At 44.2% G+C, this 121,896-nt stretch overlaps 1 protein-coding gene across 2 annotated transcripts; it reads right to left on the bottom strand.

The window, feature by feature from the left end:
* Positions 1 to 25,680: 25,680 nt before the first annotated feature.
* CSRNP2 (cysteine and serine rich nuclear protein 2) lies at positions 25,681 to 102,954 on the bottom strand. Of its 2 annotated transcripts, none has more exons than XM_078688847.1 (6): positions 102,251 to 102,954; positions 65,438 to 65,544; positions 58,119 to 58,293; positions 51,527 to 51,786; positions 34,626 to 34,922; positions 25,681 to 27,050 (listed from the first exon to the last, which is right to left on the bottom strand). In XM_078688847.1, the coding sequence occupies exons 2-6, from the start codon at positions 65,444 to 65,446 to the stop codon at positions 26,043 to 26,045; spliced, it is 1,749 nt and encodes a 582-aa protein (XP_078544973.1). In that variant the 5' UTR covers positions 65,447 to 65,544; positions 102,251 to 102,954; the 3' UTR covers positions 25,681 to 26,042. The 2 variants fall into 2 exon arrangements, with proteins under 2 accessions (XP_078544973.1, XP_078544974.1); XM_078688848.1 differs by having other exon boundaries at positions 102,247 to 102,954.
* Between the last annotated feature and the right edge of the window lie 18,942 nt (positions 102,955 to 121,896).

The raw sequence follows: 121,896 nt of genomic DNA on the forward strand, positions 1-121,896 counted from the left end.
ACCAATCCTTTCTTCCCTCAGGTTAGGGGCCTTCCCTGACTTTTGGGAGGAATTGCATAGTTACATGAACACTAGCATCAGGGTATTTATTACTTTTCATAGATGTTGGACTAGGCATGCATCCTTCGGTGATGATGATTTGATATTAGCAAAACTCTTAGATGGGTATCTTCAGCTGCACTTTCATACAACAACCATATTATTTCCGAGTTATTCCTTAAGAAACATGTAACTGTATTATCTTTCTGTCACAAATGTATCCTGAAAGACGTCTGAGATGTTATTGCATAGCTCTTGCAATGGTGTTGAAGCTTATTGCTGTCTGAGACTTGGTGTAGAAGCTTATTGCTGTCTGAGACTTCTTTGGTGTAATTTTTCAAATTAATGATGATTTGATTGTGATAATATTCATGATTGCTTTTCTTAAATTTTTTTATGTTGACACTTTCCTCCAGGGGGGGTTTACTATAGACTCAGATACAACCGAGGCTCCTGCAGCAACTTTCTTAATATCACACATTTGGAAGCATTATTTCATGATCAAACCATAGACTGATTTGGTCAGTTAAGAAATTAACTGAGTTACTCCAAATCCATCATGGCAATTTGAGACCAACTGGCTCCACCTAGGTAGTTCCTGGTAAAGGAAAGAGCAAGCTTCCGCATAAAAAGTGAACAATGATAGTCTGTGACAGTTAAAAGAAAAGTTTCAAGATATGACAGGTAAACGGTTAAAATCAAACATTTTGGTGGACAGGGGAACTGTGAAAAGACATAAAATGCAGTAGCAACTAATAACTGAAAAAGCACAAGACAGTTTTCAGAACAGGTGTCAGTAAGCCAGTGTATAATGGAATTTCTTAGAAGAATGAAAAAGGTTAGCTAAGGAAGGCACCTGGGATCTGACAGACTGAAGGATTGGTGATCAGGTACCCTTTGAGATTTAGGTACAGAGAATCAGGAACTCCATGATAGGACAGGGAAACCACCAAGAAGAATGACATTAGAGCCCTACGGGGACTTCCAGAAGTCCTTGGCCAACATATGTGTGGATAATGTACTGCCCGTAAATTTACATCAGACACCAAAACATTGATTGTTCATTTACATTCATTTTCAAACTCGCACACGCAACTATATTAATATTTTCAGATGTCCCTGTATGAAAATTTACTTTGGACAAGCTTATACTATTTATTTATGCAACACCTTCAAATTATTAGAACTAGTGCACCTCCAAACACAGTGTATTCAACTTGGTAGCCACCTTATATTAGGTCTTCACTCTACCATGCACAAACGATTTGCGATGTCTGTTCTTGTAAACACTATTATTTTAGATGGTATAAACAATGCATGTGGCTATCAAGTTGAATACACTGTGTATGGCAGAGCGCAAGTTATAATAATTTGAAGGCGCAGATAATAAATTAAAGGTATAATATTAGACATTTATTTTATTTTTTGTGAGGTTTGTGGATAAAGGATATATAAAGTTATATTAATTTAAAGATCATGCGTATTCATACATTTAGGAGAAAGGAGAATTTCCAGACTCTTGGAATGATGCAGTAATCAACATTTTACTAAAAACCAGGGAATAATCCGGGCAAATGCGAGTCAGCCTATATCCCTACTGAACTGCGACTACAAGATATTCACGCAGATCATGGCAAAGAGACTAGGGAAAGTAGCTGGAGCCCTAATCAACACTGACCAGAAGGGGTTCGTGAAAGGGAGACAGATTCAAGATCTGACCCATGAATTAATTGGAGCAATAAATTTAGCCATACAAAGAAAGATGCCCCTTTCCATAACCACCTTCGATGCAGCCAAGGCATTCGATAAAGTGAACTGGTCATTTTTGAACAGTGTCTTGGACAAATATAAACTGGGGGGAAATTTCCAAGGGCCAAGATATTAATTAATGGGAACCTCACAGAAAATATAAAGATCAAGAGAGGTACAACCGTGGAGAAGCGTGGCTCAGTGGTTAGAGGCGGCAGACCCGGAAGCTGAGATCGGCCGTGGACCAGGGTTCGATTCCCTGCCTCGGCGGGTCTCGGGCTCATAAATTCCACGGACTCGACAATTCTCGCTCCGGTGCCTACTCGACTCACAGGGTCACACTCTGCGACTCTGGGCAATAGCTTGCTTAATCTCCACTACGGCCCCTCGCGGCGGGATGCCTGGCTTTCACCTTGTGGATACCCTGCCGGGGTATCTCACAGGGGAATACCAGGACGGGTTCCCTAAGCAAGCGCCTTGATACCTTCGGGTGATACGTGCGCTATATAAGTCGCAATACATTTACATTTATATTTACACGACAGGGTTGCCCCCGTCTTCCCTACTGTTTAATCTATACATAGAACCCCTTGCACAAAACCTTAGAAATAATTTGGGCATATACCCTTTCTCTTATCAAGGGTGGGAGAAAAAAGTCGCTCTTCATGCAGACGACTTAATGATCTTTGCGAGTGACTTTGCGGGGTCTATGAATACCATAGAAGAAACCTTGTAAAATGTTGGGAGGGTATCGGGATACCTGACTAATCAGGCAAAAACAGAAATTATGGAATGGAACACTCATAGCAATAGCCATCTTGTTAAGGAAAGGATACGATATCTAGGCATAGAGTTGGTCAACGACTTGGACAAAGTAGCCCAGATAAATTTTAATAAAATATTTGGTGAGGTCAGGAAACTACTTAAAGTATGGGGGGGTCTACCACTGACCTTTCTGGGGAGTTCGAATATAATTAAAATGTAAATTCTACCCAGATTTACCTACATTTTTAGCTTAATTCCAGGAGAATTTAAGAGTGAATCAATAAAGAAACTACAAGGGGAACTAAATAGTTGTATTTGGACATCAAAAGGGACAAGAATAGCATGGAAAAAACTAAGAAGGAAGAAAGAACAAGATGGGATAGCTAGTCCAGACATGCTAGAATACTATAGAGCCTTTCAATTTAATCATATGAGGGTGTTGTAAAGAAGACTGAAACTCAGACAGGTAAGAAGAACATCTCTTTATTCTGTCATCCACTCTCCGTAAAATCATGCTCCCCAACATTCTAAGGTGAACTCTCTAGGAACATTCCAATTGGGAAAGGGGGAGGAAGGGTTGTACCAAGGGAAGGAGAAAAGGAGATTACAACACATCTCCCTTCGCAGGGGAAAAATACAAAGGAACAAGGCAAATGCTGCAACAGGGGTGAACACATTATGCTAAGAAGGATAAAATACTATAGGCCACCTAAGATTACACAATCACCTTCTCAAGGAAGGCTAAAAGAGGTAAAACGTTGTTGCTCAGGAGGAGGAAAAATACAGTTGGATACATCTAAGAGAAAGGCTAGACACTTATTTTGGCAATCGGATCTCTTCCCCTGATAGAAGCAAAAGGGGTTGCTCCTGTTACCAAGTCGGAAGAGGTGTGATATGCCCAAATACCTTCTCTTACCGTTTTGTCCACATCCATATCATTAGCATAAGCTAGTTGCGTGAGATTTCTTAACAGGATTACAGATTTACTCATGAGATCATTTTTCCCATGACCTTGCAAAATGGATTCCTCATGCTTGACGCCCAGATCGTTTAGGAATGCCATCATTTCAATTGAAGAGCACTTGATACTATTGTTGGTGATTATGCGATCTGGCACACCACATGCAAATGAGTCACTTAAGAAATCGATGAGTGACTTGGTCGAATCCCCTGGAACAAACTTGTATCTGATCCAGTGAGCGGTGTAGTCCACAAGTATGATCAGAAATCTCTTCAGAATTCCTAACTGTCCCATGGGCCGATGATTTCTAATCCTAACTTAGTCCAAGGTGTTTTAGGAATTGCAGTAGGATTACCCTCCAAAGCATTGATTTCCTCTCCAGGCTCCATATTAACACCATCAGATCCAGAACCCAAACATTGGTTCTTAATTATGTTTACTTGCGTGGGAAGTACATCACAGGCTTTACTGTCAACTTGGTAGCCTCTTCCGGGAAACTCTTCAGATCGATTAGATAAACTACTACTGGTTACCTCCTCCCACACAGCTAATTGGACCTGCTCTTTATTATTTGGGTCAAGCACAATCTCCAACTCTCTTTGATGGTGCCAGCCCAACAAATTGGCACCCTTGCTTACCATGTACACCTTTCCCCACGTGATTCTCCCTTTGAATTGAATACTCGCCATCATGATCCCCACTAACGGGATGTTTTCTTCAGCATACCCTACAGCTGAAATATCAGGATCCACAATGTTGAGACTGGAGGTATCAAATATCTCATTTATGACATCCATATTACAAAAGGTGACTGGGGCACATAAATCAACAAACACTTCAATGGGCTTGTTATTTACAAGGACGGTACACTTAGGATATTCAATGGACCTGTGGTCACAATATTGTTCTTGAGAACTTGGGGGAGTTTGACAAACTCTAGTTTTTACTTGGAACACATACTTAGGTGCCTCATCATCTTCATTGTGTACTACTTTCACCTGGTAGCTTTCACGGTTATTACACACTCTACCCAAATGCCCCTTTTTGTTACATTTAACACACGTGACATTGCGGGCAGTGCAACGTACATCATTGGCAAGATGATTGCTGTTACCACACCTATAGCACTTTAACCTTTCCTTTTCCTTGACTAGATGGTTATCCTTGACCACTCCCGATCTCACCTTGAGCACTTCATTATCACTGTAATTCCCTTGCACATCATTGCTATTACGAACATTGGCAACAAGCTCATTAGGAGCCTTCATCTCTTTAATACACTTAGCCGTGTGTTCTACCGAGACTGCTATATTGACCACTTCTTTTAATGTAGGGTTTTTCGCTAGAAGCTATTCTTGGATGCTACTATTGTTCGTGCACCTGACTAGTTGGTCCCTGATGAGCGAGTCAGTAAGTTCACCAAAGTCACATAGTTGTGTCAGGCCTCTAAGTGCCGCAATATAATTAATGACAAGACTCCTGTTTGCCTTGGATGTGGGTAAAGAATTTATGTCGCTCCAAAACTACATTCACCCCGTCACCAAAATGAGCTTCTAACTTTAAAAGGATAATTTTAAACTCATCTGTATCATCCTCATCCTCCTGTAACTCAGGTTCAGGTAAGGTGTCATAAATGTTCCTACCTTGTATACCTAGGTTATGCAGCAATATATGTTGTTTGCAGAGTGCCGAGCACCTTTCGCCTCCTATGGAAATGAGGTAAGAGGCGAATAAATGTACCCATTCCTTCCAGTGGGTTTCAGGTTCTCCAATCTCATTTAAAAATGCAGGAAATTGGCTCATAGCTTGTCCAGCCGTGGTGGGGAGGGTAAGCTATGAGAGCAAGCTGCCGCAGGGAGTTTGCAAACACTGAGCAGGGAAGGGAAAGAACGCTGCCTGGAGGTAGCTGCTACAAGTAAGATAAGTACAATTTCATGGGCTAAAGCATGCACAGTCTACACATATAGCTTAATCCACAGTAAATAATTGAAGTATGCAGGAAGAACTTCCCTTGTAAAGTGGTATACAGTAAGCACATTACCCTAAATAATCTCTAATAAAAGAAACATGCAGGCTGATCTAAAAAGCAGTATTTAGTAAACAATGTATAACCACAGAGGCTAAAAACACACATGGAAAGACTTTGAATGAGTGTAGAACCCAAGAACTTACTTGTGAAGAAATGCTACCAGCAAACACACCACGTTATGATGTAGTGTTATAACAAATCAAGTAAAGAGAGGATGGAAATGTGTAAAAGGAGAATGCAGGGAGGTAGAGAAGGGTGGAGACAGTACCGTCCAATATAAGGTCCACAAGTCCAATGATGACGGTGTGTGTGTCACTGTGTTGAGGTGCACACTCTGTGCATTGAAGGAAGAGAGTCCAATGATGGTGTGCGTGTCACCGTGTTGAGGCGCACACACTGTGCATTGAAAGAAGTAGAAGGCGTATAAACGGCAATAATGGGGTGGGCCCAATTTGCTCAGACGGGGCTCTCCACACTGAGAAGATCCCACCTTTAAGCGCACCATGGGGAAAAGATCAACCCATGAGATGGCCAGGTGAGTGGTTATAAGGAGGGAGAAATGAAAAACCAAAATGTTTTCTATAGACACTTGGTAGAAGGATAAGAGCCAATACGAAGGTACTTGTGAGGAAATCAGTCTAATTACACTGCTCACACCATGACATGTGCACCTTGACTATTAAGAAACTGGAGTGACCACATTTAATTTTGACCCTGTACACGGAGAAGCATGAGTTAAAGCTGGATATACTGGTTTGAGTTACCTTCTGCGCTCAGTACCAAGATTGTAGCCAAGAATATTATTCAAAAGGTGTGCGTGCCACCGTAGAGTACATCAATATGAGGCAAGTCAGCAGTGAAACTAAAGGATGAGAATCTTTTAACAAGGAAACTTCTTACTTGTCGAAATTTGCTGATAATTTGAGAAACTGGGGGGCCTCCGTTCGGTGCCTCAGAGGAACGCTGCGGAGGTTGACGACATCGCTGGAACTGCAGTTGGTTTCGATGTCTGAGAGGAACGCGATGCAGCGGACACCAATAACCAGGTTGAAGTCGGCCACTCTGCGCCTCTAATCGCTGAAACTTCAGACGGCTGCTGGGTGCCTCAGGGGATCATGGAGCAACTGACTCGACCACCGGAGCCGCACTCGAGCACTCAACACTTCAAAGGACTACTGGGGCAGCTGACACAAAACACTGAGGCAGCAGTCGGCTATTTTGTACGGGAACCAGCGCTTTAGAATAAATTCCAATGTCTTCCCGCAATGCACCACACTGCCAGCACAGTTTGTTCGAGGTGAATTGGCGAGCAGACCACGGATGCTGCTTCAATTACAGAAACATCAAAACTCGCCAAAGCAACAAGGAGAGGTTGCTTGCTCCAACTGCAGGCTAACAACCCCATACCTTGGCTAGCAGAAACAGACTCACGCAGGGACTGTGTACGATGCAGCTTCGAGAGGCAACTGCTGATACAGACACTCTGCTGTGCACCTGTGTGCTGACAAGGCATTTCAGTGAAAGAATGCCAGTACACGTTGAATCAGTCCTCTCAGTAACTACTCACTGTGGTAACTCTAAACTTCAGAAAGTACTTCATAACCAGTGAGTGTGCAGTAACAACAAGAAGGAAACTCCAGGACTGACGCTGGGGACTTCTGAGGAGTCGAAAAAAGTCTCCTTGTTATTCAGAAACGAGGAATCACAAACCAGGAATGAAGAAATCACCACGCAGAAATGCAGGAAGGACGGAGCACTGAAAAGGGAGATGACAGAGATGGCCCCCTACGCCAATTCATCGCCAGTGTTGTAAAGAAGACTGAAACTCAGGCAGGTAAGAAGAACATCTCTTTATTGTCATCCACTCTCCGTAAAATCATGCTTGCCAACATTCTAAGGTAACCTCTCCAGGAACATTCCAATTGGGAAAAGGGGAGGAGGGGGGAAAGGGTTGTACCAACGGAAGGAGAAAAGGGGATTATAACAGAGGGTTCTATTGAAAAGTTATGAGTATTATCCTGCTTACCTACAAGTAATGACTGGAAGAGAAGGACACTTTCTATACAAATTTGGTCATCCAAAATGTTTTAAAAAGGTGAAACTGAAGGTCCTCAAGTCAGCAGCAAAGCTATGGTATCACATTAGAAGCACTTTGAAGATACCATATTATAGCAAATGTAACCCCATATGGGATTCACCAGGCACCCCAGACTGTCTCAAAGACAGGCTTGCTGTCCCGTTGAGAACATCTGGAGTACTCAAATGGAGCCAACTGGTGATTGAGAACAACATTATTGACTGGGACCAATTGGCAATAGTAACAATCACCTCCCTATCAAAATTCAAATTTTACCAACTTACTAGTTGGGCAAAAACTTTCACAGAAAACAAAAAAGGAAATATTGCATTGAGACGGAGATGCAGAAAAATGCGCCTTTAAAAAAAGAAGTTTCATGATTGTACTGGGCCCTTATATCAGCTGGTGAGGAGTACTTCTCAATTCCTGAAGCGACCTAGGGGAAAGATCTGCCGACCCTGGACGCACAAAAAATATGGCGAGTATTCATGGAAAAATGTTGGTCTATTATAAAATCTGCTGCTTTAAGAAGAAACCATGTGTTTACCACTCATAGAGCCTATTGGACTCCGAAGAGGCAAAAACGAAGAACTGCCCAAAATGTGGTAATGAGAAAGCAGACAACTTGCATATGTTTCGGCAGTGCCCCAGTTCGATAAATTCTGTCAGGAAGTGGGTAAGACCCTCGGCACCTTCCTAGAAACACCAATTGATATAAGTATTGATCTTGTTATATTTGGGGTGGACTAGTCGGAGTGTCTAGTTAAGCTAACTAAGAAACAAGAGAATGTACTCTTCCTGTTATTTTTACTGGCAAGAAGGGAAATATGTATCAAATGGGTAAGCCATGTACCCCCCACACACTGGGAATGGTTGTCTTCAATCCATAGAATAAACAAATTGGACAGGAGGGGGGAACCAAGTAAAAAATATAACTTCCGGGAAATTTGGGAACAGTCCAGCCGATCTAGTCAGTAAATTTACTCCACCCGATAGCATGTTCCGTGTTGTTCAAAGTCCAATGATTATGCGATGGCAATAAATAAAGTGGCAAAATGCCTGTTTGAGTAGCCAGGATGGCTAGCTCCCCTCCCCCAGAAACATTTATTGGAATTGGTAATGGAAACAAAGGGACCCCTTCCAAAAACAAAGGGAGACATCCCTGTCGGGCCACGAAACTACGGGCCGTAAAGGGTCGGAAAGAGAAAGGTGGGGTCCCCGACAACTCCTTACACATACTATTGCAGAATGAAGACAAAAAAAAAAATCATACATTTAAGGAGGTATAACTTTAGAATTTGTAATCTTTATGTATTTTGTTAGGTTCACATAGAAAGAATAAATAAAGTTTTCCTAATTTTAACAAAAGGTTTAACCTTTGTTTATATATATATATATATATATATATATATATATATATATATATATATATATATACATATATACACACACACACACACACACAAACCTCTGTATAGTTATAGCTAGGTCAGAGTTTCCATGGGAAGAGCCTTTTCTGGTTCACTAATTCTTTGGCACTGTTAGACTAATCTTCATCCACTTCGGCTTCACATGGAAAGTTTTGTGGCAATTTGTCAAGCAAAGGCCAAGAGAAAGGGGACAGGGAGACCCAAACATTGATTTCCCAAGCTGATTCCCATGTTGGTAAGTAATGCAGAAGAAAAGAGGTGAAAAGATTTACACCAAATTTGGAGAACTTTACTCCTAAATCATGTTTGTTATTTGGCGTAAATCCAATCAGCCTTTTGAGAAATTAATGTTCAAAGAAATGCTTTCCACTGTCATGAAGAGGTTAAAAATAGATATCTCTAGACTGTTCGTGTCTAGATATACTTTAATGGCCCATCTTAGAGGGAACTAGTCAATCTTGATTGTCTGGCCACAACCTGAACAATATGTTATTGCAGCCATTACAGGACTAAGGACCATTGTCCCTGCATCCTGAAAATAAATGGAAAAAATATATAAGGGGACAGGGTGAGTACATCCTGACTCCATGGGGTATGTGGGAGAGTCACAAAGTGCCCTTGCTTCTCTTTAAAAGGCTGGCATGAACATGTTGTGGCAGCCGTTACAGAAGCCAAATCTTGGTCCCCACTGAAATGCATTGTAAAATAGGCCAAGTTTGGAGGGTCACAAAATGGAGCACAGACAAAGGGTGATAATATAGCCTCATAGCCCGCCGTAGCAGGTTATACCCGCCATTATGGACCGGCTCCTGCATTAAAGGCCATATCTGAAGGCGATGGCCTTTTACAAGGTAATGGGCCTTTAATGGCCTGTATAGCCCAACTACGGCGGGCTATAAGGCTATTAGAATATTAAGCCACTATAGGGCAGAATTTTCTAACAAAAAAAACGAAGGCCTCAAGGACCCCGATTTGATTTAAATTGGCTCGGGCTCCATGAGGCCTTTGTTCACAGCAACAGTTGTGAACGACAAACATTGGAATGTTGGCACTCCCGGCTTTTACCAGCCACTAGAAGCCTGAGGCACTCCATTATCCTCATATTCCAATGTTTTAAGTTTTTAGTCACAATATAAATCATTTGTTTGTTGGTACTATACTAATGTTTGGAATTGTGGTGTGCCCTTAGGTGATTTTACCAGATGAAAAATGCTGATCCTCTGCTGATATTTGATAAACCATGTTTGAGAGAAAACTTTTCTCCAGTAATTTTCTCATGGAGGTTACAGGTATTCCTGGAGTTAAATGAGAGCACATTTGCTATGAAAATATTCCATCTTCCTCAGCCATTCCAGAATAAAGTGTGGTATTCTGGATACAGTATGTTATTCCAACCGTTGGCCGTTAGTCATCTTCAAGTAGTCCTGCACACAAAATGCAACTATTTTTTCTTGGGGTTGGGTTCTGGAGTGCAAAAGCACTGTGATGCTTTTTGTAATAACCCAGCATGGTTAGGGGTAGCTTTGTTGGCTCATGCAACTTCTCTCAGGGAATTAGTTTTCTATCCTCTATAAGATGACGTCACTATACTATAGGTCCTTTCCCAGGGCTTCAAGTAGTCTCTTGTGACTATCGGTGTTCCAGGGAAATCCCAAATTAGTTCTAAATTCCCATAATATGGAATCCTCAATATATTCCTGACACCACACTAATGTTTGCTGCTGTTTTTAAAACTTCTAATCTTGCTTTTTTTTTTAAAGTATATCGGAGTACCACATTTGTAGAGGATTAGTTTGGCATAGAACCCCTAACATTTCTTGAAAACAACAACCTCAACTTTCAGTCTCCTGGTTATGTACATAGAAGCCTAAATGTCTTAAACCGAAAATCTCAACAATATAAATCAGGAAGCCCTAATCCAACCTTTATCCGCTTCTTCTTGAAATCTGTTCATGTCAACCGTGCCTGTTTTGAACTTCATATAAAACAATTAATTCTGCTTTGCAGTTTATCCAAGTCTTTTTTATCAAAACTTAAATGGATGAAGTTAAATATACATGTTGCATTGGGTAGGATGGACAATAACAACGTTTACTTATCCTTATAATAATGGATATTTTCCCATAATTTAAGGTATTTACCAATCACTTGCCACCCTATAAAGGTTCCTTACTGGGATATTAGTGACCTTCTGTGTTATAGTAATGTTGAAATATCTTAGCTTCTGTTGGATCGGGTCATCATAACAGTCTATATTCCATTCCATGATTTCTGACTTTTCTTTATTGACAATATATCCCAACATTTTTCCAAAAACCCTAGTTATCTTATTTACCCTATTCAGATGTATAAACTATTAGGCGGTCTGCATACAGTGCCACCTTATTACTGAAACAGCCACATGTAACTGGAACTATATTATCTTCCAACCTAGTTGCTCCCACTAAGAGTTCAATATATAAACTGATGAGAAATGGAGACAAAAGGCCTGTGTGGCAGAGTTCCTTCCTATGTCCCATTTAAAATCCTGGCTATATGGGCCCTTATATAGAACCTGAATGGATCTAGCCACACAATGTAATAATACAACCCACAAGTACCTCCAGTTCACTCTAACGAAGGCCTTGGTAGTGTCAAGTGTGATGATTGCTAGTGGAGTGTGGGCGTGCTCTGCTAGTTCAATGGATCCTATTAACATTGGATCAATTCCTGAATTTATCACCCCAGGATGAAGTTCTTTTGGAATCAAGTGTCCAGTAATTCTACTTAATCACCCAGCGAGGATACCAGTAAAGTTCTCAAAGTCGATATTAACTAGTGAATTAGATCTGTAGGACTCGCATATCTTTGGGTTTTTATTTGGGTTCAGGATAAGTGCAACTGTGCCCGCATTCAAGGATTCAGGTGCCTTTTCCCAAACAACTAAGACAGAATTATAAATAATATTCAGAACAGGGTATTGAATGGCTTAATAACCCCCTGGGATGCCATCTTGTTCAGCTGCTTTCCCATTTTTGTCTGCCCAATGCCTGTGCTATTTCCTCACCTGTAAAACATGTTTAATACTTCCAGTTGTTCCTTGGATAAGGCTGGCAGCTTGCAATCGTTCAACCAGATCTGTAGTAATGTTGGATTTGACATAAGATTTTCCTACCATGTGTACTATTACAGACCTCCCACTGTTGATACACGTTATCGTCTATTTACATACTATACTCTTGTTGCAAGTTAATTAGGTCATTATTTAAGCTCTCCAACTAATCAAGACGTATGCATGTTTGAAACTGCCCCAAATTTCCTTCTAATCATCTATAAATTATTTGCCTAACAATTCGGCTTTGGCATGCCACCTAGAAAGATTTGTAAATACACCTCTCAGGTATGTATTACATGCATCCCATACTATCTAAACAGGCGATAGGCCATGGTTGAAATCAAACTACTCTTTGGTATGATTCCTAATTTCCTCTTTAACACCCGCTCCGTCCATAGACACGCCGTCGAACTCTGGAACCTCCTAGACGCCACAGCCCCTGACGTTGCCTTCCTCACGGAGACCTGGATGAACGCCTCTTCAGCTCCCGACATCGCCATCGCTATCCCAGAGGGCTACAAGATCGTCCGGAGGGACCCCAACGCCAACCAGATGGGAGGAGGCATCGCCATCATCCACAGGAACACCATCCGTCTCACGACCAGCACCGACAACACCCTGACCAGCGCAGAACACCTGCATTTCCAGATCCACACCAACCCGAACACCACCCTCAGAGGTACCCTGATCTACCGACCCCCTGGACCACGCACACAATTCAGCGAGGACATCGCCGACTTCGTCAGCCCGCATGCCCTCCCCTCCGCTGACTACATCCTCCTGGGAGACCTCAACTTCCATCTGGAAAACAACAACGACCGCAACACCAGCACCCTGCTCGCCAACCTCGCCAACCTGGGACTCAAGCAACTGGTGTCCACCCCCACCCACCTCGCCGGACACACACTCGACGCAGTCTTCTCTTCCAGCACAGACATCGGCTTCAGCCACGCCACAGAGCTTCAATGGACGGACCACAGCTGCGTCCACTTCACCTTCAAGAGAACGACGACCCACCAACACAAGCAACAAGTCGCCCGCAGAAGCTGGAACAAGATCACAGCAGACCAGCTCGCCACCTCCCTGAGCCAGCACCCTCCTGCCAGCTCAGCGGACCCCAGCCAGGCCGCCGACAACCTCACGAAGTGGATCAGCATCTGCGCGGACGAGCTCGCCCCACTGAGGACCCCGCCTAGCAGACCCGGCAGCAAGAAGGCCCCATGGTTCACCGACGAACTCAAGAGCTCCAAGAAGAACTGCCGAGCCCTCGAGAAAGTCTGGAAAAGGGAACCGACACCGGACAACAGGACCTCCTTCAAACTTGCCACCCGGAAACACCACCAGCTGATCCGCGCCGCCAAGAAAACAGCATTCAAGGACCGGTTGGACAACAACGCACACAACTGCAAGGAACTCTTCAACATCGTGAAAGAGCTTTCCAACCCCAGCGCAGGAAACAACGACATCACCCCATCGCAAGACCTCTGCAACTCCCTCGCTTCATACTTCCACAACAAGATCGCGGACATACACAACAGCTTCAACAACCAACCAACGCACACCATGACCGAACAACCACCCACCACCACCACCCTCCACGCCTGGACCCCGATCAGCACCGAAGACACCATCCGCACGATGAACTCCATCCACTCCGGATCACCGACCGACCCCTGCCCTCACCACGTCTTCAACAAGGCCGACGCTGTCATCGCACCCCACCTGCGAGACATCATCAACACATCCTTCGACACCACCATCTTCCCTGAGAGCTGGAAACACGCCGAACTCAGCGCTCTACTCAAGAATCCAACAGCGGACCCCACCGACCTCAAGAATTACCGCCCCATCTCGCTCCTCCCGTTTCCAGCCAAAGTCATCGAGAAGACCGTCAACAAGCAGATGGCCGCCTTCCTCGAGACAAACGGATCCCTCGACCCCTCACAGTCCGGCTTCCGAGCCAATCACAGCACCGAGACCGCCCTCATCGCCGCCACCGATGACATCCGAGCCCTGATGGACAATGGAGAAACAGCGGCCCTCATCCTCCTAGACCTCTCCGCGGCTTTCGACACGGTCTGCCACCGCACCCTAGTGCAGCGCCTCAACAACGCCGGAATCCAGGGGAAGGCACTGGAATGGATCATCTCCTTCCTCGACGGAAGAACACAGAGTCCGCCTACCACCGTACAAGTCAGAGGCCACCGAAGTCATCTGCGGCGTCCCCCAAGGATCCTCTCTGAGCCCCACCCTCTTCAACGTCTACATGAGCCCCCTCGCGGCCATCGTACGCAAACACAACCTCAGCATAATCTCCTACGCCGACGACACCCAGCTGATCCTCTCCCTGACCAACGACCCCGCCGCCGCCAGAGCCAACCTGCACGAAGGGATGAAAGAGGTAGCCGAGTGGATGACGACCAGCCGCCTGAAACTGAACTCGGACAAGACGGAGGTCCTCATCCTGGGCTCCTCACCCTCCGCCTGGGACGACTCCTGGTGGCCTCCCGCCCTGGGCACCGCACCCAAACCGACAGACCATGCACGCAACCTGGGCGTCATCCTGGACTCCTCCCTCTCCATGACCAGGCAAGTCAACAACGTCTCCTCGGCGTGCTTCAACATCCTACGCATGCTACGGAAGATCTTCTGGTGGATCCCCACCGAGACCAGGAAGACCGTCACCCAGGCCCTCGTCACCAGCCGACTGGACTACGGCAACGCCCTCTACGCCGGTACCACCGCCAAGCTCAAGAAGAGACTCCAGCGGATCCAGAACGCCTCAGCCAGACTCATCCTCGACATCCCACGTACCAGCCACATCTCCGGACATCTGAGAGACCTTCACTGGCTCCCCGTCAACAAAAGAATCACCTTCCGCCTCCTCACCCACGCACACAAAGCCCTACACGACCAAGGCCCGAGCTACCTCAACAGCCGAGTCAACTTCTACGCTCCCAAACGCCACCTCCGATCAGCCAACCACGCCCTCGCCGCCGTTCCCCGCATCCGAAGGACGACTACAGGAGGAAGGTCCTTCTCCTACCTGGCCGCCAAAACCTGGAACTCCCTCCCTCCCGACCTGCGCCTGACCCAAGACCACCTCTCCTTCAGGAAGAAGCTGAAGACCTGGCTGTTCGAGCAGTAGCGGCACCCCCCCCCCCCCCCCCAGCGCCTTGAGACCCTACGGGTATGTAGCGCGCTTTATAAGTGTCACTGATTGATTGATTGATTGATTTAAAATTATTGTCAAGCATTAGCTTATGATCCATAGTACACCTTCTGGGGATATTGGGTGGGAATTGTTAAAGCAAATCTAACAACTGTGCGGTCGAGGATGTGAATATATATATACCACCTTTAATGATTCACATCTCCGACTACACAGTTATATATTATAGCACTAAGAAAAATCGAACTTTGCAAAGTGACCGTATGTTTTAGAGGGCTATGTGTACCCTCTTTGCCCATCCATATATTCTCTCTGGATGTCTAGAACCCAAAGGGTCTAAATCATTTACAGGGTTGTATATCAGAGTCTTTGGGGTGTTAATAGTTGACCTGATCATAGATCTATCTAACTAGGTATCCAAGAGAGTGTTGAAATCTTTTCTGATAATTAGAGGCCTCTGAAAATGTCAGCGATGTAAATAAAGCATCTAGAGGGGCACAGTCCTCAATATTTGGGTCATAGTAACTAACAATAACTATTCACCTCATTCCTATATTTTATTTTAGCAATGTCCCATCGACCTAATTAATCTGTATACGACTGCAGGTTTGCAGTCTCAGCAATCTGTATACTAAAATTGCTACACTCTTCGCAGAAACATGGGAAGATTTGGACCAAGTGGGCTAAAGACCGGGGTATCGACATATCCTTCCTTTCACAGCCAGCGAATCCAGACCCTATTGAACGACTAATCATCAATAACTCCCCAATCTAATGTGCTCATTGGCTGTTGACCTATTACTGTGATCGTGCATGTATTTATTGCTCAGTGTGGTGCAGGGTTGGGGAGAGGGGTGGGATGTTGGATTGAATGTTTCGCAGATCTTCTGATGAGGTCCTGTCCGGTATCCCCTGTTGTCACATTTCGTCATTTGTTTGTATGCCGCTTACTGGGGTTCGCCCACTGGATGTTATAAACTCAATAAAATGTGTTGTTTAAAAAGAGAAAAATTGCTACACCCTTAGTACTACCGGCTGGGTCTAAACAAACCACCTGCTTAACTCATCTGTCAATCTCAAACAGTGTTATGCATTATAGATGACTTTCATTTGTCTCTTGTAACAACATTATATTGCTTTAATCTAGCTCTTCCAGAAATGGAGGAAGAAATCCTCGCCCTGTTGAACCTCTCCCTGGAGACTGGGAAGGTTCCAAGTTACTTTAAGGAAGCAAGAATTATCCCCCTGCTCAAAAAGGCTGGGCGGATACATCCAATATGAAAAACTACAGACCCATTTCCCAACACCCTTTTCTTGCAAAAATCTTAGAGCAAAATGTCCTGCAAAATCTATCCAGGTTTATGGAGGATCACCACCTCCTGGGGGACAGGCAGGCTGGTTTCCGAGATCACCATAGTACAGAATTGGTGATGCTATCAGTGCTTGATGATATCAGGATGACTGCTGACAACAAAAAGCCTTGCGTTCTAGTCCTCCTCGACCTGTCTGCAGCGTTCGACACGGTCAACCATGCCCTACTCCTGGAAAGATTAAGAACAATTGGAATTGAGGGACCCATCATACAATGGATCACCTCATTCCTGACGAACAGCACCCAAAGAATTCAGATGGGCGACTGGGTCTCGGAGAGAGGGCCTATTCTCTGTGGAGTCCCACAGGAGTTAGCTCTATCACCCCTCCTATTTAACATATATCTCAGACCTCTATAATGCCCTCACAGCTATGGAGTGCCAAGTTTTCAATTATGCAGATGACACAAATTATTCTGCTATTTGGGGACACCCCTCAAGCACACTCCCGGGCGAAAGACGTTCTACGTTTCACAGTCAACTGGATGACAGCTAATTCACTCAATAATCCTGACTCATAGGAGGGTCACGGGCGCTTTATTAAAAGAACATCGTGCCTCTCCCCTCAAACCTATCGGGGTGATATTAGACATTTATAGGGCAAAAGCTGTGAGTGCGGCGCTGTATGGGGCAGAGTTGTGGGGTACCCAGAAATTTGACACTCTGTCCCACCTTGAGAACAAATTTCACAAAGACCTAATGAGGCTCCCTCATAGCTCGCCCACCCTTCCTCTCCTACTTGACACAGGCACACGGTCCATAGCTGAGCAGGCTAAGCTACGCCCCCTTCTTCTATGGGCCCGTATGTGGAATGTCCCTGAACTCGCAAGCTATGCGGATGCACTACGCGAACTCCTCTCAACCCCGGGTTGGTGTAAGATCGGTTGGCTCTCAGAAGTTAAGCGCCTCCTTTGTGAACTGGGCCTGGGAGACGCATGGGCCAATAGATCTTCACCACCTAAACAGTTGTTAAAGAAAATATTCTGGGCGTGGGTGGAAAATGAGAGAGTGAGACACGCTAATCTATGCAGATCTGCTGCTGAGTTCTTGGTTATTAAAGACCTCCCTTTTAGAGAACCCTACCTGGGTGTGATCTCCAACCCAACTGATAGGGCATTGTATTTTAAATTTAGGGTTAGAGTTCTGCCTCTTGGCACATGGACAGCAAATTGGAAACCACCCTGGCAAACTATAGCAACCTGCCCTTTCTGCACTAATAGGGTCGAATCTATTTCCCATCTAATGTTTGAGTGTCCAGCGTATGCTGCTCCTCGCCGTAGATGGTTGAAACCGCTCTGTTTGAGGCTGGGCACTCGGTCATACATGGAGGCCTTACAGATGCTAAGATCAGACCCTCACCCCTTGTTTGCTTATGGCTTGGCCAAATTCTTGGGATGGGCTTGGAGGATAAGATCTGCGAGGAAAATGATCCTCCAGTAAGGTTACCTATCTAGATTCCACTGGCCCCAGCTATCCATTGATGTGTCCCTTTTCTACTTTTAAGGATGATTTAATATGTGTGCATAAATGTATTTTAGATGGCTGATTCCCACAATTGTTGTATATTTTTACTGTCTTTTATTGATCTGCCTGTTTTTGATGGTCAAAATGCACAATTGTTTCTATTTTTATACTTGTTTTTATATTGTAATGCTTTTATGAAATGATAAATATTTCGAAATAAAGCTATACAACAACAATTCACTCAATAATTAACCCAGACAAAACCGAGGTACTGGCCATGACTGATGTCCACAACCCTTGGAACTCCCTCTACTGGCCTGAGGAGCTGGGCGGTGCTCCAGCCCCAGTGGTTAAAAGTTTGAGAATCAAAGTGGATGCCAAGCTTACATTGGCCAATCAAGTTTCCACAGTGTTTGGAACCTGCGTGGGCCTACTCGGGCTATTAAGGAGACTCTCCTCTATCCTCTGCTTTGCTACCTTGAGAACAGTTGTGACTGCCATGATCTTGGCTCGCCTCGACTATGCCAATTCGCTCTACATTGGACTGCCTGGCTCCCTAGTGGGCAAACTTCAGATAGTCATGAATGACGCCGCCAGGCTTATTTTTAAGCTATCTAGGCACACGCAGGCATCACCCCATCTGCAACGCCTCCACTAGCTGGCCATAAAACAGAGGGCCAAATTTAAGGCCCTCTGCATCGTTCACAAGGCTCTTCACGGTCAGGCACCCATGTATATCAAACATCTACTTGAGAAATATGTCCCAGGCCGCTCGCTAAGGTCCTCCACGGAGGGCCTCTTAAATTGCCCACGCTTCAACTATGTCACCAAAGGAGGACGAGCCTTCTCCATCCTCCTACCCACTCTTTGGAACAGGCTGCCTAGTCATCTCCGCGCGGAAAGCCGCCTTCTTCCTTTCAGGAAAAAATTGAAAACCATTCTCTTCACAGTAGCTTGGGCATAACTGTCCTCTACTCGCCCGGATCTGAAGCTGTTCTTCTTGTAGCAATTAGAGACCTTCCGATAATAAGCGCTCAACAAAATCCAAATTAACAATAACACGTCTAACACCCTTGCTCCCCATAGTTAAATATGCTAATAGTGAGAGAGTGAAATAGAACCAGGCCTTGAAATTGTATAATATATTTAGACTGTGATTATTAACCTAAAAGCAATTAAATAAAAAAAGTCACATATGCTTTAGTCGTTCATCATCACTGCTTACACCGTAATTATGTGCCATAACCAGTTTTGAGGAAGGAGGTGACAATGGAGCACAATTCCTTTTCTGCTTCAGCCTTAATTTCTCTCCATTTCTCTCCACCTTTCTCTCCATACCAACCTCAAGGTGTGAAGTTGAACCCTCAGCTGTCCTGCAGAGTGTGTGTTTGTTCTCCACCAGGCTTCCAACATATGCTGAGCAGAGAGAAAAACTCTACTACAAGGCAGCACTTCTATCCACTTGCTCAGGATGACTACATATCTTTCTTACGCTTGTACTGGTGCTACCAAATACACCTGACATTACTTCTTGGGAACAAAATACAACAGCAAGCTTCCTGGTTGCAGAATACTAGCTCTAAAGAGTACTGCTTCTGCCGGCTCAAGCAGGCGTTCACCATCAAATCTTCTGCTAATGGTTTAGAAAAATCCTTTACAGGTAAAGATTAAAAGTCTAGCAAAAAATGTGTTTACTGGACTACACAGAGGCTCAATAGTTTTGGTGTAGGGCCAGTAACTTGTGTTACCCGATAGCAGAGAAAGGACTTGTGTTGAACAGATATCTGCATGTGAAGCTGAGAACCTTAAGCAAGTTAATTGAATGAACAAAATTCAAACAGTGCACTGTTTCAGTTCCAGCACTTTTTAATTTTTACATTTAAATATTCTCTTTAAATACAGCATTATCACAATTTAATAACCTAACAAGGCCAACAACAAAACAAATTTGCAAAAAAAAGCAAGCTTGATAGTTCACATTAATATATACCAACATGTTCTGGCAGGAACTTGGGAAAAGAGAAGAAATTTAAAAAAAAATAGCCAGCAGTCACCATTAATAAAGAGAGAAGGCAGAGGGAGAGTACATGATGAAAAGTTGGGATGCATGGAAATTCTCCTGTGTAGACTATCAATGAAAAGCAAAACATTAGGCCTCTTAGCAGCTTACTACAATTATGGACCCAAATGTGGAGACCTGGTAAACAGAAAACCAAATGTGTTCAACAGTCTTTGTTTTACAACAAATTACAGCAAAAATGACACAATAAGTGTAACAAAATACCTATGAAATGTTCTAGTCTCACTCCAGACTGGAAAACAGAAGAAACTACATAGTCGCAAAAAAAACCTGCTTGCCACCTTCTGCCTTGTAGAATGTACAAATATATTAAGCCAAACAACCACAATGTCTGTTCTCAGTGAAGGACATTTATTTGGGCTTTGAAGAAACCCAGAACACCATACTATTAAAATCATTGCAGATTTATTTTTGACTTTTTTTAAAGGACAGACCTGCACAGTCACTGGCAATATTCACTCAAACCGCTATATATTTGGGAGCTTGATGCACACTTTTGAGAAGTGTGCCGTAGAAGAACTATGTGACTACCAAGTTGTGTAAGCAGGTCCAGAGAAATGGTCATGTTTACAGAATTAGGAGCATTTTGCTCCATTTGAAATTTAGTTGACTTCTCTTGCTATGTTGTAGTAAAAAGTGAATTTCCAGATCATAATAGCTCAGTGATGTACTGCAAACATCAGTGTTTCTCTAAAGGGCAGAAAGGTTTACATGTTTGTAAAATGTGAAAAAACAACAATTGTACCGACGCTGAAATTCTAGTTGTGAAGGTTTTCTTCAATTTCATGAATCATTGGAACAAGATAAAAAAGTGGAATACAAAACAACAAAACAATACTTCTGAGTTACAGTGGCAGGATATTTGGATTACACGTTAAAACAATCACTATAGAATACAAAATATTTGGGATTTAGATTAAAAAGAAATGAAAGTGGGGACTAAATATGAAGATTAAATAAGTTTCGCTGAAGAAACTAAACTGTATCAAGAGAATAATTTAATGGAACATACTTTAAGGTCACATAATTCAAAAAATAATTTAATGGCCTATAATTTTAGATGTAATTAATTACAAAGCAAATACAAATTGAAATAAAGAAATAAGAGTAACTTGTGTTCATTAATTAAGTGTAGCAGCTTTGGTAAACACTTGAAATCGAAAGATAAAAGTGAAAGCATCTCACAAATCAAGAACATGAAAAAAGAATATTACTATAGTTTTTCCCATCGGAACTCCCTCTCTCTCAACAACATCTTAAGATTTTTGGGTGGTAATCCTCTCAAGACTAATAGAAAAGGTCACTTCCCACCCATAATTGCACTAGATGTAATGAATTCACCTGCTAGAAATATCCATACGAGTTTTAGTTCTGTTGATATACCACCTAGAATAATTACAAATGGGAGTTAATAAGCTAGCAAACTTTATTTTTGTTTAAGAACTAAATTCACCCATAGATGTCCCTGGATAATAAATATATACCGATTTTCTAAAAAACTGATCCAGTTCAGTCAAACACTCTGGTATAAGTTTGAGAGAAGATAAACAGCATTCCCTAAAACATTTATATGTCTTTTAGCTTTCGAGGAATATTGCTTAACAAAGAAGATGGGAAATAGAGTAGAGTCATACAAGATTAAAAACCTTGTTCAGAGTAGCAGCCAATGTCATTTTGGGAAATCAGAATTTCATAGTATATTTTTTTGATACATTATATTGGTGTATGACCTGCATCAGGTTTTACAATTCCCTTACAAATTATGCCTTTCTAGAGATACCGTAGTGTTCGCTCAAACATTACAGACAGCCCAATAATTTTATTAAGGGAGTTCACCTAAGCATTGGCAATTACTGTATAAACTCTAAACAGATTGTTCCAAAGGATTATCAATATAATGTAATATATGTATTTACCCCATCACATAAAATAGCTTGTAATGTTGAGTAGCACGGAAGCATGAGTTGTTATGGTTCAAGAGAATAATATGAAATCCACGTTGATTGTTAAAGAGTGCATGACTGGTCAGAGACGAAGACAAATAAGGAGAGCAAGTGGGCATTAGAAAACTGAAATTTCACAGCTGCCAGATGAAACTGTTAGGAGATTTAGAATGAGAAAAACAGTTTATAAATGGAGTTTAATACCATTGTTCCAATAACATCCATGTGGGAACTGACCTGTCATTTAAGGGTTGAGAAGGATTAACTAGAAGATTCTTCACAAGGTCAACATGATCAACCTGGTGCAACCGCATGCAAGGGACGTGTGTCCAGCTAGAAGATGTAATGATCCAGTATTAGAAAGATGAAGGAACATTCTGCAAGCATGTGATGGATTACTGATATTGCTAAGGTGGTACCACCACAGAGAACATTAGAGAAATGTGTTTCTGTGCTCAAATGTGTATATCTGTGCCCTTGGTGTTTACTGTGTATGTGCTATACACTGAAGGAAAGGCTGAAGAAACATGAAAATAAATTAACGATTCAAGTTGTCAAGACTGACCTATTTGGACATTTCCACAGCAGGAGACATGCCAACAAAGGGACCCAAATTGTGAAGGTAGCATTTAGGCCTACTAACCTTACAAAAGCTGAAATTAACAAAACTACATACACATTCTGTTGCTGTACACAGCACCCTATGGGCCTCATGGGAGCCTCTTCCTGGACTAAGTGCACAATGAACTCTTACACTGAGGCAATGGGGGCTGGTCATTCCAGAGTTAAACTTTCAGAAAACCTACAATACAAAAATGGGACTAAGCAGTTGCAAAAAAGGTGGGGAGATCAGCCAGAGACAACGTTGGGTTGACATGTTTACAACGGATCAAGAAGTGAAAACGAGCTAAGCATGGTGGCCTTTGTATTGTTATCTGGCATGCATGCTTGTGCTTTCATGAGAAGCATATTTCAACAAGTTATAAAAATGTATTTCTTAACTCCACAAATCAAGTAACTGGCCCAATATACAATGGGCATGATTGTCTTGTAAAATGTATATTATCTTTATATTGCACTTATGTAGCCAGGAGCCCATTACTATAGGGACTTACTCATTAGCACCAGGGTCCAAAGTCATAGTTCTGCAACCTAAAAGAGGCTCAACAGGTACAAGGGAGCAGGGGTGAACTGAGAAGCATACCCAAAGCAGCAATGCTGAGGGTTTCACAACCAAGGAGTCTTTTTGCACAGCAAGGATGATGCACATCTGCGGGAATCAAGCATACTTCCTATCTGCATGAACAATCTCAACAAGGGGTCAAAGGAAGCCTGAGTGTGAGTTTGAACATCACAATTTGGTATCTTAAAAACACTCCAGCAGCCACGGGGAATAAAAAAAAAAAAGGATACCAAAAATGTCCCTTGCCCTCCGTAATTACTCTGCAAAAAGCTAGTGGGAAAGAAACAACAAGCAATGGACCTACCCCAAAAGAAGCCACATACAGAAAGTGAAACAACTACCAGCACAAAGGGTGATGATTTGAATGAGGAGTCAGAGGGACGCCCTTACCACTGGAGAATAACTTCACACCCTAAATAAAATGTCCCTATATTTCGACAAATCAGTAGTGATCTTGGTCATCTGCCATAAAACTAAAGTTCTTCAACTTTGTTGAAAATAAATACTTCAGCACATCATGGTTATCAATGAAGAATAAAAGATCCAGTTTTGATGGATTAAAACAGAGCTTTGAGCCCTTCCTGCAAAAAGGACAGAGCCTATGGAACTACTACAGCCCAACATATGACCACATGCTTGGCTTGTCAAGGGGTTAATGGCTCTAAAGCTAATAGTCGCTCAAGACTTCACAAACACAGTCCAATGGTCGAATCTAAGCAACAAAAGCAGGCAGGGAGATATTACTCAGGATGCATGTATCATGATTTATTAAACTCCATTTTGAGCTAGACGTTCTGCCTTTCTTGCCATTGGTCATCTTGGTCTTTAACACGCAAGTCAGAAAATTCTCTGCATAAAAAATGAGAGTAAAATATAGGGTTCTAGAATTCCAGTTTGAAAACAATGGCGACTTTTTAAGCAATGGTTCTAGACGTTCCCAATTGGATTAATTGTGAGTAACACATTGGTAGTTTTAGTTTTTAAGTGGTAGAATGTTGATACCCCAATGGACAATTGTCTTTATCTTTCCATAATATTAATGGGTAACATTTGGAAATCGGATATGTCCTTTGTAAAGTGCTGGATACGTTCTTTGATTGTAATGAGGAAGCATTCAACATTTGTCGAGGTTCTCCATCTCAGTTAATAATGAGTGTCGGGCATTTATTTCTAGCATTAGAAGGAAATTTTATACCACACAAGTTCTCCACTCTCTTCACTGGTCTACCTGTGAATGCCTGCTTTAAAATCAATGCACAATAGAAGTATGTGTATCTTATGTGAATGTTTAATCGATACATTACACAACCCATTTTTATTTAGAGTCCTTTAAAATCTGACTTTGAAGAAAATGGTAGAACAGCATCATAGAAATTACTCTGCGAGCACAAGTGTGCCTCCTTCTGCATGACAATATAGAACTATATTTCAAACTGATCAATCACCATCTTGCAATAACAACTGAATTTACTTCTCTTTTCCTTAAGTGCAAAAAGATGTTGAGAAAATGGCAATATCTCAAAAACATCAAGATAAGAGATCCTTCTGGATCTATTAACTTCCAACTTTGTGTCCTCCACCAAAAAGCGAGGACTACACCATTCTATCTAAGCATTTCTTGATAGTCAGACACCCATAAAATGGCAGGCCAAAGTCGGACCGTCAAAACATACTGCCTGCTGAGAAAACAAAATACTTTTTGAGTCAAGACCACAACGTATGTGGCTAGAACTCACATGGGTCAATGCAGTCTACATTTGGGTGAGCCAGAGAGATTAATTTATACGCTGTAACTGAAGCAGAACTTGGCTGCCAGGGCGGTGATAAAGTGGGTGACTGGCATTATATTGCATCTATTCTAACACAAGTTAGGGCTAATAAACAAGCTGAACATTTTAATATTGGTTGACAAATTTATTTTGTGTCTGTCTAAATTATCCTACATGCATGACCACAGTCTTTTGTAACTCCTCCAATAAAATGTTAATTTCTTCTTCACATAGCTTTCTTAAATATTGCAGCTGGAACTTAAGAGACCGTGATGAATTTGCTTTGGAACTCTGAAATCTAGTTTCCTTCATGCACACCATCATTTCACTTAACCGTTATTCACAAGGTCTAATAGCTGCAGTGTCAACCCTGATGACAAAGTGAAATATCCTATATAAAAATTATAAATAAATACAACAAAAATATACATTGAAAAGGAACAGCTTTACAACCCTTTTTCACCATATAGTTACTGAGAAATTGGCATCTCTACGATATTTCCAGAGAATTTCGATCAAGCTTGTGCAAAGGTAAACTGGTTTCCTTTGGTATGATTGCCAAGCAAACGAGTAACCCCCCCCCCACACCCCACAAATTCTAGAGTATCCATTGCACAGATCCCATCTCCACCTCCCCCATGCTTATCGTACCTTCTAAGTATTCAACGGATTTGGTACCGATGCTTTCAGTATTTCTGGCATCGATCACACTTGGAAAGTTCACTACTGATAAATTAGGTCCGCATTACAGCAGATCACCAAAACAAAAAAAATACAAACAATAAATTAAAAACTGACAAGCTTTTGCGCTCTTCTTTTTAAAACATCACTTCATGGTAAAAAAACAAATTAAATAAATATCAAATCTTGTAGGGGCATGTAGTGTGCAAGATGCCTGCAAACAAAGAAAAGTTACATCACACGGCCATGGCACTCCCTCCTGGAAAAGCCTCTACTTGGGGTTTTGGGATTTCGGAGAGGATGGAGGCAGACTCACGCTGCGGCTCCGCAATGCTTAGCTCCCCTGCTGCAGCTCCAGCGCCACAACCATCTCCAAGATGATTGGGCAACCGCACATGTCTAAGGGGGCAAAATGAGTCAGGACCTGTACTCATTGCCACTGGAGGCCTGCAGTCCTCGGCATATGCAAAATCTGCTCTCAGGCACTCCTGGCTAGTCTCCTGTGAAGGCATGGATGCTTGTTCCTCTGGGGTACTGCAGTGAATAGGCGAGGAGGCAAAAACTGGGAAATTACTCAAATCTTTATCCTTTAGTTCACCGGAAGTGCCTCCAGGGTGTTCAAAATCCTGCAGCTCTCTCACTCCTAAAACCGAATTTTGATCTATCTGGTAATAAACCACAGGAGCACTGCTTAGGAAAGATTGATCCCCTATTGAGGATGTCATCTGATCAGAGGTGCCTGTGAAGCACAGAACAGATGAACCGAGGGGTAACTTGGCATCAAGAAGAACAGGCGTATTGGCCAAGTTGTCAATGACTCCCCCAGATCCAGCCAGAGGTTCTTCCACTAGGCAGACACTGAGACTCTCCACACTGGAGTCTAGACTGAGGCTGGAGCCGCTGGAGTCCTCGTCCTCCTCCTCTTCCTTCAGCCTTGCCATTTCCTCTGCACTCTGCAGGTGGCGGACAGCAGACTCATTCTCCAAATGGCAGTTCTCTGCAATAAATTCCTGGAAGTCTTGAGTCTCCTGTGATAGGGAGCAGGAGTGACCTTCAGTAAAGACCTGTGAGTGCTCCACTTCTGGGGACGCCAGCCGGGCCGGTGGACGTTTGTTCTCCAGCTCCAGCTTCATGATGGTGTGCAGGTAATGAGTTCGGACTCTAATTGGGTTGAATTCAATGCGTCCTGCCAGGTTCCCACAGCCGTCCCTCGAGCAACCACAGGGGAATGACATGCGATCAACCTGGAAGTAAAAGAAACAACAAGCTTACAATCTTACTCATTATGAATCATTCTAAAAATGTCATGGTAATGAAAGCAGAATGAAAACAGTGATGTCTCTACCAGCATGGAAGACATTGGAGATGTTTGATTTTCTACTGGGCAGCTCAAGAGGCAAGGCATGTGGGACATTTTTATCTACATTTTACCATTTCCAGGTTGGCCATAATCAACCGCGATAATCTGGTGGGTGCACAGCGGATTATGTACGGTGTATTGGGGCTGCAAGTCGTCTGTCTGGTGGCAAAGATTTACAGAATTAAAAGGGACAGTATTAATTCACGAGGGAAGACATCAAGCTGCTAGAGATCAGCAATGAGGTCGAAATAAGGAGAGCTGACAAATAGGAAGGGGGAGTAAAGGCATTCAAACAGGAACAATGTATGAAACAGAAAGAGATGTTGAGATGTTATACAGTGTGAGATCATGAAACCGCCATAGAGATGAGGTAGACTTGGAGGAAGAGAAGCTGTCAGTGGACATGGAGAAAGGGGAGAAAAAGTAGGAGAAAGAAAGTTACATATATTGCCTGTGAGAGTAAGGACAGTTGAAGAGGAAAGGTATACCTCACTGAGAAAGGGCTGACATTCTTAAAGATTGGCTGGGAAAGAACCAGGGCTTCTGTAGTAGGGTGCCAAAATAGCTGGTGATGGTTGCAGCACACTCTTTTAAGGGCAGTGAAGCTGCAAGCCCACACAGAACAGCAAACCTCACAAATCACTTGTTCTGTGCCACACTGCTGTCCATCTATCACCACTCATTATAGTGAGATTGGGCGAAAGAGCTAATCAAATGAGTCTGCCTTAGGATTAATATGTGCAGTAAAAATGACTCACTCGGACCATAACTGTGAGATATCCAGATCTGTTGAAACAGAGCCCCTTCACCCTTCAGTCCCGAAACAGACCAGTGGGAAGAGACATTCTCCTAGTCTTACATGAAAGAGTGGAAAAATGTTTCTTTTCGGCTCCCTGTACATGGGTGCAAAGTCCCTAACTCAAGACCACCATCAGAAATCAGCACTAAGTGTCAGACATTGGTGGTCATGCATCAGCGGCCAAGTACTAGAATGAGTTCTGAACTAAGCACGCCTCAGATTGAGAGTCAAAGACATAATGGCACAGCAAAGGAATACAGCTTGCACTGTTGCTGCCTCTGCTGTTTATTCAGTCCAAGTGGCAGCTGGTGTATTCGAGTTTTGAAAAAAACATTTACTTTTTAGTTGGCCAGCCCTACTCTGGAAGGATGTGAAGTCAAATCTAAAGCGCAGTTCTTAAATCACTGTGGAGGCTAATGTTTTGTATTGGTAGTATACCTTGTCTAACTCTGCTACATTTATAGAAAAGGGGCACAAAGAAGGGAGATGGAATTGGAAATGAGAGAGACAATGACAGGATGCATAGTTATCTGAGTGTATATATATATATATATATCCAAGAAGGTACTTCATTCGTAAGAATAAATGTCACCAACACTCTGGAAATTGTTTCGCTTTCTAGCTTGATCACGTTCACGCAGTAAACGTGATCAAGCTGCAAAGCGAAACGCGTTGTTTTCCTGCCTAATTAAAAATATATATATATATATATATACACATATATATATATCAAAGAAATCTTGGCCGCTGTCAGCGCGGGCTAAAACAGGCGCAGACCTCTTCTCCTTGTAGTAAATTCAAGCTTTTTTAATAAAGCGCCATCACACCGTCAGTCGTGTTAGCAGTGGTGATTTTAATATCAGCAATCACAGAGCGAGTGCTCTCCTCGACGCGTTTCGCTCCACATGCAGAGCTTGGATTTGGATATAGATATATATATATATATATATATATCTATATATATAGAGATATATATATATATATCATCGTAGAGTTTAGCCCTCGAAGGAAGAAGCCACAAGATCGGTAAAATTTGCATCCATTTCATTAGGAATCAACTGCAACAGGAGACGCAGAGGAAACAGTCACCATCTGTTCTTTTCAGCCAAACCGGTTTCGGGAATCTTATCCCTTTCTCAATGGCATCTGCTGGCAATGATGATGCAGTATGCACTGTGATTTAAAGCGCCTACCTCCAAGGGCGTGGTCACATGAAATGGCCTGTTTATTATTACCCCCAGGGTTTTGGCAGAGGTAGAAGGGGTGGGGGATTGTCCCAGATCTTTGGGCCAGAAAAGGGGGCTCCAAGGGTTCGTTAGGCCACCTGTGAGGACGACCTCCGTTTTATCCGAGTTCAGTTTAAGATGGTTGCTGTTCATCCAGTCTCGGATTAACAGCATTGTTATCTGGAATTCGTGAACAGTAGTGGGGGAGTTGTTGATTGGGAAGATTAACTGAAAATCGTCAGCGTAGTTAAAGGTTTGAATTTTCCTTTCCTTAAGTGCATGAATGAGTGGGAGAAGGTATAGGTTGAATAAGTGGGGGGAAAGGGAAGAGCCTTGGGGGACGCCACATGTGTTTTTAATCTTGGAGGCAGTGAAGTTTCCCAAACGGACCGCTTGATAGCAGTTGTTTAGGAAGGAGCTTATACATTTGAGAGCTAGTCCTTGGATTCCTGCGTCCTTGACCCGGTCGACCAAGATGTTGTGGTCGACCGCGGCGGCGAGATCAAGAAGCACGAGTGCTTGGGGGGACCCTCCATCAGCTTTTGCTCGTGGGTGGTCCAATACTGATAGTACAACAGATTCCGTGGAATGCGCAGAGCAAAACTCTGCCTGGTGAGTGTCCAGGTAGTCTGATTGTTCCAGGAAGGCCGCCAAGTTTTTGGCTACGTTTAAGTTGGGGATTGATTCCCCTTCAATCCTGAGGGCCAACTAGCCCACGAGGTACCTCCAGTAAGCGCCACAGGCCTGCCTTGCAGAGAGGTGGTCCAGGCCACGCCCCTTTTTACACCTGTCTGCAATGCAGCTCTGTTGCGCTTACTGGAGGTACCTCGTGGGCTAGTTGGACCCCAGGGACCCTCAATATTTAAGGAGACTTCATCCCCCAACTTAAAACGCGCCACGGGGCGCGTTTGCACAGTGGTGAAGGGAGGGGCTGGGGCCTGAGGTAACATGTGTGCAAACACGCCCTGTGGCACGTTTTAAGTTGGGGAATTAATTCCTCTTCAATCCTGAGGGTCCCTGGGGGCCAACAACCCCACTAGGTACCTCCAGTAAGCGCTCTGTGGCGCTTACTGGAGGTATCTGGTGGGCTAGTTGGACCCCAGGGATCCTCAGGATTCAAGGGGACTTAATCCCCCAAATTACAACACGCCAGGGGGGTGCGTTTGCAGAGTGTTGGAGAAAGGGGGCATGGCCTTTGTCTACCTCTCACCAATCCCACTGCGTGTGGCTTATTGGAAGTAAAAGGTAGGCTAGTTTGCCCCTAAAGGACCCCCAGCAGTGAAGGGGGTTTCAATCCCCATCCAAGAGCGTGCCAGGGAGCACGTTTGTAGAGTGGTGGGCAAAGTGGGTGTCTCACGAGTACTTACGAGTGCTGCTGTGTGGGACTGAATGGAGAAAATAGTTTGAGAAGTTGGCCCCCAAGGATATAAAGTTGTCCCCCAAGGATATCCTTGGGGGCCAACTACCCCTCTCGTTACCTCCAGTAAGTCCCACACAGTGGGATTGCTAAGACGTCTTCGGAGGCCATGACCCCCTTTCTCTACCACTCTGCAAATGTGCCTCGTGGCAGACTACGGGATGGGGGATGAAGTCCAATTTAGTCTCGAGGGAGTTTGGGGGCCAAGAATCCCTCCTGGTACCTCCTTTAAATCCTACGCAGCGGAATTCCTGAGCGTTGGTTGGATGCCCAGCACCCTTTCTCCACCACTCTGCAAACGCGACTACTAAAGTAGCATGTTTCTGCACCTCTGACTTAGAGGTAGTTTTAGTCCCCCTACCCTATTATGTACTCGGGCCTTACAGAAGAGGTCATGCAAATCACAGTAGTATCCCAACGCATAGTGTTTCCTAGTGTATGTAGGTGTTTTCACTGTATTCTAAGTGTCTTTTAGCATAGCACTGGCTCTAGGCCTGGTTAGTCAGAGTCAGTTACCACCAGTACCCGTCTGAAATAGTTGTGGGCACGGGATGATTTTGCAACAAGGCCTCTTTCTTGTCCTCTGTTGGTTCTTTCTGCACATGTCTTGTTTTTTTCCTGCAATTTTCTTCGTCTTTGTGGACTTCTGTTGCTTCTTTCTGCATTTTTTTTGCTTCTTTCTGTGCGTTTTTTCTTCTTTCTTCACATGTTCTACCTCTGTAGGCATAGTTCACACTAGCATTTAAAAAAACTTTGAAATTCACTGAAAAAACCATAGGTTTCAGGCAAGTTATAGTTAGAAATTAGCATTTTAAAAACCTTAGAAATTCACTGAAAAAAACATAGGTTTTAGGGAAAGTTATAGTTAGTTGGAAATTTCACTCATACAAAACCATAGCAATTCCCCCGTTATAGTTAGTTCAGCTAACTATAACTCGCACCCCTGCAATGCACTGCTGATGACTTCACATATTACATCACCCATGACATGGTCAGTGACATCACTGATGACATCTCAAATTACATCACTGATAACATCACTGATTACATCATCCATGTGATACATTGATGCATCTTCTCACACCCTAATATAACCTTTGATACACCCACACTAAATTACAGACTGCCATTCTCAAAACCATAGACACTCCAACACCAATAACTTCATACCCACTCATTAATTATTAGGTTTACCCACACATCCACTCACTCACCCGTACAGTCACTCATACTTATGGTCACTCAGTACAGTCCTATCATATGCACTCGTACACCTATATAGACACTCACACACCACCATTCATCCATAGAGATACTCACACACCTAGTCAGTCATGCAAATAATTAATCACACTGCCATTTACTCATCTATACAGTTATAGACACACCAGCTCAATTACTCATACAAATACTAGCACATTCTTAGGCTCTTATACAATCACTGATACAAGCACACACCCATCCATACAGCCACTCACAATCACACACTCTCAATTATAGCCATTTATATACTCCAACATACATATATACTGCCTTTCACATATGTAGCTACTTACACATATACCACTGAAATATACATTCACTCACTAACATGCCCATACACACACTCACCCACCCATAAAGTCACAGATGCACTCTTAAAATCATGCACCCAGTGAATCACCCACTCACACATCCATGCACAGAGCCACACACACCCCACCCATACAAACACTCAGGCACCCATACAGATACTAAGACAACCAATCAATAACCCATATAGGCATTCATGTAGCTATTCGCAAACTCATGCAGCCGCTTACACACCAACAGAGACGGATACAGACATTCACACAGTTTACTCACTTACCCATGCATTCAGTAAGATACGTTTAATCACTCACTTTTAGAGTCAGTCACGCACCTACTAAATCATCCATTCAGACACTTATACACCCACTCATTCTTCAATACGCCTTTCCCTATATATATTAAACATATTTAAACTTTACAGAAATACACAGTCACTGGATGACGTTATAGTAAGCGGAACTAACTATAATGGGGGAATTTCTATGGTTTTTTACGAGTGAAATTTCGAAATAATTATAACTTTCCCTAAAACCTATGGTTTTTTTCAGTGAATATATATATACACACACATATATCCAAAAGAAGTTGCTCCCACTTGAAGGTACCACACGCGGCGTGATTGTCGTCCTTTTTATTCAGCGAGACTGCAAAATGTGAAGCAGTGATATTACAGCATGCACTTTCACCAAAATATCGCCATACGCGTTACGGACACTCCAGCCCTTGATCACTAGCTTTTGCCTGAGGCAGGCAGGAAGCAACAGTGACGCCGCACTCGCAGCCAGTTTATAAGTGTCCCCCCCCCCATGGGACAGTGCATTTTGGTACTTAGAGTTGCTTACAATGTTTTAAATATATGCCTCCGTTGTCTTTTTCAATTTCCTTTTTAAAAACCACAGTGGGCTCGCCGCAAAGTCAAAGTTCAATGCCCTGCATATCTTGGGTCCTGCCAAAACGGACCACTCCGCTTTATCTGCGCCTTTACACTCACATGAGTGAGATCCTGCTCCGTCAGCAACAGTGACGCCACACTCGCAGCGAGTTTATAAGCATATATTTAAAACATTACAAGTAACTCTAAGTACCAGAATTCAGTGGCCCATTAGGGCGGGACTTATAAACTCGCTGCGAGTTCGGCATCACTGTTGCTTCCCGTCTGCCTCAGCCAAAAGCCAGTGATCAAGGGCTGGATTGCCCGTAACGCGTATGGCGATATTTTGGTGAAAGTGCATACTGTAATATCACTGCTTCACACTCTGCAGTCTCGCTGAATAAAAAAGGATGAAAATAACGCAACGTATGGTACCTTCAAGTGGGAGCACCTTCTTTTGGATGTATAGCGGCCGGCTCTGGCCGCGAGGGGACCCCGCTGCTGACGGAGCAGGTCCTCACGCCTCTGAGTGTAAAGGAGCAGATGGAGCGGCAGGATACATTTTGGCAGGACCCAAGATATGCAGGGTGTTAAACTTTGACTTTGCGGCGAGCCCACTGTGGTTTTTAAAAAGGAATTTGGAAAAGACAACGGAGTCATATATTTAAAACATTGTAAGTAACTATGTACCAGAATGCACTGGCCCATTAGGGCGGGACTTATAAACTCGCTGCGAGTGTGGCGTCACTGTTGCTTCCTGTCTGCCGCAGCCAAAAGCCAGTGATCAAGGGCTGGAGTGCCCGTAATGCGTATGGCGATATTTTGGTGAAAGTGCATGCTGTAATATCACTGCTTCACACTCTGCAGTCTCACTGAATAAAAAGGACGAAAATCACGCCGCGTGTGGTACCTTCAAGTGGGAGTTAACTTCTTTTGGAGATATATATATATATAGCAAGTAAACTACTCGTGAGTGTGCGCTTCATTCATAGTCAGTTGTGTGATAATATATATACACACACACCTTGAATTGCACAGTAAAATGGGCAGTCCATTAAGAGGAACCAATCAAGCCAACATGGAGGACAGTTCACTCTTCCTTGACACAATTTAATTTTCTTATGATATACACCGACTATTTAATATGCTCCCTGGAAAGTTCTGAATAGTCAACTTAAGGGGCTTATGCACATGCACCCCAGCTGGGAAGATTTAGAGGGCGATCTGAAGGAATGATGTTGAATTCTTTCCGACCATCAAAACATTTACATACCCAAATTTTTATTCGGGCGAGTTTTAGTAAGGTTTTTACAGTACCTCTGGCTCGTTTTCCACTATTTTAAGTACTTCACATTTTTGATTCGTGACTTAGACATTTAGACTTCAACGTTTCAACAGAACGTCAAATACCTAAAATTTGCTTAAGCTAACTACTAGTAAATGTACCTGCAGCATGTAAAACGACCAATGCTTTTTCCGATCATGGTGAAGTAATTAGTAGAACTATAGAAATGACTATGGCGCCTGCAGAGAGTGAGAAAAAGAAACACCGAGCGACACAGGTAATAGCCCACCTGGCATTTGATTCCTGCCTGGCTACATGGACAAGCTTCCGGGTCACAGTAGAGTCGGCAGTCGCAGCCGCATTCTTCCCGCGACAGCCGGATGGCCCTTAGCTCCTGCTTCTCCTCAGCATCAATGCGGTGGACACCAGATGCCCGGAGCAGAGCCCGGCGTCGCTTGGTAGCCAGTGGCTGCAGGAAGAAATAGTTATCCACCTCAACATTGTCCACATCGATGTCTTCATCAGACACATCCTCCAGGGTCAGGATCTCAGCCTCTTCAGACTCCACGGTACCATTCTTGGTCAACTGAATAGATGGTGGAAAAGAAAGGAAGAATTTCAGTGCCAGGGGACAAAGCAAACTCAACTAGATGTGTTCTGTCTGGTAAATTTCAGTGGGTTGAGCATTTGCAGCAAAGATTTGTGAGCAACCTACAATCACTAGTTCTAATTCAGCGAGTGAAAGTACCACTAGGATAGGCAATAAAAATGCTCATTTGGATAGGTCTTCATGGCCTACATACAAATAACTCTCAATACTGTTACCCAAAAACCTGGTTTAGTTGGAGTTCTTTAACTGCTGGTTACAATATTGGCAATTAATAATATTTTACTCCACAGGGTAGGACTGCTACCTCTTTCCTCACTGTGCAGCACAGTCCAGATGTGGCCCGGTTAAATGATAACATACTATTAAAGCCACTGCACAGACCCTCGTGAGAGGAGATTAAGCAATCGGCAGGCGCATATTAAGTCATTTCTGATACTAACCAAAACGTGTTGGAGCAATAAAAGAGCTACAAGCACATAACAATGCTAACTGAACCTCCTAAAGCCCTGGTGATATTGAAAAGTGTCTTTGACTAGCCTGGGCTGGAAACGGAGATCTACAGGTTGCACTAAAATCATTGCTATAGAAGGAACCCAGTCCACTGTGTCACCAGCTATGCAGCCTGGGATATGTCAATACCAGGGTAGGGCCTAGGGGGGGCGTAGCTTGGAGGCCGATGGAGCTGGCTGTGTGAGCGCCGAGCTCCATGTCGGCCCCCACAGAATCTTGGAACAAAGAGGCCTAGCTGCCCCCCAGCGACGCCAGGACTCGTGGCTGGGGAGCTGCCCGGTGATTAGGAGGGCGTGCTTTGGGGGCTCCTGAGCGACCCGAGTTGGTAACAGAGGAGGCGACACAAAATGGCGGTGAGCCGAGGAGGAGCGCCTGGGCCTCCGGAGGTCGCGTTGTGAGGCTGCTGTCCGCCCGGCGCTGTGGCTACTGGGGCTCCAGAGGAGCGGCGCCCGGGACCCGAGGCGGCAGAGGAGAGCAGCGGTGCCTGCCTAGAGCGCACTCAGGGTGCATCATTCCCCCGGCAGATTGGAGGGGAGCGGGTCGGTGGGTGCGGGGGCGGCGACCTGCGGGCGTGGAAGGCTGGGCAGCCCAGCGGTCTGGAATCTGGCCCCATGCAGTTGACAGGGAGCAGCAGCAGCGGAGATCGACGAGTGGGGGGCCCCCGGCCTACCTGCTAGCCCCAGTGAGGGAGGCGTGGCCTGTCCTGCGGTCCTCGGCTGAGGAGGGGACCAGGAGGCCGGGGGACGGTGGTATCCCGCGAGCTTGATCTAAAGCCGGTGAGGGCACGGGCTGGGAGCGAGAGCCCATCTGAGCGCGGCTGCGGAGTGACTGCCTGGGGGCCGCTGCAGGAAGGGTGCCAGATGCCACACAGGCGCCGGTCGAAAGAGGGTCTCCAGTGATCTGGGACAAGCTGGACGAAGGCAACGGCGCATTGTGGAGGGGAGCTGGCGCTAATACCCTGTGTGGAGGACCCGGCGAGCAGGGCAACGGTAGAACGAGCACATGCGGCTACTGTGCTGGAGGGGAGAGGATACCCTGGCCGGTGCCCACTGGCAGAAAGTACGTGGGTTGGTGGGACATGGACTACCTTGATAACCGGGAGAGGTGTACGTGCTGAGTAGGGCTGCGGATTGCGCGGCGGGACAGCCTTGAAGCCCAGGGAAAGCAGAGCCGTGGCTGTGCCACCCTGTTGCTGCGGTTGCCTGTAGAAGGGGCTTGTAGTGCTGGATCAAGAAGGAGGGAACCTGGATTTCTAAGTAACTGAATGCCCTCCAGAAGTGGATAGGGGCGGGCTATCTTCACGTTGTACCACTGGGTGACAGAGTGGCCCTCTCTGGCGGGCGGCGCACCCAGGCTCTAGTGGGGCCACGGAAGAAGGAGGTGTGAATCTGGGAGCCTGAGCAGCAGAAGCGAACGTACTCCCACTCCGCTATTGTCTTACGCCAAGGACCATGGGGAAGCCAAGGGGGAAGCAGGGCAGAACGGCCCAACAGCCAGAGGGCGAGCAACAGGCCCAGGATGAATTGGGGGGAGCGGAGAAAGCCCAGGACCCGCAACTGCAGCGACAATTTGATCGGATCCTAACTGCGATAGCGGAATCCCGAACAGCCCTGCAACAGGACATTACGCAAGTAGCGACGGGACTAAGACTATTGAGGGCGGACCACTCCAAGCTGGTGGACAGGGTGAAGCAAGTGGAAGGGACATTGCAGGAGGTAGTGCCGGCCCAAAAGGTATTGGAGAGCAAGATGGTGGACGCACTGGACCGAATTCAAGCGCTGGAGAAGCGGGCAGAGGATGCCGAAAGCCGCAATAGGCGAAATAACATTCGCGTGGTGGGGCTGCAGGAGAAAGTGGAGGGGTCAGATATGGTGCAGTATCTGGAGCAGTGGTTGCGGACAGTGGTGGCAACTGAGGGCTTGTCTTCTTTTTTCACGCTGGATCGAGCACATAGGGTGCCTGCCAGGACCCCGCAGCCGGGACGTCCCCCCTGCCCGGTGTTGGCTAGACTCCTACTTTACAAGGACAGGGACTTGCTGCTCCAGAGAGCGCGGACTGAAGGGCCGTTTGAGGTTGAGAATAGTAGAGTGACTATATTCCCGGATTATACTCTGGAGATCCAGCGCCGTCGTACTTCATTCCTATCAGTGAAAAGGGAGCTGCGATCGGAAGGCATACAGTACTATTGTTGAGGTGTGGCGCCGCGGCCAGGGCGACTGACGCTGGAATCTGGGGATCAGGGTTCGATCCCCGGCTCCGGTGGCAGGTTAGCCCAGCACCATGTGACTCTGGGCAATAGCTCGCTTAATCTTCCCCACGGCCCCCAGCGCCTAGAGACCCTTACGGGTGATTGTGCGCTTTACAAATGTGGATTATTATTATTATTATTATTATTATTGTTTCCCACGAAATAGAAATCATGCTTGATGGTAGCACTCTTTTTCATGACATACCAGAGGACGCATGGGCGTGGCTGGAAACCTACAGAGCTGGTGTGGATCGAACGGAGAGGCGAATGCAGGAACTCTCGGAAGGGCTGCCCCAGCGTAAATTGCTGCACCTTCGCCGTAGGCGACCGAAGGTGCAGAAGCCGTCTCAAGCTCAAACTGAACTAGGGAAACAGGATGCGCTGGAGGCGGTGTCAGCGTTATCTAGCAGTCAGGTTATGCAGACACCGGAGGGCACGGACACTGAGGAAGAAAAAAGCACAGTCGGACACAGAGATGTCGGAGGGTGGAAGTGTTCGGATGCCGCAGGTCACCCCGGCCACAGCAGATGGACTCATAGGTGAGTGATAGTTCATTTGTATGGATGCTGGGGTCGGAGAATGGTTGAGGGGGTTGCAAATGGTCCTTGTATGAAGTTGTGATAACGTGCTGGCGCTGAATGGCGAACAGGGAAGGAATGCTGGGTGGCGGCCCTGAGGCAGGGGAAGTCCTCCTATTGTGGTGCTCTGTTAATTAGAAGACTGGCGCGCAGGTGGGGTAGCGGGCGGGGATTTATAAGGGGGCCTCAGCGGAAGTTCATATGCGCGAGAGAGTGGTCACACGTCGGCACCAGACCCCCCCCTGTAGCCCTTAAGGAGTGCCTGCGGTGGCTACCGCTGGGCCTAGGTGTGTGGTGTGTGTGGGTATGGTTTGGATGGGGTCTAACAGTTTTGCTTTAGGACCTGTTCTTGGTAGGTTGGGGGGTGGGGGATGGGGTATTGGTTCTGGGGTCACCGGTGTGATAAAGGATGTTGATGGAAGGAGGATGAAATTGCAATGTGATAATGGGGGCAATATCGGATTTAAAATGTATTACCTGGAATGTGCGGGGACTACACACGATGACAAGACGACACAAGGTTCATGCCTATTTTGTTAGGAGGGGGGGTGCACATAGCACTGCTCCAAGAAACCCACCTCACGAAGGCAGAGGGCTTAGCGCTGCAGCGTAGATGGAGGGGCCAGGTTGGGGGGCACTGTTTTCGGTCAGGGCGGGGGTCCCCTTCCAGGCGCTTAAGCATATGATAGATGGAGAGGGCAGGTTTGTTGCGGTTGAGGGGCGCCTGTGTGGCAGAGGTAACCTTATGTAGTATCTATCCTCCTAATGTGGACCAGGCGCGATTTCTGGACCGAATGTCAGGTACCCTTGCGCAGTTCCTGGCGGGCCCAATGATAATGGGAGGGGATTTCAACTCGATTGCAGACACTCATGGATAGGTCTCATCCCCCCTTGGCAGACTCCCTAGTTCACAGGCTGTCCAAGTATAGGGTTAATTGGCAGGCTCGGTGGCATTTGGTGGATGTGTGGAGATTGCATCACCCGCAGGATAGGGATTATTCCTATTTCTCAGCGTTACACGAGCTTCATGTTCGGCTAGACGCCATTCTGAGCTCCTCATCGGTGGTGTCTTCGGTGACCCAATCTGGATACCTCACGAGGACTCTCTGTCTGATCATAACCCGTTGTTGGTCAAGTTACATTGGACGAGGGACAAAGCTGCAATTCCCACATGGCGGCTGCGCCCTGAGACGCTAGATGATCCGGTGTTTCGTAGGGATGTGGAAGAAGGGATAGCACACTATTTCTCCGAGAATGCAGGAACTGCTACTACTAGGGCGGTGGAGTGGGACGCCTTTAACGTGGTGGTGCGGGGGTTGTGCATAAGTAAATATGCTGGAGTAAGGAAAACCCTGCTACAGGATATCGAAACGGCAGAAGAACGGTTGAGGTTAGCGGAACAGGCCAGGCCGGAGCATCCGGAACTCCAGACCGAAGTAACAGAGGCCAAGGAGAAACTGACCGAGGAGGTAGAAAGGCTCCGCTGCTTCGATTATAGAAAGTATGTGGAGAAGGCACACGCAGAAAGCAATAAGGCGGGGACACTGCTGGCCTGGTTTGCAAATCCTATACCGAGGGGCTCCCCGATCTTGGCCCTGGGGACGGGTGAGGGCTCCATGGTCTATACCCAAAGGGAGATTACGCAGGAGTTCCAGCAGTATTACGAGCAGCTGTACAACAGTACGTTAACGGCAGATGAAACTGAAATGGAGTCTTTCTTGGGGGAAGTGGCACTTCCACAAATAGATGAGGACCAGGCGAAGCATTTCGGTTGGGACATTACCCTTGAGGAGATAAGAGGTGCCATCAAACAGATGGCACGGAATAAGACTCCGGGGTGGATGGGCTACCAGTTGAATTCTATTTGCAATTTATAGATGTACTGGCGCCAAGGCTCTTAGAGGTCTATAGAGAGGCGCGGGAAATAGGACAGCTACCGGGGACGATGCAGGAGGCCCATATAGTTCTATTATTGAAGCCGGGGAGGGATAGCACAGACCCGGCAGCATATCGCCCTCAATCAATGATGTCCACGGACTATAAGATACTTAGTAAGATCCTGGCGTCGCGCCTGATGAAGCATATGACGAGCCTGGTGCACGAGGACCAGGCTGGGTTCATCCCTACCAGGAATACAGCTACTAACGTGCGAAGACTGCTGAGGGTCTTGGGGGAAGCTTGTGAGGGCTCGCCCGGGGCGGCAATCCTTTCTGTAGACATAGAGAAGGCGTTTGATAGCCTTGAATGGCCGTATTTGTATAAAACGTTGGGCTGTTTTGGACTGGGCAAGGCGTTTGTGAGATGGACGGCGGTGTTATATTTCACAGCAGTGGCACGAGTTAAGGTGGGGCAAATGATTTCCCCAAGATATGCAGTAGCTCGCGGGACTCAACAGGGTTGCCCACTTTCTCCGTTACTATTTGGCGGCGCGGGCTCGATTAGGACGGTGGTACGAGGGCCTAACCTTCAGAGGGGACCAGCAACACATCTCCCTTTACGCAGATGATTTGTTATTGTTTTTGGTGGATACGGGCAGGGCACTGGCAGGAGCAGCACAACTGTTATCAGACTTTGGGGCGGTTTCAGGATTGAAAGTTAACTGGAATAAGACATGTCTATTTCCAGTGCAGCCAGGAAGGGGGATTCCCGAGATGTCGCGGGCCGTGAGATGGGAACCATCTTGTTTAGCATACCTTGGAGTTCATATTTATCATAGCGCTAGTGATATACTGGATGGGAATGTAGGGAGATGCATACGGGCCCTAAAGGGGAGTATGACGTTTTGAGGTGCCCTTCCACTTTCCGTGATGGGGAGGATAGCGTTGCTGAAGATGGTGGCTCTCCCACGGCTGCTGTACCTTTTTAGAACACTGTCTATATGGGTGCCGTGCTCGGTGTTTACCAACTTGAAGTCCATGATGGTGGGGTTCATTTGGGAGTAAGGGAGACGTAGGGTGGCCCTCAAAACATTGATGAGACCCAGAGTGGAAGGCGGCCTAGCAGTGCCTGATTTCGAATTGTATTATATAGCAGCGCAACTACAGGTCTTTACAAGGCGGTGGCCTTAGAGTTTAGGGGCCCTGACTCTGCCAGAGGGGGAGGAATCCCGAGACATTTCCTGATCCTTTATTGCACTGCAGCAGAAGTTGGACCTCAGAGACCTTACATTGGAAGAAAAAACACTGAGGTTGTGTTGGAACAGGTCCCAGAGGAGGTCGGGAGTGCAACACCCTTACGCGCCGGAGATGCCATTGGGGATGCTGACGGCATTGCCACATGGAGGGGACTGGTCCTCATTGAGGGACTGGGAGCAGGCAGGGCTCCAAGTCCTGGGAGACTTATACGAAGATGGGGAGCTGTTGTCATATAAGGTGCTACAGGAGAGGTTTGATCTCCCCAGGGGAGATTTTTGATGCATGCGGCCCTAGCGAGTGCGATACAGAAACATTGGAAAGAGGGGTTGTCCGAACCTAAAACTACGATGGCGTGTCAGTATGTGATGATGGCGGTTGGCATCTTCAAAGCAGTTACATGCTTATATTCAAGGATGCTGAATGAGGGTTTGGTCCCATTGGACGGACTGCGCCTAAAATGGGAAGGGAGCATTGGAAAACCCATACCAGAGGCCACATGGGGGCACATACAGCGTAGGGCGTGGAAGGGAACTAGAACGCCTGGTTCCAGCTGGTGCATTTCTTTATTCTACATAGAGCCTATTTGACACCGGGGAAGATCATGGAATACTATAATGCCAGCACTGTGATGTGTCCTCGATGCACCGCAGTGGGAGCGGACCTGGAGCACATGGTGTGGAGTTCCCCAGCCTTGGGGACTTATTGGGCTGAAGTGGGTGATCTCCTAAACCTAATTACAGAACGCCAGCTGGTTTTTGATATGGCTACTTGCATACTACTGGTTTCCTCATACCCCCAAGACGAAGGTGACTAGTAAGTTTGTAGATATGGGCCTAATATTAGCGAAACGGGAAATTATGATGCGCTGGAAATCAAAAGAGGGACACAGCGGTAGGAGATGGAGGGGGGAGCTGCCTAAGTGGGCTAGTAGTGAGGGAGCGGTTCGTTATCAGATGGCGATTCGACAGAAAAATGAAAAGGCGACAGAAGTGGCAAGAGCTTGGGAAGAGCTGGTTCAGACGCTGATTACCCATACAACGGAGCGGGGGATGGAACATGAAGATGGGGGAGCGCAGGGGTAGTTGTAGACCCAAGATGGAACATCCTGACTCACTATTATCAAACACCTCATCTCTAAATGTGTTCTACTTGGAGAGCACACCGGTGACGGGGAGGGGCGGATAGGGAGGGGGTTTATCATTTGTTTAGTTGTTAAATAGAACGTGAACAGAGATGGTTGATACCTTGTTATTGGAGGGTTGATTATGCACAGATGTTATTATTGCACTCCAAGGGGAAGCTGATCTGGAATCACCAGTAACAGGACTGTATTGGAGAATTGGAGCCGCATTTTAAAAGCGGGGGGGAAGAGACATGTATGATTATGTACCTATGCTCTTTGTTTGCTGAACTGAAAATCCATAAAAATGTGTTCACCAGGGTTTAGTCTAGGCAAATGCAACAAGCTACTACTTCTGCAACTGGATACAACTCTAAAACTGTGTTGAGGTTTGTCTTGAGAAACTTTGAATCCTGGAGCTGGGATGGGACAGTATGGCCTATAAAGTGTTCACTGTCTCTGGCTGAATATTGTTCCCCGAGGATAACCATTAAAAGTTGTTATGGAGGCATCGGTGAGTGGCTGAAATGTGCTCTAATTTTTACTTCTTATAATACAGTGTACCATATAGGTCATTGAGGTCACTAAGAATGTGCTGCCAATACATTCCTAACATGGAGGTGCAGGGATTTGTATCAGGAGGCAAGCTCCCAGCATATGAGTATGTGGATGAGCATGTGAATGCATCTTACTAATAAGATCATGAAGGTTGCTCAGTAACACCAAGTAAACGAAGAGGCGGGGCCTTGCAAACAGAACGGTGCAGAAATCAGGCTTGTGGCCTTGCATCATGTTCCTTGGGGATGCCCTTGTATCGAATCTGCTACGCGACGAAACTTCCAGGACCCAGGGGATGCTGGCACTTAAAACCGCTAACTAGACAAGTGACAGGAGGAAGGGGGGGGGGGGTCTTACTGGAAAGAGCAGCACCAGTGCCTTGCATTGTATTAACATGACTTTAGTTTAGAGTCGTTGTCTGCAAACCTAGTTTATATTAATAGCATGAGAACTCGAATGGGTGTGACCCGCCGAGTCCCACTTATACACCGCCAGCCTAGAGACAATTGATTACTGTAAAAATAATACACCTAGCTGGGGTTGTGAAGGTCGGTCTTAGACTTTGCAAGAAATACCCAAAATGATTTTCAGGGTCCTGTATCTAATAAGATTGTGTGTGCTTCCCAAATGAGCAGCGGCAAAAGGTGAACAGGTGATCCAACAGCCCTGGGTGTACTCCAGAACTGATAAACACTATACTTTGCTCAGTATTTCGACCTCACGGAAGCCCATTTTACCAGTTTGGTAAAATAAAACATTTTAAATAACTTATCTCAACAGTGTAAGATGAAGGGAGAAGATGATACTTATTAGGAGGATGCACTGGCATCAGACTAAGGGCCAGATGTAGGTAGCCTAATACCGGTCGGTAACGGCCGAAATTACCGAATTTCGGCCGTTACCGATCGGTATTAGGCTTTTGAGATGTAGGTGGCCAATTTACAGATTCGGTAATTTACCGAATCTGTATTATAAGAAATCGGTAAATTACAGATTCCTTAAAATCCCGAATCTGCAATGTAGGGAGCACTCAAATGAGTGAATTACATAGTTAAGGATTCGTTATTTACCACCAACTAAAAGTTGGTGGTAAATATCGAAAACCTTTGGAAAAGCATTTTTGTGCATTTCCAAAAGTGCCATGTGGCAGACATACATGCCCTTAGGGCATGTATGTGTGCCACATGTGCACACATGCACGATTCAGGGGTGCAACAGGGTGTCAATGTGACACCCTGCCACCCTTGAATGTGTTCCCCCATTACCGAATCGGTATTTACCGATTCGGTAAATCCCATTCATTCCTATGGGCCTCCAGCCCCATAGGAATGAATGGGAATTACCGAATCGGTAAATACCGATTTGGTAAATATCGAATCTTACCGATTTTTTTCCTACATAGCATTTACCGATTATAAAATACTGAATCGGTAAAATTCGGTATTTTAGAATCGGTAAATTAGGATTACCTACATCTGGCCCTTAAGACTCCTAAAATGCTGTAGCAAGAACTGGGGCTGCTGCCGGATGCGATGGACACGTTTTGTGCTGGGCGCAGCAACTACAGGATGGGTGAAGGGCTACAATGTGAAAGAAGTTGCTGAGAGTTGCTGCACTGACTGGAATATTGGATCAAGGGTTGAGCAGTGTTTGGCGAAGAGGCTTTTGTAGGGTAGAGGCATGCGAGAAGCCATGTGCACCAGAGAAGGTAACGTAGAGGAGTGGTACAAAATGCAAGAAGGGAATAAAGTGGAACCACCATCAGGCATTTAAATCTAGGTGCCAACATTTGTAAAAGCCGAACACCAATGACATCCTTTGACAGGGTCATCCTCTGAAAAGGCATGTGGAATAAAGGGGGATACGGACGAGTTTAGCATGCATTTCCCAAGCATACTTACTGTAGTGATCACCAGGGTACCAATATCAACAGGAGAGCTAGCTCGACAAATGACAAAAACCGGGCATAAGAGTTCAGAAAAATCTTGGTGAAAAGATGCACAAGTATTCTCTATTTACCACAGAAAAGCAGAGGGAAATGAGGCCTGCAAGTTCCACTGGTATTATAGACAGATCAAAAGGTATGCATCTACCGATGGGATGACATTTATAGTTATAATAAAACAACAAAGCTAAGTTGAGCTGTGACGGCTTGTCGAAGCCCCAGATAGTAGGAGCTCAACCCTGGAATGCACTTTCCAGATTTGTTTAGATAGCTTTCGTTGTTTGTAATTAATACCTGAAGATTGCCTTTGCAGAGGAAGAACACGATTCCATAATTCCTTGTTCCCAATTTTCTGGGTGCTTTAATTGTGGTTTATTTTACCCTGGCATTGACTAATTGATAACTGCACTAGATGTACTTATGCTCGGTTGTCCTCATTGGTTTTGTTGGTCTTGGACACTGAAGCATGCAACCGAACTGTGAACAGAAACTGACACAGGGAATTGAAGCTACTAAATCATGCGATTACACCAGAAAATTGACAAAATATACAGATAGAAAAAACAGGTCTATCATAAAATATGCAGGATCACCGGTCTAGGTATTCCTAATTTATTAACAGTAGCAATTATCAAATTCAATGAATCCTCAAAATATTACGAGAAAAATCAATGAGAAAAGTCATTTTTTAAGGGTGTTTAAAGAGGTGTCTTCAATATCAATGTATTACCTTCTGTAGCAACCAGAATATAAACATGGACTGCACACACCTCATTTCCCCTGTGCAGCACACCCCTTAATTCCCACTAGACACCGCAGGTAAATGACATTCTTATTACATCTGTGGTCAATCTATACTTATCATCATGCGTTATTGTCAGAACCTGAAAAATCAATAAAAACAATCTGAAAATAATGGGAGAAAACACTCCGGTCTCCGCGGAGCCATTGCTGGTTCCTTATTGTGTAGATGAGACAGAAAAAGCCTCAGTAGGAAGGAATCAACTCCCGCGAGAACGAGCTCCTTGTGCTTGACAACAGACGCAGAAAGAGGAACAGATGTGCGACCTGCAGTCACACATGGCAGAGAGTTTCTAAGCTACCTGTGGATGAGCTCTTTCAGGGAGATTTGAAGCCTCCATGGAAAGTACGGTTAGGTTGGGAAAGAAGGTCATTCGTTCTGAGTAAGGGCCCGTTTTATATCTTCGCCCTCGCCAATAAAGTGGACGGATCGCTTGCCCCATCAGAACCCATTGTCTGGCATCCCCTCCTCTAGTGAAAAAATCTCCTCTACCAATGGCTCTGCCACCACTAAAAGTTTAACCTCAAGTATGTTGTATTCTTGGGATGACTGGAGTAAAGCAGTCGTCCTCACGAAGCAGTGGTTGATTGTGCCAGTGGTTGGCACTGGCAGTCACTTTTGAGGTCTGGGCTTATTTTCATCAGCCTTGACCGAGAGGAAGAGCGAGAAAAGAGGAAATGAAGAGGAAGGAAAGGAAAAATAGCGACTGAGGGAGAAAGCAGGGAAAAGTGAGAAACAGTCAAGAATGAAAGAGGCCTAAGGTGGAATCAACGGTGGTTGTATTCAGCAACTCTGGCATTAGAAAGCACTGTGAGCTCTTAAGAATTACTTTGTGTAACTACACCCATTTTGCTTTTAGCAAGATAAGCACTAGCGTAAAGCATTTAATATGAATGCTCGATTTCAGTGCCTCTCTTGGAACATCTCTGGTCAGTTTCCAGCATTTGCAGATCAGTCATACTTTCTTGAATGCTTTCCTGGTTCAATGAATGACAGAAAGAATTAAATCAACTTCATCACATTCCACCTCCATCCCACACCCTAAACCCCATCAGCAGCATCCCATCCAATCCCATCCACACATTTTTACTACAGAGTAGAAAATGGGAAACTAGATTTTTTTTGTCGGTTGTTTATCGTCTCAATTTTCTCAAGTACCATGAGACAGAGTCCTTTACCTGCTGGCAGCAGGTTTGGTTAGAGGTCATTTTCTCTTTGCTGCTTTGTTTCCAACTCAAATTTAGATTTGTTTAAAATCACTATTTTTGCTGGTGGCCTAGAAAACGATGCAAATTAAATAGGCAGTAAGATTTATATAGCAGATATAAAATAGAGTGCGGCCTAATTCACTATGCTTTAGGGGCACAGAGTTGGAGGCCTTCTAAACTGGCCAGCCTAGATTCCATTCCCTAAAACTCTAGTCACCTAGCCACCCCCTCAAGCCAGTGAAAAGTGTCAAAATACATGGCAGAATTTTGAATGATAGATTTTCTGTTGAGTCACAGTTAAACTCTGGTGTTACACTGCCACAGTATCCGCTTAATTCTCAACTAACAGCTCTGTTAAAAACCAAATAGAGTTAGTTGAGGGTTACAGGAAGGGTAAATTAGAGGGATGATAAGGTCTACACACAGTTAACATAGACTGCCGTGAATGTATTAGGTGATTTAATTGTGCTGAGAAATTGCCTGATTTATGCCATGATATGTACTGCCACTTTATTATTGTTTTAATAAAACATTTTTTTTTTAAAACTACTTTAAACTCACATCTGTTGTACTGCAATGCCTTATTGTCGACTCTTGCTCTTAAATGTTTGTCATATTGGCAGTGAGAATATATTGGGAATTAAATTGTGAAAACGTAGCTAGCTCACTCGCAATCAAGAGCTGCGCAAAGTCTAGAAGGTGAGTGCAGAACATTTACAAAGAACTTTGACAGACTTAAACACATCAATGCACAGAGGGGAAGGAATGATTTTGTTTCAAAGGAAGGGACACTCTTCTAGTGGGGCATGGAACTGGGATGGTCTTACAGTTCTTGTAATTAATGTTGTCAATAGGATAGCCAAGATAGTTGTGCGTTTGAGAGAACACGCTATCACTCACAGAAGTAACTCACTTGGTTGGCTATCAATTCGAGCAAATGGTTGAAATTAAAATGGAGGTTCAATTGTAAAAAGTCTAGTCAGGTCATTATCTGCAAAACCTGGGGTCACGTTACACTCCAAGGTCAGCTGCCAGAAAAATATTCCATAGTATGATAACATTTGATATGGCATACGAGGGATTCAGATTTGGTTATTTTACAACACAAATGCATAAAACATTGCAATCATTCTTCTGGAATATTAATACGACGGGTTCCTATAAAGGCCATGTGATGTAAGAACAATTACACAAATACTGATTCGCCAAGATCCTTATTAGATTTCAGCTTTGCAAATCACTGCGAAAACTAGATTATACAACGTAATAAAAGTTCATAAAATATATGAATTTTAAAAATCATTGGACAATAATTCTTTAAAAACTTTGTGCAACAAAATCACAGTTTTACTTAGAGTCTCGTCATCAACCTCCGATTACGGCAACTTTTGGTTAAAATAACTTACAAAGTAGTCAAGCCATTAGAGGAGTCCAAGGTCACATCATCCTTTATTATTTAACACAGATTAATATGTGGTTTTCATGATTGTTTCTTAGGAACACACAATAAAACACAATCAATCATGATTTATAAAGCGTGGCTAATCACCTGAAAGGGTATCCAGATGCTTGCTGGTCAGCCAATAGGCACGCCTATGTGAGAGCTATTTATTGGCTTTGGCAATGTGTTTAGCAATTATGTACACCAGTGTGCCTGCTGTTCAGCTAGGCTAACAGTTAGTGGTGTGGAATGGGGTGGGGTAGACTGGGGTAGAGTAGGGTAGAATGTAGTGGAGTGGATTGGGGTGGGCTAGATTGGAATTGGGGAGTTGGGTAGATTAGCATGCTAGACTGGAGTGGGGTAGATTGGAGTGGGGTAGATCGGAGTGGGATATATTGGAGAAGATTGGAGTGGCGTAGATTGGGGAAGAGTGCAGAGGAGTGGGGGAAGATAGGATTGGGGTAGATTAGTGTGGTGGGGTAGATGAGGGTGGAGTGGAGTAGATCAGGGTAGAGTGAGGTGGAGAGGGGTAGAGCAGGTTAGAGCGGGGATAGATTGGGTGGATTATGGTAGGGTAGATTAGGGTGAAGCTGGGTAGTTTGGAGTGGGGTAGATGGTTAGACGGGAGTGGGGTATATTGAAGTGGAACGAAGTGGGGTAGGCTGCAGCAGAGTGGGATAGATTTGAGTGGAGTGCAGTAGATTTGAGTGGAGTTCAGTAGATTGGGGTGGAGTGGGGTAGAGTGGGGTGGGGATGACTGGGTTAGATTGAGTGAGGTAGATTGGAGTGGAGTTGGGTCGTTTGCCGTGGAGTTGGGTAGATTCGAGTGGAGTTGCGTAGATTGGATCGTAGTGGAGTGGATTGGGGTAGAGTGAAGTGGTGTAGATTGTAGTGGGGTGGGGTAGATTGGGGTACACTGGAGTGGAGAGGGACAGATTGGGGTGGAGTGGGGTAAGTGGTGTGGAGGGGCATAGAGTGGAGTGGCGTTTTATGTCATAGAGTTAGTGGTGGAGATTGAAATGTGGTGGAGTTGAGTGTCCTAGTGTCTTTAGAGTGGAGTGGAATATCGTTGAGTGGCGTGGTGTAGAGTGGCGTGGTGTAGAGTTTAAGGGTGTGGAGTGGAAGGATTGTGGAGTGGAAGGATTTTGGAGTGGAAGGATTTTGGAGTGGAGGATTTTGGAGTGGAAGGATGTGGAGTGGAAGGATGTGGAGGAGAAGGATGTGGAGGGGAAGGATGTGGAGGGGAAGGATGTGGAGGGGAAGGATGTGGAGGGGAAGGATGTGGAGTATGCATGGTGTGGTTGCGCACTGCCATTACAGACAACACATTTTCAATTGAAATGGCCATTACATTTGTACTGAAATATGATTTAATTACATGCAATGATAATGTGTGCAAATGCCACCATCTAGTGAATTGATGTGTTTTGATCGTATTCAAATTTGTTTCCCCCAGACTTCAGAATTACAATAAAAATGTGCTGATTCTGATATGTTCTGAAACATCAGAACAGTTAATTTTTTTGTTGTGTGTTAGAAAAAAACACCCTCTCCTCTCTCATGGATACTCAGCAGGATTAGTATAAATAAACAACAATAATCCACCAGATAGGGTGATGTGTTCCCTACAGTGGTGGGGAGCACATAGTGTTTTTAAAATACCCCTCACACACCAAAAGGACCCGAGGTCCTTTTGGTGTGTGAGGGATATTTTAAAAATACTATGTGCTCCCCACCACTGTAGGGAACACATCACCCTATCTGGTGGATTATTGTTGTTTATTTATACTCTATGGGAGAAGTAATCCACCCCTATCTCTCTCTCTCTCCCCCCTTGTTTTTTATAGTACTCAGCAGGATTGTCACAAATTCTCTCACTTTGAAGTCAGAGAAATAAAAGTTAACACCAAGCTCCCTCAGAAGAGAGCGCTTGACATTTGACTTCTGTCTTTGAATGCACAGCAAATATGACAAGAGCAAGATTTAAAGGTCTGTTTACAGAAAGCGAGTTTGTTGAAGAATACAGTGAACAAACTCAAGCTAGATAGCCTAAAGCAAATAAAGCCAGCAAATAGAAATCCAGAAAATGTGAGTTACACAGCCAATGGGAAGCAACGGGTGGAATGCATTCCGAGGTCAGCTTTCTGAATGTCCCCAAGATGTCTTTAGCAAAGACCAGACAGTTGCTCTGTCTGGTAGGCTTCGATCTTAAAAGGCTTAGGATATGCAGAGCATAACTTCAGAATAATTAACACCACGCCTTTCAAACAAACATTAACTGTATGCATTTTAAAAGTCTAAAAAATGGAAAACACTAAAAACAAATTATACATTTCACATTGTAACTTTGTTAAAAACTAAACAAAAGCAAGAAAGAGACTAAAAAAGAAACTAAAAAAAGGGCATCATGCAAAATAGCAAAATGTGGAGAAGTGGCCGTTTTGAGCAAATAAAAAAAGCATTAGAAACACATTTCTGATGCATTCTTTTTTATTTAAAAAATCATGCATTTTATAAGCTGTGGGTTTATACTGATATAACGCACAAACTGTACATGCTCTTTTGTTTAAAATAGTAAATAAATAAATGGTCCACCCTAACAGGTTTCAAGGATTTTTCTATCATTGCTATATATAATGCTCTCCTCAATGCGGAATAGCGGATGTGCTATTAAGAATAAAACCACTGTATGTTCTGGGTGAGAACACACTGAATTCTAATGTGAGATATCATGACATATTGAAATTATGTTGTTAACCTGGAATAGGTTATATTTATAACGTCAGATCTGCATTACACAGTTTATGTATCGAGGTATCCAAATACAATTAACATATTATTGGATCTAAAATTTACTTAATTTATGATGCGTTTTCTCAAATATGAGGAATTTGTGGAGCACGATACGCACTGTGTTTAACAATCAAAGATAAAAAATAGGGGCAAATCCTAAAAAGGAGATGTGTGCAAAGCCTACACGTGATGAATTTATTCCACTGCCTCCCACATGAAGCAAGGTTGTCGGTGTAAACATACCTTCAGTTTCCGTGTACGCAGTTTCTCCTCCTTGAGATGCCCACGGAGGATCTCTCGGTGACTCACTTCCTGTTCCTGTGCAAACTCGCAAAGTGTATACCGTCGGATTGAATTGTGGCGCTGTGCCATACCAAGTGAGCTGCCTCCTTGGCTGGGCACGCTGGTAAAACCCTGGCGCCGGGGAAAGTAGTATACTGTGACTTGGTCAAAACGGACATTTTTCCTTCTCATTAGTTTTTGACGTTTCAAGATGGAAGTTGCTGAACGTAGGAAATGAAAGAAAACGAGAAAAAAGAAAATAGTTACTTAGAAAAGTCTCACAAACAAGTTTCTTTCTTGAATGCTTTTAAGAAAAGAGGGGGGGGTAAAGTGTTTTATTTTATTTTTATTTATTTATTTTTTGTTTTGAGAGTCTTATATGCGCGAACAAGATCTTTGCAGATAACAGAACGCTTTACACAGGCAGGTGGAAGGGTAGGGGAACAAGGGGGCATAGTAGGGAGGTAGATCATCAAGTTCATGTACATAGGAAAAAACAAAACAAAAATTACGTATAGTACAGGTATGAGGTAGCACGGCCTAGTTGGAGCGTAGGCCATCAAAACGCTGTGAATAATACCGAAATCGATAAAAAACTGATATGAGGGAGCAAGGATCTAAGCACTTTAGACTAATATAAGTCCAGACACACGTACATAGGAATATATAGGCTATATCATAACAGAATACTGATAATACTGTTCGCAATGTAAATCAAACGAATTGTTCAAGTGTATTTAGCCATAAGGATACTTTTGACTTCTTTCTTAAAAAGAAGGGAGGAAGAGATGAGCCTCGTTTCAGGAGGAAGTGCGTTCCAGATCCTGGGCGCCATTCCAGAGAAGGAGCGTTTGTAAGTTTTTTCCTTCCGGAATCTTCGCGGTTTCAACAGAAGATTGTTTGTGCTCCTGGTAGCTCTGGACCCACCGGACATTGTCAACTTATGAGTGAGGTAGCTGGGTGATTTCAAGTGTATAGCCTTGTGCGTCATGCAGGCAATTTTCAGCTGCATTCTGGCTTCAAGAGGCAGCCAGTTCAAGGATTTGAAGTCAGGGGAGATATGCAAATGCTTTTTTGATCCAGTGATGAGTCTTGCCGCCGCATTTAGTGACGCTCTGAGGGGTGCAGTTGTCGTTAGGGGGAGGCCACAGAGGGCCACGCTGCCGTAGTCAATGCGAGGGATGACTAGAGCTTGTACTGCTGTTTGGAAGTCTTTTGCTGGGAGGAAGGGTTTCAGTTTCCTCAAGGTATTTATTTGGAAGTTCGCCCCCTTAGTAGCCTTGCTGATATGCTGCTGCATGTTGAGGTTGGTGTCGAGTGTTATGCCTAGGGATTTTGCTGAGTCCACGATGGTCGGTTGGACATTGAGTGCGGCTAGGTGCTTAAGCCATGTTTGTGCGGAAGATATTTTCGTGGGAGGTGAGATTAGGAGGAACTCAGTCTTCATAGCATTGAGTTTGAGGTGGTTGTCGGCCAGCCAAGATTGGGTGCTTCTGATCGTTGAATTCAGACTCAGGATGTCTTTGGGGGATTGTAACTTGAGATATATTTGCGTGTCATCAGCGTACATGTGAAAGTGTACATTGGATGCTTGTAACAGAGTGGTGAGAGGTTCCATAACAAGGTTAAACAAAGTAGGGGATAGGCAGGAACCTTGCGGGACACCTAACGATAGCGGTACTGGGGAAGACATCAGGTTTTTGCTCTTGAATTTTTGAGACCTGTTGTGTAGAAAGGAAGTGAACCAACGAAGCACAGACCCAGAGAAGCCCATTCTTGTCTTAAGGAGTTCGAGTAAGTTCTCATGTTTCACTGTGTCGAATGCTGAAGAGAGATCAAGAAGGATGAGGAGGCAGGTATTATTTTGATCTAAGATTTGGATGGCGTCGTCAATTATGTGAGTCATCGCGGTTTCAGTACTGTGCCCTGCTTGGAAGCCTGATTGGTGTGGGTTGAGGAGATCAAACTGTTCTATGTGCTTTGTCATTTGTAGTTGGACGCATTTTTCTAAAAGTTTGGCGAGAGTGGGAATGTTGGTAATCGGACGGTAATTGTTTAGGTCCGTGGGGTCGGCTGTTGGTTTCTTCAATAAAGGTGTAACTTGTCCAACTTTGAGGGAGTCCGGGATGGTTCCTTGTTGTAGTGAGCTATTGATAATTTTAGTCCAGAGTGGGAGTAGCAAAGGGATGAAGTCTTTTACGGCGTTAGCAGGAAGAGGGTCAGTAAGGTGATTGGATGGTTTTAGGGTGCTGAGTATTCTGTCAATTTCTTCTTCAGAGTAGGTGTCAAAAGATGCCCATGACGCATTGTTTTTTAGTTTATTTGGTGTTGAGCAGTTGGGTATTGAGTAGAGGCTTGCGTCAATGAGGAGGTCGCTCTTTATATTGTCAGTTTTTTTGTTAAAGAAAGCTGAGAAATCTTCACAGGAAGGAGTAGTGCTCATGATGTCGACAGCTGGGGGTTGTTCCTTAGATTGAGATCGGATTAGCTTGAACAATTTACTTGGACGGTTTTTTGCTTGGTCTAGCTGCATTCTGAAGAACTCCGACTTTGAGCGTTTTATTTTCCTGAAGTATGCATTTCTCTTTTTCCTCAGAGTTCTGAGATGCAGTGTCGAGGGAACTGCTCTCCAGGTGCGCTCTGCCGTTCGCATAGCCCGTCTCTCTTCATTGAGGCTCCCGTTGTACCAGGGGTTGGATATCTTAGTGGATACTCTTTTCAGTTGCATTGGAGCGGCCTCATTGATTATTGAGGCCATGGAGTTGAGATAGTGGTCAGTTAGGTCCTGAACGTCAGTAGCGTCGGTAGGGGGGAAGTAGGAGATTGCAGCTGTTGGGGGGTAGAGAGTTTGGATTGAGCTTCCTCATGTCTCTTTTCCAGACTTTGGGCATGGCGTATTGCACCGGGATGAGTTTTACTTTTTCCTTGATGAGGAATGTGATAATGTGGTGGTCTGACCAGTCACAAGGTTGTATTGAGTCAAGTTGAGTGGTGCCTTCTTTGGAAATGACCAGGTCGAGGATAGAGCCTTTGTCATGTGTCGGGGTGTTGCAAATTTGAGTGAGGTCCGAAGCGGTAAGGAAACTTTTGAGGCTATTAACTACTGCGTCACCGCAGTCATTCCAATGGAGATTGTAGTCACAAGGTAAATGTGTGTGTTTTGCCGTCCTGCGTTGATTGATATTGTGTCCATGAGTTGTTGGGAGAAGACGAGGTTGTCCCCCGGGGGGTGGTACATGATGTGTAGTGAACATACAGGTTTGTTCTCACTGGTGACATCAAGGCAGAAGTATTCACAGGAGGTAAGAGAAGGAGCAGTGACTTTTTTAATAGAGAGGTTGTTCTTGTAAATGCAGGCGATTCCGCCACCTGTCTTGTTGTTGGACCTGTCAAGTCTAGAGATGCAGTAGTTGGGGGGGACTAGGATATCCATGATAGGATTGGAGGCTTCAGTTAACCATGTTTCAGTTAGTATGGCCAGGTCAAGGTTCCTAGACAAGATGAGGTCAGCGACCTCCGTCGCGTGTTTTTGGGCCGATCTACAGTTGAGAAGTGTGCATTTGAGTCTGGGGGTGCACGGGGAGGTGGAGGGTTCCGTAGCGAGAGGGACTTTAGTGAGGTTGTTGGGAACAGAGCCTCTGTTGCTATGCGTGGGGTGCCTACTAGGGTTGGAGAGAATAGTAGAAATGGGCATGTGCGTGGTGGTTAAGCTGTTTTGGGTTGCCGGGACATATGTGCTGAGTAGGGTGTGTATGTCGCGGTCCGAGAGAGTCTTGATTGCGCGCTGGGGGCGGTTGGCGGTATTGCGAGAGGGGATAGAGGTCCAATGTAAGGGGCGGTTAGGATGTGTCTTGATAGTGCGCTTAGGCCTGTTGGAGGTATTGCGAGAGGGGATAGAAGTCCCATGTAAGGGGTGCCTAGGATGTGGGGGGGAGTTGTTCATTCGTTGAGAAGTGGTCGTGAAGGGGGGGTGCTCGGTGTGCGGGAGGAGTAACTCTTTGAGCGAGTGGAGCTCTTCTTTCACTTGGAGGAGGGTAGTCATGATTGTATCCAGCGTGCCGTTGGGAGTGGGGTTAGAGTTATTGGAAGGGTAATCAGCGACAGGAGGGGTGAGACAAATGCGGGACGAGTGGAGACTGGTCGTTGCGGGGGGGCAAGTGTAGTAATGGGGAGTGAGAGTGGGGGGGGAGATGTTGAGGGGGGAGTGGGGACCAGGAGTGGAGGGGGGGCTAAAGGTGGGGAGTGAACTGTTGAGGGAAGAGTGGAGGCTTGGAGTGGCGGGGGGGGAGATGTTGAGGGTGGGGTGTATGTCTGGCATGGGTTGAGTGCCGAGAATATGGGGGGCGTTGATGAGGGCGGAGTGAAGGCTAGGAGTGGCGGGAGTGCAGGGAGTGGGGGGGGGGAGATGTCGAGGGGGGGGGTGCATGTCAGAATTTCTTTGAGTGGGGGTGGGGGGGAGATGTTGAGGGACGGGTGTAGGTCTGGAATGGGTTGAGTGCCGAGACTGGAGGGTGCGCTGTTGAGTGAGGAGTGAGGGCTAGGAGTGGCGGGAGTGCAGGGAGTGAGTAGGGAGATGTTGAGGGAGGGGTGTATGACAGGAGTTGATTGAGTGCAAAGAGTAGGGTGGGGGGTGTTGAGGGAGGAGTGGGGACCAGGAGGGGGGGGCGCAGGGAGTGGGGGGGAGAGAGGACACGGCTGGGGGGGGAGCTACGTGCGGCGCGGGTGTAGGGAGTGGCGGGGGTGGAAAGATTGGGGGCGTAATTGGGATGGCATAGAGTCGCGTTGTGAGGGTCAAAGGCGGTGGGTCGTTCTGCGACGTTAGTTGGAAGTGAGGAGTTCTGGTTCAGTTGGATTGGGGTATGTGTGGAGGGCCGCCGATTGGAGAGGTGCTCTTTGAAAGTGGGGAACAGGTTGTCGAGTAGTTCCAGGTTCCTGTCTGTGGCTTGAATTAGAACAATCCCGTTATTGTAAATAGTAATGGCTGTACTGCCAGGGAAGCGTTTGGATGGAGCGATGGAGAGTAATAGTCCATGAGCGGATTTCCTGATGGTGGAGACGTTGAGTAAGGCCTGGAAGGTTTTTCTCCATTGAGCTCTGCGTGCGGTGTGGAAGATGATATCAGTGTTCAGGGATCCATTTACCGGAGAGAAGTAGGTGTCGGCAAAGGGTCTTTCAGGGTGGGACCTCAGGAGGTTGTGTTTAAAGCGTTTAGCGGCTTTTTTTGTGAGTGCGGGTGGGTAGATTATTTTAAATGTGTGCTTGCCGCAGTGATCCATGTTAGGAAGGTGAAAGGTGGGTGTGGGAGATTGAGCAGAAGAGATGTGCAGGATCGCAGATAGATGAAGACAAAATGTTACCAATGCCTGTAGACGGTATGTTACATAGGTCAAAAGAGGCAACTGCAGACCATATGTTACAGGGGTCATGGTTTTGGGCAGTTTGCAGTGGGGCTTGAGAGCCCATTCATGATGGATGTGTAGACCATGAACTCTGGCTACCTCAGATTATCCTACATACATGGTCATCCTACCATCTAGTCTTGAAACTGCAAATTGTTTCATGCCATCTAAGGTAGTGGACAATAATCCTCTTCACAATTAATTCAGTGGTAATGGCAGGTGGGTTGGCGGGAGCAGTCGGGGTCCAGAGGAGTTGCCTCACGAGTTGGGCAGTTATTCCTACGTAGAGGGATTTCCCGCAGTCAAGTGTGCCGGTGATGAGAGCCTGTGTTACCGTTCGCCTGGTTTTGGTTGGAAGCCATCTGAAAACCTTCCTGAACATGCAGAGCGTGAGGAAGCAGGTGGTGGAGACGGCAGAGACTTGCTTAACTAATGGCACTGATGTCAAAGTTATCACCTTAAAATTACTGTCTGGGAAAATCTATGAAGTGAGCTCTCACTGTAGATCATAACAGTACAAACTAGATAATCATATTTCATATATGCCCGTCTTTTACACATTCCATCCAACAAACATGTAAGTAACCATGGTTAGACTAACTATAGAGAATGTAAAACTATCCCCTGCACAATTTACAACTGAAATATACGATTCCTTTTATTATTTACACAGAGCACACAGTCCATGTGTCTTTTCCCCCAAACATTTTAATTGCATGAGATTATGCGGTTTTATAAGCATGATGTTTTATCTTCCAAGTCTTCCGTCAGCAACATGAACACACTCCCATAGTTTAAAATGGGGTCTGCCCATGTGAAATCCCTATGCACCTTTTTGTAACAGCCTAGTCTGCAAGCTAGTACTGCAGAGCCACTGGCCTACTAGAACCAGTCTAATTTATTGAATCAAAAGGATGCAGACTAACTGGGTGATAGCCTTATTTATTTCCTGCGTCGGTCTAACATTTTAAGCGTGGGATTGTTGTATACAGTGGTCTGACCGCCTTAGCCAGAAGACTCAACAGAAGTCTGCACTTCTGAGATATGGCAGAGCACACCGTGGTGCTCTTGGGGAGACAAATAGCAAGTAAGGCACCCAGTCCAAACCCTGCACAACAGTTAAAGTAGCCGGGCTAGCACAACAGAGTACTCACGGATAAGTGAGGTAGTGGTGGGAGGGTTGAGGCTATCGCAGCTGTCGGCGCTGTCACTGTTGGAGATCTCATCGTCAGAGTCTTTGGGGGTGGAGATAGGGGACCCCACATCCACCTCTTCAAACTTTCTCTTGAGGCTTGCACTCGTGACCGCATCCATTTGTCCCAAGATGGACTGCAAACAGAAAGGCAAGAGGAAAATGTCAATTTCACCCTACAACAGTCACACATTCATTAGAGCACACAGAGAATTTGTTGATTTTCCTGCCGACATTTTTCCTCATATATTATGTGAATTATCGATCCGTGGACGCTTAACAGAAAATCTGCCAGTTTACATACAAAGACCATCATTTTTCCTTTGCCTTGTGAAACCTATGATCCTAGACAGTGGCTCTCCTGTCTTCTTTTTCAAAAGCCTTACCTCAGAACTAACCAAGGTGGCAACCTGCGTAAGAGTTAGCAGAATGAGACCTACCTTTTTTTTCCTAAGTCTTTCTTGATTGTCTTAGGTACATAACACAAAATAATAAGGCATTGGCACCCAACATTCGTCAAGACATGTAGATTTAGAAGAGGATACCACATTTTCACAATTTCATGCAGGCACTATACATAAATAGTACATCAAATACTGTCACTTTCAGTTTTACAATGCGAATCTGCCATCACTTTTTTGCACAACCTACTATGTACTTACAAAAGATCAATGCATCAGGATGGTATCTGGCATCTTTAAGCTCTACATCAACAAAACAGTCTTGGAACAATAAAATCTAACTTAATGAGGTAGGGTACATTTGAATTCCACAATATATGCCGACAGTAAGATAGGCGAGGCATACATACATAACCACCGTTTGTCTCAACTCCAAGCATGGGAGGTGGGGGTGGTGAGCGGGGAGGGATGGTACAATAGTGGTTAGTTAGAGGTGGTAAACATCACTTGCACACACTGCTCGCATCCGCAAAAGTAAAACTGGAGGTATCTCATTCTTCTACATTAACACCCAAGACCAGGCACAACACCTCCCTCAACACATCAGATCCTCCTCCTCATTTCATAAGTTCTGCATGAAGCTGAAGACCTGGCACTTGATATAAGCACCTTGGAACCATACACCTACACACCTTGCCAAAGCGCCTGGATACCCTCTTGGGTGATCAGTGCACTATACAAATCAACATAACACCACCTCAACTGCGCTGCACGGCTCGGGTGTCCTGCCCACTCTTGCCCCCCTCCCTAGCCAACCAAATATGTGAGACACTGCGTCCTCACACGGGGATCGGTCATGCGATTTACTTATCAGCTTTTCAATTAAATCATCCCATTTCTCATACGCCACGTCCCCTTTCTTTTGTCACCATATGTCTGATCTGACCACTATTTCCGCAAGTCGGATTTTCCCTTTTGTAACAGGGGTGCCACGAGGGACTACCAGGCCATAGTGATTCTGAACTTGGCCAATACCAGGACCAGACTCGCAAATCTATATACGTGCTGGCGTTTTTGGACACTGGGCACACGTCTAGTAGGCTCAAAATGGGGTCAAGAGGTAGGAGGGCATTGATCAGTTCCCCTATGTATTAAAAGTACGTCCCTCCAGCACTGGATTATCACCAGGCATTGTCTACTTTCTGCTCCGCACATCACAGGAATGCGGTTAACAAACTGGGGTACATTCGTCCAACCCTATTCAGTATGAGATATGTGTGATGAATTATGTCAATTTGGGTTTAGCGCAGTCTGGCATTCATTGATACCCCTTTTACCGAAGCCAAGCACCGTTCACCACATAGATGGTGTAAATTCCCACTCTAGTTTCCTTTCCCACAAGTCCTTTATTTGCCCCCCCCCCCCACTCCTTCGATTGCTTCATCTGACGCCTTAGTGCTCCATATATGCATGCGACAGCCTTTCGCTGATGGCTGTGTTTGGGAACAGTTTGTGGGTCTCCCCAACTGTTCCAGGGGTTCCATAGCTGGTGCAAAAATTATACATATTATAGAGGAGAAGAGACACCCCTGCCTGGTGCCTCTCCTATTGTTATGGGGTCTGAGATTTCTGCCCCTGTTCGTACCATTGCTAACGGGTCTGTGTAAAGCAGAGAAACCAACGTCCGGAATTCCTGACCCAACCCCCATCCTGGTCTAGCACTCCAAAGAGAAAAGACAAGCTTAGCATACCAAATGCTTTTTCGATATCAAGCGATGCTATCCAATGTTTTTTTTGGGATATATTTTTATTAATTATAACACAAGAGTAGAAATATACATATCGGGCATCGTTCGATGGAACATATCATAACAATGAACGGGCAGATGAAATAGGAGAATACACAACAGTTATAGGCATCTGAGAGACATCAATATCAAATTAGAGCTGAGATAAAACAATACGGTACAGATTGCCTTAAGCAAACATCATCGGATCCCGCCCACCCAGAATACAGAATATGAGAATCGAACACTCGACACCCGGATATGAGGATTAAACGATCAGGAGAATATGCCACATCTCTTGTGAAGAGGGGAAAAGGGACATAGATAGGTCATAGAATAAAATAAAGGAAAAATAAAAAACCCTACCTTCAACCCCCCACCCTGCACCCCTGCAGATGGCTACGACCTAACCCCACTAGCAGCGTGCCTATCGCCCACTAAACTAACCCCAAGGAAGGGAAAAGATGGAGGAGGAGAATCGTAAAAGGCAAACACACCCCCGGTCTCCCGTATCCCCCGCCAGAAGCGATCACCCCGAGATATAGTCAAACCAACATATAGCAAATTTACAAACCAATCGGGGGAGTGTGGCAAAACACCACCCAACTCCCGTCACGTTATAGGTACAATCCCGGCATTGAGTCAAGCTATTTTATCGAACCCAAGCCCTCAAGTTCAACCCTGGCCCGTACGGTACTTCATAAGAGTCTTTGCCACTCGAACCACCATCTCAATTGAAAATGCAAAACAACCGTCAAAGTTCACGTTGGTGTTGCAGGATAGGCAGACGGAAAGATGTTCACGATTTCCACAAAACGAGCGAAGGAAAGTGTCCAGAGATATCAAGTATTTCCAACAGTCACTGAGGAACATGTAGCGGCACAGAAGACTGTCCATATCTGAAGGAGGCGGCAGCAGGATCGAGCAGGGAGCGCTGGCGACAAACACGGGCTCGCTGGCTGTGAGTTGGGGGTCGATAAAGCACCGTAAATCCGGGTTATGCCCGGGGACCTCGATCTCAGGCGTACATTGCACCGCTGGTACCACAGATAGTTGAGAGTTTAACGGAGAGTCATAGACCGGTCCCAAGATACCGTCCACTTGACGCTCAGTGTCCGGAATACAGCGGTGAATTGCGAATGGAGCGCCTCAATGGCGGCCATAACGGCCTGCAGCGATGGCGTACCTTCCATCCGCCCCATCTCCTCTCACGAAGAGGCAGAGCTGGATTCGTACCCCGGAGGCCGGCTTCTCCGGGGCAGCAGGTCACGCAGATCCAGGGATCACAGTGGGCGCTCTCCGTCGTGGAAGATCGACACCGTTGCCGGTAGCGAGGGCCCTGGCCCGTCAACCCCGGGGAGCCAACAGGGTCTCCGGGCGTCGGACCCCCGGACACGGCGCGATACGCTGATGTGTTCACGGTATAAACCGTTCACGATGCCACCATCCGAAAACAAACAGGTTACGAGGCACTTGGGGGGACCGGGCTCGGTCCAGGTCCAGCGGCCGTTGTTGATCAACTCCAACCCGGATGAGCTAGAAATCGAGGCCCCGGCTTCCACACGATGTTAGGCCGAGAATGGGAACACGGCACATCTTCGGCATCCGATAAGATAAAAACCTCGGGATTACACCTTTGGAAGCAGAAATACTTCATGAACCCGGGAGTCTGGTGCGAATTCAGGATGAATAGCAGGATATACGAGCTGCTGGCGGAGGTCGACGGAGCCGGGAGCTTACGCGGCCATCTTGGTTGCTAGCGTAGCTCCTCCCGATGCTATCCAATGTTGGTCATTGTTTTGATTAACCCACTCCATAACGCGAAATAGGTGTCACAGACGAGACCTAGCAGTTATGGTAACTTTCGGAACTGTTTTTTGAACTGTTGATGATGAATGCACACTTGCCAATCCTCTGCACGTCTTGTGGCGCTGCTGATTTGCTGTCATTTTGCAGCTATACCACAATAATTAGGAAGAAGTATCAGCCGGATGACAGATTGGCTAGCATTTTGTTACAATGTGGCTTAGAGTGAATGACAGCTTTGGATACCTCTGAGAATAAAAACAAAATTGTGCAACTTCAAAAAAGTGATGCAAGGATTAGAACACATACATGTAAATTCTCTTTGTGATGCCCTTCTCTGATTATAGTCTTCCTGAAAAGAATGTTGATCAACATCAACTTCACATATGGATGTGTCAAAGTACCAAGGTAAATTGATTTTTAAATAGCTAGAAAATGTAGGATTTTTTTTTGTTCAGTGATTTCTCAACTCATTAGGATGCTTGGCTCCATATACGAAATTCAGTTGCCTCGAGACAAAGGGGAGTGCTTTTCCATTACGGGTCAGGTAAACACATCAAGAGCCATAGCTACACCTGGTAGCCTGTAATGAAGCTTACAGCAGGTAGGCATGCCTACCTGTGCCGCTCTATATTTTAGCAGGAAACAATGACCCCAAATGCCCCCTCTCCCCCCAAAAACAAAATCCAGCCCCTTTCATAAAGTAGTCCATTAGCTTTAAGGTTCCTGCAATGGTGGTCATGGCAACGCAGTCGAACGGTTTGAAAAATGTGTCGACCAGCTGTGTGTGTGTTCTAGAATCTGAGAGCCAGGATATCGGGGGGGAAAGAAATTGCAGAATTAAGGGACGAACAAATAAAGAAGAAGGTATGCTAATAATAGAACGTGCCACGATGTTTAATTTTTTTAATAACATTGCCTGTACTGCGGTTTGAATCAGCAAGAGAAGAACTGGAGCACATCCGCACACAAGGTTTTCATTAATAGCACCGAGCCCATGAATCAGCAGTACACCCACAGGGTGTATTACAGAGGCCACCAGCTCCCACTCCATTTCATATGACTCACTGAACAGAGAATCCTTTGACAAGAATAACAACCTCAGACTCGCATGGATCCCTGCCTACTGTACCTCCCAAAATGTTCCCAGAACCCACACTGACAAGAATGGGAATCATGTTATCCACAAATTCGGCAATCCGTGATGAAACAGTGAGCTACAAGCCGATTTACAGATTGGCTTACACAGATATGGCACATTCAGCTTCAACTCCCTTTAATTTGATTTTCAACTACAAAAAAATGAAATCTGGTTCTAGCAAATGGGAAGAGTATAGATATATATCACGTTTTTCCTCAGTACCTGTGGGTGTGGAAGAGGTCAAAGTCCCACATGCCTAAAAGTCTGCTGCAATTATCTACGTTTAACAACAGTCTGATTAACAGTGTGATCCATATTCTCGTATGTTTCTCAACTTTTCTCAATATTAAAGCTCTGATCTCTTCTAACCCTCTACTCTCCACTGGTACAAGTTCTGCCAGGCATGAGAGGCTAGTCCCCACTGGTACAAGTTCTGCCAGGCGTGAGGGGCTAGTCCCCGATAGGACAAGTTCTGCCAGGCGTGAGGGCCTGGTCCCCACTGGTACAAGTTCTGTTGGGCGTGACAGGCTAGTCACCACTGGTACAAGTTCTGTTGGGCGTGACAGGCTAGTCCCCACTGGTACAAGTTCTGGCAGGCGTGAGGGGCTAGTCCCCAATAGGACAAGTTCTGCCAGGGTGGGGGGGGTAGTCCCCACTGGTACAAGTTCTGTTGGACGTGACAGGCTAGTCCCCACTAGTACAAGTTCTGCCAGGCGTGAGGGCCTAGTCCCCACTGGTACAAGTTCTGTCGGGTGTGAGAGGCTAGTCCCCAATGGGACAAGTTCTGCCGGGAGTGAGGGCTAGTCCACACTGGTAAAAGTTCTGCCAGGAGTGAGGCGCTAGTCCCCAATGGGACAAGTTCTGCCGGGAGTGAGGGGCTAGTCCCCACTGGTACAAGTTCTGCCAGGCGTTAGGGCCTAGTCCCCACTGGTACAAGTTCTGCCGGGTGTGAGAGGCTAGTCCCAATGGGACAAGTTCTGCCGGGAGTGAGGGGCTAGTCCCCGCTGGTAAAGATTCTGCCAGGCGTGAGGGGCTAGTCCCAACTAGTACAAGTTTTGCCGGGTGTGAGGGGCTAGTCCTGACTGATACAAGTTCTGCCAGGGGTGAGGGGCGAGTCCTCACAGGTACAAGTTCTGTCGGTTGTGAGGGCCTAGTCCCCACTGGTACAAGTTCTACTGGGTGTGAGGTGCAAATATATGTACAACTATCGTGGGCAGATCTTGTCTATAAAAGACATGAAAGCTGTCTGAATTTTTCATTCATCAGAAAGTCAGGATTCTAATCTTGAGTATTTACTGTTGTCTGCTTCATTACACTGACAGGGGGAGAGGAGTAGGAATTGTTACCTGAGTTCTCAATTATGTGCCCCAATACTTGCAAGGTGCTCCGCATTACACATCAAGCCTTCCACAAGAAAGGACACTCCTTCTAGGAGTACACTAACTCTTTATAATTCGTCTAGTAGAAGTAACGTAAACAGAGAAGACTCATTGTGTAGGTACATACCTTCCACAGTGATACAGCAAAGTGGTCCCACACATGTCGAACATATTGTCCAAATCTGAGATCGCTTAGAATTACTCATTTAGAAGAGATTTGAAGACCCTGTGCTAGAAGTCATTCTTTTGACTCTTGTCTGATGCCCTAGCATTAAAAGGCTGCAACAGAGTATGTGGGTTTCGAGAGGAAGAGGTGTGGCGCCGCGGCTAGGGCAACTGACTCCGGAATCTGGGAATCACGGTTCGATCCCCAGCACCAGCGGCAGATTAGCCCAGTACCATGTGACTCTGGGCAATAGCTTGCTTAATCTTCCCAATGGCCCCCAGGGCCTAGAGACCCTTACGGGTGATTGTGCGCTTTACAAATGTGGATTATTATTATTATTATTATTATAATAACTTTAACCAAACAAAGTATACACAGCACTGTTAGCATAATGCCATTGCATCATTGACCACTCTGGGCCAAAAGCGACAACTACAGCAAAGACATCTGTCACTGGGGCCAAACTACTGTAGGACCATAGGATTTTGAAAACTGTGTAAATGTTGTTCTCCCCAAATCTGAAAAAATGATATGTGACTGTGGGCATGATGGTGGCAGTTATCAGAAACATGTTATTGTAACATGCAGTACCTCAACTTACCTGACTCATGGATTCCTGGTGCACAGGCAGCAGCTGCGGGTGTGGCTTGCTTTACGAGAAAGCATGAGCACCTCAGACCCTGTGACTGCTGTCACGGTGTTCAAAACCTTTAAGGGAACAAAGCAGATCTTAGTATGCACACCTACGTCAATTCCACTCCGTACACAAAATATATACAAATATACAAGTGCAGTTTATCATACAGCACTGAATACTGGGCGTTATCCTGTACTCAAGTGCTACACAAATTCACAACATGGGATGGAAGTGAAGCACAGAGATAAACCACTGTCCCTAGGATCGCACAGTAGGTCGAGCCTGGGCAGCGCATGCGCTGCTGCAAGGTATACAGTCGTGGAGAATGGCTTTGAAGCCCCACCCACTCACCGCCCATATTTTTAATTGGCTTGTGTCATTGTACTTCGTAAACGCTGGCTTCCGAGTCCTTAGTAGGATTGTTAGTCCCTCCTTGGTACCGCCTTGTCTGCATTTTGTACCTCCCATACCGACTGGAACGGTTACTGGTGTTGTTACATGGTGTGCAATAGAAGTTGGTGAGCACTATTTTCTTTAATGCTCTTACCCTATATCACCCACAACATCGCAGCACGCCCCAGGCTTTGACTACTGCATTTATTTAAATTATTATGCCATCAACTTTGACTATAGCGGCCTCGCTTATTCAATTATTTTATTGACGGCACCATCCGCTTTCAGTTTAGCGACCAAGCTTATTTAATAATTCATTTTACAGGCGGCCGCTTTCACATTAGTGGCCGCGCTTATTTATTTTATTAATTATTAGCGTGGGCTGCTTTCACTGCAGCGGAACGTTTCTAAATTATTTTATTTTTGCTTTGTTTGAAAGGCACCATATGCTCTTTCACTTTAATATTGTCATTGCCCCTTTGTTTAAATCGTGCTCACTGTAACCTGAATATGGTGAGTAGCGTCTAAAAAGGGGCGCAGCCAACTTTAAAGTGCTCTCACATTCGCGAGAGTTTGAGCTTTGGCATTAAAAATAACAATCCCTTTTATATATGGGTTGGGTTTAAAACACATAAAAGACATTCAGCCAGATTCATGAAGCAAAAATCGGCTCGCAAAGAATTTGGCCCTTTACGAGCGCTTTTTTTGCATTTGGGATTCATCATCCCAAATGCAAAAATCACAAATTCTGAAATCGCTAAATTGCTAAGCATTGCATTTAAGGAATCTCTATTTGAGATTCCTTAAATGCAATTCATGAACCATTTTAGAATTGCGAATTCGCAATTTTGGGCCGCTATTTACCGCGAAGTCTGACTTCGTGGTAAATAGCGAAAACTTAGAAAAATGCACCTTAGTGCATTTTTCTAAGTTGGATGTTACACACACACATGTCCTTTGGACATGTGTGTGCGCGCAACACCAGTGTAAATCACCATTTCAGGGGTGCTACAGGGTGTCCTTTGGACACCCTGGCACCCTTGAAATCGCTTCTTTATTTGCGATTCGCTAATTGCTAATCGCAAATAAGGAATGACTCTGGGCACCACAGAGGAGCGGGGGCGAGGGAGCTCAGCAGCAAAGAGAACGCGCGCTAATTATAAACACATGTTTATCATTAAAACCAGATGCGGCTGTGCGTAACAGACACCAATAGGCCTTGGGCGGAGCAATGCGCTCGCCTTTGGCCAATTGCGTGGTCTTTTTTTAAATTACGCACCCAAAAGCCAATTAATATAGATCTAGTATCAGGCCACACCACACCTCTAATAGGCTTGATTTGGGGGGGGGCTTGCAGTTTTCCCAATCTGTCTGCCTGGTTGGGACAGAAATTCTACTGGACACCTGTGATTATGTTTAGAAATAAAATGAGGTGGGGATGGTCTGCCATGGGATTAGACCATACCCCAGTCTCTAATGGTCTGATGTACACCTAAACTGGGAAGGGAGCAGAAAGCCAACTTGACATGAGGGGCTATATTAAAACCAAAATAACAGCGAGCTGGGGCGGCTCGGCCTGATAACGGGCTATGTCCCTGTCACTTAACACCTTCAACAGTCCCAGCCTCCTACTGTGTTTCTTACTTTATCTCCCCCCCCAACCCCTCCAATTGTCTAGTGGGCTACCTGACCCCCTGGAACAGGCACATAGGCTGTACACATTTCAATCTCCCCATCCATAGGGCTTAATGCTAACAGGTTGGCAGGGAAAAAGTAGGAAAGGGAGTGGGGTGGTCTCTGGCCCATTTCGTCATTTACCGTCCAGCAACAGACAATGTTTCAGCCCCCTGTGTGGGAACACTGGTTGCAGGAATTTTGTCTTTCCCCAGACTCTAAACATTTCACAGAAAATCTCTGATTTTAGCCAAACTTTGATATTTGCATGGTATTCTCAGTAAGAAAGCATAGTGGGATCCAAGCATGTTACACCTCTTTGGACTCCAGGGAGTTTAGTTTAGTTTTCCCAGGACAAAAGTACCATAACTATCCACATCACCAGATCGGGTCAATCTGCAAGGCGGAAATCTTGATGGTTCCTTGTGGTATATGGAGCCTTTCCTGTGGAGGCCACAATGCCCAATCCACACAAGTGAGGAACAGTTTTTATTGGGAGAAGTGTGGGAACACAGAATAGTAGAACATGTATTATTATCAACTGAATTTCTCTCCATGTATGGCTTCCAAATGTAAGGCAGTGTGCAAAAAAAAAGAAAATTTAGCAAAATGCCCTCTGAATCAAATAATATCATAGGCAACTCTAAATTCAGAGCTGTGCAAATAACCACAATTCCAAAACTCATTATCTTAGACACATTTACAAGAAATGCATAACTCTCCTTCATACCCATTTCTCATTTGTTTGATTTTACGGTATGAATTGCTGCAGGTTCTGTACACAATAAATCATTAAAAGGTGCGGCTGAATTGTTGGCTTTGGTATTTTTGGACAACACCACTATAAATCTCGGCAACTAAAAGTCTAATGGATGTAACAGTATATTACTTGGTAGGATCAGTCATAGAGGCCAAAAATGATAGATGAAAATGTTGTTTACTATTTCTATTTTTTTGTAACTTATTTTGATTATTTTTACATTTCAGCTATTAGTTTCTTTGGGGAAAACCCTGTGGGATCCACTTAAAATGACACCTTGCTAAACACAGAATGTTGTCTACTTTTCATAAAGTAAAGCTTTCCAGGTTGACCTGTGGGTTTCACATCAGTTTCCTCCACAAACGACTCAAATGTTTTTCAAATGGGAGAAATTTAAAGTGGATACAAATATTTTTATGAAACATTGAGTCAATGTTTGTTTTCCACTTTCAATTAAGCAAATTACATCTTCATATTTTAAGAAGCATATTTCTTCCCCTTAAATGGTTGCTATTTAAACAAATGGCTGCATTTTGCTGCTATAATTATAGCACTGTGTCTGCAGGCCACTGGGTGCAAAATGCCTACTGTTTGCAAATGTGCCACTTTGAAATAAAGGAGAAACTTTAAATGATGAGTTTTTGGAATCCATATAAACAAAGTTGACTCTTCGGTTGAATTTTCTCCCATTTCAAAGCGTAGTATTTACACACAGCAGGATCTCATTCCCAGTGGCTGGGAGACACACTGTCATACTTATAACTGAAAAATACAGCCATTTTTTCAAGTGGGGGAAATGTAAAGTGCAGACAAATGAGAATATATATATATATATATATATATATATATATATATATATATATATATATAAGTCCAAACCTTTGTAATTTCCCACGAAAAAGACGCTGACACCATGGGATTCAACAAAGAGGGATTTTATTAACCTCTACGACGACTGTTAACGCGTTTCGACGGGACAACCGCCTTGCTCACAACAGTTTGAAAAGTGCAAATGAAACCACATATAAACACCACTCCCATTGCTTTCTCCCGTGAGTTCGTTACCACCTACTACTGACGTCATTCAGTTACTATAGTTACCTTCCCACCTCTCATAGAAATGGAAAAGATACATAACGAACTTGAAACATTTGTATCAGTGACAGTTCCGGGCATTATACTTTTCTATTTGCAACCTTTGCATGATTGTAAAATACAACGTTGCTACTTACTATTTTATTAGAAATATTTACACTTTTAATAGATCATTATATTCTAATGCCTGCGGCTATAACGTATATATATATATGTGTCTCTCCGTTCTTTTCATAGCTGAGAGGAACCTTCCTGGACATATTCAGTGCGTTAGTCTTGGGCGCGCATTGGCAGAGACCCGCCTCATTAAAGAGGATCGAGCATTTCCAGACAGCTTCGGCAATTCTTCCAAAATTCACGGTAGTGAACAAGCTCTTTCCCACCACACCCGCCCTCGTTATCTGGCCGCTGCACTGCAGAATGTGACTTCACATGGGGATCCTTGCCACTTGGATGGAGTTTTCCAGGCCCCATCTAGGAGCGGATTTGTGTGGTTGAGGCGTCATGGGGACACGGGAGGAAGGCTTTGTTTTAAATGCCCGGATTGCAGCAGACCGACACAGCGCTTCTGCATTTACCTGATTTACACGGAGCACACCGTTGGCGGACGCTACATCTTCATATCATGCGATGGCAGTGCATGATGGGACACGTGGTTCACCACACGAACTACTGGTCTGCAGGTGACGTGGACCGACCAATCAGGAGGACTACAAGAAATGAAGCGACTGGAGGTACTTGTTTGGACTGCTTGCGGTTAGGGGGTGAGAGACAGCATTTGATAAAGGCAATATGCCGAAACGCGTCATGACTGAGCTCGCAAAAATAAAGCCTCCCTCCCACAGTACCCCTATGTGTCTTCCGTTCTTTTCATAGCTGAGAGGAACCTTCCTAGAGAGAGATAGATTATATGATTATATATATATATATATATATATATATATATATATATATATATATATATATATCTTGTCCAGCTCCACTCCTATCGGGGTTGGTGCGAGTTCCTGGGTGTCAGGACCCGGCTTGAAATGTTTAGAAATTCCACAAGCAGTTTTTCCACATAAAAAAAGACTCGCACACCAGGGTTTGTGTTTCAAGTGATTTTGTTATTGGCGACGCATTTCAAGCAGACGCTCTTCTTCACAAGCCTATATATATTATTCACCAAGAAAAATAAACGTGGCACTCTCCTTGGGTGGTTAACTGATTTATTCACGACACCACTCTCTCCTCCTCCTACGCGTTTCGACCCCACAAGGTCTTCCTCACGGCAGTTTTTAGGTCGAGCAGACCTAAAAAGCATGCGAAGCATGCTTTTGTCTGCGAAAGATCTTTTGTTGGCGTGTCTGGGGCGTGTCTGGGGGAATGTGAGACGGTGTACAAGCACGAGCCTCTGCCGTCTCCCATTTGCCCTCGAGTGCGCGCACATCGCCGTGCACATCCCCTGCCTGTGATTCTCACCTAAACACGCAGTCAGGCACAGACGCAGGCAGGCACACACACAGACGCAGGCACATACAAGCGCACGCACACACAGCCACACACGCACATGCACCCCCCCTCACACACACACAGCCACGCACGCACCCCCACCACTCACGGGCGCGCACACACACACAGATACAACCCCCCCTCCCACTCACCGTGCTCTTTCTGCCTCGTCCGTGTCCCTCTCTCCCTCGGCAGCCATTGGGTGTGTCTCGGCGTGGGAGCTCCACAGCGCTGGTGGTCACTCGGGACGGGACCCGGGACTTCAGCTGCCTTAGCGCCGGGGCTCCCTCTCCAGCAAAAAGCGCGCATGCGCGGGCAGCCCCCGCCCTCAGTCGCAGCCCAGTCCTGAGAGCTGCTTTCGGTTTCGCTGTAACTCGGTCTGACAATATTACATTAAATCCACGTACACTGTACGGTTTACGTAAGTGGTATTTTTGTACATAGATTTTCCGTTTGTTCTGTTGACAGACACCCGTAGACCCGTTAAGAACTTTTGGTTTCCATTTTCAGGACTGATAAAAATATGTTGGGTGTCCGAACTTTTTCTATATTTCTTTTCAAAGGAATGAGAAGATATCCGTGCATCTCCCAACATCTGATGAGTCTGGCATTACCCAAGAACTTTGTTTTTCTTTTTTTTGCAGTTTTATATAGCACGAATTGCTTATTGGAGCACTTTAAAAGAGCACCAGTTACACTACCCAAGAGGCAAATCCATTTGGTTTCATTTTTTTAGGCACGGTGAGATTAAGTGACTTGCCCAGAATCACAGCATGTTGAACCAGGTGGGCGGGGTCATGCCGGTGCTCAGCAGCATTTGCAATGCAATAGGTTTCGCATTATTAAAGTTTGTGCTATTGGCATTGCTAAATAATGCAACACCAATAGCTTAAACTTTAATAATGCGAGACCTATTCCATTGCAAATGCTTGTTTACTACTGTGATCAAGACCTATTGTGGGGTCGAAACGCGGAGTGGCCTAGTCAGTTGGCCACTCTGTTCGATCATTTACTCTGTCCACCATTTCCTCCAACCTTAAATACAGTCACATCTTCTGAATCCTCATTATAGCCTGCGGTTGTGAGATTTATATGCATTTTACGCAGTCAAATACAATTTTAGCGGGTCTGTGTGCTCTCTCTCATTGTTATTAAGATCTGATTTTATTCGTTATTTTTTTGTGAACTGTATAATATCTCTGGCACTTGCACTTAAAAATCATTTAGGCCTAAATTATGTTTTCAAGCTGCAACTTAATTTGTAAGTTGCACAGCATTATTTGGCACTTTTTTTGTCACACTTTGCACTTTTCTATTGATAGTTATTAGTACAGACTAAATTTTATGCTTGAATCGCTCGGGAAAAGAATGTTTTTTCGGCAGCTACTATTATTGATCATTCTCTGGAAAGTTTTAGACCATATTTGCACTTGCACTGCACATTCTTATGAATTAATTGTGTCTATCTCTCATCCTTCCACATCAGTTTTAACATCTAAGGTATTAGTTATTTATAGCTCTTATACTGAGCAACGTGGATCACTGAAAATTCGTTTTGTCCTTGAATCAAGATGAACCCACTAGGGTTTTTACAGTGTCCATTCTGTTTCTTGTTAGCAGATTAGCCATATATACCATTTTTATTACCTTGCCTATTTGCACATGCAGTAAGATGCATATTTGTACAGAATTAGACGTCAATATGATTATCTGTGATTACCCTACTTTTAGTTTCCTTCGTCTTTATAGGATGCACTTGCACTTTTTAGATCAGACCTATGCATTATGTATTTGTAAGTATTTATTATTGCAGCACTGTCGGGTATATGTATCTATACATTAATAATACTTAGCTCAAAGGTCTTTGCTATCTATTCCGAAGAACATGTATTGATGCCTATGTTTATAATCATATCGTTCTTACTGAGTGGTTATTAAGTCTGTCTTCTGTGTTCACCAACTTGGTGCAGCTGTTTTTATAGTCAATTATGCACGTTTTGGCCTGTTAGAGAGTTACCTGGAAACGAAGAGTATGATGTAATCAAGCTCGGTGTGGCAAGTGAAACGCGTCATGGCAGGCATTATGCCTGTTTGATTCTGTGGTTTACTTTGGATTAAACTGCACTGCTTTCTCAACGACATTACGTTTGAAGCCTTTCTTGAGTCTGGTTGAGGTCCGTGCCTGTTGGTTCTGCCTAGGATCGGCAGACAGGAAAAATCTGTGCGTGTATATAGAGATATATATATATATATATATGTATGACAGTGGGGTGAGAAAACGTGAGGGCAAACATTCTCAGGCAGAAGTGATACAATTGTGTAAATTACACAGCTAACAGTGTTTGCATCACAATGTATATAAACAGCCCGTCTGTTTCAAAATATCAATATGTGGCTGGGCCTGTAGCAACAGTTGATATTGCTTCAATCCACTATAATTGTCGGATCATCACCTTGATAAAAGTTCAATATAGGCCTGAGAGAAAATTAAAAAATAAAATAAACATACAGAAAGAAAAAGTCAAACATGAATATAAATTCAAATAATAAAAGCGGACACAACAAATTACAGTGAATATAGAGAATGTGTTGAAATCGATATACTACTTGTGGCTAATGTTTTTTAATTTGTTGGCTTGAAATTAGCCTTATATGCTGGTGATACCCAACTTATTTTCACCATATCCAAGAATACCACTGGGACTCAAAATCTGTTCAAAGCCTGCCTTTTTTCCTTACCTAAATGGATGAAGGAAAGCTGTCTGCAACTCAATGCACGAAAGACTGAAATTCTTATTTTTGGTACTTCTCAGTCTATTTACTTTCACACTTGGTGACCTTTTGAATTTGGAAAACCTCCATGCTGCCGGTGAAGCCGGCAAGAAACCGGAGGATCAAATGTGTTCAGAAGCTCCCAGAAGATTTCAGTAGTCTCAACTTACTGTTTTACCCCTCTGTGCACTTACAGAAGAGTATTAGACATCTTGCCACCTTACTCTCGCAAAGATGTTGTGCAAGCTCTCATCACATCTTGCCTTGATTAAGCCAATTCTCTTCATTTGGGGGTTCCCAAATATCGGGTCAGGAGACTTCAGTAGGTAGAAATGTAGTAGCCCGGCTATTTAGAAAATCCCACCCACACATCCTCTCAGCTCATTAAACTTCACTGGCTTCCTGTACATACCAGAGTCCAATTTAAAAAGGTGCTTATAAGATACAAAGCCAGAGAGAAACAGGCCCTCATTTTCACATACTCTGATCCAACCTTATGTTCCTCTGTGGATTTTGCACCAATCCGATGTCCATGCCCTGTTTTGCCAGGACCTGACGTGGTGGCAGACGTTATAGAATTCGGTCCTCCAAGCTCTGGGACATTCTATCTCCCAATCTTCAAGATGGTCCATCAGTGGCTCATTTCCGCAAGTGCATTACAATGTAGTTGTTCAATATACTTAAGGTACTTCTTAGTTATGTCCTGTCTGACAGCTCAAATGATCCTTTTACTTCAGCAAAGGGACACCTGGACTCTAAGAGCTGCTCAGGCTCTAAACATCTATCATTCATTCTGGAGACTAGTTCCTCCACTGTCTAGCTCCTATATAATCGAACTGAAAAGGAATCCCAATATCCAGAAATTTGGCAGTTAATTACAAGTCTGCAAAGACAAATTCTTTGGAGGGTTTTAATGATCGTTGAGAGAGTCTTCTTTTACAAGCTGCCTAGTAAAGGTGACTGGGCCTTTAACTTGTGATCTCAAGCAGTCAAAGAAAAGCTTTTATACAATAGAGGAAATATCACCTATTTAATTGGGCTGAATTCTTTCCTCATCACATCAAGGGTGGATATACATATTTTAAACCATACCACCTTCCCTGTACCTTCCAAGCCATGGCAAAACCAGACCACTACACCCATTAGCCCCTCTTCTGACCATTCATCCATCCAAAATGTCACAAACTGCTAGAAGGTCATTACTATTCAGACCACAAGGCTTGGAGCTCTATATGGGCAAGATTTAGATCTGATAACTATCCTGAATTTCAAATAGCACTACAAATCTGTCAGTATCCTTCAAAATAATGGCACATGGCTGATGACAAATAAGGTAGCTCTAAGCAACCAGGTCTGTTCTCAAACGCTTTGCAATACCCCATGCTTACGCACAACAAATTCACCACACCACGTTTCCAGCACATCTTTGTACCTCACCAGACACCTCCCCTAGAACGCATACTTCAGTCAATATCCCATCAACTATACACTTCAAGAGGTATGCAGGAACATACACAACAATACTTGGGATCATCTAACAGGAAGAATTAGGGAAATCACATTTCTGCATTTACTTGCACTGGAGTGGAAGACATTCTAAGGGAGAGACAGCTAAAATATCAGACTGTTCCCCTTTAAAACTTATGAGTCTTCAACCAAACTCAGGAACCGGATGCTCATCTGAATGCTGCACAGCTCTTCGGAGGAATTAGTACGATTTAAACTCTTAGTACAATAATCCGGTCACAACACTTCTTAAGCCACTCGTCAGACAGTCAGATAGCAAATGTGCCAATTTCCTTTTAAACCAAATGTAAGGTTACATGAATGGTCTTCAAACTTTAATTCTGTACTGCCTATTGTGTAACAAAGAAACAAATCAGGGCCCCCATAATGAAATATTTTTCCCATAATTATTCTATAAAATGGTCAGCTCTAAAGATATTCAGCAATTCAAATAAAAAGTGATGTTCAGCTATCCTTTTTAAACAGGACATCAAATACATAACTGGCAACAGGCCACCGCAACCTGTACTCTCTAAATATTTAAGTATCCACAGTGTGATCCTTTAACAGAAGTAGTAGGCAAGAGGGTGAAACTTGGTAGGTTATCTGGGGAATCACCCTACTTTTACACCTACTTCCAGCCTGAACAAGCGGTTTGTGACATAATGGGACACATTTTGTGATAACTTTACTGCATTATTTTGTAATTTCCACATGTTGAAAGCTTCTTGACAAATATTTAACGTAATTAGTACCCGTTTAACACCTACTACCATAAGCATCTAAAACATGTTGAGTCATCTTTTGCGAAGGGCCTTCCAGTGCACCACAACACATGTAGCCGCCTTTTTAGTAATGCTTGGGATAGGAATATTTTTGGGGGGGAACATTTTCAAATTATGCAGCACATTGGGCCTTATGTGGCAAAACGATAATGATGCAGAAAATGCTTGATTTACAGAATCTCACAATTCTAGTGGCTCTCCACATAGTATGACATGGCTGCACCAGGTATATGTCTGATTTATTTCTAATTTCCACTGTTATAATGAATAACCTTTAATTCGGTTATTAATATTTAGTAGGAACTAATTGTAAACATATTCCAAATTTTAGGTTATGTTAACTGAAGTTTGTATAGCGCGTAATCACCAGCAGGTCTCTTAGCGCTTTGAGAAGACCAAAGTCCACCAGCAATCGCCGATAAGCACTTGGCGGATGATTTAGACTGTGCCCAGAGTCTCCCTAAACAGAAGAGTCTGTATTTCCCTATAGTAAATATACTCCCTATGTTTTTGGGAGCCTGATATGTTGACCAGTTGCCCAGGTCTGCTTTTTGGTTATCTACAGCGCAACAACTTGTTCTTCACTTGTATAGTTCCACTTAAATAGAAAAGGGGCGACAAATTATTGCATGCACCATTCTCCAAGCGGACAGGCTTGAACTGTCTACACTGCTGACAATCCTGTATGCTTCCTCTGACCGCCTCTTATTTTGAATGGTAGCAAGACCTAAAAATATACATATGGAAAACACTCCTTTGCATCAGACGCAAATAACATTCTCGATATGTGCTAGGCATACTGCCACAACACCTGGAATTTATCCTACTAAAAGATCAAGTCAGAATCTGATTGGTGGTGGAGATTAGCTCCAGTTTGAAAATTTCAGAAGTGACAAGATCGACAAAGCTTGTATTCCACCTTGAGACACAACCACATATTGAAAAAATTAAGCATCGGTATTATGCTGGACTCCAGATAATTAACAAAGTAATTTATGCACAACTCAAATTTATTTTTTAAAGTCTCCCTTAAACTCGAAGTTCCACCTGATGTAAAAAAATAATTTTGGTGTAAAGCCTTATGTCTAAAAAAAAATTCTTGTCAAACCTAATGTCTTACCATTTTGGGCAACACAGTTCTTTATTATATGCTCTTATTGTGACGTTTTTGCAGCATTAGATATGTATATCCCTGCACTATTCTCGTCTAGGTAATATTTGTGAAAATAGAAAGCTATAAACTGGGAGAACTCGCGAGCCCCTGGTCCAAATGAGATCCCAATTGCTATAATGAACCAGGATCCATCACGGTGGAGCAGAACTCTAAAACCAGTATTTGATCTGACCCTCCAGTTCACGGAGGTATCAGCCTCATGGCAAGGATTGATGATACAACCACTTCACAAACAAGCATTTGCAATGCAATAGGTCTCGCATTAGGAAAGTTTGAGCTATTGGTATTGTGAATCACACATTTTTTATTTATGTGTTTTTGACAATAGCGAAATTAATAGCTTTGTCCTTTACAATGCCAATAGTTTTAACTTTCGCAAATGTGACACCTATAGCATTTGTAATGCAATGGGTTGTATTTACGTGACTTAGATGTATTGATATTACAAATAACAATGGCTTTTTTTTAAATAATTAATACTTAAATAAAAGCTATTGTAATTTATAATGGCAATAGCTTAAACTTTTGTAAATAACTTTTGTGAAGATTATGTTCAGTGTATTTTATTGTGAAGAAAATACAAGAACAGATGTGAAATATTAACATCTTTTTATGACATTTGTAATAAAGCTTGAAACATTGAGAGGACATATTTGAACCAGTTGTTGTTGAATGGTTGCACAGATTGATGCTGTGGTGGCGCTGAGTGATGTTGTGGTGGAGACGAGTGATGCTGTGGCGTTCAGTGATGCTGTGGTAGCGCATAGTGATGTTGTGGTGCCCCTGAGTGAGGCTGTGGTGGTGCTGAGTGATGTTGTGGTGATGCGATAGAGCGAGTGCGATAGATAGAGTGAGGGCGAAAGATAGATAGAGTGAGGGCGAAAGATAGATAGAGTGAGGGCGAAAGATAGATAGAGTGAGGGCGAAAGATAGATAGAGTGAGGGCGATAGGCAGATAGAGGGAGGGCGATAGGCAGATAGAGGGAGGGCGATAGATAGAGGGAGGGAGGGCGATAGATAGAAGGAGGGCGATAGATAGAGTGAGGGCGATAGATAGAGTGAGGGCGATAGATAGAGTGAGGAAGATAGATAGAGTGAGGGCGGAAGATAGATAGAGTGAGGGCGAAAGATAGATAGAGTGAGGGCGAAAGATAGATAGAGTGAGGGCGAAAGATAGATAGAGTGAGGGCGAAAGATAGATAGAGTGAGGGCGATAGACAGATAGAGTGAGAGCAATAGATTGATAGAGTGAGGGCGATAGATTGATAGAGTGAGGGCGATAGATTGATAGAGTGAGGGCGATAGATTGATAGAGTGTGGGCGATAGATTGATAGAGTGTGGGCGATAGATTGATAGTGAGGGCGATAGATTGATAGTGAGGGCGATAGATTGATAGAGTGAGGGCGATAGATTGATAGAGTGAGGGCGATAGATTGATAGAGTGAGGGCGATAGATTGATAGAGTGAGGGCGATAGATTGATAGAGTGAGGGCGATAGATTGATAGAGTGAGGGCGATAGATTGATAGAGTGAGGGCGATAGATTGATAGAGTGAGGGCGATAGATTGATAGAGCGAGGGCGATAGATTGATAGAGCGAGGGCGATAGATTGATAGAGCGAGGGCGATAGATTGATAGAGCGAGGGCGATAGATTGATAGAGCGAGGGCGATAGATTGATAGAGCGAGTGCGATAGATTGATAGAGCGAGTGCGATAGATAGAGTGATGGGCAATAGAGTGAGGGGCGATAGATAGAGTGAGGGCGATAGATCGTGGATGTGGTGGTGGATGTAGTGGTGGACTTGGTGGTGGTCGTGGTGGTGGTAGTGGATGTGGTGGAGGTAGATGTGGTGGTGGTGGACGTGGTAGTGGCCTCGTGGTGGTGGTGGACATGGTGGTGGTGGACGTGGTGGTGGTGGACGTGGTGGTGGTGGACGTGGTGGTGGTGGACGTGGTGGACATGGTGGTGGTGGACGTGGTGGACATGGTGGTGGTGGACGTGGTGGTGGTGGATGTGGTGGACGTGGTGGTGGTGGATGTGGTGGACGTGGTAGTGGTGGTGGACGTGGTAGTGGTGGTGGACGTGGTAGTGGTAGTGGTGGTGGTGGATGTGGTGGACGTGCTAGTGGTGGACGTAATGGTGGACGTAGTGGTGGACGTGGTGGTGGTGGATGTGGTGGCGGACATGGTGGTGGTGGTGGACTTGGACGTGGAGGAGGTGGTGGACGTTGTGGTGGTGGACGTGGTGGTGGTGGACGTGGTGGTGGATGTGGACGTGGTAGTGGGGGTGGACGTGGTGGTGGTGGTGGTGGGGGTGGATGTGGTGGTGGACGTGGTGGTGGTGGTGGACGTGGTGGTGGTGGTGGACGTGGTGGTGGTAGTGGACGTAGTGGACGTGGAGGTGGTGGTGGTGGTAGTGGATGTGGTGGTGGTGGAGGTAGACGTGGTGGTGGTGGTGGACGTGGTAGTGGCCTCGTGGTGGTGGCCGTGGCGGTGGATGTGGTGGTGGATGTGGTGGTGGATGTGGTGGTGGATGTGGTGGTGGCCATGGTGGTGGATGTGGTGGTGGATGTGGTGGTGGCCATGGTGGTGGATGTGGTGGATGTGGTGGTGGCCATGGTGGTGGATGTGGTGGTGGCCATGGTGGTGGATGTGGTGGTGGCCATGGTGGTGGATGTGGTGGTGGCCGTGGTGGTGGATGTGGTGGTGGCTGTGGTGGTGGCTGTGGTGGTGGACGTGGTGGTGGTGGACGTGGTGGTGATGGACGTGGTGGTGATGGACGTGGTGGTGATGGACGTGGTGGTGATGGACGTGGTGGTGATGGACGTGGTGGTGATGGACGTGGTGGTGATGGACGTGGTGGTGATGGACGTGGTGGTGATGGACGTGGTGGTGATGGACGTGGTGGTGATGGACGTGGTGGTGATGGACGTGGTGGTGATGGACGTGGTGGTGATGGACGTGGTGGTGATGGACGTGGTGGTGATGGACGTGGTGGTGATGGACGTGGTGGTGATGGACGTGGTGGTGATGGACGTGGTGGTGATGGACGTGGTGGTGATGGACGGCTGAATACAAGAGGCAGTGAGAGTAAAAAGGGAGAGAGAAGCGAAGCGTCAAGTAGAGAGGGAGGGAGCGGCGGATAGGGAAGTTGTGGAAAGCAGGGGGTGGCGTAGAAGGCAGGCGGAGAAGACAAGATGAAGAGGGGGTGGATACAGTAAATGCGAGAGAGTCAAGATTAGAGGAAAGTGGACAGGGTGGGGAGAGGTGGCATGGTCGTGGAAGGGAGACGGCAAAGCAGAGGAGGGACGAGAGAGGGGGCTAGTCGGAAACAAGACGAAGAGCAAGAGTGCATACACAAGAGCGTGCGTTACTTTGACGTCCATACGTTTTCAAGATACAATGACGTTTAAGAGGGCTCGTGCGCAGCGCCCATTAGGTGACACAAACTGTAAACAAACAAGTAGACTCCTAGTAGTTACTTCATGTCCTTACTGCTATTGTTTCATTGGCTTTCATGAATTCAGACAGACCAGTTAACCTTAGCTTCAGGCAGAAAATGGGGAGAAGAAAGTGAAAATTAAAAAAAGAGGGAAAGTCTGGCTAAAACGAGTGGGGGAAAAAAGAGATAAAGAGGAAGAGAAACGAGAGATAAGAAAGGAGGGACGATGTGTAAAATATGGGGCGGAATTTAAGGAAGAAATGAAGACAAGAGAACAAAAAAAGATGAGTGGCAGGAGTGAAAGTACAGCAAGAGGAGGAGAATGGAAAAGCAAAAATGAAGATAAGGAAGAGGGAAATATGGAAAGTGACGTGGGTAGAGAAGGGACAGTGGAGGGAAAAAACGTGTGAGCTCAAGGGTGGAGAAACGGGGAGATCAAGAAATAGGAACACCAATAATAATAAAGCGGAAGGGCGAACATGAAACTTGCAAGAAATATGATAGTGGAGATGAAGAATGGGAGCGAAGAAAGCGAGCAAAGTGATTTGATACATAGGGAAGAGTGGCTGAAGATAGTTATTGTATTTACAAAGCGCGTCCTACCACTAACGAAGCGATGTGTGAGAAGGGAAACGTAAAAGAGAGTCAGAGAGATATGCGAGGAAAGAGAAGAGTGCGACGAGGTGGGCAAGAAGAAAGAATGAAACATGGAAGGGTGGGAGAGATTGGGAGAACGGAAAGAGGTGGGTGAGTGAGAGCTATGAAAGAGAATAAAACGTGGAGCAACGAGAAAGCTGCAAAAGGAAAGTGAATGAAACGTGCGCTATGTAGCTATGGTGAGGAGAAAGAGGAGGGAGTGGGAGATACAACGAAAGGAAAGAAGAAACATTGTGATGTGTGTGAAGGGATGTAGAAGGGCCAGAGAAAGATCTGAGGAAGGAAAATTATAGACGGAGAGAAAGGGAGACTGACAGACTAAGATACAGAGAAGAGGGAGAAAATGAGGTGAGTGGAGAACAGGAAGGATGAAAGGAGAAAGGAAGGATGAAAGGAGAAAAAAAGGAGTGAAGAATGAAACAAGAGAGGTAAAGAGAAAGAAAGTTTATTTTAAAACGCTGCAATACATTTGATAGAAAGTTTATTTAAGAACTCTGCAATAGATTTGAGAAAGCATTTAATTTAAAACGTTGCAATACCTGTCAAAGTTTATTTAAGACCGCTGCAATACATTTGAGCGAACGTTTTTTTAAGGACGCTGCAATGCATTTAGGAGAACGTTTCTTTAAAAACACTGCAGTACCTTTGAAGAAAGCTGCAATGAATTTAAGAGAACGTTTATTTAACAAGCTCTCGGCATTGCTGTGGCGGGGGGGCGCATTCCTTTGAAGTCTGATGCGGGAGGCGGGGGAGAGGATTCCTTTGAAGTCTGATGCCGAGGCTCAGACAAATGGTGTGCGATGTGGCTGGCGATGTGCACGGTACCTAATCTGCAGTTTTGGTAGACTTTTGAAAGCCTTACTATAATCTCGCCAAACAAGCTTTGCTAAAGCAATGCTGTAGGCGAGACCTACAAAGGAAGCAGGGAAGAGCCAGCTAACTTTCACCAAATCACACTACTCGATGCAGAGGGCAAACTTTTCGCAACATACTTTACTGTCGCTCCTAATAAAAACAATAACTCTAAACGACTTGCTGTCGGCCAACCAAACTGGATTCAGAGTAGGTTGCGCGACTGCTGACAATATTTTTGCACTAACAATTCTAATCGATAAGGCATTACAGCGTAGAAGAGCAATATGTGTTTGTTTTGTGGATTATTCATCTGCCTTTGATAAGATAAATCGCAACTGCCCTGTAGTCAAAGCTCTCAAAAATGTTAATGGATGCCAACTTGCTGCACCTTATAATCGCATTACACTAAAATTCTTGGGTACGAAATAAGTAATCAGACAGATCACATGTATCTCCAAAAATCACAATTAGGAATATTCTAAAACAAGACTGTGTCTTAGCCGCCTCTCTTATTTCACTATAGATCTCAGACATAGGTAATTACAGCCAGAAACCAGAATTTTTACCATCACAACTGGGAAATTCTGTTGTTGGTTATCTACATATGTAGACAACCTCATGATTTGCTCTTAAACTCCAATTTGATTACACCATCAACTCACATCTCTTAACATAACCAGAGGAACGATTTAACAGCCAACATTATATCCTTCGCAAGGAATGTACAGAAATTCAATTGGAAGCTAGGAAACAATACAGTGGAGTCAGTAAACTCATATGTCTAGCTGGGATTTCATTTGAATAGGTGCCTAGCACATGCACAACACCTATATTCTCTAAAAACAAAGACCATCACGTCACAAAAGTGTTAAAACAATTTGCACAATTATACAAAAGGCGTGCAATCAGGCACACAATAACAGCCTTTAGGGCAAAACTGATTCCACTCTTGACGTACTCCTCGACAGTTCTAAATGAAAAGAAAATAAAGAACATAGAATCAACTTTCATCCAAAATGCACACTGTTCATTTAGTCTACGAAATTCAACCCCACATGCAATGATCAGACTGGAACGGAACCTTCCATCAACTGAGGTGGACAACCGGACTCAGAAAATTTCTTATTTTTGTGATTGTGCCTCTGTAAATGTGGATTCCTTGAGAGGCAGGATATATCAAGAACTGAAACATAATTCATTGATCAACTCTCGTCTTTTCTCTGATCAGATCACCGCAGCTTTCGCAAATCATAATTTGCCGTCCATTAATTATCTTTTGAGGTTTCCTCACAAAAATGTTATCAGGGTAAGCCTTCAGGCGACATCCCTCCTGGGAGACTTATTACAAAAACCAACCTACAAACAGTTACTAATGGACCCTAACCAAAAGTATATGGACTCTAATCTACAGACAACAATAAAACAAAATATTCAGAGATTCCGCCTATTATGTATGCAAATGAAAGAGTTTGAAGGTTCTTGGAATTTTTAATCAAGTTCTCTTACCTCTAGACTTTGCAATTATCGAAATGAATCTCTGGATCAGATTGTCAGTTTCTGCCCCTGGCTGAGTGATGTCCATAGTAATGTTTGTTACGTTCCTTCAGGCAGCTATCTTTGCGCACTTTAAAAAAGAAGGCTATCACAGTTTGCTTTCAGTTACAATTCAATTCTTTTATCGTGAAACTGACACGATTTTTGGACATAGCTTATGAAAGACTAAAAGCAATTGAAAGCACATCGATTCATTGCGCAAAAATAACTGCATAACTTGTATGCGCTGTAAAACTGCAGGGCATTTCTGGTTAATTATGATTCCAATGTATGATAATTGAGTGACATTCAAATCCTTATTTTTTTAAATCTTTTTATGTTGTTTAAAATATGGTATACGTTTAAAATGTATCCAATACATTTTACTACTACTAAAATTAGGAGGTCTTGGCATATACTCAGAATACCTTTGTGCAAATGGTGAATATACCTCCAACCAACCACTGGCAAAGACAACCTGTCTGGCCTGCAGTTAAGGCCATAAAGAAAAGCCTCCCACCACCACCAAAAGAAAACAAGCAAGGTCAATAGTGCTGGCCTCCAATTTAAGCCCTGCAAAAAAAAAATATGTTAAAGAGCACTATACAGTGGGGATAAAAGGGATTGGTGCATGAACACAACACTTTTATGAGATAAAGCCTTAAATGCACGACATATAGATTTGTAGATGTGTAACTGAATAACAGGAATGTTATTCACTAAGCAATTCTAAGTGACATCTAGATAGTTCTATCGAGAAGCTTGACTTGTATCGGATGTCACACAGAGGTGAAAAACATTTACGTTAATCATAGTTGCACTGCATGAAATTTTAAACCATTCTACACAGAAAAAAAAAATCAACAATTCTTATTGCCGTTTTTAGAATTCTGAAAACAGGCAGGATGTAAATAGTCATGCACTTGGGAGCCGTTCTATGTCGAGATTAACATGACAGAGCAACAAAAATATAGTATTCACATCAACCCACCACAATATTGTAAGGTGATTACCTAATTACAATTTTTTTTTTAACTCCGCCTTACCTCCAGGAGGAAAAAATAGGTGGAATTAAGTACAGTAATTATAAACTTACTAGTGGCTATGATATCATTACTATGCAATACATCACACGTGATGTAGTGATGACCCTCCCCGCAACCCTTCGGAGAATCGTTTTACTGAAAACAACGAAACACACACATCCGATATAGTGACATTAGACCTTTGCAGAAGATTTAGCGAACAGAGGACAGACCAGGCCCACTGGGATTATGCGAATGTGCGGGTGCGGTGGTTTTCGCATAATTATGGAACGATAGCATTTGCCACACATCTGCTGCATAAACTGTAGATTTTAACAAACAAAACTATTTTGTTTCTAGCTCAAACGGTTTCAAAGTTACTAAAAACGCAGCAACACATTTTTCTGCGCAGTGGAAGGCTATTTGCAAAGGTTAAAGCGGTACCATAAGTGTGGCAGGGTATGCTCAGACGTGAGTCCCTTGCTCACTTTGCCACTGGATTCAAGCAAGCCTGGCTGAAGACGGTTGTAATGCCAGAAACCGGTCCTAGGAAGCTTGTTTCCGGTCCAGGGAAGGCATGGCTTGGCAGTTCGGGATGGACTGTTCCCATGAGGCACAGGGTCAGACTGATTTGCATATGGCCATGTCTGAACTGGGGTGGCAGAGTGGGCTAAAGAACGGTGATGGATTAAACCCAGATCTGTTGACTAGGTGCGAGTGTTTGATTAGTTCAGATGCTCCGTCCATCACCACCCCCTTTTGTACCGCTTTGTTCGCCATAAATTGGCAGGGTATGCTCAGACGTGAGTCCCTTGCTCACTTTGCCACTGGATTCAAGCAAGCCTGGCTGAAGACGGCTGAAATGCCAGAAACCGGTCCTATGAAGCTTGTTTCCGGTCCAGGGAAGGCATGGCTAGGCAGTTTAAGCTGGACTGTTCCCATGAGGCACAGGGTCAGACTGATTTGCATATGGCCATGTCTGAACTGAGATGGCAGAGTGGGCTAAAGAACGGTGATGGATTAAACCCAGATCTGTTGACTGGGTGTGAGTGTTTGATTGGTTCAGATGCTCCGTCCATCACCACCCCCTTTTGTACCGTATTTGCAAAGGCTGGCTGGTCACATTTCTCTTGCTTATTGCTATGTGTGCGTGTTAAACTGATAATAACGAGGTGCAACTCATGCCCAGACGGTACTAACAAGTGACAAAATAATAAAGTAATACTATCAGGAAATGTGCCGCATTATGCCATATATATATATATATATATAGCATTTTCTTGATGCATAATTTAGTCAACCCTGCCGCATAATTTAGCCCTCCCCTGCTGCATAATTCCAATGGCCCGGGACAAACCTATCCAGATCAATATCATTTAAATCAAAAATCCTCTACCTATGGTCATCTTTGTTTTGAACAGTCGCACCATGGAAGCACAATCCTGTCGACCATCACTCCTATAATAAAGTGACATCAGCACCACCAGCTATTGATATCCCTGTAGGCACAGGGTCTCTTACGCATAGAAAACATGTCATTCAGGTGAGGTCAGGGCCTGGTTTCCTCTGCCCATGCAGAAGATTAGTTGCTTTTCTTGGCATACTTCAATGAAGTGTTTTGGAAAAACACAACCCATAGCCTTTATGAATGCCCTTTCCGCACTTAACTCTCAGGGTAGCGAAATTGAGCAATCACAGATTCTTTTCAGGTGGGTAGTGTGGAAGGCAAAGGCCCAGAACTCAGCAATGAACCAACAGGCACAAAAAGTATTGTCCAGACCAGTACAAGACTTTTGATTAAAGAAGTACTTTAGTCATATAATGTTACTTAGTGCTACACAGAAAAATTGGGGTAATGCAATAAAGAGTTAAAATCCTGCTCACTATTTTATAACATTCAGTTCCCATCCCTGTTAACTGATTAGGCTCCGGTGCAAGCAAATCAATCACCCAAGGTGTTTATGGACCTAACACTTCAGTTTGTTTCTTCCGCCAGGCAATAGTCCTATGGGCAGAGTCTTAGTTTGTGCGTCAGGCTTCAGTCCACTTCCCAGTTTTTGGAATTTGAGTTGTTTCGATGTTCGATGGACATGTGCAGCAGTCTCACTCCTGTGGTGCCAGCTTTGGAGTGATCAGGGCTGCAGTCAGGTCCTCACTGAAAAAAATTGAAGACTTCGGGAGATCTAATGCAACATCCTCTTGTGTAGTTGTGGTCTCACTGGGAGTGTGCAGACGGGATGAGAGGCCGACAGTTGTGGCTTTCGGGCTGATCAGGGTGCACACTCGGCATTTGTGGGGCACACAGGCTATGACATGGGCAGCTGAAGCACCAGTCTTTCATCTGCCACGGCTGTTGACATAGAATGACATTTGCTTTCTGTAGAAGACATGATATGGTTAACACAGAGAACCATTTAGGGAAAACTGAGAAAACTTTTTCACACATGGATCTGTTTCGGCTTCTCTCCGGCAGTCTTTTAATCTCTGCCTATTCTTCATGACGGTAACTTGCGGGACCTTCTCCTCTTGGACAGTTTCTCTTCCTGCAGGGCCAAGGAACACTCTCCCTGTCTCAGCAAGCAAGCAGGTGTCTAGGATCTAGGCAGCTCCTCCCGCAGAAAGTGCAGACTTTAGGTGATAGCCTCTCACTTTCAAGAGACTGCCTGTGATGCAGACACCAGCTCTGCTTACAAAGCAGTTCTTCAAGTACTCTGCAGAAAACCGCCTTCTTTGGTTGTGGAGAACTTGGAACTAGAACTAAGTGATATGGTTTGGATCACACTTTTACACACATCTTCCAGAAGAGGACGTGGGTCCCCTGTCTAAGGTTTCAGAACCTGTGTGAGTTAATTCTCTTTCAAATGTCATTTTCAAGATGCTCTCCAGTCACAGCCTTTGTGGAAAGCCAGCACCAATAGGACTGGCTTCAAGCAGAGTATCCCAAAAATGGGCAAAACAGAGAGATTTTGCTGCCCGACTGGTATCACCTTCCTGAAGCAGTAATCGGGGAGCAATGAAGGGACAGGTCCTACCTTAAAACTTCATCACTATGAATAACAGAAATTGCAGTCCCACCCCTATCATCTATAAAATGTCAGTGCCCAGGAAGAACAGATCAGCATTGCTTTGCCCAAAAAATTGAATTTTTCAAGGTAGCCTTATGGCCAATCTCTTCATGTCAATGTATGGATCATCAAACTAGAGCCACATGAATGAAAGCAATACACTTCAACAGTATGAGGAAGCCATCTCAATCTTTATCTTGTGCCAGGCTGGATCAGGGGAATCCAAACTGAATCCCAATGGCCCCAGTACTGAGACTCACACACCACAAATATACATGTTTGACATGCACATTCAATGCTAGCGCAAAGTTCTGGGTATTATACAACAGTAAACAGGAATGGGCTACCACAGAATTAGTCCGAATGAAAAAAGTAAAAAAAGACGATAAACTGGAGGACGACACGAGGGTCTGGTATCAAATGATAACAGATATAGCTCAAGAAAGAGAACCCCCGGGGGTGGAGGGGTGCGGGGGAGAGGAGGTAGACCCATCCCAGTACAACCAGGGTAGAAATGACACACTGGTGGCGCCTAGGGTTCCTCCCACGCCAGATCACAACTCAGACGGATGAGATATAAGATAAGGAGAAGGCTCCTTAGCTCCCGGGAAATCATAGCAGCTCATGACCGGGGAGGGAGGTATGTTTACAGTTATTGTTGTTTACAGTTCAAAACCTGACCGTATTATGTCTAATTTGTGTGATAAAATAGAAGATAAGAAGAGAGGTAGAGAATAATCTATGATAAGCAGAATTGTATTCTTCTCGGATGGAAACGAGAATATTGTAATTATTGTAATACACATATATGGAAATGTATGGTTGTTATATGAATACCACCAATAAAAACATAACAAACAAAAAATTATTATACAACAGTGAAACTTTACATGAGTGGGGTCCATAGACCACGCTGTCACTGACACAGAGAAAAAGTCTTACCACACTACAAATTATAAATACATGGAGCACCACTGGTTTACGTAATGGACCCAAGATAAGGGCATTGATCCCTTGCCTACTATGAGGGCATGATTGGCGTGCCTCTCCAATTCACAGTCCAGGACTTCCCAATTTCATGGACACTCCCAGGCCTATAGGCACACTCCAGGTTAGCATGACCCCATGTCCAAAAATATAAAGAGAGGATAACAGCTTTAACATGCAGGCTGACACTCGGAGCAGAAATACACACTACGCATGAGATATTCTCTTACCAACACCCTTCCAAAATCCCACAAGAACCTTTAGAAAGTTTCATGATCCAACTGTGAAAAACTGCTAGATGAAACACTAGCAATCTTGGCATGAAGCAAGTCCTTTTTGTTGCATGGGGAGGGTAATGTATATTTTGACAGTTTGGTCTGTGAACGTTATATTTCAGTTTGAGTAGACAGAGTCAAATGGTTGACAAAAAAATGCAACAGGACCCAAGATCGTAGCAAAGTCTCTGAGCTTCTGAGGAGATCCCCTTTTTCTGCCTGCTGCAATGCACCAAAAATGCTTGGTGCTCATCAGAGTGTGCATGGTGTGTGGAAAGTGTCTCTCTCAGCTGGCACTGATCAATGGACCACAAGTGAAATCGCAATTTACAGTTGGAGAGCTTAGGAGATAGAGGTGTTTCTCCTATCAAGAGTCTATCTTGCTTGTTGAAAAGCAGATGGGAAGTACTGGAGCATGATGAGGTAAAGTGTGGTGAGAAAGGAATAAGTTACTCAGAGCTGCAGCACAAACAGGCACCCGGTGTTTCTTTTTTCTCCCACATGAAGGACTGATGGGCAGAGAGAAATGCAAGAGATAATGCCATACTGATCCCTGGCAAAGGAGGAAAACCTGCAACTTCTGCAGGCCCCCGGTGGAGACACACACTAAGCTCAACATAAGAAAGCCTGCCTTGTTTGAGTCCAGATAAGTGCAAATTTTGCTAGCCATTTTTTGGAAATAGTCTTTTCCAGTCCCTGCCTACTGAACGGGTCTATTGTGGCAAAAGGGAGGAAATTAAAGCAATGCAACTCATGGGAAGGGTAAAAAAGAAATATCTAAATTCTTTCGAAGAGATTCAACTCGCAGGCTTCAAGAATCGACATTGCTCCATTAATGTGCTATACAAAGACGTAAAAGTTAAAACAAAGAACACTAAAACAGGTAAAAGCAGTAAAAATGCAGGCTGGAATTGGGGTGGGGTCGGGTCAAATGTGAAGGACTGACCCTTTTCAACAATTTCAGTGAGGAGCACTTCCCTAAGGATCCTGAGGGTAATGTCACTCATCTCGAAGGAGTCACTGGCTGAAGAAATGAAAAGAGTGATGGGGAGAGCTGTGGGGGAGTGGTGGTACAATATGTCCCTGAACAGACACTGGTGAGAAATAACTCAGCAGTTGGATTTTCAGACTTGATGGGCATGGTGACCTTATGCACCTCAGAGCTCATCTGTGGGTTACAACAGCAGATTAGTGTGAGTAGGCTTGTTCTTCTCTGGTCTGCACCTTACAATTATATCAGAAAAAGGGAGCCCTTTACTGTTAAAAGTGAGAAAGTGTTGCTGAGACTTGTGACTTCAAGGGGCCTCCATTTGAGGCTCAAATTGGAATACTATGGGAAGCTCCTAGCTTCTTTACAGGGTTTGCTAACCCCTTCTAATAAAACCTATATATGGAGCTATCTGAATGCTCTGAGAACACAATGTGGGTAGGTTATGCACACTGGAGCAGAAGGCATAGTGGGAACCTTTGCTGAATGTAGCATTGTTTTTCTCAAGTGGTTTAAGTAGCTGCAGTTTCTAGGACTGATCTCCAGGTGGAATCAATTATGTTTTTGAGTGGTATTTCTGCTTCCCTCTTCTTTACCTCTATGGGGCCTTTGGCAGGCCTTCTAGGAACTAGGTAAGCAGGTAATTTGTGTTTAGATCAGATAAGTGTATACAGTGGAGCTGAAACTAGTCTTACACGGATATGGTGTTAACTGACAATTCTGCAAGTATTTGTTCTATAAACAGATTTAAACCTAAAATATACTGATAGACTCATGTGGGGACATTGAGGCCTTTCCAAAGCCTGTACTTTTATGCAATTACCAGCTATTTTTATTTTTTATGGGCAGGGAAAACTTAAGGAAAAAATACTATCATTTAGGTTTGTAATCTGAAAATTAAATAGGCGAACTGTCAGCATCTCTTCCTTACTGAGCAGTCAGAAAGAATGGCTACAAACTTAAAAGATGCGTCCAGGGACTCTCAGATCATGCAAATAGCTAATTTAATGTGGAATGGGGTATTTGTGAGTAGGCACTACCACACAGACCATTCACAGTGTTCAGGTTTGCGGGGGGCGCAAATGTTGTTCATGGGGCCTCCAGCACATGTTCAATGAGTATAGAATACAGGAGTATTGCTCACAGGGCATAGCCATAGACTATGACCTGTGTGTACTTCCGACTGGCATTTGTGCTCTGTGCATAGTGGTCCCCGGAAGCTTGTTTCCTTCCCAGTAAAGAATTGGCTTGGTAGTTTGGTCTGCCCTGTTCCCATGATGCACTGGGCCAGGGTCAGACTAATTTGCATGTAGCCGGGTTCTGAGCTGGGATGGTGCAGTGAGCTAAAAAACGGTGATTGATCAAGCCCTGATCTTTTGACTGGGTAGGAGTGTTCTGCTTAATTCAGATACTCTGTCCATCACCACCCCCTTTGTGAATCGTTTTGGCCACCACAAGTGTGGAAGGGTATGCTCAGATGTGAGTCCCTTGCTCACTGCACCATCAGGATTCAAGCAAGCCGGGCCGAAGACGGCTGTAATGCCAGAAACCGGTCCCCGGAAGCTTGTTTCCTTCCCAGTAAAGAATTGGCTTGGTAGTTTGGTCTGCCCTGTTCCCATGATGCACTGGGCCAGGGTCAGACTAATTTGCATGTAGCCGGGTTCTGAGCTGGGATGGTGCAGTGAGCTAAAAAACGGTGATGGATCAAGCCCTGATCTTTTGACTGGGTAGGAGTGTTCTGCTTAATTCAGATACTCTGTCCATCACCACCCCCTTTGTGAATCGTTTTGGCCACCACAAGTGTGGAAGGGTATGCTCAGATGTGAGTCCCTTGCTCACTGCACCATCAGGATTCAAGCAAGCCGGGCCGAAGACGGCTGTAATGCCAGAAACCGGTCCCCGGAAGCTTGTTTCCTTCCCAGTAAAGAATTGGCTTGGTAGTTTGGTCTGCCCTGTTCCCATGATGCACTGGGCCAGGGTCAGACTAATTTGCATGTAGCCGGGTTCTGAGCTGGGATGGTGCAGTGAACTAAAAAACGGTGATGGATCACGCCCTGATCTTTTGACTGGGTAGGAGTGTTCTGCTTAATTCAGATACTCTGTCCATTACCACCCCCTTTGTGAATCGTTTTGGCCACCACAAGTGTGGAAGGGTATGCTCAGATGTGAGTCCCTTGCTCACTGCACCATCAGGATTCAAGCAAGCCGGGCCGAAGACGGCTGTAATGCCAGAAACCGGTCCCCGGAAGCTTGTTTCCTTCCCAGTAAAGAATTGGCTTGGTATTTTGGTCTGCCCTGTTCCCATGATGCACTGGGCCAGGGTCAGACTAATTTACATGTAGCCGGGTTCTGAGCTGGGATGGTGCAGTGAGCTAATAAACGGTGATGGATCAAGCCCTGATCTTTTGACTGGGTAGGAGTGTTCTGCTTAATTCAGATACTCTGTCCATCACCACCCCCTTTGTGAATCGTTTTGGCCACCACAAGTGTGGAAGGGTATGCTCAGATGTGAGTTCCTTGCTCACTGCACCATCAGGATTCAAGCAAGCCGGGCCGAAGACGGCTGTAATGCCAGAATCCGGTCCCCGGAAGCTTGTTTCCTTCCCAGTAAAGAATTGGCTTGGTAGTTTGGTCTGCCCTGTTCCCATGATGCACTGGGCCAGGGTCAGACTAATTTGCATGTAGCCGGGTTCTGAGCTGGGATGGTGCAGTGAGCTAAAAAACGGTGATGGATCAAGCCCTGATCTTTTGACTGGGTAGGAGTGTTCTGCTTAATTCAGATACTCTGTCCATCACCGCCCCCTTTGTGAATCTGTGCATAGTGGAGGCAGTGGTGCAGTCCTATAGCAAGAACGAAGGCTACACACTTTGGTCAGGCTGCACTGAGCCCAGGGCATGACAATGAGCCATACTCTGCCTTCAGTGCAGTCTGGGTAAGGCTGATGTTAGGCCTCTTCACAGATGAATGGCCAAAGTCCCATGTGGAAATTGAGGGAAAAGGACGCGGTGGTTCTCTGCAAAGAACGCATACCAATCGGCATTGCTTATATATCTGGTGACATAGGATTCCCTCATAACAAAGTCTGTCATGCTTTTGTCTACCCTATACTCCTGACTGCAGCAGACAAATGACATGGCCAATAACCATGATCATAGCATGCTACATATCTTGGATGGCCTCCATCCATCCTCATCTGGATGTTGTGTGAGAAGAAGTTAGCATTGTATAGCCATGGATCACTGATTAATTTCAGCCTTTCTCAGTTTTCAACTGTAATTAAAAAAACTACTGATTTAATATTCAAGGAATATACTTATTACTGAGGAGCTATGGCTGTGTTTATAGTTGTGGTCCCTAGTCCTCAGGGAAGTCCCTTTTTGTTACTGACCTTTAACCTATTCGATGAATTGGCACCATATATGTCCGACGCTTGGCTCATCCAGAGTTATTAAAGAAAGCAAAAATTATCATTCATCCACAGTTATTAATGAAAAATCAAGCATATCTGCATTGTTACGCATGTAAACATTAGCCTTGATAATTTGCTTACATATCGTTGGCCTACATGAATTACAGTTTGCCAATTTACAGGGCCAGTTTCATCTGACTGGCCGAGCAGGAACAAGACAGTCCTCTCTATCTGCCTTGAAGCAGTTTACAAAGTACAATATGTGGTCTGCAAAACACACATTGCAAATAGAATTTGGATAGCGAAATTGAGGCCAAATTTGTCAGCGAAATTGCAAAAACAAGCATTTGCAATGCAATAGGAGTCGCATTTACGAGAGTTTAAGCTATTAATATTGTAAATGACAATGCCTTTTATTTACGTGTTGTTTTAAAACAGATAAAGGCATTGTCATTTACAATGCAATAGCTTAAACTCATGCAACTACAAGACCTATTACACTGCAATTGCAATAGGCTCCCGTGCTATAATAAAAAAGTTTTAACGTACGTAAGGGGAGAGTAAAAGCTATTTGAGAAAATAATGAGCGGAGGCTGTAATTAAAGTCTACTGAGTAACAACACACGTAACAGGGAGTGTCGCCATGGGAGATTACAAAATGAGACAAGTTGGTACAAAGGAGGGACTACTAAGCCTACTGACCAATCAACAGCCACAGTTTATAGTGGACAATGACACAAGCCAATTGAAAATATTGGTGGAGAATGGGCAGAGCTTCAAGTCACTACCTGGATACAGCGTGCCTAGCAGAGCAGCGCATGCGTTGTCCAGGCTCGACCTAACAAGGACCCCCTGCTTGAAATCAGTCAACGGGGAATGGAACACAAGCTAAACCGTATTAAAGAAAATAACCCGTCTGACGTTATCCGCTCTATGTCTATACCCTTGTGTGAATGTGTTTGAGGCTCAAACATTTTTTTGTTTGAATCTGTTTAATGCTTTTTGTATAATTAGAGTTACGTAAATGACAGGAACAAATTATACAATGGGGACATCAGTAAACAATTGCACAATATATCTTGTAATAGCAACAACAATGTGGCAGATTACCTTGTTAGGAATAAATAATAGAGACTGAAAGTGCCAGGTTTAGCACCTGTAAAGTTAATGAAATTCAGACTGACAGAAGGCGGATACGCGAACCGTAAGAAGTTGTACTGCAATACGGTACGGCTGCAAATTACATCAAATGAGCATGTACTGTTCACAATAAGCAATAAAACGCAATGACAGAAAAAACAGTTAAGGATCCCAATCAAAAAAATGGGAATGTATGTAAAGGAAGAACCTTAGTAGTAACGGTCATGCCTGACCTAGATCCCTCACCCGCCCCCCAACAAACCACATTGTCCATCTAGTTGCTAATTGAATTGCTTGGGGCTGTCCCTGGATACCTCATCAGCAGGACCAGTAGTGGTTGAGAGGTGCGCATCCTCTGCAGTAAGTCCAACAGTGGAAGTGACGACAGGGGGACAGCGTATCCCACCAAGAAAATAGCGGGCAGTTGGGCTTCTGGCAATAGGGGATTGTCAGGTATATCAGTGTGGAGATTTGCCATGACGACATCCCGGGTACCAGCCAATGGGGGCTTGTGAAGCCCCTTGGCATCTTCCAAATGCAATTTGATGCTCTCTGCTTGTATCCAGTTGAAGAGCAGCCACACCCAGACCGTGAGGTGTGGAGGGTCGGGTGATTTCCTACTGCCTGTGATTGGCCATTTGGCCACTATTAGACCTAGGTCCATGAAGCAGGATGTGACTTTGTGGTTTAGGCTGTGCCGATACAGGTTGAGCACGCACACCTCCCTTGTGTGAAAGAGAGCTCTATCAGTACAATGTACTAAACAGGTCCTGACTCCCCACCAATAGTACTGCAAGTGTGGGAAAGCTCAGAGCATGTGTATGAAATCCACATTTACTAGCCCACATCGATGCAAGCAGCATCCGTACAGTGAAAGTATCTGTTGATGTAGGCAGGAGTGCGGTAGGCCCTGTGCACAATGTACAGCTGAATCAAGCGAAAGCAGGAATTGTGAGGTATGAAAGTAGGACCCTCCAGTATGGTGGACCTTTCCCTGTCCATACAGGGTTGAGAAAGGTAAGTCTCCCATCGCGAAAGGAGGGATACAAGCAGTGAACCTGGTGTGAGCGCAAAAAGACAGCCAGCCAGTGCACCTAATGCCTACCTTGGCCCATAACATGTAGATACTGTATAATTAGATGCGTAGAGGACTCTCCGGTCATGTACCCCCATCTTTGTCCCTATTAGTGATGTGTGTAGAAGGAACTGGCCAGAAGGAAGACCGTCCTCCACCAGTGACTCGTAGGACAAAAGCTTACCATCTCTATAGAGATCAACCACTGTCTGGACTCCCATCACAGTCCAAGTGGTCATTTCCATTGAGGTGGTGTAGCACTACCCACACAGCATGCCAAAGCTGGTGTGTATGATGTACTCTACCTCGTGAGGTAGAGGCTTCATCTGAAGCAGAGATGCGCCACCAATAAAAGTGCCGGCCTGAGAAGTAGCAGTTGGGCACAGGGGTGGAAAGACTCTGCTCGAAGTCCAGGCCGATAACAATGGGGCAGTGTCCACTAATTGCAAAGTAGCGAGCCACCCATTGAAGTTGGGACGCCAAATAATATTGATCAAAGTTGGGGACTGCCAAACCCCCACAGACAGTAGGTTGGGAAAGCTTAAGGAGCGCTACTCTAAACATGAAAGTGTTCCAAATGCAGGTTCTGACCTCTCCCTCAAAGAAGCGTAAGAAAGAGGCACTTATATACAAGGGCATGTTGACAAAATAATGACGGACAAAAGCAAGGTCCTCCAGAAGTTGATCTGGGCACGCATCGAAGCAATAGATGCATCAGATTACCGTCAAAAAGATCTACAGGGGAATGATAAATTTGGATACCAAAATATCGGAATGTATTGGATTGCCCAGCGATGGGGTAGCAAGCAGATCGATGCATGGGCCAAGACTGATCGGAGCAAGTGGGCAAAGGCAGGATTTGGTCCAGTTGACTTTTAGGCCTGAGAGTTAGGGAAAGTGGCAGAGAGTGGGAGTAATACCATCAAAAAAAAAAAAAATACTCCTCAACTAAATGAGAAGATCATCCGCATAGAGGGAGACTGAATGAACACCATTCTCTGAGGAGTATACCCCACACAACGCCCTGCGTGCGCCAGTGAGCCTCCAGCGGTTCCACCACCAGGGAGAAGAGTAATGGGGAGAGCAGAGACCCCTGGCGCGTGCCCCTGCCTCTAAGGATAGGATCGGAAAGGAGGGAGCCAGTCTTCACATGGGTCAATGGTAGTGTATATAGTAAACTAATGAGTCTCGGAAATCTGTCTCCAAAACCATATTGGGGCAACACCATGAATAGAAATGGCTACTCTAAAGAATCAAATGCCCTTTCCAGGTCAAGGATCAAACAGCCTGCATGAGGCCATGCAATAGGGGCATGTTCCATCATGTAGAAAAACCTGATGCAGATTAAGTGAGGTTGTGCAGGCCAGAACAAATACGTTCTGGTCTGCAGCCGGTTCATCATAACCATGTTCATTGCTACAGTTACAACGCAATCTAAGGATCTGTTCAAACGAAATACCTTTCTTCTGGTTTATTTGATGGTAACTGTTAAAGTGAAGTAATGTGTTACAGGTAGTAGGTTTAACAAACATGTCTACCTCGAGTCTTCCTTCCATATAGTTTTGTCCAGATATCTATGAATTCTACTTTCTGGCGACTTTTATTTGCCATAAATCGGAGGTTGAAATCACAAAGATTGATCCATTCACTAAACTTTTAGGGTTTACTCTTATGCTTGCCAGATGAAAAAATATATTGTCTATATACTAAGACCATGCTAAAACTGTTTCTGAAAAGGGGGCACGTTCATTGTGACTGAATCGGCCTTCAAAGTTGCCCATGTATATATTAGCTATGCTCTGGGCACATGAGGCTCCCATGCAAACTCCTTTCTTCTGCAGTAAAAGTTCACCTCCAAATGAAAAGGTGTTTTAACTGAGCACAATTTTAAGGCATTCAAGGATAAATGTCCTGAGGGCTTCACTAAGATGTTTCTGTCTAAATGAGTCTACCGTCTCTGTTGCCACTGCCTGTGGTATATTACTATAGAGTGCTTCTATGTTTAAGGCCACTAAGATTTTTGTGTATTCATTGTACCTCAGACCTTCCACTACTGTAATCATATGCCTGGTATGATTAAAGAATGATTTGATTCGAGGTACCACCGGACATAGGTACAAATCCATATATTTGGAAAGAGCTTCCGTTATGGAACCTATGGTGACCACAATGGGGTGTAAAGGAGGGTCTTTTTGATCTTAGGCACTCCGTAGACACTTGCTGTCCAGGGGTCCACAACAATGAGGAAATAATTAAATTCCCTCTACATTTGGGCTGGTACCTCATTCTCCGGGATTTAAAAAAAATGTATCTGTCTTTTTTATATCATTGATTAAAGGAGAGAAGTTTGCTTTCTATCGTCTCTAGATTCTTTTCAGCCATTTCTACTGCGTTCATTTTTTTTTTCTTTTGTTCCATTTCTAGCGTTTTGCTTGTCAGGGCCAATACCATTTCTCCTGTTGTCTCCACTATGGGCAACATCCAATCTATGGAGCAACGATTACTAATAAGGGACCATTTTTTTCTAGAAACTGCCTGATTTGTACAAAGTGACCAGGTATGTTCCTAACACCTAGTCCTTGCGGTATAGTGCCAGCTCTCAAATACTGGAAAATTAATTCCCCATGGGATTCTAGTTTTTGGATTTTCTTTTTGAGTGCCAGTAATTTGTTCCACTATTCATTGCCCAAATTGGTAGTGTGAGATTGATTGTCAAAAGTCAGTTGGTTGCTGACCAATTTACAAAATTCTTCACCTGTAAAAAAAACTAAAGGTTTTGAGCATCACCACATTATTTCTATGTATATTAATCTGTTTGAAACATGTCAACATCCAACAGAAAAAAACAAAAAAAGAAAATTAGCATATATTATCACACCAAGGTGAGACAAAAATAAATAATAAATTGATGTACCATTTAAAGCAATTACATAAATATGTATTCATACCTATCAAAGTCTCTGAGCCTTTAACACATTCAGACAAATGTACAGATATGGAACAAATAACAAATACAGACAGACGGAGGGAAAGGGGGGGCTCTTTCATGCAGAGTTGTGAAAGCTGCATCCCGTGGGGTTGAGGGCACATCCAAGATGTATGGTATGGAAAATATCCTCAGTCCCTATAAAAAAAGTGTCAGAAACTAACAATGAAATTGTCCAGCTAGGATCAGTGATCCACTGAATCTGACTGACTTAAGAGATGCATAACCATTTTCTAATGATTCCTAGTCCCTCTACCAGACTCCAAAATCATACACCAACAGCTCAATAAATAAGACAATCAACGGAGAGACCAGAACAAAACATATGCAAAAAATGTATCACATGTAGAATCAGACTTCGATATGTGATGACAACCTCTGGAGCAATGAGATGGTCACCACAACCATGCCAAAAGCAGAATGTGCATGATACAGAAGCTGAGAATACAACGCATAGGGTTTAATGTGGTTTAGTTAAAATCTATTCAGTATTTGGAGAGATGTTTATGATTAATAAATGATATGTCAACTCATCTTCCTTATTCACAACAGTAACTATTATTTACCAAGGATAATTAACTGATTGATTCTGCCATCTGATAAGTAAAATGAATACTTCCTGGATAGGTCATTTTCTCTATCTCCTAATAAAGTTTATTATTCTTTGCACATATCAATCAAGAATTTTGGAACCCACAAGAGTTTGATATCTGCACAACTAAAGATTAACCAGTGAAACATTGGGTCTCTATATTTAAGATCCAGAAATGTATTATAACACCATTTTTTTTAAATGTGCATATCTTGGTGTGACGTCATAAATTACATGTCAATACAAAAAAGTGAATTTGCTTGATTATGATGGCCATGTTGAATTTATGGATTTTGTAATAATACTCAAGATTCACGCTGCTTAAAAAATATTTTGTAGGTGGAATGAGGACTCATTCCAAGAAAAGATGGTTTTACACACCATAGAAAAAAAGTATATTCCATGTGAGCTTTCAACAGGTCATTTCCTTTATTCCTAGATAAAAACATCTTCCCAGGAATCACTAACCAGCAGTAACTTCGGATTACATTCAGGCTTTGGATACCAAGTGTGACATCCAATTTCTATTTTCAAACTATGAAAATTCATTGAAAAATTGGTATTAAAGAACAGAATGGTAAAGTTTAATTAAAGTATGCAACCTTCATTGACCAGTTAACATCAACAGCACAAATGGAATGGAACAAAAACATAGCCACAGTTGATCTTTAACGCGAGGAGCCATGAATTAGGAAGCGTTCGGGTTTAGGTGGTGAGGTTACTAATAAATGGCAAATCTGAATGGTTACTAGACATTACTTAAACTTAACCGAAATGTTCCTTTAGGGTAGGAAATTTTGTGGGAAAAAATATGTACACAACTACTTGTATTTGACAATACAAACACATGTAAAAGCAGACATGTCTGGGCATACCCTGCCATCTTAGGACGAACAAAGCAAACACAAAAAGATGATTGACGTAGCGCTGAAACTTTCAGATACTCACGCCCAATCACAGATCTGGGTTTAATCCATCATCTGTCTGCTCACTAAGCCACCCCGTTTCCCATCAGGAACAGGGTCAAGACTGATTTGAATATGGCTGGGTCTGAACTTGGGTGGTGAAGTGAGTTAAAGGAGTTGGCCTAACAGCTAGGGCGGTCGACCTCGAATCTGGGGAACCGGGTTCGAGTCTCCGCAATGACGCTGAACATCCTGTGATTCTGGGCAAATCACTTTATCTCCCTGTGCCTAACAAAAATGAATGTGTGTCCTCATATAACGTAACTGGTACTATGTAAAGCTCTCTGATACCCGAGTCGGGTCAAGTTCGCGCTATATAAAACTCTTCAAAAAAAAAAAAAAGTACGATGATGGATTTAACCCACATCTAATAGTGACTGGGGTGAGTGTCTGAAAAGTTTCAGTGCTTTATCCATTATCTCCTTGTGTTTGCCATAAGTTGGCAGGGTATGCCCAGATGTGGGTCCTTAGCTCACTTTGCCACTGGATTCAAGCTAGCATGGCTGATAGGGGGTGTTACCCTCGAAACTGGTCCCAGGATGCTAGTTTCGGGTCCAGGGAAAACCTGGCTTGGTAGTTCGGGCTGGACTGTTCTGTTCTCATGAGGAAGTGTCAAGACTGATTTGCATATGGCTGGGTATGAACTGAGGTGGGGAAGTGAGCTAAACAACGATGATGGATTAAACCCAGATCTGTGACTGGGGTTGAGTGTCTTAAAAGTTTTAGCGCTCAGTCCATTATCTCCTTGTGTTTGCATTATCATAAACAAGGCAGGGCTTCAAATTCAGCGTGTTATTGTTATAGAGATTCGCAGAGATCAGCAAAGCATTAAAAAGCAATATACATCACATATATAAAAAAAACAATAAAAGAGTACAACTTCAAAAAAACGTTTTATAAAAATGTAGAAATTCCATTAAAGATTTACTTCTTTGGGATATGAAGCATGAACCTACATACATCATTCAACGACTCAACATTATACTTTCGTGAGAGAAGGCATTGAAATAAAACATAACAGTGGGTAGTAATATATGCATAAAAAATTATGTGTACAGCTCTTGCTTTGTTCAGATCATTGGAACCCAAGTCTGAGATAGCACGAGTCGACCACAGTATTTTATTACCTGTTATAAATTTATGCAGAAAATGCATTATATAAAAAAAATCTGTGCTCCCCATTTGTTGAAATTCACAATTCGCTGGAATTTGTAGGAGTTGATTCACTGCTATCCAATGGATTCAAATAACGTCGAGGTTTTAAACCAAGAAATATTTGTGCAAATGAAGCACAATAAAAATGTAATGTAACACACATCTACTAGCATACGCGTGCATTCATACTCAATCACATAAAAATAAGTGCAGTCGTGCATTGCTCACCTACACATAACTTTTAGCAACCAATTATAGGTAGCTTATCAATGCCATACATGCACATGAAAAAACGATCAATGATCTGAAAACAAACATCTGGGGAATCTGCAAAAGACTGGGTCACAATTGACAGTATCCACCAATATCCTACTGATACTCAAGAGAGTAAAACGCACACTTCATCTCCAAAGGACACAAGATAGCTTAAACAAAAACGCACCTGTCCTTATCTCCAAGCACACAGAACGGTTAATTATCCTTGTCTGATCAATGTTATAGCACAGTCTAAACGGAGACATATTGATCAGCCTGGTACACATGCTTTTAGAATGACAGTGTAATGACTAGGTGCAACCCTTTCTGCAACGTGCACAACTGTGCGTTTTTCAGAGCCCCCTGTGGCTCCATCAGCCTTTGAACATTAGAAATGCCTGCGTGTGCCACACTACACACTGCATTCTTTCTACCTCCCCTCCTTTGCACCAACAAAGAAAATGCGCTGTTTTTGTAAACCTCGCTGCAATTGTTACCTCGTGCATTTGCCACAAACACACACTTCTACAAAAAAAAAACAGCGCATATAAAAAACGAAACCATCCAATTACTTCCAGCAGATACAACGGCTTAAACAGAGGAACGCCTCGCAAAGAATACAAAGCTGTGGGATTTAAAAGGGATTTAAAAGCCTCGCTCAAATGCAGCTTTTCGCACAGAAACAGAAAGGACAGAAAATCAAATGCCCGCACCTACTTGTTTTTTTGTAGCCGATCTCTCCCCGGAGTTGGGGCTGCTTTCGCAGACTGCCTTTGACAATCACGAGCTTGGTGGGTAGCTCTCTTCATGGGCGAGTCCTGGACCAGAGAAAACAGCCTCTTTGCGGGGTTTTCTGCCGGGGAGATGGCGATGCAAGGAGAAACTTTGAACATACCCCAGCGTCCGCATAGAAGCGCCAAGCAGGGAGATTTTCACCGCCATGTATTTAAATAAATACACATATGTTGCATTTATTTGTGTTCGAGGAGACATGGTCCAGAGATTTCATATTTTCTCTGTAGCGACTCTAAAGACATGTATGTAACTAATGATCATCTGTGGGAGATTACAGGGCATAAAAATCTAAAACGTTTCAGGAGGAAGGAGATGATTGTGCAAAACCATCGTTTTTTTTCTTTTTCCTTATGTTCCCCAGATTTCTACGCCCAGCGGGGACGATGCCGACTTCGTACAACGTGCTTCTTTTTATTTCATTTTCTTTTCCTCGGTCACTGTCACCCCTGGGGGAAAGGCTTTTCCTCAATTTTGCTTTTTGTTGTTGTTATGCTTGGCAGAATGCACCAGACTCCAGCGTTCCATTTGGGACACCCATGGTTACGAAAAATAATAACAAAAATAAACATAAAATGATTTGGAACAGAACGCTGGTCTCCTTGCTCTGCAAACCTCCCGAACCTTTCACTTCGCCACACAATACAACAATGGGTTGAAGTCTTACGTTACCAGCTCTTATACAGACAGTGACGTAACACGCAGCTAATGGCATGCAGGGAAATGTAGTCTTTTGCGCCCACCGGCTGGGAGCAGAGGGTTCTGGGATCTCGGGTGACATACAAAAAGGCGGAAGTGAGAGTAGATTCCGGGCACGTAGTGCTATTTGGCTGCAGATTGCATGGGGTTGAGCTCGTAAAGATATTTGGCTGCAAATTCCGTCGGTATTTCAATTAGAGCCCGTGCAGTGCCGAGGGAAGCTACATGCAAACCATCTCAACTCTTACGTATGTTTCGGGAAAATTGTCCGATTTTCATTTTGAATACTAATTTATTAAAGAAACATTAACAGCAATGCAACAACTGTAAATTATCGTTTAAACATTACAGTATTGGTATAATGAAAAAGGCAGATATGGGCTACATATTTTAGGGATTTTATTAAAGTGTGAAATTTGCAAGTAAAACCTTAACATAAAATATAGAAACATTTTGTAATGAGAAATGCTAAAGCAGCAGTTTACGTTTGTGGAAAGTTCCTTTTTTAATCATTTCTTGAACAACAAGATTCTCAGGACTAACTCGTTTGAAAAGAATAGCATTAGGCTGAAGCAGCACATCTCAAGATCCATTCTCTGGAACTTTCATCTTCAAGCTCACTGGCCCAGCTTAGACTCTCTGATATACAGGAAAACTCTGAAGATGAACCTGTTCCAAAAGACCTTTGTATTACATCAAAAGTAACCTCTCGTGTTTCCTCCTGCCACAAAAATATGCAATTTTCCAGGCCAGATGGCGTCCCTGGAGTAGGATTCTCAGGGGGAAGGGGAGAGGGGGGGGGGGCTTCAACAGGGGTTCACCATCCATTCACATCCTGCGGATTACGAGGGCCCAGGGTGCCACCTAAGTAAGCTACTGTTTACCTGGTGGGGCCCCTGCCACGAGCACTGGGCCGTAGCTCAAGAACTGAGGTGGCCGGGTGGATGGAGGCCTCAGTTTGCTGCACAACACGTGACCCCCAAGATTGCGGACGGTGGCTGTGACGGTGAGCAAACAGTTTCCAGCAACACTGAGTGGCCGTCGGCAGATGGGGCCTGAACCCTGGGGCTTGCAGCAGGGGCAGTGTCGGTGAACAGAGGAGGCCCCATCGGTAGTGTGGCTCCAGTGGAGGAACGTCTTGGAGCTCAAGCGCCCCAGAGATGGGCTTTTGGAGGCCGATTGCCTCGCCTTGCCAGATTGCAGGTGGCCTGAGGGAGAAACCAGAAGGGGGCCCCACAAGCAACAGGAGGTCAGTGCGCTCACCTGGGGGCTTCTGCAGGCCAGCGATCATCCCCCAGATGGTCAGTGGTGGAACAGTGAGGGCCTACTTGGACATCCTGGGATCCAGCATGCTGCCTCCCCCTACCATCACCCAGCCTTCTACCCGTACGGCCAGCACGAGCTCTTGGATCCCTCCACGCCCAAGAATACCGCCTGTGAGTGCAACAGCACCATGAAGGCCTGGCTGAACGAGCACTGCAAGAACCCCAGCAATGGCGAGAAGATCATGCTGTGTAAATATGTAATATATATTTGTGCAACCCTAATCACTTCAACTTTCCCTAAAATGTAATCTTGAGTGAATTTGCATCTTGCATATATGTAACTCTAACCACTAGTATCTGTAGTAGATATATGTACTTACTACCATTCTTATGTGTGTATAGAGTTTTTTTCTGTTTGTATCTTTTATGTAATTCATGTACTCTGAAGTCTTATGTAATGTTACTGGTTCTATTGTAAAGTGCTCCTCCGGGTAAAGTACGGGCTATATAAAAATGCATACATAAATAAATAAATACCCAAAGCAGTACCCCCATCTGCTCCATGATGATCTCTAGTGAAACATTCCAAAAACTTAAAGAGGGCTTAGTGCAGGCCCATTGCTTAACTTTTGTTGCTTTTGTTGTCACTCTTATTTGCTTGCTTCTTGTTCAATAGCTTTTTTTTCTCTTGCGTTTGTACTCCCCCACCCGAAGCAGAGCTTTCTTATCATACTTTTAACTTGATGACTTGTATCCTTCAACTGTTCACGTTCAAGGAACTACTTTTTCGTATCCTTTCAGCACTCTATGAGAGTGCCTGTGTTTTCTAGCGACCTTCTCATACCCACACCCAGCTCATCTATTGCTTTCCCCACCACAACCCTTGCTTATCTTTTTTTTTTTTAAAAATTCCGCCATCTCCAGCCCAGCCTCATGAAGGGCTCCCTCACTACCTGCCTGTTTCCCCCTCCTTTCAGCAGTGCTTAATTTGTGTAAAAAAAGTGCTAGGGCCCTGTCAGGAGTCCACTTCTGCTTGCAGCGCTCATTGCTGCTGTCAGCACTGCCAAATACAGTTTCAACACAACTACTAACCCTCACTCTCCTCCAAGTGTGACAAATCTGACTATATTAAAATTAATTACACAAACAGCGCCACCATGTGACAACCTATCACCGGCTCAATTTAAGCAATGCCTCTCCTGTGGCAGTCTTTAAAATAAGAAAAATAGTTTCTTTTTAATTCTTTTGTGAAATCTGGCAACTGCTGTAGGACCACTTCTTTTTTAAAGGTATTTCTTTTCTGGCCCCTACAGCCAAACAGAGCCATTGCACCCCTCTCCCACCTCCCATTTCCCGTTGCTACCCCTATTCTTGTTGCTGCTCTCCCACCTCTCTCTTGGCAGTCTTTAGAAAATAAAACCATGCAGAAGTTATATTTGATATCTTTGTATGTCCCAGCAGCTTCCATTTCCAGTCTGACAGTTGCTGTTCCCGATGCTCTTTTGTACATTTTAATGTTGGTTTTTTATTTTATTTACCGCTCTAAGATTGGCTTCAACTATCTTAGAGCAGTAAAAAAAAAGAAAAATTGAGCAAAATGGCACACATCATTACGTAGAAACACATGCGTTGTGATGCATGTACATGCACCCGCACCCATCATGTCGCCGGCTAAAATCATGAAGCATATGAATGCATGCATTATGATGAATGCACATGTTAAAAACATCATGCTTCGTTATTCTTTCTTTTTTTGTGCCAGTGTTAAACATCATCAGCAAATAACATTGGCAAAGCTGCTAGGCAACCTCTATTGGCTTTGAAAATTCCTGTTAATTTGACTTTGTCTACGGCCCCTCCATTTCATCTCCAATTGCAGCATCAGCTATGTAGATAAGGAGTCATGGGCAGACTATACATAACATGGCCTCACCAGCACCAGCCTTGCTCTTATTAAACCTAGTTTCCTGCTATCAACGGCCCTATGGCCATCACTAACACCACCAACACCACACAAATATAAAAAAGTAACACGGCATCCACCACACTCTTCCACCATTCTTAACATTATCCTCCCACCCAAACCCATAATATAAATACAATGCACCAGGTCTCCTGCCACCCGGGCACAAAACACTCTTATTCCAATTCCATTGCTTCCTGTACAGTTATTTAAAAATAAAAACTGTCGACCTGTCACATACACCGATCACCATCTGTATTTACCCTTCCTGTGTGCCTACATTGAAAACAACTGGTGTCCTTTCACCCAATTGCACCCCTCTCACCTTAATCTACACTCCCTGCCCGAAATGTATTAAAATAATGCCTGGTTTCCTGCCTCCCACCCCAACGACCCTCTTTGTCTTCTCTTCTCCATATATATAACCGTGCACTCTGCTGTCCATTGGAGCAGAGAGGTGGTGCTCACGAGCTCGTAAAGAGTCTTATTAGCTTGTTCTTGAATACCTAAATAACATAGCAACAGTGCAAAACAACCCCCCATTAATATCATAGCAGTGAATAGCCAGATTTAAAATCCAGTACTCCCGCTGAGAGCTCTCCATGCCATATATAAAAAAGAATAGGTCAAAGCCTTGAAAAGGCTACCAAAGCTGGGAAAGAGAAAGCCACATGTCTGGCACCGGGCATTACATGTGACTGACCAATCCTGCAGTCCTTTCAGAAGCACCCATCTGTAAAAAGAGTTTCTGTGTACCCTTGACCTTGGCTCCATTTATAAACAGCAAAGCTTGTTGATCCTAGACCGCAGGCTCTATAGACAGCTCTAGTCGTCCCCCCCCCCCCCCCCCCCCCCATCAGACTCCAGCTTAACCTCCTTGCGAAGCTGCTCCCCCCTTGCCAACTGACACCTGGAGTGGGCGCTCATCTCATTTGAGATTCTGGGGGTTGTTTGGGTATGTGACCAGGGTTGGACTGGCCTATAGGGCAATTAGACAGTGCCCTAAGGCCTGTTCTGACAGGTCAGTGTTTGGATTGGTTTTGTGGCTGTTTTTAGGACTGTTTTATAGTCTGGAGGGCTGGTTTATACTTTTGATTTCCCTGATATTAACACAAACATTATTTGTAGCAAACACAAATCCATGAAGTCTTTCATACCGTGCAAAACGCTTTTACAGCGAGTATTTACAACTTAATAACTGCTCCAATTTGCTAACATGGGACACTTTTTTTAGTTATCTGATTCACTAATGGGGCCACTCTTATTTTTATGCCCCTGACTATTTTCTGTCCCAGTCCGACCATGCTTGTGACTGCTGCTATTGGGACTTCAACTGCTCTGTGAGACCACAAAGGTGTCTGGAAGAAGGTTGGACTGCATAGGCACAGAAGCAACAGTAGTAGCGTGCTCCCTCGAACTGAGTCATGTGCACAGCATTTTAGATAAAAGATCCTGCTGTGACCTGTAGCGGCTTGAAACTTTCAATGTGCACATGCTGATCTGCTGCTCGCTCTTCCTAATAGTGATTAGGGCACTACTGGTGTTGGACTTGGCCCTTTTTCAGGGTCATCCCTGAACTTTTTGCCTTCCTCCTGTATTTTGTCTGAACTGTTTTTGTTGGTTTTATGACTCTGGGCTCTTTACCACTGCTGATCAGTGCTAAAGTGCATATGTTCTCCCTATTGTAAATGGATGTATGGATAAGTAAACTCCATGATTGGCTTATTTGATTTACTGTCAGACCCTAGTACAGTGCACTGTGTGTGCCCAGGGCTTGTAAATCAAATGCTGATGGTGGGCTTGCAGCACTGATTGTGCCACCCACCGGAGCAGCCTCTAAAGTCTGTCCCAGGTCTGCCATTGCAGAGCCTGTGTGCAGTCTGGTACTGCCATGTTGACTGGGCAAGTGCACCCACTTGCCAGTCCCTAAACCTTCCCTTTTCTGCATATTAGTCACCCTATGGTAGGCCTAAGGGCAGGGTGCATTGTAGGTAAAAGGTAGGACCTACCCTGATGTGTGTGGCATGTCTTAATAGTGACTTACAGCCATTTTCGTTTTTCATTATTGCAAGGCCACTGTTCCCCATAGGCCAGAATGGGCAGTTTGATTATAACATCTTATAATCCTAACTGCCTCAGGGAACTAGGTAGAAATTCGAGTTTAGTATGCCTGGACTCAGAATGATAAAATACATCTTTCTGTGAAGTAGGTTTTAACATTCTGTGTTTGGAAATACTACTTTTAGAAAGTAGGTATTTTCTTGCCTAACCATCCAAGCCTACCTCTGCTAGGTTGTGTATTCCTTGTCCGAAGTTTGAGTGACAGGGGCTGGGGGATTCCAGGAGACAGAGTGAGTCAGCACATGGATGAATAGAGCTATCTGCATGTGGTGTGGTGGAAGGAGTTGCACCTGGGACCTGAATAGGGCTGTGCATGCCTTCCACAATGCTGGCACCACCTCCTGTAGTGCGCCTGATGTCCCTGGCCCACACTGTCAAAGTAAAGAAGGAGTCTTGTCAACAAAGCGCTCCAGGACTGACCAGAACTGGTTTGGACTAGGTACAGACACTCTCTTCATTCATAGACAAAGGATTTTGGTGTGTAAAAGAGGAGAACCAGACCCCAGAACGTTAGATCACTTTTGGGAAACAAGAAGAACCTTTGCTGAGGAGAGGAACCAGAGAGAAACTGAAGGAGGAGACTATCCCTAAGCTGAGTGCTATTTGGGGGATTGGCCTGTAGTGGTTGCCTGACTGCCAAAGAAAGGAGAAAGGAACTGCGTGCTACTTTCATCAACTTGTACAGGATCTCCAAGGGCTTGTAAATTGAGCTTTCCTCCTGCTAAAGTCTCGGGGATAACAGACTTCACCAACCAGCTCCCCTGAGTTCCCTAGCTGGAAATTTGAAGTGGCTGCTGTTGTGCTGGGCCTTCTGAGGGACTGTGTGTCGCAAGGAGCTGGAAGCGCGACTCACGGAAAAGCGTGACGCCGCATCATCCACTGTCCTCACATCACTGAAGAAGGGTATCGCCGCTGCTGCTGTCGCATCGCATCGCATCGCAGAAGCGCCTTGAATCGCTGGAGCAGAGTGTCGCCGTCGCAGCAGATGCTGTCGCATAACCGGAGAAGCATGTCGCCGCTGCAGCCGCTGTCGTCGCATCACTGAAGAAGGGTGTCACCGCTGCTGCTGTCGCATCGTATCGCCGAAGTGCCTCGCATCCCCGGAGAAGAGTGTCGGCATCCCTGCAGACAACGTCGCATCACCGGTGAAGCGTGTCACAAGGCCTGTTGCGGCTCAGATGATTCACTGAGTTGCTGCAAGGCCATCAGGCGTGCCCGCATCGTTGTCGCATCAAGAAGAAGACGTCATTTTGTTTCATTGCACTGGATCTTCATCTCATCACGGCGTTGCGGGTCGCATCGCCACGGAAGCGCAGTAAGAAACCGACGCATCACCGTTCCCTGCGCAGCAGTAGGGAACCGACGCATTACCGTTCTTGAGTGTAAGGAACGGACGCATCACCTTCACTGCAACACTTTTGTTGTATAGCGTTATGCATCCAAAGGTACATTGAGTATAAAGTGTCACATTTACCATCTAAAGAGAACTAAGCTATTTCTACCATTTTTAAAGTACAGTATTGTGGATTTTTGTAGTTTGTGGTCTTGTGTGAAGTCTATTTATACTACAACTTGTGTGGTGTCTATCTGTAATGTTATCACTGGGTTACTGTATGTGTTCACAAATGCTCTACACACTGCCTCTGAGATAAGCCTGCCTGCTCGTGCCAAGCTACCAAGGGGGTGAGCAGGGGTTATTTTAGGAGTGTACGCCCTTACCCTGACTAGACACAAGGATTCCTATTTGGTCAAAGGTACCTACCTCTGCCAACTAGAGACCCCCAAATCTAACAACTGGTATAAGAGAAATCAAGCGCATGTCTTTGTGTCACATCTATAGACAGAAACTGAACATCTAGATATGCAGTTGTTAGCATGTGGCCAATCCTGTAGCAGGTTTATTTGTATGTTATTGTGTTTTGAAAAAATAACATTTTATATTCAGTATAAAGCACAGGCTGCACAGTTGATTTATTAAGAGTTAGTTTGTGATTTACTGACTTCTGAGTCTCTAATCCCACACCGCCTCCTTGAGTGAGCCTTGGACTGCTCATCACCTCAGTACAATGAGAGTAAAGTGCAAACAGGGTGTACTTGGTGCTCTGGTTTTGGATCCCACAGCAGGTCAGCCCAGGACATCCCAGATAAATAGACCACATCCCCACAATTGTAGCCCAGTGACCCCATGTTTCTCCTTTGACTCCCAAACTGGTTTCAGCACTACCCCTAGTCCCAAGCATTAGTCCTGGTATGCTTCAAATATGCCTGTTGTAGCTTTTATTTTCAAAACAATCTGTAGCCGACCAGGCATTTCATGGACCTTTACCTAATCTCCAATCTGGCCTTCCTGTTTAAAGTCTTAATGAGAGACTTGTAGACGTTACTCAAGTGGTACAATGAGGAAAATGTTGTACATGATTAAACTCATCTGGCAAGCTTTATATCAAGTTGCAGCTCTAAGACTGTAGCAATACAATTAGTTAATGACACTCTGAATCTTAAACAAAGGTGACTCCAGCATCCAATAATTATCAGCTGACTTAAACACTGTGAACCATACCACTGTCCTGAAAATCATCAAAGAGAGAATATGCCTAACTTGCACAATAATCTTTAGGTTCAAATGATACTTAAAAATGTCAACTTTCCCTCCTCTCTAACCCGTGTTAATGTATTCTCTCAGCTATCCTCTTTAATCTTCACATAGAGCTTCCATTCTTGGTAGCTTTAAAAGCTAATACTGCTTTTACGCATATGATACCTAAGCTCTATCTGAAAATGTATTCCCCTAAAGATAAGAGTGGCAGAGTTCTTGAAGATATTCATGGTCATATCACCAGCTACAGCTTAACCCACTCAAAACAGACGTCCTCCTTTTATCCTTCACTAACTGCCCTGTTCCCATTTAACCATGCTTCAACTCACGATATTAATCACTGACCCATCAGTCTCGGAGTCAGCCATATCACTTGGCCTCTACTTGGACAAAAACATTGACCTACATGCTTAAATCAATGCAATGGCAACAAGGGTACAATTTCAACTCAGACATCCTCACAGAATCAAACTTTTGATCCTGGATCCAGATTTTAAACAAGTTGCCCAAACCTTCGTCTAGACTGGAATATGGAAACTCTCAACTCATTGGAAGTTCCAAATTGCACGAAGTGCATTACTTAAAGAAATCCTTCCTCCAGCAGTTAAGCCAGCCACAGGCCAAAGACATTTCACCTATTTTGATATCCTTGAAGTTGCTCCCTATAGAAGTGAGGATTATTTTTAAACTACCTTGCGTCACACATAAAGTAATGTTCTCGGGAACCCTTGATTAACTAGCCCACAAACGATCAACTTTGGCAGTCAGTATATACACTAGACCAGAAACAACCTTCTCCTTGAAACACCAGGATTTTGGAAGACAAAAAAGCGATTCCGGTCTTGAGGCACACGAGGGTGTGAAACTCCAACCCACCAAACATTAAGACAGTCACATCCAAGGATGCCTCTAAAAACCTAAAAACCCTGCTCTATCGGCAACTCTTTCAAATGTGAAGGTCGTTCGTTCTATGGTTCTATGGTCCCTCAATCTAAAAGTCCGTTCAGCATGGTCCCTCAATCTAAATATGTTTTTGATCACACTGTATACTATTCACCCAGCATCCTTTATTCTTTTTTTGTAATAAATATGGTTCATCTGTCTTACACATTTTACTATAGTATGGGGTTATATACTATATTGGGTAGTGTATTATATTCTACATTATAACTTTTATTGGATATTTTACAAAATTTCCCATTTGTTGTTTTAAGTTCACTGCCACTCTTTGGGTCTTGTCCGTGCTGCATACCACTGCTAATAAATAAATACTTATTTTTTTTTAACTCTCCTGTATTTTCTTTAGGTGTTCTTCTTCTGTTGTGTGCTCACTTTCTCTTTTGTTCCTACGCCCTCTCATGCCAGATAGACGCACTGGTCTCAAAGACGCACTGTAAGATCATACATTTCTGTACATTACTTTTGGCCTAATCCTAATCAATTTATGCTAGTATTCTCTTTTATAGATGTCTTCTTTGCTATAGTCTCATAAAGCCACTCTCCACCTTGTTCTGTTTTGTTTTCTCTAATATTACTTGCTGTTCTCCCTCTCAGTTGGCCATTAATGTTATTCTCCTAAAGCATTTTTATATTATAAATAATTTCTTTGTAAACTGCATTTTCTGTTCCTCTCGTTTACCACCAAATGCATATGCTGTATTTAATTTAGCAATTTTCCTCCGTTTTCTATTACTCATCTTCTTTGCTCCATAGGCTATCAATCTAATATGTGCAGTAAAATGTTTTTGCCTTTAATAATTTTATTTTTATACAGGGGTTATGCTTTAATTCTTCACCAGTTCTATATAAGGCACTCAGATGCCGGTTTGGTCTGGTTTGCGCTTAACAAAAATGACAAATTAAATAAAAATAAAGGAATCTGTGCATTTAATCCAAGTGAATAGGAATGCAGATTTGTTTCTTAGGATGATAAGTTATTCTGGTTTTTTTTCTCCACCCTAAATGATACTACGAATAGTTCAAGGCACCAAGGGGCCCAACTATCAGTTTTTATCTCAATTACCTGAAGCAAATTCTTAAATGCACCTTAAATAGTAGATCAGCCTTAATATTTTTACATACTGCTCATTTTCAGCTGAGGCTAAGTCTCGGTCTTTCTTAAATACTTTAGGGAAATTTATGGGGAAATTAAACTAGTCATACAGGGGCATTCACATGGGCATGGGCAGTTCTACTTCAATACATTTTAAGTGACCAACATTCTTGCCTCTGAACAACTGGCTATGACATCTTTTGTTATTTAACTGTGCAAGGTTACTTTTGGTTTAGAGAGGATCAGGTACCAAACAAAGGAGGAAGGCGATTCAAGTCACATGTTTTTGCATTCTTGTTCAGCCAAGTTCCATATGGAGCAACTCAGGCTGGAGATGCTTCAGATATTTTGTTTCCTCTTTTATGACTAGGTGAGCCCTCGAGTGGTCTCAGATGCTATTCCTGTAGAGACTCAGAGTCTTTAGATTTGACATTATACATTTCAGTGACAATTTGATAGTTTGCCCTCCTGTCTTTTGCATGGTCCTCATTGCTGCTCCATTAAATTGGACCATTGGCTAACTGCTTTCTCTATTCATGCACCCAAGTTCTATTTATGCACCCAAGTTCTATTTATGCACCCAAGTTCCAGATTAGGAAAGAAGAAGGGAAAGATAATGCCAAAAAGGATGCACGTCGATCTTTTTTTTGCCATCTATGAGGAATGAAAGCCTGGAGTTCCCACAGTGAACATATGGCAACAACCAATATTGACTTTGAGCTTTTGGCCAAAAGTGTAGATCACACAGACATCAATCAATGTTTGCAAGGACCGCTGACCTTTTCTAGCAATGGAAAGCTCTCCCCAATCCCTTTCTCGGACATGTTGCAGCCATACAAATGCCAATTCTCCCACTGTTTCCATTTCTGTTTAACACTCTACCTTATTATTTACAATCTCATTTGTTCTCAAAAGTAGATAGCGTAATTACCAGTTTCATCTGGGCAGGGGAAAACCACAGTTTAGTATGAAATATCTCCTTAGCAGTGAGATTTAAGAAATCGAGTATCACAACAAATCCCCTCATCCAATTTCCTTTCCAAAGCAACCAAAACTAACAGGATAAAATATTGTTTGTAAGGAAATCAAAAATAAAACCGTTTCTGTACTGTACACTAAAATACCAGACTATACCCTCAGAGCTCAAACTATCAGATTGTGCCGCAGTCTTTCAGTTTATCTTCCAACCCTGGGTTTTAGCTTGGGTCAAATATGGCCCCAATATGGCATAATCTGCGAAAGTTCTCATTACAGACTGCCAACTAGGGACGCTATTGCAGGAGCCTGGTTGCTGGTGGCTCAGCGAAGACCGCAAGGTCCAGGAGCCACTTCGCCTCAGGGAGCCTGGAGGACCAGCTTGCCCCTTGAAATCAGTGGCAGAAACCCTCTGGCGCAGGACGCTATAGCAGGAGCCTGGTTGCTGGTGGTCAGCGAGGACTGCAAGGTCTGGAGTCACTTTGCCCCAGGGAGCCTGGAGGAGGGGCTTGTTCCTTGAACCCACCGCTGAGACCTGTGGGCGCAGGATGCGCGCTGGCCACCAAGACGGGCTTGTCTTAGCCCATCATTGCCCGAATAACGCTAGGCTAACCACCCCTCTTGGCCTTTTGCTCCTCTGCAGTTGTTTCTTCACTTTGAAGTCCTCCTTGATCCTGAAGGTACTGTGTGACATATCTTCTTTTTAAAAAAATCTGCGATTCTTCTGATCATAATGGGGAAAAGGAAGGTCATTCAGTGGTTATTACTGGCCTGCCAGTCCAACCTCGTACAACAATTGATAATTCTTTGATGAGGACCGTTGATGTAATTTCAAATGAGATCAAGTTGGCTGAATGGCGGCTTTCCCTTACAGCCGGGGACATTGTTCCACCCTCACTACCTATGTGGCTCCACCCTGCTGACTCCCACAGTGACGCCCTGGCTGATGACTATCCTAGTGTGACAACTCATCCTGAAGGGATTGGCGATGATAGTAGTACTGGTGATGGTACGATTGAAGGGAAGAGCCTAAATAGTGATGCATCAGTCGTACTTTCACCTGACTCTGTGGCCAAACTATGGAAAAGGTTATTGAAATCCAAGCTGAAGAACCCGAAACCCTTTTTGGCTGCGTAAAAGCAATGTACATCGCCCAGTCCCCCAATGCCGGATTTTTCCCTTTGGGATAGTAGATGTGGACGTCTCAGCAACTTGCTTGATTCGAAGCTGGCTCCACGCCATTGAGTCTAGCTTGAAAGGTTTGACTGACAACATTAAGAGGACTCCTGTAGGCCCCAGAAACCCTCCGCAGGAGCAGATGGAGGGCCAATTTAAACAGTAAATGCCACACAAAACATGCTAAAGGGGCAACAACAGTATCCAGAGATTTGATGCAACCACAGGAGCTGCCCCAGACCCCAATATCGGGGGCTTAAGTATTCTCCTCCCTCGCCACAAAATAGCAATCAACTAGACGCGAGGCAAGCCAGTTCAGATCCTCTTCCTGTGATTAACCCTACCCCCAGCCTCTTGGCCATAGGTAGCTATTTTAGCCAATGTGCCAGGTTTGCCTGCAGGTGTAACTGAGTCGACAATGGAATTAAAAACAAGGTCTCACACTGGCTGAACACCAAGGTGAGATGCTACTGGGATTTGTACAAAGAGACCTTCCTTTTGCTTCGAGTTGAGGAGGGCATAAGACCTTTCGCTAGACAACTTCCTGGATCCTACATAATCATTCATTTTTGAAGACCTTTGATTGCAGGGGAAATTCTGGCACAAACCAGGGCTGATACTGTTAAATCCAGTTTATTAAAAAGTCTGCGTCAGGGTTTCTTTTAGAAACACCTAGTCCCCATTAACCTTGTGTATAATGGAATCCAAGCTTTTACCCATCCTCCTAATATGTTGCAAACTGCAGAGCATCCAATGGCTGGGAACAGATTTCTGGCATGGAAAACAATGATTGACAGTCTAATTGAGAGTGTGACTGTGCCACTGGTGGGCCACCGCACCTATGATTATAAGATCCTCAATGTCTACGTTTACCCTCCCAACCCTGGAAATCTGGGACACTCATGCACAACCTCCCTGCAACCCAGTCCCCTGTGGGCCAAGCAAAGGGGGGCTTGGCAGTCTGGTTTGAAGTGGATGATGGTTGTAAAATACTGGCAATCCTGATGGAGATGTAATCTGTGCAGGTCTTTGACTAGAGGAGGGGGGCTCATACATTCGCGATACTCATGGTACATTTTTATAACAATGATTTCTCAATTGGGGAAAACCAGAAGTTCCAGGAATTGCTTTCTTTGATAGGAGCATTAGCTGAGAAGGAATTATATCAGGGAGGGTTTTTCAACCTACTTCTGGCTGGTGACTTCAATGCTAAAGTGGGCGCTATGCCAGCTCTCTTACAGCTAACTTTTGATCTCTCCTCAGATGAAGTTGCCTAGGGTTGACATGGACTCAAGGGGCCGGTTTCTGTACACCTTTTTGGTAACTCATGACTTAGAGAGTGCTTTCTCAACTGGCTTGTCTACAACCTCCCCATCATATATTGGTAGGTCTGGTGGTTAGATTATTGTTTATGTGTTGGTTTCCCAGAACCTGCACCTGTTTATCCGGGGGAGGGAGGGTCCTTGCCACCATATATAGCGACCATAATCCATTAGTCCTCCAGATTTACAATACTTGCAGAGGTCCTGGGGTCTACTGGGGAAACGCGTCTGGTATTGACCATGAAAGATGCAGGGTGTAGACTGCTTTGGAAATGTACAGATATGAAACTAATAATGAACCAGGTCTCCAATGGGTGTGAGGGTTTGGTGCTCTGCTGTTCCTCGGAGACTGCTGGCCCCAATGCCGTTCTAAGCAGCTTTATAGAACTAACTTCCTGCATAAAAGATATGCTGACTACGCCCATACAGAGAAATGCAACACATAACAAGTCAAGGTTTGATAAAGACTGTAGAGCGGCCAATGACAGGTCACGTAAGGAATTAAAATAAACCCCTAGGAACCAGTGTGCAATCATTGTGTGTAGGAAAGCCTACACTTTGGAGGTTATAAAAAGGAAGACCGAGCTTAAAGATGAGAAAGGGGAATCTCTTGTAGCTGCCTGCCAAAATAAAGATCCACAGGCTTTCTGGAAGGCTGTACGAATAGGTTTTACCTTACAAAGTGAGTGCTTATTTTGTACCACTCCAGTGCTTCAAGTCCTGAGAGTGGGTTGGTAGATTTCCCTTCACCTCTGAATATATACTTCTCCATAGAGGAAGTCTCCAAAGCTATCCATAATAGCTCCTCTAAGAAGGCTCACGGGCCCTATCGATATTTTTCTGGAAAACCCCGGTTTTTGGTCCCCACTGCTTACTAACCATATTCACTCTGCTTGTAAAGTAGGGGTTCCGCCTTCCTGGCATGCGTGTATAATTGTACCAATCTTCAAGAAGGGAAATGTTCATGACCCAAAATGTTTACGCCCAATTTCACTTCTCAACTCACCACAAAAATAACTGGGAGAGTCATTCTGGACCGTCTGCTTCGGATGATAACTGAAATATTCTCTCTCCCACACAATATGGGTTCAGGAAGGGCTTTGGCACCACAGATCAGTGCTTAAATCTACATCTTCTTGTGTCCAAATATAAATATGCATAGGGCAGTTCTATGCAGCTGGCATTCATGGACTTAGCGAGAGCTTCTGCCCATGCGATGGACAGTCCCCTCAGACCACCCTACATTTGGTCTTTTTTTGCAAGTATTATCTTCCCCTTACTAGACGTTATTTATTGCATCTGCTACGGGAAAAAAGGTAAGTAAATGTAGAGTGGCGCTGATGTTTTTAAGACAGTTAGAAGAAAACGAGGCGTGCTTTACAGTTGGCTCCTTTTTGAAAAGTGCACTACACTTGCGAAAATCAATGATGTTTTAATGATGATTCTTATAATGTTTTTTTTTTTACTTATTTATGCAACAGGTAATAGGATCCCCATTTTAAAGAAATACTCTTATGGTAAACCTTGATTTTAAGCAATTTTGGCTAATCTATCGTGAATTCATGGTTTTTAACAATTTTATATTGTCTTATGTGTAGACACTGGAATCGACATAAAGCTCAACATGTGTTGAAGCTAAGCATGTTGAATATATCTAGCTATTCTGAATAGGATACAGTTCAATGCCAAATGCCAATAACCATATTTCAGATAAATACCCAAAATGTCAAAATGAGAAAATAGGTGATTGGGACCATGTGCTTCGGGCATAACCCTCAATCACTGCTTTAGTGGTGTTAAATGTGTAGGAATGTGCTCATGTCTACAAACCGCTGCAGAGCCCACCCCCCCTCCTTCCCAGGTAATCAGTTTGTTGGGCTACCCGGGACATGCTACTACAGGCGGGACTTAATTCAATACAAATTCTGCACATCGTCCCCAAGTCAGGGAATGGTGGTATGAAATGATTAGAATTTGTATATATGAATCCTTATATACTATGAGGAACAGACAGGTGAAATAAATTAAGATAATATGGTCTAGATTTGAAATTGTATCAAAGGAATATACATTTTGAAATTTCAAAGCAAAACATGGCAGTGTTAGTTATAGATAGTTGTATTGTTTTGTATGTTGTAAAAATATTCACTTTTCTAACAAGTGCAAATAGTAATAAGTATACAAAAATCTTTAAAAAAATATTTGCGAATACCTAGTGCATACTAAGAGTGCTGCATCATTCCACAGATGCAGTTGAATCTGGCAACTCCGTGCAATATATCCACCCCATCCCCTAAGAAAGCCAGTAAAACCCACTAATATACAAATTGAAGAGGCCTTGTGCTAGAAGTGACCCTGTCTCACCCCAAAGAGTGAGCTAAAAGAGACTTCCTTGCTCTTCCAGAACCTAGATCTCCAGTGAACTGCTGCAGCATGGCCAACTTTCAATTTAAGTAACAGCCTGAGAGAATATTTGTTTAGTTCCAAACTTCTTGAGTGCGTTATACAGGGGAAATGAGTCCACTTGATCAGAGACTGCATTAATCTGCATTGTTCGGCATTTTCCTTACTTTTTCATGATCAATAATACATATTCCTGCCCCTTCGCACCAAGCCCTTCTTCAGAGCCCAACAACACATCTGTGAGTATATTCAAACCTGAGCCAATTGCTTTGCTACTGAACAAGAACGGTGCTGGCCTGGTTCAGCACTCCGCTGCGGGAAACAACCTTTACAATGCAACTTTTACATCGCATGGCCATTACAACGCAGTCATCACATCGCAACATCACTGACATCGCATGCCATTACAACGCAACCATTACATCGCATGACACTACAACGCATACCATTACCACGCATGTCAATACAAAGCATTCATTACAACGCATACCATTACAACGCATAGTACCCTTACACTATCCAACACTTACCCTACTGTTGCACCCCCTGGAGTTAGAATAGTAATTATTACCCCTACACTATCCAACACTTACCCTACTGTTGCACCCCCTGGAGTTAGAATAGTAATTATTACCCCTACACTATCCAACACTTACCCTACTGTTGCACCACCTGGAGTTAGAATAGTAATTTTTACCCCATACTATCCAATACTTACCTTAAATGCAATGTAATGGTATGCGTTGTAAAGGTAGTATGCGATGTAATGGAATGCGTTGTAAAGGTAGTTTCTTAAAATGCAATATCGTGTCATGCGATGTAATGGAATGCGTTGTAAAGGATGTTGCGATGTGAAAAATGTGTTGTAAAGGCATGCTTTGTAAAAGTATGCGTTATAACGTCATACAACCCTCCGCTGCCTTTTTGCTAGGTTTTGGCTATAGAAATACTGCACACATACATAGATTTCTGGCTTGTGAAAGATTCTGGGGATTAAAAGTTAGTCCTTTCTTCTCGAATCAGGTTTTGAAATTCAGCAACGGTAGCAGCTGTGCTTTAAATGTTAAAGTACTGTCATGAGGTAAATATATGCACCTCTTTTGTGCTGAAGGAACAGGACCAGATTATAGTACTTTGAAGAGAAGAAAGCTGGCATAGAAAGAAAGCTAATTCGATAAAGCGACTTCCTGCACTTCTGCTATTCCTTTCCAGCAATGTGAGGCGATTTAAACTTCCATGTTTGGTTGGACCCCTTAATAAATAGCAGGGCCTGTGGTTCTATTTTTAGACAAGATCAGAAGACCAAAAAAAAAAATAATTTGCTTTGCTGGCCCTGTTACTATTACTAAGTTATTGTATCTGCCCCATACCCTGTGTAGAGTCTGGCGGATCAGAGAAATTCAAGGGGTTCAGTGATGGATAAACCTTGGAGACAGCTCATAGGTGGCGGATGTGAGGCATACTTATGTAATAAATAGTGTGCAGTAGTAGACCATCAGTAACCATGTGTGAAATTCAGAAAACTCTGCCTGCATGCCCAGCGCTGTACCTTAACATGGAAACCTAAGAACTGTTAAACATGTTTAACAATCAGTCAAGATTTCCACCCAGCACATTTTAGTAACTCTATAGTACTCTTCAAAACCAATTTTATTAGACGCGATACTTATCACTGCACTACTAAAACTTGCCTGTGAGCTTACTCTACTAACCGGATCTTAAAAGAACCCCGTTCGAAAACAGAAGGGCACTATTCGCCCTAGAGAAGATTGTACTCTGCCCACGTCTTTTGGATATAAAACCACCACCAGCCTCAGTCACTAGATAACATACTCGGATGTTATGCGAGCCGCTGAGTTAAACACAGATACTTGCCATCGGACAGTACCTTTCTCCTGTAAAGAAGCGCCGGTACTAGCCCAGTAACATGACTGCAGTAGCGTTAAGCGGCGCCAATAACATCCTCTCAAAACGCAGGACCAGGCTGTACTGTGCTGTTGGACGCCTTGTGGCTGGTTTTCAAACAGGGCTTCCTCTGATGTCATAGTTCAGGTGTTTATGATGTATTCATTTGTTGTTGCTATAGCAACCTGGCTATGACAACTAAAGAATTTGAAAAGTGCCCCATTTCGCCTCAGGAGAACCACGACATCCTCATAAAATGAGCGAGATAAGTGGTTTATTCTAATGGCGAGTTTCCTTTATTGTATTTTTTTTAAAAACCTTTTATTTAACAAAAAACAAGAAAAGGCTCAGCATTACAGGTAGAAATTCGATAACAGTCAGTTACATCACAGCTGTTCATTACAATAGGCATAACAGTTCGATACAAATATTGTATTAATTTTTTTATATAATAGCACTGCTATTATAATGAAAAACAGAAGCGCTATATTTAAGGGCAACAAAAAGAAGGGGGGACTGCGTAAGTGGGCACTGCTGCTTTGGTTACTGGTGGCCGATATTGCAGCATCGCTACAAAACCGCCCCGCCCCGCCCCCCCCCCCCCCCCAGTAACGAATGCAGCCCCACGTGCTTTAAAAAAAAAAAGAAGAAGCGCACCACACCCTTCCAGCCTCCCGGGAAAACACCCAATGACCGCTAGGCTAGTCCAGCATGGACCATGCAGAGAAGAACTGCTGCATTCCCTCCTGTCCCCATGTGCTCTCCTGCTGGTTCTTGAAGACTGAGATACCAGACTTCCTGTTGTGAGTGCCCTTCTGCCAGCAGATGTTCTGACACTGGGTAGGCCGCCTTAATTCAACATTAGTGAATGTTAACGTTTTGGACACAGGTGGGCTGATGGCTGAAGCTATTGGAGTTCTCTGTAACTTCCTGACGGAGAAGGGCCAAATGATTCTCCGACATGCGATGACGTGTTGGTGGCATGGATGGTGGGGTAGCCTTGAAGGGGAGGGAATAGCCCCTCTGGGCTATCTGCAAAACCCACCTGTCTGACGTGATGTTGTGCCAGTGGGTGAGGTGATCGTGAATCCTG

The sequence above is a fragment of the Lissotriton helveticus genome, chromosome 1_1 (assembly GCF_964261635.1).
Source record: "Lissotriton helveticus chromosome 1_1, aLisHel1.1, whole genome shotgun sequence".
Taxonomy (NCBI): Eukaryota; Metazoa; Chordata; class Amphibia; order Caudata; family Salamandridae; genus Lissotriton; species Lissotriton helveticus.

What these genes read in the sequence shown, in the direction of transcription:
- CSRNP2 (XM_078688847.1), bottom strand. An exon ending in CACCACTACCTCACTTATCC is followed by an intron (nt 51,787 to 58,118) that starts GTGAGTACTCTG and finishes TCCTACGTTCAG; the next exon opens with CAACTTCCATCTTGAAACGT. An exon ending in TGCGTACACGGAAACTGAAG is followed by an intron (nt 34,923 to 51,526) that starts GTATGTTTACAC and finishes CCATCTATTCAG; the next exon opens with TTGACCAAGAATGGTACCGT.